Source organism: Ascaphus truei, chromosome 5, assembly GCF_040206685.1.
Source record: "Ascaphus truei isolate aAscTru1 chromosome 5, aAscTru1.hap1, whole genome shotgun sequence".
NCBI lineage: Eukaryota > Metazoa > Chordata > Amphibia > Anura > Ascaphidae > Ascaphus > Ascaphus truei.
In genome coordinates, this window is record NC_134487.1 from 126,638,031 (window position 1) to 126,759,926 (window position 121,896).

Below are 121,896 nucleotides of genomic sequence, written 5' to 3' on the forward strand. Positions count from 1 at the left end.
TAACTAGGTGCCATTCCATGTGAACATTTTCAGCTGATTTGTGATAGCTCAATAACTGAGCAGAACCAGCCCGGCGCCATCTTTTTCTACATGTATATACTGTAAACCCCAAGACTGATCATTTACACCATTTATAAGTGGAGTTGGTAAGGATACCTTTCTGTTTATGAGACAAAGGATTGGACATTCCTGTAGTGTTTTTGATTTAAACAAACAGGGCCCAAAATCTACTGTTGGGATTGTTTTTTGGAGCCCCAGATTTGGTCTTTGGACTTGTTTTTTGTCATAGTTTATAGACTGCGTGCTCTGATTGTACTTAGTATGTCATTCCAAAATATTACACAACATATGAATTTATAGTCACAAATACATTTTGCGAGAGCGTAAGCAACAGCTCTACTCTGGGGGCCATGATGTTCACTTTTAAATGTCACATCTTCCTTAATATACACTAATGCAACATAGAGCGCTCCCAGATGATATCGAATTGGTCTAACTGCATCAATACGAGGCTCCCAACGTGTTTCACAAACTCTCTTTAGTGTTAAATTGGGTAAGGATTTTAAAAGAATGATCTACCTGTTGGTGGACCTGGGGAAGAAATTAAACAACGGTTGAATTAAGCCCAAAAATTAAATGCCACCTATATTGGGTTTGGCAGCGTTGTTAACCACCAGGTTCAAATAATGAGAACTACATGGTACATAAAACGCAAGTGGATTCATGTTCAACATGTCTTTGAACTCCATTATGCTTTCCCCGCATATTTGCACCATTGTCATAGCTTTGACCTTGCATATTTTCTACATTTATATTGAGATCCAATAGTTCCTTTATTATCCAATCACTTAAGATGATGTCATTTCAGCCAAAAAATAAAATGGAAGCCATCACATGGTACATCCACCAATCAGATTGGTGGATGTATCATTTATCAGTCAAATGTGGATTCATGTTCAACATGTCTTTGAACTCCATTATGCTTTCCCTGCATATTTGCACCATTGTCAAAGCTTTGACCTTGCATATTTTCTACATTTATATTGAGATCCAATAGTTCCTTTATTATCCAATCACTTAAGATGATGTCATTTCAGCCAAAAAATAAAATGGAAGCCATCACATGGTACATCCACCAATCAGATTGGTGGATGTATAATTTGTCAGTCAAATGTGACATCACAGGCCTTATATAAGGTCTGTCACGTCTTATTTGACCCTAAGAAGCCGTCTGATCAACATCTCCTGGACCTGTGAAGAAAAAAAAACTACTCACCCGGGCCTACTCTTCAAGCAACTGAGGATCATGGACCCACCCTCCCCATGGCTTTCTTTCACTCCCACCATGTCTTTCTTTCACCCCCCTCCCCATGTCTCTTTCATCCCCCCATGTCTCTCTATCGCCTCCCTCCCCATGTCTCTATCGCCTCCCTACCCATGTCTCTTTTTCACCCCCCTCCCCATGGCTCTCTTTCACCCCCCTCTCTACAGTATGTCTCCTGCACCCCCTCCCCGTGTTTCTCTATCATCCCCCCCTCCACGTGTCTCTCTATTACCCCCCCTCTACATGTCTCTCTATCACCTCCCATCCCCATGTCTCTCTTTCATCCCCCCTCCCTATGTCGCTCTTTCACCCCCCATGCTGCTTTCACCCCCATTCCCTCCCCATGTCTCTCACCACACTAACTCCCCATGTCTCTCTTTCACCCCCCCTTCCCTCCTCAAGTCTCTCTTTAACCTCCCCATGTTCCATGTCTCTTTCAACCCCCCTCCCCATGTCTCTTCACCCCCGCTCGCCATATCTCTTCATCCCACTCCCCATTTCCCTTCACTGCCGCTCCCCATGACTCTTTCACCCGCTCCCCATGTTTCTTTCACCCGCTCCCCATGTCTCTTTCACCCCTCCCCATGTCTCTTTTTCACCCCCCTCCCCATGTCTCTCTTTCACCCCCCCTCGCCATGTCTCTTTCACCCCCTCCCCATGTCTCTTTCACCCCCTCCCCTCGCCATGTCTCTCCTTCACCCCCTCGCCATGTCTCTCATCCCTCCACCTTCCTTCCACATATCATACACTCACACACACACACTCACACTGCAGCCAGTCAGGGGAGGTGCTGCATGAGCTGCGCAGCATAACGCCACCTAATGGCTGGAGGAGAAATTGTAGTGGCAGACCCTGCTTTTCTCTCTGCTCCTGGTAAAATCGGGACATAGCAGAAGATAGTCGGGCAAGGGACATTAGATTAAAAAAAAATTGGACTGTCCCGGGACATCTGGTCACTCTATGTCAGTGCCACCTTTGTCAGCAGCTATTTCTTCTCTCTCATTGACCTCAGGTGATTCTGTCTGTGTAACGACAGACTCTGTTGATGCTTCCTGTGCCGAAGCCCATCTGTTGTTTGAACATCGTACGAGCAGGAAATGCAGTAGCACCGCAGCATAGCCACCGCTCTGACATTATGTCATATTGTTAAGACATCAGGAGCTGTATTGGCCTCTTCTTCAGTACTCTGCATACACAGAGTAGCACGTCTACCGGGCGTCTTGCTGCTGAGTCAGAAGGGCTAATATGTTGCTTACAATGTCCTTGCAACTGTAGATACAGGTGTAGTCGGATTTAATTTTGGTGAAGCCGCAGCTTAAAAAGTAAAAGTGAGATTTAGTGAAGGTGACCGTCGCAGCTTCTCCCGGCATTGCTGCGGTTAGTTCATGACTTCCGGAATGGGACCACGTACAGTGACGTATAAGTCTGGCTACATCTGTTTGTAGGAATGACAACAAGAGCCTTAAAAAAGATACTCTTTGAACATGTGGGTAACATACAGAATGCTAGTCATGACCAGATCCAATGGGTCTTGAATATTATGGGATGTAAAAGATCAAAATGGGTATTAAAATGGCTAGCGGGGGGCAGCTTGGAAAACTCCTTACTAAGAATAGAATGTTGGAGCTGGATATCTTCTTGCCTCCCTATTCTAATAAAGTCTTACACCAGACATTATAGCATGATAAACTGTTTTATTTGGAGATTGCAAACGCACAATGTTTCAGGGATCTCCCATCGTCAGGTGCAACATAGTTTATCATGCTATAATGTCTGGTGTAAGACTTTCTTAGAATAGGGAGGCAAGAAGATATCCAGCTCCAAGTTTAACTGTGTGTCAGAAGTGGGATCCCAGACACTCTTGCCTGCACCTTACAAATAAAAAGGACACCCACTACAATGATCTAATAGGAGTGCAATAACATCAAAAACCTTTATCCTGACTGTGAAGAATAGGATGTCAGTTAATTTTATTGATGGACATGGTCACCGCTAATGTAGTGAATAAATATAAAAATTCTTGGTATATCTATAGAGGGTATTACTGTGCATCTGTATTATTTTTTTAGTATAATGCTACTAGTAGCAGTACTTTTTTTTTTAAACAACCCTGAATTAAATTGGCAACCATTTAGTGAACCCGCGAGCCGAATCTTCACCAATCGATCGCAACTTAGCTAATTACTTATCAATGTGTGGATTGTACTGATGCACATATTAAAGGGATTTTTTTTTTTAAACGACCGCTTGTACTGCTGCTTTAAAGGTGGGCAGAGTAAGTTTATAAACAGAGAGGAGTCACAGACCTCCAAACAATTTAAATCTTCACACTCAAACCCCCTGTAAACTCAAACCCAGACCCACCTCACCATATATATTTGTCTTAAGGAGTCCTACTGGGTATGTGACATTGTACAGTATAAATAAAAGAAAGAGAAGGCCAATGCAACATGATCCTCCGCGACTTAAATTTAACATGTCAAAAACAGAATTCCTTATATTTCATGCCAAACCTTGCCCTACTACCTCCTTCCACATTACTGTTGGAAGTACTACTATACATCCAGTAGCCCAAGCACGCTGTCTAGGGGTCACAGACTCCTCTCTCACATTCTCCTCTCACATTCAAAAGGGTAGCTACACCTGTCGTTTTTTCCTCCGCAATATTACAAAGATACGTCATTCCACTGTTGCTCGACAGCTAAAACTCTGACACAGACCCTCATTCTCTACCATCTCGATTACTGGAACCTTCTGCTGTTTCGGCCTTACTGCCTCTCACCTGTCTCCTCTATAATCTATCCTAAACGCTGCTGCCAGAATCACTCTACTCTTTCCTAAATCTGTCTCAGCGTCTCCCCTGCTGAAATCACTCTCCTGGCTTCCTATCAAATCCTGTATCTCACACTCAATTCTCCTCCTCACTTTTAAAGCTTTACACTCTTCCACCCCTCCTTACAGCTCAGCTCTAATTTCTCGCTATGCACCATCCCGACTCTTGCGATCCGCCCAAGGATGTCTTCTATCTACCCATTTTGTATCTAAAACCCTCTCTCGCCTTAAACCTTTCTCACTGACTGCCCCTCACCTCTGGAATGCCCTCCCCTCAATTCCCGACTAGCAGCCTCTCTATCCACCATTAAGACCCACATTATAACACATCTGCTTAAAGAAACATGTGTGTAGCTCCGTGGCTGATACTATAGACCGCATACATAAAGCTTGGCCCCTTGCAGACGCACTTACCAGAATGCCCTCCTACTGTCTCTGTATGTTCTACCTACCATTTAAAACCAGAGACAGAACACAAAACACAGACAGAGCTCAGTGCACATCCAGTGAAACCTATACACGGTACAGTGCCTAATATATATGTATAGATATCCATTAAATAAAATGGTCTTTTAGTTTAACATTTTGGCCAAAGTGTTTTAAGCCCCTGATCCACTGCACGGCAGACCACATCTCAAGGGTCCCTAACACTAATATAAATTTTTAATACATATATAACTTGTTATATACCGCTCACCACATAATCATGTAAATCATAAGTGGTATAATAACAGTCGGTGCAAAAGGGATAATGGTAGCAAACAGACACATACAAGGAGACAGAAATTCTCCAACAAAGATCCCAGTTAGCTGCACAACAAGACCGAAAATATATTGAGGGTTTAGTAACCCCACCACCTAGTTGGGCTTTGAAGGGTGCCAATAAGTAACCGCTCCCAGCACTGTGGGAGGACAATTACCACTAAAACTGCCCTTGGGCAGAAAATAATAAAGACTTTAATGTAATGCAAAATACGACGCGGTAACACAAACTCAGGACAGAATAAAAACACCCTAGGCAGAGTGGTAGTTCACATAAATTGTAGTAGGGAACCATATATGTAACACAAAAGCATACAATACTTTCTGGGTCCCCACCTGATGATACTAGTGGATGTGATGCTGATAAGCAGTGTGCTGCAGGTTCCTAAGCACACATCAGCTATAGATGAAATAGTGCCTGCATAGCGTGTAGTCCACACACATGGATCGAGAGTCTCAATCCTGCACCACACCTACTATCCGTGGGTGCCCTTATACCCCTATGAGGTGATATTGTGGTCAGCCTGGGGTGCCGTATGTCATATCACAGAGTTAGTTAGGATGTCGGTAAGCAGAAATATACCTCAGTACAATAATGCAATATTGCAACCCTGTCCCCAGCTCGTCTGCAATGGAAGCAGGTAAAGCACACCACAATACCTTCTAATCGAGTGCCAATACTCTCAATATCAGCACACAGAATCTGCAATGTAGCAGACCCCACTCTACCCGCTCTAACAGCTCAATGCTGGAACTGCCTCACCCCTGATCCCTCCACCACGACGTCAACGTGCCTAGGGTAGGGTTAATACTTACCTGTATTCGGTTGGATTTATCCTAGATATTCCTGCACCCTATTCACCCGTGATTTAAGTTTTAAGTGTTTTTATTTGTTCTGAGTTTGTGTTACCGCGTCGTATTTTGCATTACATTAAAGTCTTTATTATTTTCTGCCCAAGGGCAGTTTTAGTGGTAATTGTCCTTCCACAGTGCTGGGAGCGGTTACTTATTGGCACCCTTCAAAGCCCAACTACCTATTAGGAGGTGGGGTTACTAAACCCTCAATATATTTTCGGTCTTGTTGTGCAGCTAACTGGGATCTTTGTTGGAGAATTTCTGTCTCCTTGTATGTGTCTATAAATTTTTAATAACCTGTGCATTACCAGGAAGAATGATTTATAATAAATCTGTCAACATTAGTTGCATAGTTATAAGTCTGATTGAAGCTTTTATTAAAGTGATAGGGGAGCCCCTGCTGCTGCCTCATTAATAGTAGATACAGTACCGACACACTTTATTGCAGTGTGGTCGGTACCGCAAGCCGGGAGATTTCCCGGCTTGCTAGTGGCCGCCCCTCGGCGTGCCGCGCGTCATAGACGCGCGGTCACGCGTCTTCGGGAGCCTGCGCCCCCTGCACGCGCGTCCAGGGCACCCCGAGGGAGCCCTGGTGTCCCGCGATCTGCGGGACGGCGGCAGGGGGTTCCTGGGGACCCGGCGGACCCGGCAGCGGTAGGGAGAGCGCCCCGATCGGAGGGCGCTCTTCCGCTGCTTCGGCGCGCGCCCGTCACACTCGGGCGCGCGCCAGGCTACTGCTGCAGCCAAGAACGGGCAAATGCTCGAATAAACTTGGCCGCAGCAGTATGAACAGTGAACGGTGCTTAGGGTATACAATGAATAGGTAGAAAGGATAGAGAAGAACCCAGTGTAGCACTCGAGTTCACCCTCTGGTGATTAGTGTATGATTTAAAATAAACTTTATTGATTCAACACATATATAAAATAATGGGTATTAAAATGACGTACTAGAGGTGGTGGGATCAAAATACTGACAGCCATAGGGCTCGCAATCAATATAGTAGGTGTCTCCTGTTGTGTATTGATATCACACAGGAAACAAAATCCTTATAAAAGACCTCAGTGAGGGTAAGGTAGGGTTAATTCGACAATGTACTGTATCATCAGATCACAATAGGCGGTGTGCATAAACCATAGGTGGTAATAGTGTGACTGGTGATAACTGGTGTACTGAAACAAATATATTGTGCACCAGTAGGTATCAATATGCAGTCTGGTAAACCTTCCTACATGTGTTATATATGTACACGCAGTGTTGTGTGGAGCTGATCATAGGTAACCCCCAGGGGTTCACAGTATAGACGTATGGTACCCTATAGTGACCTCTGCAACATGTCACCATTAATACTGATAGATAATGTGCATAGAGTGAATTGGTGGGCACTCTGATATGACCAGCTATACACACTGATGATCACTGCATGTGGGGAGGTGGAGGCTGTATACAGTGGTGATATAGCTTAATAGCAGTTTAAAACAGCACATATCTTAACCAGACTGCAAAAGTACTGAGTAGAGCAATAACCCTAATCCTGTAGCATAATAGGAGGCTTTAGGTGTCCATCGGGGCACCAATAGCCTATGTAACAGCGCGGGCAGGACACCGCATTAACCCGTGATCAGAGGCATAAATGCGGAAGTAATTACAGCCCTGCGCGTGCACGTGTGGAACCAGAGCCGACGCGCGCGTTTCGCGAGGGGCTTTCTCAAGGCGAAACAGTGATAGTTACTAAGGGTACCCTGCAGGTGAGCAGGTATATATAGGGAGCCTCCAGATAGGTGACGTCACTACTTAACGCTTGATGTGCCTGGCATTGCATGGAGCTGCAGCAGAATAGCAGTAAGTATACCATAGTGTGTGACTGCAGAGCTGGCACAATAAAAATCTATCTGTCTGACTCAGAGTTATTCCTAGTGTTGTAGTTACATATAAGTCAGGCTTTCACACAAGTAGAGGTATAATAACACTCTGTTTGGGCTGCAAGGGTGATGTACAAATGATGTAATCAACTTAGTTCATTAGTGATGTTCAGGGGTGCTAGGGTCCAGAGATGCCCTAAATGGATTGTTCAATAATATTAATTAATTGATAATCAGGATCTGGAGAGTCCTGATATAGGCACGGCAGAAATGAAAATGCTTCTATTATTACACACATAGATGACAGTGTATATGGTGAGCTTGACAGGCGCCCTACATAGTAGCTGTTACAGAAAAGGAGTGTACAGGCATCCCTCATTGAGTCCTCTCGGGGATAGAGTTCCAAGTGTGTAAATCCATCTGGACTCTTTTTGGAGTAGTACCTTGTCCCAATCTCCTTTTCTCTGTCCTCGCAGGGGGTGTTCAATCCTACAGAAAGAGACCGCCTTGAGATCGCCGTCGTGACATAGATTCACGTGCCTCGACAGTGGTTTATCAGCCTTATTCCTGATGGTGCTGATGTGTTCCAGCACCCTTAGTTTCAGACATCTGCTAGTTTTTCCAACATATACCTTCCCGCATATACACTTGCCCTGATATATGACCCCAATACTCAGGCAGTTGATAAAGCTGCGTATTGGGTACCGCTTGGTGTCATCCCAGTTACCAAATTGTTTAGTGGTGGCCATATACTGACATGCCTTGCATCTCTGGCAAGTGTATGATCCGGTAGGTTTGATTTGGTAACTACGGACCTGGAACATCTCAGCTTGGGTAGATTACCAGACAACTTGACTATAGAAGAAAGAAAGGCACTGAAAGATCTGGCCTCAAACAATACTATAGTCATTAAACCATCGGATAAGGGAGGGAATCTGGTGATCCTCAATAGAAGTGATTATAAAAATGAGAATCTACGACTCCTAGCGGACCCCAAATGTTATGAGGTATTGGGAGGGGACCCCACCAATACTTTCAATCAAGAACTGAACACAATTTTACAGAAAGGGCTAGATGACAAAGTCATCGATAAAAATGAATTAGCCTACATTTGGGTAAAAACACCTAAGATCGCTACTTTCTATAGTTTACCCAAACTACATAAGAACAAGGTCCCTCCACCTGGTAGACCAATTGTATCAGGAATAGGAAGCCTTACCGAACGGGCCAGTGCCTATGTTGATAAGATTCTGAGACCCTTTGTGGTAACCCTACCATCTTACCTGAGGGACACTAAAGATGTCCTCAGGAGATTAGATGATGTTTGCATCAGCGAAGATACAATACTAGTGAGCTTAGACGTAGAAGGTCTTTACACTAGTATTGACCACGACTATGGCCTACAAGCAGTATCCCACTTTATTAACACCAGGGGTGGCTGGTATGCGAAACATAATATCTTCAACCTGGAACTGCTCAAGTTTCTGCTGACCAGAAACTACTTTCTCTTTGATAATAGAGTGTGCCACCAACTGAGGGGCACGGCAATGGGCACGAAATGTGCCCCTACTTATGCCAACCTCTACCTGGGATGGTGGGAATCCCAGGTAGTATTTACTGAAGAGATGGAGGTACACACAGAGCATATTGACCTCTGGGTCCGCTACATCGACGATGTGTTTTTCCTGTGGCGGGGCCCAGAGGGAGCTCTCAAAGAGTTTATCAGTATACTGAACACTAATATGTTCAACTTACATCTTACTCTGGAACACAGCAAAGACACCATGTGCTTTCTGGATCTGCGGATCTCGAGGGGGAATGATGGCTGCCTTCACACCACTATCTATCGGAAAACGACCGCTACGAATAGTCTCTTGGAGGCAAGCAGCCATCACCCAAAGGCCCAGGTCAGTGGCATACCAACAGGACAGTTCCTTCGGTTAAGAAGGAACTGTAGCACTGACCAGGAGTTTGAGTACCAGTCCACCAAGATGAAACAACGCTTTGAGGACAGGGGCTACAGCAGGAGGTGTATCAAAAAGGCCTACAAAAGAGCCAAACACACCGCACGGAGATCACTCATTATGGACAAACTACCGAGCCCAAGAGATCGGGTGGTCCGCTTTATTGGCACTTTCAATCGAGAATGGCCTAAGGCACGAGCCATCCTGAGGAGACACTGGCACATCCTGAGAGCAGACGATATGCTAAAGGGGGTCACGAAAGACTTTCCATCTATGACCAGTAGACGGGCAAAGAATTTTCGTGATCTACTGATACATAGTCATTATGTGGAAGAGACACCTAGGACTTAGCTTCCCCCTAAACCTACCGGATCATACACTTGCCAGAGATGCAAGGCATGTCAGTATATGGCCACCACTAAACAATTTGGTAACTGGGATGACACCAAGCGGTACCCAATACGCAGCTTTATCAACTGCCTGAGTATTGGGGTCATATATCAGGGCAAGTGTATATGCGGGAAGGTATATGTTGGAAAAACTAGCAGATGTCTAAAACTAAGGGTGCTGGAACAAATCAGCACCATCAGGAATAAGGCTGATAAACCACTGTCGAGGCACGTGAATCTATGTCACGACGGCGATCTCAAGGCGGTCTCTTTCTGTGGGATTGAACACCCCCTGCGAGGACAGAGAAAAGGAGATTGGGACAAGGTACTACTCCAAAAAGAGTCCAGATGGATTTACACACTTGGAACTCTATCCCCGAGAGGACTCAATGAGGGATGCCTGTACACTCCTTTTCTGTAACAGCTACTATGTAGGGCGCCTGTCAAGCTCACCATATACACTGTCATCTATGTGTGTAATAATAGAAGCATTTTCATTTCTGCCGTGCCTATATCAGGTCTCTCCAGATCCTGATTATCAATTAATTAATATTATTGAACAATCCATTTAGGGCATCTCTGGACCCTAGCACCCCTGAACATCACTAATGAACTAAGTTGATTACATCATTTGTACATCACCCTTGCAGCCCAAACAGAGTGTTATTATACCTCTACTTGTGTGAAAGCCTGACTTATATGTAACTACAACACTAGGAATAACTCTGAGTCAGACAGATAGATTTTTATTGTGCCAGCTCTGCAGTCACACACTATGGTATACTTACTGCTATTCTGCTGCAGCTCCATGCAATGCCAGGCACATCAAGCGTTAAGTAGTGACGTCACCTATCTGGAGGCTCCCTATATATACCTGCTCACCTGCAGGGTACCCTTAGTAACTATCACTGTTTCGCCTTGAGAAAGCCCCTCGCGAAACGCGCGCGTCGGCTCTGGTTCCACACGTGCACGCGCAGGGCTGTAATTACTTCCGCATTTATGCCTCTGATCGCGGGTTAATGCGGTGTCCTACCCGCGCTGTTACATAGGCTATTGGTGCCCCGATGGACACCTAAAGCCTCCTATTATGCTACAGGATTAGGGTTATTGCTCTACTCAGTACTTTTGCAGTCTGGTTAAGATATGTGCTGTTTTAAACTGCTATTAAGCTATATCACCACTGTATACAGCCTCCACCTCCCCACATGCAGTGATCATCAGTGTGTATAGCTGGTCATATCAGAGTGCCCACCAATTCACTCTATGCACATTATCTATCAGTATTAATGGTGACATGTTGCAGAGGTCACTATAGGGTACCATACGCCTATACTGTGAACCCCTGGGGGTTACCTATGATCAGCTCCACACAACACTGCGTGTACATATATAACACATGTAGGAAGGTTTACCAGACTGCATATTGATACCTACTGGTGCACAATATATTTGTTTCAGTACACCAGTTATCACCAGTCACACTATTACCACCTATGGTTTATGCACACCGCCTATTGTGATCTGATGATACAGTACATTGTCGAATTAACCCTACCTTACCCTCACTGAGGTCTTTTATAAGGATTTTGTTTCCTGTGTGATATCAATACACAACAGGAGACACCTACTATATTGATTGCGAGCCCTATGGCTGTCAGTATTTTGATCCCACCACCTCTAGTACGTCATTTTAATACCCATTATTTTATATATGTGTTGAATCAATAAAGTTTATTTTAAATCATACACTAATCACCAGAGGGTGAACTCGAGTGCTACACTGGGTTCTTCTCTATCCTTTCTACCTGAAGCTTTTATTAACCTGTACATTACCAGGAAAAGCACTCTGTATTGGATTTGTCACAATCACACTGCAAGCAAGCAAGTTCCCCTGAGAGTGGGAGATGCAATGGAGTGAGCTTTTAACCATTTAAATGTGGGAGGGGGTGAGCTTCAACAAGATAGGAAGAGTCACCTTCCAATCAGCTAAGACCAGCTGAACAATATTTGCAAAACATACAGTAGACCTGCAATAATTAATAAATTAATAAAATCTTCGATCAGACTTAGAACTATGCAACTAATTTTGACAGATTTATTATAAATCATTCTTCCTGGAAATGCACAGGTTATTAAGAATTTATATTAGTGTTAGGGACCCTTGAGATGTAGTCTGCCGTGTAGTGGCTCACTTTTGGCCAAAATGTTAAACTAAAAGACCATTTTATTTAATGGATATCTATACATATATATTTAGGCACTGTACCGTGTATATGTTTCACTGGATGTGCACTGAGCTCTGTCTGTGTTTCATGTTCTGTCTCTGGTTTTAAATATATATCGCCATGCTCAGTAGCACTCCTCTGTGACACCTATATGCTTATATATATGTTGTGGTTATTTTGGGGGTTCAATATGAGCTTGCGGGTGTCCTGTATGTTCTACCTACCAATTAGATTGTAAGCTCTTGGGAGCAGGGAATCCTTTTCCTAAATGTTGCTTTTATGTCTGAAGCACTTATTCCCATGATCTGTTATTTGTATTATTTATATGATTGTCACGTGTTTTACTGCGGTGAAGCGCTATCTACATAAATGGCGATAAATAAATAAAGACATACAGTACATACATACATCCAACATGACAAAGCATATTGTTAAATATTTATCTGTTTCTCTCTCATAAGTGGGGTCCGACTTACCTCTCTCTCTCTCTCTCTCTCTCTCTCTCTCTCTCTCTCTCTCTCTCTCTCTCTCTCTCTCTCTCTCACTCATTCATTTGTTCATTTGTAAATAATTTCTTTAGTAAATTAAGAGTTCAATTAAAAATAGATACATTTTATTGAAGAGTTTTAAATATATTCTTAGTAAAACATGTTACAAACTGACTTATAAATATAAATTTTATTTACAGATATTCACAGAGCTTGGCATCAGTTACAGATTAGTCAGGTTTTTGTTTTTTTTTGGGGTGGGGGGCTTAAGTAGCTCATGGGGGAATGAAGTTTGTATGGTGGGTATCCGTAACGTTTAGAGATGTTATGATCCTTCTGCCTCTGAACAAAGCTCTGTAGCCTCCCCTTGGAGGTATGTTGACAGGCTTCCTCCCTCTCCAGTTGTGCTTTCCTTTTCATAGCCTGTCTCTCCTCTCTCTGTTGTGGTGGAATAGGTATGGAGACCACAAGCTCTTGAAGAGGCTGTTGACAGAAGGCTGGAGTGGAGTTGTCCACTCTACTGTGTACATTGATAGGAAGCTGCAGTTTAGAAAGCTGGTGCTGCAGGTTGAAAGGAGCTGGAATGGGGATAGTGGTTTGGCTGACCTTTTCAATGCATGTCACTGCAGCTTTCTGTTCTATGGATATCACTGGGAAGTGTTTGGGATTCTCTATAACTGAAGCTTCGGTTTCCCCACGTTGTTTCATTTCACTGGTTTTAATGTCAGGTCTTGTGTACTCACTTATTTTAAATGTACATAGCCTTGGCCTGGCATTAATACCGACGCTTTCAATTCCAGAAATACTGTCCTGTTTTTTGGCAATGCACCTATTAATCACATCAGTAAGAGACCCCTGAGCATGAGAAGCAGAAGTCTGGCTTTGGCTTCCTTGCATTGGTCCAAGCTTTTTTCCAAATGTAATGGATCCAGTGGGTGCCCCTGGACCTGTGGGACCTGCTTTTTTACCCAATGGGTGATATACTTGAACAGAGTTAATCATTTGGAGGCTGGGGTTGCTGCGATGGGCTTTCAACTTTCCTTGTTCAGAAGGTTCCAATGCCTTCTTCCCCTTCCCAAGGACTTCTGAACTCACCCCGGGCTGATTAGCACTTTTTCTTTTGATAGCTTTGGGGCTATTATCAGTACCACAAGCCAGCGCTTGCTCAAAACTGAAAATGCTGGTCTGGCTCTTTGTTTTCTTCATTAGCTGCTTGCTATTGCTGTTCTGTTTACGTTTGATCCCCATCTCCTGCGTTTTCTTCAGTTTAGGATTAATGGGAGTAACAGCAGGTGTCTTTGCATCCATTGAACCTTCACAGCTTTGCAGCATCTTTTCAGATACCTTATTGGAAATGTGGGCACCTGAGAGACAAACACGTTTCATCTTTTTTAACAGAACAGCCTGGTCATCAGATTGTGGGCCATGGGGTGACTTCCCTGGTATAGGAGCAGAAGAATGATTTACTGGCTTTGACATTGGTTTAACCTTCTTTTGCAGTGCAGTTTGAGGCACTTGATCCTTTGCAGCTGAAGAAAGGATCTTTTTCTTTTTTGTTTCCACTGTGGAGCACTTTGGTACCCCCTCAGACTTTGACGGACACTCGGTCTTCACTGATCTCAGCACGTTATTACCCAAGAAATGGGAAGAGCTGGTTGCCTTCCCAACTGGATGTAAAGACGACACCTTTATACCACGATTTGAAGGGGCTGTTGTATGTTTCATAGCTTTTACAGCTCCTGACATAATATCTGTAGACTGCTGAGTGATTGGAATGTCACCCCTCACCACTTCTTGAAGATACTGGGGACCTCCAGACTGCTCTTTGTTAAGAATGGTCACAAATCTAGATGCTGGTTGCAAATATTTGGTGCTAGTCAGTTGTTGGTGAGATGTGGGGACTTCAGTCCTTACCAGTGGAACCTTCTGAGCAATATGTGAGGGGGCCTTCACCTCTGAAGATCTCTTCTCCATATCTTTTAACCCACCCCTTTTCCACACTGGCACACATAACTCTTTGTTGCTTTGCACATCAATATGTAACTTTGAGAGGTGGCTCAGCTTCCGAGCTGGTTGAGTTGGGTACATTAGAGGTGGTTCACTTTTTTTGTTAGCAGCAAGCTGAACTGCTCCTTGTGTAATTAAACTGGCCTGGGAAATATGTTGGGCTCCAAGCGAGGTCTGACACACTGTAACAAAATCAAAAAGGAGAAATAATCAATTATCATAAATACCAACACATTGTACATAATAACACAAAGAAAGAAAAGCAAACACATGCTTAATCCCTTCAGTATTGGTGAGGACTACATACTGTAGAATTCTATATCTTTGTAACACTACAGTGGCGAGTGATCGTAATTAAAGATCTTTATAACAGGTAATGGTATCGGTCAAGGAGAAGATTTTGAACAATGATTAGTAAAGATTCTCCATGTCTCACCTTGTAAGGTCTGCAACACAATGCAGTGGGGAAAGGGAATTAAGCTAATTACACATGGAAACCAGTGCAAAGAACTACTGTACACAATGCAAAATTATGTGAGATATCCATGTTTTATCACAATAATGATGGTGGAGTGATGAAGATGAAGATGAAGAGAAGTAGGTTTTATTGGTGGGGATATCATTAGTGAAAAAGAAGGCAGATTAGGATAACAGGCCAACAAGAGGTTCACAAGTCCCTGTGTGTCATTTGTCAATGGGAAAAGCAATACACTACAGTAGCTACTCAGTTTTGCATGTTATCAATTTATGTAACAAAGCGGCATTCAACTTAAGGAACATCCACAAACGTTTAGCTGCAATAGCAACAACTGGGGAAAATGCTATGATTTGGGCATCTAGGTCCCTCCTTTTTTGCCCCTTGTGTTCCCCCAACTGAACCTGGTTTGCCTTACCCACCTGACACTCCTCCTACTTTTACGTTTTCGGCTATCCTGGTTGCTTGGGGATCAGGGGCTGCCGAATAATGAGCCAGTGGATAGGACGGTCTTGGGTTTTTCTCCTTTAGGACCAGGAGCACTTCCCCCTGGTGCACTGGGTGTTGTGAAGCAGAGCTCCCCCTGGTGGAGGTTATTGGCAGCCCAGTGGGTGTCTGTAAGAAGGAGCCAATCTTTGTTGAAGGCACTTGCATGGGCTGAGGTCGGTTGTAAATATAATGAGCTGTGTTGCCACCAGTTGGAGCATATTGGCCAGGAACTGGGTGGTATGTCCTACCCTGAGCATGCATTCCTCTAAGGGGTATGAATGGTGGCTGCTGAAGTCGTGCATACTGGGTGGCCATTATACAAGGCCCTATTGTAGCACTGCTTTCCACCTGTGTGTTGGGACGGAAAGTAACAGGCTGCGTTGTGGCTTCTCCCCTAACCTGTCCTGCAAATCCTGTGTATCCTCCTGTAGCAGTGTGGTAGAATCCTCCGTTCATGTCCCATACATGAGGGTAAGCGCGTGTTGCCTGTGGGATCTGCTGTAGGTACATTGGTGTTCCTGCAGACCCTTGTTGCAAAATCATGCCTTGGGCCCCATGTCTGTAGACTTCTGTATTCCTCCCTACTGGGTGGGACCTGTTGCTCCATGAAGGGTAAGCAGTGGTGACTGCAGGAGCACTGCAGGCCGGTGGAGGGTTCACAGCAGAGGAATTTAAAAACTGATCTGTAAGGAAGAAAGGTGAAAGTGAAGGGCCTGAAAAGCACAATCAAGGCACATTTCTTTAACACAAGGGGACTCGACTCCAGTCTTCAAGCCCCCCCCCCAACAGGTTAACTTTTCAGGATATTCCAGCTTTAGCACAGGTGGCACAATCACTCAATTAGCCTCTGATTAAGTCACCTGTGCTGAAGCAGGGACTGATTGAGTCAGCTGTGCTGAAGCTGGGACTGATTTAGCCGCCTGCGCTGAAGCTGGGATATCCTGAAAGCCTGACTTTGGTGGGTTAGGACTGCTTTAACAGACCTGCTAAAAGATATTCTTGATATCAAATACATATGAAATACATAGAGATGCTCACTTGGCTTGGTATTTTTTATTTTTCCTTTAAAATGTTTTGGTTCTGGTTCTGGTTCTGAATAAAGTTTTTGGGGGTCTTTGTTTTGTTATGAATAGCAAGCACTAACAGGGAAAATGGCTTGCTGGGAAAACACATTTATTTGATTATCAATGTTACAGACCACTACTTCAATATTTAAATACATTTTTAAGCAAGCTCCATGATTGCCTTCCATTCATAGCATTGCTATGTATTGAAACACCAGAGCATCCATACATTTTAGCTCAATATATGGGGTTAATATATATAATATATACATTAATGATGTGCTGGGATGTAACACAGACAGAAAACTATTTCTAGGTAGTTTTCGACACAAAGTGGCAACTGCCATATAAAACTTGTGCAGTCCATCACCTGCTTTCATGTCCACCTCTGAACACAATGACAAATATAGATGTACCATAGCTTTCGGAACTGGATCTTTAAAAATAAAAAAATAAAAATTGCCTGTGCCTACTGTGGTATTTTGTGGTAATATTATGGTGTGGTATTCTGAGACATGTCTGGTATTTTGAGGTATCCGGAGGAGCACTCCGGTCAGATATATCTGTAAATCAAGGAGCAGATTCTGCTCTCGTTTTGTGGCTTTGTCTTTTTTGGGACCTTTGTATTACTGTAGAGTAGTGGTTTCCAACCTTTTTTTGGTTAAGGAACCCTATGTGAAATTCTGAGGGACCCCAACCCTCTCTAACAGCGAGTCTAAGATGAGATTCATTGTAAGATACCCCAACCCTATCTAATAGCACGTCTGAGATCAGATGAAGTGTGAGGAACCCCAACCCTCTCTAATAGCGCTTCTGAGATCTGATGCATTGTAAAGAACCCCAACCCTCTCTAATAGCTCGTCTGAGATCAGATGTATTGTAAGGAGCCCCAACCCTCTCTAATAGCACGTCTTAGATCAAATGCATTGTAAGGAACCCCAAACTCTCTCTAATAGCTCGTCTGAGATCAGATGCATTGTAAGGAACCCTAATCCTCTCTAATAGCGTGTCTGAGATAAGATGCATTGTAAGGAACCCCAACCCACTCTAATAGCGCGTCTGAGATAAGATGCATTGTACTGTAAATTCTTCTGTATTAAGTACAATTTTAAAATGATCTGAAAATTACAGCGAACCTTTTAGGGATGCCCGGGGATCCCAAAGGTTCCAATGAGTCCTGGTTGAAAAACACTGCTGTAGACAATAATTTAAGGATATGGATGAAAGTAGTCGACCATTACACCCCAGGATGTACAGTAGAATTGGTCCAATAGTTATTGACCTAAACTTAGGGCAAGGAAAAAGCATGCCTTATACATAACTAATTCTACTGTATACACTAAGGTTCCTGTGTCTTTTTTTACTATCCCATAGATCCCATAGACGTTTGCCGCTTTGACATTTATGTATACAGTACATGTGTTCTTTTCTATACATTACTGTTCAAATCATTTAAGATTTTGAATTACAAGCCAGATATAAAAGTAAATACAATAAAACAAATGTGTGTGTATGTATCTATAATAAATCAGTTTTGACATTTATAAATATATATATATTATCCAATAAATGCCAGGTACCTACCCCCCTGGGTGTTGTCTACCTCCCCCTCCCCCCCCCCCCCACCCCCCATCCGTCTTCTTTCTCTCATCCATTGATAGGAGTCATGTTATCTGATCTGTACCACATAAAACATTGTGAAAGTAAACAGTTCAAAAATATAGATATTATCCATTTCTTTTTGGGTATGTAAAGGTCACGTTGCTTCCTACCTGCCATGATACAGAGTTAAGGTGGAGATAATTAGTCTCTCTGTACAGCGCCACACTTTTCCTATCTCTTAGATGTCCACAAAACGAACGGTTTCCTTCGGGAACTAATTCAAGTCAAGCACAAACAAGTTTACATTTGTGTATTTATCTCAGTCTCTAAGGCGATTCCATGATGTCATTACAGAACACGGCTGCTGCATCTCCTAGGAGGCTCAATGATGCTGTCTCGTGATGTCATAATAGAGAAATCAGTTACTTTGATATTTAATTTCAAGGGGTTGAGAAGTGGTTAACTAGAGTAGCAGTCACAAAAATCACAGCTGCTGTGATACATTGTATTGCGTACATTGGGTGACACAAGTACACATATGGACAGTGCCACTGACAGCAGTGGGATCAACATATCACTGGGTTCAAATGCATTGACTTCATGGCAAGAAAGTATCATCCCCTTATGTATGTCACATGTAAAACGCTGAGAAGTTACTGTATATATCAAACAGAATAAATAGCACCACCTGCACGGAGACAATCAGTCATTTGTCAGATTCTACTAAGGCCAGGCGCAGTATTTCTCCTTTTTAAAAACATTTGAAGCTCTCTCTCTGGGGTCTATGTATCAAGGCAATTTTGGAGCAAAGCCCTGCACTTACTGTATTTACTGTATCTAAGCATTTTGCTCCAAATTGTGCTCCATCTTCCTCAGCTTGTACATTGGGGAGAGTCAGTAGGAGGTGTTGGGGTGGAGTTACATGGTGCACAGATTATAAGGAGATGTATGACATTCTGCGTCTCTGTCCCAGCTTGCACCTTGGGGAGAGTCAGTTGGAGGAGTTGGGGAGGAGTTACATGGTGCACAGATTATAAGGAGATGTATCACATTCTGCGTCTGTCCCAGCATGCACCTTGGGGAGAGTCAGTAGGAGGTGTTGGGGAGGAGTTACATGACACACAGATTATAATGAGATGTATCACATTCTGCGTCTCTGTCCCAGCTTGCACCTTGGGGAGAGTCAGTAGAAGGAGTTGGGGAGGAGTTACATGGCACACAGATTATAATGAGATGTATCACATTCTGCGTCTCTGCCCCAATTTGCACCTTGGGGAGATCCAGTAGGAGGAGATGGGGAGAGTTACATGGTGCACAGATTCTTTTGAGATGTATCACATGCTGCATTTCTCTGATACTTTTTTTTTTAGCCTTTTATTTGCCCCAAAAACTATCCTCCATATCTGAAGTGCCATAAGTCTAACATACCGCGTCAGAAGTAAGAAACTGTTCATACAGTATATATGCTGCGGCTCTGCTCCAAAAAATAGAGCCATGCGTCTAAACACAATTACTCGATGTTGCTGCATAGACCCTTGATGTCCTAATTCCAGCACTGGGGAAGTGTTCAACTCCATTCAAGAGCAGTCTAACCTAAACTACTACTTTGGTACAGTACTGCACTTTGCTTTAATGCTTCAGACATACGAATTGGGGGTATTGAATGGGTCCCCCTGCTTATTTATGGGGGGATAGAGATGAGTCTTTTACAATGAGAGTGCTACTGGATCTATATTCTAGATATAGTGGCACTTCACGGCCTTACTTACAATTTATTTTTGGGATGTTTTTTTCAGTACACTAAAACCTCCTCTTGGATAGACACAGGGGGATATTCTAGTAGCTGGGAGTTGTGCAAAAGCGTGCAGAAAGAGCCTTATCCGATTGGATTTCTAGATTTTGCTCTTCTGTAAGTCCTTCTCGCATGTTCAAACCAAGTGGGTCGAGAGAGACCCACATCTCAACAAAACCAATATGAATTTTATGAAGTATATATTTTTTGTTATATCCCCATTCTCTCTCCCACCCCTCCCCCATTCTCTCCCACCCACACCCCCATTCCCTCTCCCACCCCAATTCCCTCTCCCACTCCTCCCCATTCTCTCTCTCTCCTCTCCCCCTCCTTATCCGCTCTCCTCCCCTCCTTATCCTCTCTCCTACAACAACATCTCTCCCCATCCTATCTCCCCCCTCATCCTTCCCCTTCGCATCCCCTCACTGCCCCCCCTCCTCATCCTCTATCCCCCCTCCCCATCCTCTCTCCTCCCTCTTCATCCTCTCTCTTCCTTTTCATCCTCTCACTCCCCCCCTGTTTATCTTCCCTCCACCCTCTTCCTCTCCCCCTCATCATCCACTTCCCCTCCTCATCCTCTCCCACTCCTCATCATCTCCCCCCCACCTCTCCCCCTCCTCATCCTCTCCGCTTCCTCTACAGCCTCTCAACCCCTTCTCCACCTCTGCTTGTCCCCACCATCTCCTCATCATCTTCCATGCTTCCACATCATCTGACTCACCCCCTCCTCATCCTCTCTCTACACTGCTCATCATGCTCTCACAACTCCTCATCCTCTCACGACCCCTATCCTCATCCTCTCACTATACCCTTTCTCATCCTCTCACTACACCCCTCCTCATCCTTTCACTGCCCCCTCCTCATCCTCTCATTCGCCCCCTCCTTATCCTCTCACTCGCCCCCTCCTTATCCTCTCACTCCCCCCTCCTCATCCTCTCACTCCCCCCTCCACATCCTCTCACTCCCCTCCTCATCCTCTCACTCCCCCCTCCATCGCCTCTCACTCCCCCATCCTCGTCATCTTGCTCCTTCCCCTCCTCATCCTCTCACTCCCCCAGCCTCATCCTCCTCTCACTCACCCCCTCCTCATTCTCTCACCCCCAACTCATCCTCTCACCTCCCTCCTCCTCTCACCCCCCCTCCTCATCCTCTCACTCCTCCCCCTTCTCATCCTCTCCCCCTCCTCACCTGACACAGTGGGCATTGATGGAGACTCTAGTCCTGGGCCATGGGAAAGCTGTCGGTGGCCCTGGGGACATTCGCTATTCAGCTGGAGACGAGAGAGAGAGGACCGGGGAAGGGAAAGAACCAACAAGTGACTTACACTATATACCTCCCCAAACACTCATACAATACGTGGAGAGATACTTGTGCACAAAAATGAACTGACTGTCCTGCAAATCCCATATTTCAGTGTGTGTGTGTGTGTGTGTGCGTGCGTGCGTGTGTGTGTGTGTGTGTGTGACGCTTCATTTAGAACCGAAATGTTGAATTCACCTTCCTTTTTTTTTTACTATGTTATAAAATAATATTTATTTTTTTTACTGCATTCTCACGTGTGCTATGGATTTGTTTTCAATATCATGATATATGTGTATGGCTCGACTTCATGAGGCATCGACTACTAAACTCTGATTTGTTTGGTATTTAGTATTTTCTACTGACATGGTTATCTGGGATATTGTAATAAAACTATGGTTCAGTAAATTGAGTGGGGGGCGGGACACATGCATATGAGGTGGAAACATGGCTATAGGATCATAGAAAACCTTGACCATTGCATTATCTTGATACAAAAACAAAGGAATCTAACAGATCACAGGGCTGGCATTGTGCCCGTGTGTTTGACATGCTTGGAACATGATGTAATGTTTTAGCTTTGCTTTCCATCGTGCACAAGGTGCCAATCACACAGTGGGGCCTGTGCAGAGAACAGCGAAAAGCCCTATCTCGCCAGTTTTTTGGCAAATATGCCTACAGCAATTCTGTAAGTGCCGAAAAGCTGGCGAGATGAGGAAAATCCTCCGTTTTTTTGGCGGAAAATAAAACTCGCTGTGCGGGTGGCGAGAAGCAATATTCCGCCGTATTCTAGTAGCGCCGATCAGCATCTCGCCGCTGATCGGCGCTCTAGAATGGAGACATTTTCTCCAATTCGCTCTGCCAACAAAAGTTGGCAAAAATCTGGTGTTGAGCGGCGATACAGAGAAAAAATCAAGCCATTTCCTGGCTCAGATTGATACTGGGGTCTCCGGAGCTGATACCCATTAATACCAGCATCGGAGGCCCCCGGCATGCATCCGAGGCAGGAAAAATGCATTTAAAGGCCACTTCATTACCTCAGCGGCTAACCGCGAAGGCAATGAAGGGGTTAACCAGCCGTGCCAGGTATATTGTGGGTAGCGGGGGTAGGTGAAGGGGGTATTTGGCCCTTGGTGGCTGTTTAGGGCTTGCGGGGGGTTGAGGGTGGACTTAACCCCTTCATGACCGTAGCAGTTAATACCCCTAAGGTCATGAAGGGGTTAAGCCCTCCCGCTACCCACCCGCAAGCCCTAAACAACCACTGTGGGAGCTAATACCCACTTCGTCCACCCCCGCTACCCACAATAAAAAAAATACACACACAACAGCCCCACAATAAATAAATATATATATAAATATATATATCTCACCAACAACTATATATATATATATATATATATATATATATATACATGTAGAGGTATCAGTACCGTGTTAGCCGAGCTTCAATAATCAAAAAATAAATAGATGATACCGTTCTGTGGCTAACGAAATGCTTTTATTTGTGAGAGCTTTCGAGATACACTGATCTCTTCTTCCGGCGATGTTACAATGAATGAAGCAAGCAAAAGGTATACTATAAACAGTGTCTATTGGAATGTTATCTGTGCTGGTCCTTCCCTCGGTGTGGATGTGTTTTATAACTGGAGGTGTCAAAAGGTTCCTGAAAGCAAGTGATGAAAGAGTGTGTATGTGTATCAGTGTGAATTAAAATGAATGGAGAGCCCACAGTATATACAGTGCTTTACAAAAGGTGTGTGTGGAGTGGGAGCGGATATAAATGGTGTGGGTGGGTGTGGATATGTGAGAGTTAGTAGCAGGTGCCTGACAATAGGTGATGTATGACAATCTGTATATGCGATTTCAAGGTGTGTTTTGTTTTGGCCTTACATTGTGTGTCTTTATCATACTTTCTACACAATGTGTCTATTAGACATATCCTAGAGATTTATGGGAAATCAAGTGTGATGCTATTATGTGATCTGACCACCTAGCCTTAACCACCTTAGTTTAGTCTTTTGTCTTATATACTGTGTTAACCTTGCCAGGCACCTTAGAATATATATTACTATCAATTTTGATTGTGGGTTTGTTCCCCTTTGGGAAATTACTGTTGGAGGAGTTGTCAAGTCTTGTTACGGACAGGGGATCCATGCCTCATTTTAATATTTACTGTGCTTTTTTTACTTCTGTTCTGTGACAATATTTAAATAAAGATTTTGTGAATTTGTACTTCATAGGCATACTAGAGTGCTGCTGTTTTGGGGCTTTTTCTTCTCTTATCATATATATATATATATCAACTGTAAATATTACTGTATGTTCATTTGCATGTCTTAGACAGGTCTGCAACCCTGTCTTTCCCAATTGTCATCCAACATACAGTGCTTCCACTGCAGCAAGGGATTCTGGGAAATGACATGCAAATGAGCACTCAGTGCCACCTTTTGTCTCAAGCTCGTATTACACAACATTGGCTTGAGGATTGGCTTGTGTAATACGAGCTTGAGACAAAAGGTGGCACTGAGTGCTCATTTGCATGTCATTTCCCAGAATCCCTTGCTGCAGTGGAAGCACTGTATGCTGGGTGACAATGGGGAAAGACAGGGTTGCAGACCTGTCTAAGACATGCAAATGAACATACAGTAATATTTACAGTTGCTTTATGCTTTACTGTGGAGGGTTTTTGTCACTTTTTTTACCCACCATAACCTTAATGACAGTGATATAGATGATATAAATGATATAAATGATATAGATGATATAGATGATATAGATGATATAGATGATATAGATGATATAGATGATATAGATGATATAGATGATATAGATGATATAGATGATATAGATGATATAGATGATATAGATGATATAGATGATATAGATGATATAGAGTAAGAGAAGATAAAGCCCCAAACAAAAGCACTCTAGTATACCTATTGAAGTACAAATTCACAAAATCTTTATTACATAACTGTCACAGAACAAAAATAAAAGAAAGCAGAGAATAATTAAAACAAGGCATGGATCCCCTGTACGTTAAGGACTTGACATAAATCCTCCAGCAATTAATTCCAAATGGAAGAAAAACCCTGTCAAATCTGACAGAAAATACACTCTCATGTACCTGACAAGGTGAACAAAATAGTACAGACAAGAGGCCAAAATTGAAGTGGCTATGGCCAAAAGGTAAAATCACATAATATCAACACATTCTTATCCCCACAAAATCTCAGGGAATGTCTCAAGTGACACAGTGTGGCAATATATGATAGGGCCACAGAATATACAGCCTGGAAAGGCACACCTCAAAAACTTATATGCAAGTTGTCATACATCACCAAATGTCAGGCACACTGCAAAATCATGAAGGAGACAAGGAGCAACCGCTCAGAACATGATAACGTGTCCCTAGGGGGGGACAAACCAGGGGGTCCTGCCTACTGCACCTGCTCCTACACGTTTCGGCCAAGAGCCTTCTGCTGGGAGTGGTCTTACTATATTATTTGGCCCATATTGCACCTCAGACTTATCACCATATATTGATATAGAAGTCGGTATTTAGTTACATTAATTCATCTTGTGGATGCGGGGTCCCTCCTCTCTCCTATAAAATATATAGATATAGATAGATATATAAATATATATATATATCTGTATATACATATATATTACACCAACAACCCAATCAATAACTAAATATATATATATATATATATATATATATATAGAAAAAAGGAAAGAGAAAGAAACAGGCGCACACCTAGTGCATTACCACAATAAAAATGTATTGATTGAACATAAAATCTTACAAATGCCCACTCACAAAAGTACAGCAAATATAGGCGTGTATGAGATAGGCTCTCATGTGCCATGCAGCTCGATCTCCAGCGTCCGTCCACAATCAATGACGTCGTCACGCGTGTCACCTCCGTGGAACCGGATCCGGAAGAGGGATCCTTCGCCTTCGGTGTTCAATCGAATTGGTCCCTCCAGGAAACAGACACCTCCAGTGTAGCTAATGTATGAGGTTGTAAGCCGGGAGAGCAGCACACGGGAGCCAGAGTTCTACAATCAACCTGCAGCAGTGCTTGTGGGCAAATGGCGGCCAGAATCTAGCCACGCCCTACGCGTTTCGTCATCAAATGACGACTTCTTCAGGGGATGCCCTCCAAGCATAAGTCCTTGATATTTATAGGGAGGTACCCAGCATATTAGCCAATAAAGTAATAAAGCAGTCAATTTGGTCAATTACATATATATAAAAAATATACACATATATATATTACACCAACAACACCTATACCCCCTAAGATACAGTACATATATGCACAGCAATGATACTATAGGCCGGCGGTTGCCCTCGGGTATTACCAGCAGGTGTCCCTACGGGCCTGCAGTACCAATTCTGTGCCCCCCCAAAATTAATTTAGAAACACAAATATTAATAAAGAAATACCCTCCCCCACCCCCAAAACATACAGTATAGTAATGGGCACAATTACTATTATCCACATAATAGTGAATTTGCCCATTTAAAATACATAAAGAACAATAAATACATATAGCACTCACCTATGTCCGGCTGGCATGATGAAGGCCATCCTCATCTTCATCACCGTCCATGCCCCTCCGATGCTACAAAACATAAACAAGAATAAAAACAGCCAATGTAATGTCCCCTAACCCCTTACTCACCATAGCGATTATTAACCGCTACAGTCAATAAGGGGTTAACCCACCCTCACCCACTACTCAGGAGGCCTAAATACCCTCCCCCACTACCCACCCCGTGAGGCCTAACCACCCTCACCCAATACCCAGCCGGGAGGCCTACCCACATACCCTTGGGGCCAATACCCCCTTCCCCCACCCCCAGTACCCACAATAAAAACAACACACAGCCCCACAATAAACATCATTATATTTATTAACTACATAACCCACCCCCTGTGCCCCCCCCCCATAAATACATGAGGAGGGCAGCGCGAGAGGGGATGAGGAGGGCAGCGTGAGAGGGGATGATGAGGGCAGCGCGAGAGGGGATGAGGAGGGCAGCACGAGGGGATGATGAGGGCAGCACGAGAGGGGAGGGTTAGGGCAGCGCGAGAGGGGATGATGAGGGCAGCACAAGAGGGGAGGGTCAGGGCAGCGCGAGAGGGGATGATGAGGGCAGCACGAGAGGGGAGGGTTAGGGCAGCACGAGAGGGGAGGGTTAGGGCAGCACGAGAGGGGAGGGTAAGGGCAGTCTGGGGGGGAAGATCTGGGCAGCCTTAAAGGGGGTTGTCTGGGAGCATGAAGGCAGCATGAGTGGGGAAATGGGCAGCAGGAGAGGGCATCAGGGGGGGATGGGGGTACCTGGGCATCAGGGGTGGTATCCTAAGCTGGGTGGTGGGGGCTTTTGTAGGCGGTGAGAGTTTAAAGAGCCTGTGCTGGGGGCTGCTCCCCGGCTCATGGTGGATGGGATCCGTGCAGCCGAAATCACTCTCAACCCCCTGACAGTGGCTGGAGTCGGTGGCTTCTCCCTCCAAGCACAGCTGAGGAGGAGGCACCGGAGTGAGGCTGAAGAGCTTCCTCTCCGTGCTGCTTCTCCTGTCCCTGTGGCTGCCGGTGCAGTAAGAAGCAGGGGGGAAAGGGAGGGGGGAGGAGAGAGAGCTTCCTCTCCGTGCTGCTTCTCCTGTACCTGTGGCTGCCAGTGCAGTAAGAAGCAGGGGGGAAAGGGAGGGGGGAGGAGAGAGAGCTTCCTCTCCGTGCTGCTGCTTCTCCTGTCCCGGTGGCTGCGGTGCAGTAAGAAGCTGGGGGGGGGGGGCTCTATTCGCCACAGTTTCACTGCCAATTCGCCACAAGTGGCGAATGGCGACACGGTTGCCTACCCTGGAGCTAGGAGCTTTGGTAGTCCCTGACTTCAAAGGGCATCCAGTGGCTGTGTTACCAATGTGTCTGGAGATATTCAGGACTATCAAGCTGCAGAGCCATAAGGAGTGGGAATGGGACAGAAACATTAAGTATCTGCCATCAACCCCTCCTATGGGTTAGACAATGCCCAGCCATTCAACCCCAGACTTGGTGTTGCCGGGGGGGGGGGGAGGGGGCACTCCTGTTTCCTCCCAGAGTTCCTTGCCTGTTTGTGATCGGAACTCTAACCCTGTAAAGAGGCAGATTGGCCCAAGCCCAGTAGTAGAGTTGTAGAGTGTTCGCTGTTTGTAGTTGGTGGTTCGTGACTCTAATCCAGCAAGGGAGAATTGCTAGCCAGTTTTATTCTTGGATACTTCACCCTGTTACTTTACCGTAAGTGTTATTTTTAAGTGTCATTTGTGTTACAGTGTTGTGTTTGCCCGGAAGGGAACAAATCTTCAGTTTATTTTATCATTTTGTCCTGTTCAATCAGTGCCCAGTATATTTGGCGTGAATTAGGTCTGGTCTATCGTGACACACGCCTTTCCCCCTTCCCTCCTCCTCTTTCCCCTTCCCCCTTCCCTCCTCCTCTTTCCCCTTCCCCCTCCCTCTCTCCGCTTCCCCCTCCCTCTCTCCCCTTCCCCCTCCCTCTCTCCCCTTCCCTCTCTCCCCTTCCCCCCTCTCTCCTCTTTCCCCCCCATTTCTCCCCTTCTCCCTCTCCCCTTCTCCCTCTCCCCTTCCCACCATCTCTTTCTCCCCTCTTTCTCATTTCCATTTACCTCCCCCTCTCTTGCTCCCCCCTCCCCCTTTCTCCCTTTCTCTCCCCCTCTCCTCTTCCCCCACTCCTCCTTTCCCCCTTCCCTCCTCTCCTCCTTCCCCCCTTCCCACCCCCTTCTCTCCTTCCTCCCCCTTCTCTCCTTCCTCTCCCTTCTCTCCTTCATCTCCCCTGTCTCTCCCCATATCTCCTTCTCCCACCCCTAAAGAACATGCAATGTGCTGTGTAGTGTAGGGTTTAATGGGGGGGGGTGGGTTATGAGATGTGGGGATTAATAGGGAGGCTGCTCCTTTAATTTGTCCTGGGGCCCAAGATTTCTGTGTGTGTGTGTGTGTGTGTGTGTGTGTGTGTGTGTGTGTGTGTGTGTGTGTGTGTGTGTGTGTGTGTGTGTGTGTGTGTGTGTGTGTGTGTGTGTGTGTGTGTGTGTGTGTGTGTGTGCATAAGTGTAATTTTGGCTCAGCAGATAGATTATCGGCAATATTGTGGATGGGGGGGTATACATATACCTCTATACATCACGTTTATACAGAAAAGGAATCTACCGTTTGTTACTGGTTTCAATTATTGCACCGCTATTACTTCTCTTGGGCCCTAACAGTATAAGTCCTGCTAGGGACAGGCACTGGAAGGGTTAATTCCTCATGAAGGCCTAGTGTGCCTAGTGTGCCCAGGGGCGGGCCTAGCAACAACCGGAGAGTGTCATCCTGGGGAGGATACTGGTTTGGTCACATGCAGTTAATGTGTGATATCCCGATCACCATCAGGGATAAGAAGCTGGATGGCGCCTGCAAGGCCTTATCCTTAAATCAGGGATGTACAGTCTGTCTGACATCTGCTGTGTACAAATAAAGAGCAGTTGAACCATCTCCCTGTGTGGCTAACTGTCTGGACAATAAGAAGTTGCCAGCATGGATCATCCTGGGACCCCAGGATCCTTTCTGGCTGGAGGCGCTTCCATATGAAAAAGAAGCACCCTGAAAGCCTGTCCTGATTCTCCCCACTTAGATAAGTGGTGTTTTGGTGCATCACCATAGATGGCTCATTGATATAGTGATAATTCCATATACCATAATGGATCCAAGTTCAGGGACATAGAGTATAATCCATAACATCCCAGGGTGAGAAACCAGAGGCCTGGTGGTCCCACACGGGTACCCCAAAATAGGTCTCCCAATAATGGTGTACTACACCCTGGGGAAATAACTCAATCAGTCCAGCACTGGAGGGTAATAGTATAATGGGCCAAGGCCCTTTACCTTCCTTAGTGGTGTCCTTGATGGGTGGATCCGTTCCAGCGTGCAGTCCTCTCAGGGTAAACACAAGCAGCAAGGATGTAGAGGAGCACAGCAGCGTTTCTTGCAATAAACCAGCTAGTGGATCGCCAAATGAGGGTAACTCCAAACAGGGATAAGTATTAAAAGGGTACTTTAATGGTCAGTGCAAAAAAACAATGGTAGGAACGCACCTACGCGTTTCATCCGTAAAGGACTTTCTCAAGGTGTCATCGTGGAGCAACTCAGAGCCCTACTGTTGCCTCACGGGTATGCACAGCTCCAAGAAACATACAGGTAGCGACCCAATCTCACATAGGGTGGGAGTAAAGGTGCTACAAATGGAGGCACTGCTGCGATCTATCTCATCAGGACAGGTTATTACAGCAGGGAAGGATTTTGATCACATGGACTGAGCTGAAAGACTCTGTGTTTATGGAAACTGTGCTGTTAGGACTCCAGTATAGCTGGCAGGTATCTTGGGGGGGGGGGGCGATCGAGTCTCCCTGCTTGAAGAGCTGCACTGTACTCTGGCAGTCCCCTTAGCGTGGGGCTTCCGCAAAAGAACCTATACACGCCAAAGAACGGTGGGTACAGCTCTCCGAGGCGTCACCAGAGTGGTTGTTGCCTAAACATGCCTATATAAGAAGCAGGGGGGGACAGGTCCTTGAGGCGACACCAGGGAACCTGTTGCTCCCCACTCATCAAATGATGAAGAAAGGTGGGGACAGCTCCCCAAGGTGTCGCCGGGGAGGTTGTTGCCTAACCATTGCTACCAGAAGAAGTTGGGGACAGGTCCCTGAGGTGACAAACACACAGAGGTGTCCCTTCCGACTTTACCCCTAGGTATGTTGAGGTAGGCATCTGAGGAGGAGTGCCCACTCCACGGGTGCCTGAACCTCTGCTGGAGGAGCTGCCCTTCTACCCAAAGCGGCCCCCACAAGGGAGCTGCATTCTGGACTGAAAATGGGAGCCGCGTGGTTCTTTGCAAAAGTTGCAGTCAGTTACAAACTTTTGGTCTGTATCCAGAATTAGCGCGAAATGCTGAGACCGCGCCTCCTTCTCTCTCCTGGATTGGACGCCTGGGTCAACCAGGGGGAGGAGCTGGGCATGACCAAGCCAATCCTGCTGGATGCAAGGAGCTCAGACACACATGCACTCAGTAACCATCAGACGTGGGTGAGGAGCTGCTCCTTACTGAATAAAAATGTCCGCCATCTTTGGCACCAGTTATGAACTATCCCACCTGGAGCCACAAGAGCCCTCCTATGGGTTATGTGCTGCAGCTGGTGGGGTGAGTCCTGAATCTGAGGTCGACTCTCTAGGCAGAAAAGAGCGGATGGGAAGCTCCCTTTCCGACTCGGCTGCATGGATTGAGGCCCTCAGCAACACACCTGCTGCCCTGCCGTGGCCGATTACCCTTGTTATCCAGATCTTCATATTGTGTTATGAAGATGATATTATTATGTCCTAGGCGCACTTATTGCTTACAAAGAGGCTACTAATCCTCCAATACATTTTGTAGACTGTGTTTCCGCCATATACTAGCTGGAGTATAGATTCCATTATCGGTTCAACATATAAGGATAATACTTCAACATTGACAAGAAGATCACATGTGTTTTGGAAGATTTTTTCTTTTATTGTGGATCACTCAATTTTTTAGTTCCTACACCATGTTGAATATATTTGGACTTACGTCTGTCTAGGCTTTTTACAATTTACATCATTGATTAAGCTTGATCAAGGTTCAGGTTTATATATATATTTGACACTTATTGCATACTTCATTATTTGCATTTTAATACATTTGTTTTATTTATACGTATTCAAGATTTCCTATGCTTTGTCCTCAGGAACCTCGGTATACCTATACCTCCTAAATAACATTTACATTGCCCGAAATATAGATTAAAGCGCCAGGGTTTTTCCCAGTGCTGTATCTCTTTCTAGGGGGATAGAGACCCCTTTGACGCAGGCTGCAGAACATCACCAGGGAATTATTTACTACACAAGGTTGGTTGTCACATTTTATATATTTTATTTTTTATTCAATCAGCACTATATTCATTGGATCACATTATTTTGTAGTTATCACACATTAGCGCTTTTACATTTTTCTATACCCTTAGAAGAATAACTACTAGCACAGACAACATGTTTGGAGATAATAAAGAATTTATAATATCAATTAAATTTAAAAAAAAGCACAAATGAGTGCCATACATAAAATACACTCAACACTATAGAAAGAATTAGACAATTGAGTTTAAAATTAGAACAATACAAAATAACCAGAGCCTTCTTAGAGATTTCAAACGTAACCAATGGAAAAGCAACTTTGTAGCAGTCTACAGTGAGGGGTAGAGAAAACGCTGATAGGGAAAGCACCCGCTCTCGGCTCATCGGTGTAGGCAGCTCACGTTCCAGAGGTATGGGATTGAATCAGCTCACTCAGCTTCCTGCAGGTAAGTGTCCACTCCACTTCTGGTTCCAAACGATACCGGATAGGGAAAGCACCCGCTCTCGGCTTGTCGGTGTAGGCAGCTCACGTTCCAGAGGTATGGGATTGAATCAGCTCACTCAGCTTCCTGCAGGTAAGTCTCCACTCCACTTCTGGTTCCAAGCGATACCGGATAGGGAATGCACCCACTCTCGGTTTGCCGCTTCTAGTTATTACCGGTTCGGGAATGCACCCGCTCCCGGTCTGTTGTTTCAGCGGTCACGTGATTTCACAGGGAAAAGTTCACACACTCACACTGGAGCTGCAGGCATATACAGTAGTATAACACCACCCCGCCTCGTCCTCTAAGTGGTTAATGCAAAATAGCACCATAAACGAGCAACAATGGCAATAAATTGGCCAAATGGTTTAACTAAATGACCCTTTTTCAATAGAATATAAAGTTTATTTCACTGTGTATTTTTGTCATATTGGATGTAGCATTGGGTTTTTTTGTCATTTGTTGTATACATTTGGCCACGCCCAGTAGCACTCCTTTTGGACACTTATATACATATGTATATTATGTGGTGGGTTTTGGGGTTTCCTGAGCTTGCTGGGAATTTGGGTGTAATATATATATATATATCACCCCACTTGAGAAAGGTTCCACTCTGGAACCGAAACGTTTGATTGGGCGGCCTGTTCATTTTGTACTGATGCCTAATACAGACTTTTTTTGCCTTTACTGATCTGAGTACAGTCTTCCTTTACCAGACGTCAGAATGGTAATGTTGTTATATATATATATATATATATATATATATATATATATATATATATATATATATATATATATATATATATATATATATATATTATACATATATATGTATATATGTATACCGTATACAGTGGTGTGATTAAGAAGGTACACCCTCTTTGAATTCTATGGTTTTACATATCAGGACATAATAACAATCATCTGTTCCTTAGCAGGTCTTAAAATTAGGTAAATACAACCTCAGATGAACAACAGCACATGACATATTACACCGTGTCATGATTTATTTAACAAAAATAAAGCCAAAATGGAGAAACCATGTGTGAAAAACTAAGTACAACTTATGATTCAATAGCTTGTAGAACCGCCTTTAGCAGTAATAACTTGAAGTATTCGTTTTCTGTATGACTTTATCAGTTTCTCACATTGTTGTTGAGGAATTTTGGCCCACTCTTCTTTACAACGTTGCTTCAGTTCATTTTGGTTTGTGGGCATTTGTTTAAGCACAGCTCTCTTAAGGTCCAGCCACAGCATTTCAATCGGGTTGATGTCTGGACTTTGACTGGGCCATTGCAACACCTTGATTCTTTTCTTTTTCAGCCATTCTGTTGTAGATTTGCTGGTGTGCTTGGGATCATGGTCCTGTAGCATGACCCAATTTCGGCTAAGCTTTAGCTGTCGGACAGATGCCTCACATTTGATTCTAGGATACTTTGGTATACAGAGGAATTCATGGTCGACTCAATGACTGCAAGGTTCCCAGGTCCTGTGGCTGCAAAGCAAGCCCAAATCATCACCCCTCCATGACCATGCTTGGTATGAGGTGTTTGTGCTGATATGCTATGTTTGGTTTTCGCCAAACGTGGCTCTGTGCATTATGGCCAAACATCTCCACTTTGGTCTCGTCTGTCCAAAGGACATTTTTCCAGAAGTCTTGTGGTTTGTTCAGATGCAACTTTGCAAACCTAAGCCGTGCTGCCATGTTCTTTTTAGAGAGAAGAGGCTTTCTCCTGGCAACCCTTCCAAACAAACCTTTTTCTACTTGTACTGTCATGAACTTCAACATTTTACATACTAACTGAGGCCTGTAGCGTCTGAGATGTAACTCTTGTTTTTTTTGCAATTTCTCTGAGCATTGCACGGTCTGACCTTGGGGTGAATTTGCTGGGATGTCAACTCCTGGGAAGATTGGCAACTGTTTGAATGTTTCCACTTTTGAATAATCTGTCACACTGTAGAATGATGGATTTTAAATTGTTTGGAAATGGCCTTATAACCCTTCCCAGATTGATAGGCAGCAACAATTGCTTCTCTAAGATCATTGCTGCTGTCTTTCCTCCTTGGCATTGTGTTAACACACACCTGAATGCTCCAGACCAGCAAACTGCATCTCAATTCCTAAATAAGGGTGTACTTAGTTTTTCACACATGGTTTCTCCATTTTGGCTTTATTTTTGTTAAATAAATCATGACACAGTGTAATATGCCATGTGTTGTTGATCATCTGAGGTTGTATTTACCTAATTTTAAGACCTGCTAAGGAACAGATGATTGTTATTATGTCCTGATATGTAAAACCATATAATTCAAAGAGGGTGTACTTTCTTTTTCACACAACTGTCTGTGTGTACAGTATATATATATATATATATATATATATATATATATATATCATCCCCTGATGAAATCACTTAGTGTGAAGAAACGCGTAGGGAAGAGCGTTTTTTAGCTGCTGTCACACTGTGGCATACCATTATACTCCATCCATACTGCCCACTTCACTACGGACTGCCTTTGGGAGTGCAGAGAGACTTCTCTGATCAGCCCCTGCATCGCGGGGTCACGAACTGCAGACCTCACATCCGGAATACACTAACATTGTGGAGGACTTCCGGGTCACACTGTGGTGATCTTTTTCCTGTATCCCCTGCTGGATGTCGGTTCGGAAGAGCTGAGACAACACAGACGGAGAGAGGGCGCGCAATCAAAGGCATATCGTGGGCGGTTGGCGAATGAGTATACTCATTATATGCTTTTATTTATCCTTTGTTTGTGAGTTCGCATTTGTTGGTTTTATTCATTTTTATTAAATTGTATTTTTTCATGCTGCACTAGGATCGGGCGCTTTCTTTTCTTGTTGTTCGTTGGTCCTTGTGGAGAGCAGCCAGATCCTAGCATGGACCCTTGGTTTGGTTGATATATTTTACCACTTTTCATTTTTTATTTTTTATTTTTATTTTTTTTTGACACACTTAGTGTCATTTTTTGTATTTTTTCATTCATTAGCAATTGAGTATCATCCAGGAGGGATTCATTAGTGCAGTAGTTAAAACCACCAACATATGCCATTTTATTACATTTGTATTGTTCACTGGCATATATTTTGTTTAACAGCAGCTTTTTAAAACATTGGCACTTAGCATTTTACCATATCATATTGCATGTATTTTTTATTAGTGTGAGTCAATCAGCCAAATTATTGTTTTATTCACCCTTTGCCATTCACCTTTGCTATATCCACTCAACACATCTTATTTGGTCATTTAGTCTTAGTTTACACCTGAGGAGCGCAGTCTATTCTTTGTTTGTATTATTATATTATATATATACATATACATATACACACACACACATACAGTACACAAGAAAAGACAGCACTAAGGCACTAACAATGACTCTGTAGGAGTCAACAATAACAATACAATGAATAACCAAAGCCAAAAATGGACGACGTATAGTGTCAGCTAATGCACCATGCAGATACAATCAATTAGGAAATATACCAACAATAAAAAATTAAAAAAATTAAAAAGAATAAAAATCAAATGTCCATGTAAAAAACAACAAACTTAGAGTTCAAAGTGAAAGGTATAAAAACCAAATGTTATTATCTTTAGGAGTCTTTAGGCAACTTCCTTGGTGGGGTAAACCACTACCAGGATTGAAAATCTAAGAAAAGGAAGAAAAAAGAGAAGCGCACGCTCTAAGTGTGATACCATAAAGACCATTTAATAAACAGAACTAACAGCACAGGGGGAAAGGACTGATATTGAGAAACACAGCCTAGAAATAATACACCCATTTCAGAAAATCAGATATGCTGACCCATCTAAACCAAGAGATGTAGTGGCCAGACTCCATTACTATAAATCTAAAGAAGCCATCTTGAAAGCTGCGAGAGAGGCTTCACCAGTAACAATGCAGGATCACATCCTACAGATCGTCTCGGACCTTGCACCGTCTACCCTCCAAAAAAGGCGAAATCTCGCTGAAACTACTTCCATCAAATAAGATATAGATGGGGATTCCCTTGCCGGGTGATAGTGACACGAAATGGACAAATCCAAAACCGCAGCAACTAGTGATGAAGGTAAAGCTCTACTACTGCACCTGGGCATACAAGGCCGGAACCAAGTGGACAGATCTCACCAAAAACACCTGAACGTATTAGATCCCCACTGGCGGACTGGTCTACAGTAGCTAGAGACAAGCGGACACACAATCAAGCACGGTCGACTTCTCCAGAACTGAGTAAAGTCCCTTGAGACTGTTCGTATATATCCTCAATGGTCTCAAATTAACCATGTGGGGTTCTTTCCACATGCTAACGGCTGCCAGACGATTAAGTTTTTGTTAGTTTAAGGGTCTTTGACTCTTAAGGGCTATTCTAGTAGCTTCAATAAGAACCTCATTGAGCTTTTTGGGCAGTTCCCAAATTATTTGGCAAGTTTGCTATTCAGAAAGCTTATGTAGGTGACTTGCCAAAATCGTACGGAGACTGCATTTTCCCAAGCGGTCTCACTCCTGCCCAAACACATGAAGCAGAAGCTGACAAACAGCTCGAACTTGCATTTTTTCTAAGATCACGCTATTCTAGTAGCACAACTTTGAACAAGGGGTCCCAGGACTCACATGTCGTGTTTGTGTCCATGATAGCCCACAACACCAAGAGATGGGTGCAAGATAGCTACCTTCAAAGCCTTACTTGACCTAGTAATAATTGAAGAGAGTACAGGGAAAACGGCGGTGCATCTGCTGCTGCTGAAGATTGGAAACCACAAACTGCAAACCACAAAATATCCTAGGTGCAAAAATTTATTTTAGGGCATAGTAACAGCCAAAAAGAACACTCTAACGCGTTTCACGTGGTATCCCACGCTTTATCAAACTCTTTGATAAAGCGTGGGATACCACGGGAAACGCGTCAGAGTGTTCTTTTTGGCTGTTACTATGCCCTAAAATAAATTTTTGCACCTAGGATATTTTGTGGTTTGCAATTTGTGGTTTCCAATCTTCAGCAGCAGCAGCAGATGCACCGCCGTTTTCCCTGTACTCTCTTCAATTGTTCCTTGGTAGGAGCACGCAGGACAGGACCAGGATATCCCCAAGGTCAGCAGTGAGTAATCCATTTACTTCATTTATGTGATCAGTCCCACACACGGTTACCTAGACCACCACATAAGACTTACCTATATGGCTAGTGGCATAATCTATGGGAGTGTGTTTAACATTGGACTATCTGGAATCCTGAGTCTTATGAACTGTCCTATGCTATGAAGATGTTTATATTTTTATATCATGATCAAACATTGCCTACTCCTGGTTAGCATCACAAGTGGGAATTAACCCTCCCCTTCCCTTTCTTGACCTAGTAATAAAAGAGCAGTTCTTCCTTAAATGTATCCCGGAGCTCCAAGAGTGGGTACTGAGTGAAACAGAGATAAAGTGCAACAAATATACAGTAGTGATAAAGTCAAGCTGCTGCCTGAACACCAGCGGTTTCCCCAAACCGCAACTATAACAGAACTCAACCAAAAAGTGCTTGTGGTGCAAAGTGACCATAAATAAACAATAACATGTGCAAATAAACCCAGTGATTAATAAACACTGAAAACACATATACTGTTACTCCATATGTAGATCCTCTGGTTCATAGGCGCCTTGGTGACCTCAGATGCAGAAAAAGACACAAATGCAGAGGGTTTAGTGCATTAACATTTACTGAAGGTGACAAACAACACAGAGGGGAAAGGAATAAAACTCACACTCTCCCCACTGGTACAATAGCAAGGAGTCACTTATTTATGGTCACTTTGTGCCACAAGCACTTTTTGGTTGAGAAGAGTGGGTACTGGACTGCAAGCTGGCCACATCCAAGCAGGCGGCCAAGACAGCGGACAAGATGGCGGACAAATTCATGGCTGCCTGATGTCAACTCCGTAGATGACTCCAGACGACTGCTCTGGTCTTTGGAAACAGACCATCTTGGCCCGCAGAAGCCCTGACCCTTCTTCATGGAGGAGTGCTCCAGCACCATATGGTTCCCAATCCCAGCCCACGCGTTATCCCATGAGCGTAAATGCTATGAAAGTAATCGGCCGAGCTACATCAGGGCTGATTGCACTACTGCCCCTGTGTATCTCCCCCTACTTTGGAGCCGCGTACACCACAGCCACGTCCGATCACCCTTGTGGGTCTGGATCTGACATTGGAGCAGCACTAGGTGGTCCAACACGTCCTTCAGGCACCCTATGTGCCAGTCTCTGAGACTTTGATGGGTGACTGAGGCACTTCGAGTGGCCACGATTGGCTGGAGCCCAATGACATGCGGCAACAGTAACTCAGCCCAGTGACCATCAGCACTAGGATGACCAATACCGTTGGATACCGGAGCAGCAGTAACTCTGGTTCGGCCTGATATGGTTGGGCCGGAGCATCTTTTTCCCAGTGATGATATGCATGTCAAATGGTCAATGGAGACCCCAAGTCGCTGCAGATGCCCTGTGTGTTCTTGGATTGGGGAGTGGGCCACAACATCCGCGATGAGGGGGTTCTCACAGGTCTCAAAACTGACATTTTGTTGAGCAGTGACTTGGGCAGATTTAGCTGCAGTTATTCAAGGTCCTTCTCACATGAAGGCCTTAAATTAAAACCTTTGCAGGGATCGCCCCATGCCAAGGTTAACTATTCCACCCATTGTGCTGAAATTAACCATTCATGGCACCAGTCTCCATAAAATGAGGGGGGTAAATAGGAGCCTCAACCCAGTGGTCATGGCATACTTTTCTCTGTTTGTCGGGGCTTTCTTTAGATAAAATATATATCAATCGGTTACATTTACCTACAGTATCAAACATGCCACTGTCCTTAGTTCAATTTCGTCCTAGAATGACCTCCCCTTTAAACTATACTGAAAGACCTTTCATTTTTAAGTGCACTGATAATAAAATTCCAATGTTTATCGTGTTCTTGGCTGGAGACTTAAGAATGCAAATATTAACTTGTACATATTTAGGCAAAATGGTAGTCAAGATACAGAAATAAGTTCACAAACTTCTTAAATGCCAAAACTCAGTGGAATGTAATTCTTATTTCTGAATGTAACAGCTTGGCATTTCTTCATTAGTCTATTTTATATATTCATGTGACAGATACATTTATTTGATATTATTGCAGCCTGGCAACACCAATGCAATTCAGGCCTTTTATTAAATAAATCCCACTAACTGGAAATCTGTTACTTTCATTCTTACTCATGTAGGTAGCCCTGTGTGGTTCGGGCTATATGTCTGCCCTCCTCCTTGCAGTAATCCCTGCATAAAGGCAGGTTTGCCAGGAGCAATCATGGGTTTTCCCCACGTCAGGCAGTACAGTGAGTCAGTGAAGGCAGGTCATCAGGCTCTATGTCCAATCAGAAGACACAGGGGCGGTGCCTGTTGGAGCTACTTAGTGTATTGCCACTTCCTATTTAGAGAGTCTGTCCCCAGAGTGAGAGGGACAAGGGTGACACAGACCAAGCTGCCAGGATTGGTAGGAGTGAGTGATAGTGTGCACCCCATACCTCCTATCCTGCATAGAGGAGAGGGGAAGAGTTGGACCCACTCTCGGTGCCCTGGGAGTGAGGTCAGGGACATCCTGGAGGAAGCATACAAAAAGGTTGTGAGCGGCGGTGCAGCTGCCTTGGAAGAACAAGGGGCATCCAGCTGACAGACATGCAAGCTGCGCAAGTATCTGTACAGAAATACACCGTAAAATACTTATATATTCTCTTGAAGTAGGGTCATTTAGTTTAACCCTTTGGCCAAAGCGTTGTAAGCTTGCGAGCCACGTCAAGGCAGACACCTGTTCGCAAGGCCTAACACTACCAGATAAAATACTATTAGGATTAAAATTCTCATTTACCTCTATTAGGAGGGAGAAAGACCACAGTGGGTCTATACAACGCTTACAACAATTTGGCCAAAGGGTTAAACTAAATAACCCTACTTCAAGAGAATATATAAGTATTTTACTGTGTATTTCTGTCATGTTGGATGTAGCATTGGGCTTCTCTGTCGTCTGTTGTATACATATGCCACGCTCAATAGCACTCCATTTTGACACATATACATATATATTTTGTGGGGGCTCAGGGGTTCCCAAAAAGAGCTTGCTGGGGTTCTGTGTTTTGTTAACCCTTTGTTAAGGAGACTGATATCACCATCTATCACATAGGAATTGCTTTAGCAATGCAACTGTTAATGCAGTCGCTTATTCACTTCTTCTAAGTAGGCTGTTCAAGGCTTAGTTTATCTACAGGACTCAGACTTTTCACTTGTTTCTCACTCACCAATCATTGCTGCAGCAATCTCACCCTCTATTTTACTGTTATTATTTCTGTTTTGCCTATTTACTATCTTTATGGTCACTTAATATTTGTTATCTATTATTATATTTTATTAAATTGTTATTAATTACTTACAGGATTGTGCGCTCACATTTGGATGAGGTGGGGCAGTGGATGCGTAGGGGCCGGCAGCTGGTCAGAGCAGTTGCCGCCATGCCCAGCTCTCTCCCAGCCCAGCTGCAGGCTTCTCTCTCCCTGTCTGTCCCACGCCGAGGTGTCGGATGCTGACACGCGCCGGGCCTCCCTCTCACCGGAAACTAAGCCCAGCGTGATTTCCGGCGCTGACATCAGAGGACCCGGAACGCATCAGCATCAGACACATCAGCGTGGGGCAGACAGGGAGAAAAAAGCCTGCAGCGGGGTGAGAGCCGGGAATGGCGGCATCTGCTCTGACCGGCCGCCGGCCCCCCCGCAGCCACCCAGCGTTCGAAGAGAGATAATACCGGACACATGTCAGTTATTACCTTTCATTTTATACCGGACGCAGGGGCAAAATACCGGGCTGTCCTGTTGAAAACTGGACACCCAGCAACCCTATCTACGTGAAATCCCAAGACAATCAGTTGCAGCCACTGATACTGTCCTCCATGTTCAACCTCTGAAACGAATCTGACCATTATCGAGAGTGCTCCCATCAATGACGTGTGCCATCAATCATATGACCGTGACCACCTCCAGCTCTGATGCAGAGTGTGCTTTTTTTTAGCGCTGTATAATTCTCAGGGTGGCTAGGTGGAAACCCTACAAGAGAACAAACGGGCTATGTTTACAAAGGTTGAAACTAGTGTAACAGGTGTTCCCCCACCCTCTGGGACATTTAATTATTACCTGGTATTTTTGTGCTGCTCACCTGCTAGGCTTACAGGATACTGAGTGTCCACCAGTGTTAGTTGGGGACAAACAGGATAGGCTTTAGGAATCTCCCAAACTCTTCACTTGCAGTGCTTCCATTCCCACAGGGCCTATAGGGATAGGTGCAGTCCCCTGTGGAAAACACTCACTCTCTCCCCGAAGAAACTGCAGCCTCAGGCAGGAGTATAAAACAAAGGATGGCTCTTTATTCTTCAACAGCACAGCAGTATACCAACATGTACACTCTCTGGTACCTGGAATCAACCCCCAGGGCTTGAAGCCCCAAAGGTCTATCCTTTGTTCCCATGCTTCCTGGTGGAGTATGGGGTAGTTGTCCCACTCCCCTGAGGGAGTGGAAGGAAGGTGGCCAGAGCCCTGGCTCCACACTTCCAACAACCACTAAATGTGGGTCTGCAGTCTCTTTTCTACATAGGGGGAGGGTCCTAGGTCTGAGTCCCTGATAGGGCAGCACACTAGCCTTAGGCCCACCACCCTGTCACTCAAGGGAGTTTTTTACTGCTGCAGCAGCAGGGGCATAGATTTAACCCTAACAGGGTGATCAGATGCCCCAGTTTAGCTGGGACAGTCCCGTTTTTTTAATGTCTGTCCCGGCTGCCCAACATTCTTTAAAATGTACCTTTTTTTTGTGACTGTCCCGGTTTTGGCCATCATAGCAGGGGGGGGGGGCAGCAGAGAGCAGAGAATGCAGGGAGGAGCGTGGAGGCCGAGTCTGAGCTGCAGCTGCAGAGGGTGGGGGCGGGGTTAGAGTTAGCGGAGCCCCAGCAGTGAGACCCGGAAGTGAGTCAATGTCTGCTGCCAGGGCTCAAGATGGCTCCCCCCCCCCACCTCCCAACCATGCTCCACAGTGAAAGGTAGGGTGAAGAGGGGAGAGACAAACAGACACAGCATGGCATGGGGAGAGAGACAGAGCATGGCATGGGGAGAGAGACACAGCATGGCATGGGGAGAAAGACACAGCATGGCATGGGGAGCGAGAGACAGCATGGCATGGGGAGAGAGAGATGGCATGGGGAGAAAGACACAGCATGGCATGGGGAGAGAGACAGCATGGCATGGGGAGAGAGACACAGACACAGCATGGCATGGGGAGAGAGACACAGACACAGCATGGCATGGGGAGAGAGACAGAGCATGGCATGGGGAGAGAGACACAGCATGGCATGGGGAGAGAGACACATCATGACATGGGGAGAGAGAGACAGCATGGCATGGGGAGAGAGAGACAGCATAGCATGGGGAGAGAGACACAGCATGGCATGGGGAGAGAGACACAGCATGGCATGGGGAGAGAGACACAGCATGGCATGGGGAGAGAGACACAGCATGGCATGGGGAGAGAGACACAGCATGGCATGGGGAGAGAGACACAGCATGGCATGGGGAGAGAGACACAGCATGGCATGGGGAGAGAGACACAGCATGGCATGGGGAGAGAGACACAGACACAGCATGGCATGGGGAGAGAGACACAGCATGGCATGGGGAGAGAGACACAGCATGGCATGGGGAGAGAGACACAGACACAGCATGGCATGGGGAGAGAGACACAGCATGGCATGGGGAGAGAGACACAGCATGGCATGGGGAGAGAGACACAGCATGGCATGGGGAGAGAGACACAGACACAGCATGGCATGGGGAGAGAGACACAGACACAGCATGGCATGGGGAGAGAGACACAGACACAGCATGGCATGGGGAGAGAGACACAGACACAGCATGGCATGGGGAGAGAGACACAGCATGGCGAGAGAGACACAGACACAGCATGGCATGGGGAGAGAGACAGAGACACAGCATGGCATGGGGAGAGAGACACAGCATGGCGAGAGAGACACAGACACAGCATGGCATGGGGAGAGAGACAGAGACACAGCATGGCATGGGGAGAGAGACACAGCATGGCATGGGGAGAGAGACAGAGACACAGCATGGCATGGGGAGAGAGACACAGCATGGCATGGGGAGAGAGACACAGCATGGCATGGGGAGAGAGACACAGCATGACATGGGGAGAGAGACACAGCATGGCATGGGGAGAGAGACACACAGCATGGCATGGGGAGAGAGACACACAGCATGGCATGGGGAGAGAGACACAGCATGGAATGGGGAGAGAGACACAGCATGGCATGGGGAGAGAGACACAGCATGGCATGGGGAGAGAGACACAGCATGGCATGGGGAGAGAGACACAGCATGGCATGGGGAGAGAGACACAGCATGGCATGGCGAGAGACAGCATGGCATGGCGAGAGACAGCATGGCATGGGGAGAGACAGACACAGCATGGCATGGGGAGAGACAGACACAGCATGGCATGGGGAGAGACAGACACAGCATGGCATGGGGAGAGAGACATACACATCATGGCATGGCGAGAGAGACAGCATGGCATGCGGAGAGAGACAGACACAGCATGGCATGGGGAGAGAGACAGACACAGCATGGGGAGAGAGACACAGCATGGCATGGGGAGAGAGACACAGACACAGCATGGCATGGGGAGAGAGACACAGACACAGCATGGCATGGGGAGAGAGACACAGCATGGCATGGGGAGAGAGACAAAGACACAGCATGGCATGGGAAGTGTAACGCTTGCGCTCACCACGAACATGGCGGGACCCCGGTACTGAGGTGGGAAAGTATAGAACTGCGCACCCACAGCAACGGAAGCACGCCTGGAGGGTGGATAGTCAAGATCGTCGTGTCTGGGTTGGAAAGAGTAGGTTAGTCTTGATACTTGCCGAGGTCGTAGGTAGGTGCCAGGAGAATAGTCAGAGTCCGAGGTGCCGAGGTCAAGGTTTGGAGCCAGTAGAGAAGTAGATTGTCCGTTTGCCGTGGTCGGGGATGGAGAAGGTCGGAAGGTCTGAGGTAAACTGGGGTCAATAATCCAGAGCAGGGTCCAAAGTCTAGCCAGGTCGGTACACAGGGAGGCAAGCAGCAACAAGGTTAGAAGCACAGAGAACACAAGGCAGAGACAAAGACGTGGGAACACAAGGCTACCAATAACTATGCTCAGCCAAAGAGGAAGTGACAGAGCTGAGCTTATATAGTAACAGGAGACTAATGAGAGAAGGGGGTGGAGCGGAGGAGTGGCCTCTGCAGAGGCAGGGATAGACTGAGCGAAGCAGGAGACAGGTGAGGAAGATGTTAGTGTTGACACGCAGCTGGGGAGCTGTGCACGCGCATCACATGTGTGCATCTCGTGGGGCGGCCGCGCGTTGCAAGCGGAGGAGCAGAGCCAAACTCCAAGCGAACCTTGAAAGCCCTCCGTGGGCGCACGCGCTCTGTAAGGTGTGCTGGAGACTGCACAGCAGGAGGCAAAGAGGAAGCACGCCGCGAGGGAAGCGCTCTCTGACCGCTTGCAACAGAATGCTGTGCAGCAGTAGGTAAGGAGGGAACACATCGCAGGGGCTGTGTTCCCCGATTCCTTACAGGGAGAGAGACACAGCATGGCATGGAGAAGAGAGACAGAATGGGGGAGAGAAAGAGACAGAGAATGGGGGGGGGAGATATAGACACAGAGAATGGGGGAGAGAGAGAGAGACACAGAGAATGGGGGAGAGAGACACTGTCACGCCTGTATGCCCGCAGACCAGGCAAGACCCCAATACTGAGGTGGGAACGGTATTACCACACACCCACAGCAGTGGGGGCAAGCGCGGAGTGTGGTATGGCGTTGCTGGGCCTGTAGGAAAATAGTATTATACTTGCAACGTCCTTGATGGTAAAACATAAGAATGGTCATGTCCGTGCGCCAAAGTCCAGGGGTACAGAAAGCAGAGTAGTCAAAGTTCGTAAGCCAAGTCCATGGGTTCCAGAGGTCAGCAAGGTAGAGTTCGTAGCAAGGTTCAAGGGGTACAGAGAGCAGAGTAGTCCAGGACGAGCAGGGGTCAAAGCAAGGGAAATCCAAAGATACACAGGAGCAGGTACAGGCTGGAACACAGAGAGAACAAAGCATAGGACACGGATAACAGGAACTATGCAGAGCGATGATAGAGAGGGCAGACAGGGATTATAAAGGAGGGAACACCAATGGGAGAGAGAGAGGAGGAGCAGAGAGGGAAGTGGGAGACAACAGGGATAGGTCAGGAGGACAGAAGGAGGAGACAGAGGGGTCAGATAGAGAGATAGCTTGCAGGGCATGGGAGGAGGAGCCAAGAGATTGACAGGCCTTAGAAGAGGAGCGTGTGTCTTTTTAATAAATCAGTTCTGTACTATGAGAAAATACTTGCATTTTTTTTAAACAACACTCAATTACATTTTTAATGTATTACAATGTAACAAGAAGCGTCGGCAAACGCTCTTCGTGTATGCACATGTCCAAAAACTGGGACAGCACCAGAAAAAGTCGGGACAGAGCCCTAAAATCCGGGACTGTCCCGGCTAAACCGGGACATCTGGTCACCCTACCTTTGATTGAGCCACCTGTGCTGAAGCAGGGCTATCCTGAAAACCTGATCTGTTTGCGAAGCTTGAGGCCTGGAGTTGAACACCCCTGTGGTATTGTACAGTTAGGGTCAGGTTCAGTAGCTGGCATCTGTAGCATACATTGCGATTTTTAAAAGAAAAAACATTGAAAACATATTTTCTGATGGTGAATTTTATGTGCTAGATATGAATGCGTGGTCGGGCGCAATTCGGGAGACTCCTGGACATTACAGGAGTGTTGCCAAGTATGGAATATCAGGGTTTCTACCACATTTCGTAATTTAAAGCTGAATTATTAACACTTAGAAAATAAGTGCATGTTGAGGATAAAGCATGAGTATTACCCCAAAGTAAGTACAAAACAAAAAGAACAGGATTTTCTGATATATTAAGTCATTGCATACAATTTACTGTTGAAACATATTTATTATTGTTTAATGTTTTGTCTCTGAATTATTTATTTTAAATATACATTCAGTTTTCCTTTGCTTGGGGTTCGACCATTAATTTCCACCACAAAAACACCACTGCTTTTAGTGTAATCAAATAACCTGTGTCACCATCAGTACCCAGCGGTCCTAAGTGGGACCGCACCTTTAATGTGACATCAGCGGTCACGGGCTATCTGCAGGTGCGCCCTCTAGCGGCGCCCTTCCCGTATCCATCGCATCGACTTTTGACTTCCTCTGCCTGTGCGGGGAAATAAACGTCACCTTTCCCCCTTATGTTTCCATCCCTGTTGTGCAGGATCGGCGCTCTGCTGCTCGGGTCTGGTTCCGGGATGACTGCTTGCCGGCTCCTTGGCCCTCCTCCTCCTCCTCCTCCCGCGGGCTCCACGTGATTGAGCGGCCGGACTGGTGTCTCGCGGGAGGGGATGCTGCACGCGGGCCGGACCCTGGAGCTGCAGGAGGAGACGGCTGTGCGGCGAGGGTAGGGTATGCTGCTGAAGCTGCTGCAGAGACAGACCTATACCTGCCTGTCCCACAGGTATGGGCTGTACCTCTGCTTCGGGGGTATGGTTCTGATGATCGTCTCCGCCCTGCAGTTTGGAGAGGTCGGTAACCTTTACCTTGCTCCCCTCCTTCAACTGTGTCTGATTACAGATCCGGGGGGTACTTGCCTGTGTGCTGCTGCTGATCCTGGCGCACCAGGCATATCCTGGTGACTACTGTTTCATGTTTATGTATGTAGCCTCATGTGAGCCAGAAGTATCCAATAACATTGATAAGTATGCTCATAATAAACAATAGATTGTAAGCTCCACGGGGCAGGGACTGTGCCTGCAAAAATGTCTGCAAAGCATTACGTAAAACTAGCAGAGCTATACAAGAACAAACTATTATTATTATAACATTAACATAGGTTCATATAATGTATACCCTGTTCACTTGTGTAACTATTTATAACCATGTATTATTTGTCTTAACTCTGTGCCCAGGACATACTTGAAAACGAGAGGTAACTCTCAATACTTCCTGGTAAAATATTTTATAAATAAATATAGTTGGATATACCAGGTCTGTATTCTTTGCTGGAACCAAATATAATCATTATATTTGGTATAAATAACACATAGACTTACTAGTAATTGCTAATATCTATATTTATTTTGGCATATATGCCATGCTTTTATACATTTTTTTTTAATGTCTTGAGCACACTAAATATTGTAATGTATGTGTGTATACACACACACATGGAGGGCAGTCACGGTTACTTTATATCAATTGCCTGGGTGCTCAATCTCAACATTGTTGAATTAACTCATGACTTCCAAGTGAGAGAAATTATTTTATTTGTAAAAATTGATGTTTTGGTCAACAACTTGGACCTTTATCAAAATATGCGCACAGTGACCAAACAACCTTTTTATAGAGTCCCAAGCTGAGAATACACCCGCTTCCCTTCAATGAAACTGATTGTTGCTAGGCAACCTCTCACCTGTTTAGTAACATCTGCCATGTTTAACCCATAACTAGATTTCTGGCAAAACTGAAGTTTTGGGCATGTTTTGCTCCGTCTTGTCACTGGTGTCTTTATCAATCTGTCACCTGCATGCTTCCTAACTAGCACATGTTGGCAGCTCAACATATGTTAGTATGAAGACTGAGCATATCTTAAGCTTTCCTGTTGATATTACAGTGAAACGTATGAGAAGGGGCTTAAGTTTGAACTGTGACTGTGCTCTTAACTGCAATAGAAAAAAAAGAAAAACTACTTCCCTTTGGTAAACGGTCTGTGACACAAGGTTTATTTGTGCCTCAACATCCCTTGACCGTTGCACTTCTGGATGAGTAAGAAGGCAGCAAGTAGTTGAAGTAGAACCGCAGGGCTAAAGATTTCATGCCGCACAATGGAGTACATTGATAAACCACAAATAATGGACTGCACGTTTTTATGCCGCAGTAATTCTGTACACAAAAATGTCGTTAATGGATGTGGTTTGGTTGTATGTATTCTGCTGCTTTTATACGGTCACAATTCAGTAGCACTCCAGTAGTAAATATGAAGGTTAAAATCACTACAAGGTGTAAAGATAACGTTTTAGTTAATAGATGAATAATGAATATCATGAAGTATATACTTATTGATTTTCCTTTGGTGCTTATACCTGAGCAAAGAATGTTGGTTAATGAAAGATCACTTATACATGAAGTGTTAATGGAAGTCCTCTTTCAGTTCACACTCTTTATAATGTTTCTCCCCCAATATAAAGAGAAATGTACTGCATGATTTCACTCGAGTGTGTGTTTTGAGGCTAAAACATGAAATGTAAACACGACTTGCAGAATCTTTGGTTGGGCTGGGTAAATGCAGTTTTGCATACAAATCAATTCTACAACTGTTAAGAACTCCTCAAATAAACCACAGTGCATGGTGATTACTGGTAATGAAGTCAAGCAGGATCTTGCTTTTGTATTAGGGCACCTTTTTGAAGGATGTCAACGTCAAAATAATTAGGACCCGGCACAAGTAGCATTTTAACCCCCTACACCAGGGGTGGCCAACGCCAGTCCTCAAGGGCCACCAACAGGTCAAGTTTTCAGGATATTCCTGCTTCAGCACAGGACTGATTGAGCCACCTATGCTGAAGCAGGGATATCCTGAAAACCTAACTCCAGTCCTCAAGTGCCACCCCTGCCCTACACTGTAAACTAAGGCAATTACATTCACACAAGTGCACTGGTGATGCCTTTAGCAATGCCAGTCAACTGAATTACCTTGGGGATTTATAAACCAGATAAAGATACACTGTTTTAGGAAGCCTTTCATTGTGAGATTCTTGTTGTAATCCATTCAGTGCCATTGGGATCTGTGACATATTGCTAAGATGTGCTGGTATTGAAGGGGTAAATACTTTGTTTTGATCAGTCACTACCAGAAACACTGGTAATGCTTTGCAAATTGTTGCTGTTCTTTTAAATCCAGGGGTGAAGCTGTAAAAGAAGCAAAATATTGAATATATTGGGTTGAATAAAATTGTTCATGTGTCTTAAGATGGCATTAGTTTGTGGCCACAATTTACAGATAGTGCGCCAAAGTTTTAATTCTGGTGAGGTGCATTGTATACTGTATTTATGCTTCATTCATATAACCCTTTCCATGCACTCACTAACCCCCCTCCCTCCCCCTCCCCGCAGCCACCCTTCGTTCGGAGAGCGGTAATACCGGACACATACATATATACGATATTACCTTTAATTTTATACTGGATGCAGGGGAAAAATACCGGACTGTCCCGTTCCAAACCAGACACCTAGCAGCAATATGCATAGGCCCTAATTCACTATGCAACCGAGCTTTCTTCCCCGTGTTCGAGCAGTAAATTGGGCTAAAATAATATTCAGCACGGAGAACACCGATGCACAGCATATTGAATAGGGGTAATAGAGATCTTGAGTTCCAGCTCAATCCTTAATGACGTTAGTCTACAATATGAAAATATGCCAATACCAATTAAGTGTTTCTCTTGTAGATGTATTGTTTATATTTCAAATGCTTGTGATGTTAAGGACCTCAAAATATTCTCAGTGTGCTTGTGGCTGGCACGATATGGTGTATGAGATCTCTAAAATATGCAAAGTTTTTATGCAATCTCGTAAGTTGCTCCCAGACAATCCTTGCAAGCGTGTGCGTTTTTGTTGGTCTCTAAACTTTTGTGCATTTTAATAAAATTGCTAGTGGTTTGTGCTTCTGCAAACTGTAGGCATAGAGAACTGATGAAATAATGTAAGAAATTAGGAAAGTGGGTCTGATCTACTGTAGGCTGGTCAGAGTTGAATCAGGCTTTTAATAACCAACATTTTCCACCAGTCTAGGACGTTTGACCATGGCCAAATTGCTGCAGGTGCTTCGCTGCAACGCGAGTCGCTTCCGGGACTACTGACCGTAGGACTCCTTACCACAGGGCACCTCAACGCTGAACATCTCAAGGCCGATTTTCATTCGTCGCCATCTTTAAAGGTCTTCAGCATCGGATCTCGCTGGCTGAGGGCCTTTCGTCGCCGGCAGGAAGATTTGATGCTGAGGACCTTTTAAAAATGGCAGCAGCGATCGACCCTGCGGTAAGGTGTCCTGCGGTCAGTAATCTGGTGGTGACTTGTGTTGCAGCGGAATGCAGCGGTGATTTGGCCGCAGCCAAATGTCCCATTCTGCTTTTTTACATAGCAGCAAATACTGGCATTGTAATACAATGAACATATTTAATTACACAACATCTCAGAGTTTTGTAAACTTCTCTCAGGTTGAGTTAAATATTTGAGTTGATCAGAGATGGCTAACTCCAGTCCTCGAGTCTCCAACAGGTCAGGTTTTCAGAATATCCCTGCACGGTCTTCAAAGTGTTCTGAAGCAGGAATATCCTGAAACCTGACTCTTGAGGACTGGAGTTGGCTACCCCTGGAATAGATTGTAGACCAAAAGCCTAACTCTCAAAACTGTAACGACAAACACTGAGGTATAAAAAATACTTCTTTAGGCTGGGGCTTGCTGTAATCCCATACCTACCTTAGAAAAAAATGCTGTAGTGATACCATTGCAGTGCGCAGAGCTCAGTTTTGACAGGCACTTGTAATAGTCTTTAAATGCCATTTTAGAGCAATATTTCTCAAAATTAATTGGTGCAATTTTTCCTGCCATGTCTGACCGTCTTTGTATTGGTTGCATCAGAGGTAAAACCTTTAGAAAGTACAGTAGTGCACAATAGTTTGTCATAGAAGGAAATGTTTAAGTGCTCTGTCAGACCAGTCCCTCTGCATTTTTTTTGTCAGGTGGGGAATGCTGCTCAATGTCCATGGTAAGACTATGGATTTCTTGTCGTATTTGATTTTTTTCCTTCAATGTTTAAAGCAGCAATTTTTTTTAATGGTACTTTAACCAATGTGTCATCTTGAGTTAAACTCCTGAACTCTGGGGGACACGCTGATTCTCGAGTTATGTGCAGGTAAAAGTGCAGATGAAAAGAATAAAAATCAATTTGGCCTAAAACGCAAGATTGACCTTGGTGGCCATATTGTGTCCACTGGACAAAAATACCCGCACCGGCAGATACTCGAGAGACCGGGGTATCCCTGGAGGTTGAAGTATCGCAGATCTGCTATGGGGGACCCCATGATTCAGGCAATGTACGAAAAGAAGAAAACGAGCAGCACAGATTGCAGCTATAAGATATTTGCATTATATTAGTGATGAGTGCAGCAGGAACATGCTTTTAAGATGCGTACAAAAGCAGTGCAGCAAAAGCTGGTCGTCTTTACAGGCAGTATTTCCTAGCTACTGTATATACTGGTGCATAGATAAGTGTAAACATTTCCAAACTGCCATTCATTCCACTTCCTTCCTATACTTCTCTGTTTTTCACCCTTGTGATAGAGAGTTACAGATGGTAGATACAGATAAGTCATCTTGGTTAACTGGCCACTGTGCATTTTGTATCAGTTCATGTTTGGCAAAGTGACTCACTATCTCAGAGCAGCCTACCACCTACTCATTCTGTAGGTGTAGACCTTCGAAGGGACTTGCAAATTAAAAGCGGGTTGCTTGACCCAGCGTCCCGTGGTAAGGACCAGTTTCTTCCATGTCATTGTAGCTAACACAAGTCAGGATTGTTTTAATCTATTTGAATTATGATCATTTGTCAGCCAGTCGTTGGGTATAATTAAATGAACTCTTTTTTTTTTTACACTACAATTAGTTTTTGTTTTCACTTCCTACTCAAACTTTCAAGATCTTTACAGTCTCTTCTTGGGATGCATTGCCTTGGTATGGAATAATTATATACAACTACTTCTATGTAGAATGTAGAATTGCCATGTTGTTGTTCCATCAAAAGGTATGACAACCTGCAATGAACCAGGAGAAATCTGGACCTATACTATGCTCTTTGGATTGCGTTTTAGAAAGATTTAAGCAAAATTTATAATGTAAAAATAGGAAGGGGTTGAAGCTTTCTAAAATGCATACCCTGTTCTTTAAACACAACATGTATTTGTACGTTTTCAAATAAAGTTGTGGTACGTTGGGTGTGAAAATAAGTAGTATTACTCTGCATCCCCCAGTACTGTACCATCACACTTTGACCACTGAACCTCTACAAAGACGAAGAAATAATAAAATAATAATAAAAAGATGATTGTTAACTCTCTGCTCCTTTTTGCAAACTGGCTAACCAAAATTAAAATCCTGCTATTACTTTTTGCTGTAATGTTTTAAACTCTTTAATATTTAGAAAAAGAGTAACACTAAAAGTGTTTTTCGATTTAAATACAACTTTTGAGTGCTACTCTTTTTCTGAGTATTATGCCTGGGAGTTTCCCCAGGAGTTTCTGCACCCACAAGTATTGTTTGAGTACTTATTGAAGTGCAAGTCTACACTTTTCACTTAAACTCTTTAATGCCAGAATAGCTACTGTCACATTAAAGGCTCGTGCCTCACATCTGCTTATTTGCACTGTAGTCAGTGTAAGTTATCTTATCTTACATAAGGTATTTCTTTATATCTTCAAATGCCTACATTTTCCCCAAACCTATATTGATTTAACAAAGACTGTTTAAATATATTGGGGCTATGCATCAAGTTAATCTTGTACCTGTGGTGCCCTGTCCTCATCAGAAATATGTATCAGGGTATCGACATTTTTCTCCATTAAGGCTAATTTCTGCCTGGCTTAACTCTTACTTGAACCAGGGGGCCCCTGGAGCTCATCAGTAGTCTCCCGATATCCAGGCCCCCTGGTTCCCGGAGAGGTGAACTAGGGATGGACAAGCTGTGACCCGAGCAAAGTGGGAAACAATATTTCCACCAGGGTCAGCGCTTGCTCCAGCAGCCAATAGAAAAGCGTTGACACCATAGAACCATAGATAGCCTTCTATTGGTAACCCCGGCAGCTACTGTATATTTATGTTTTTTCTTTGTGTGTGTCAAAACCAGCACAAACAATTAACATTTAGTAGGACATCGGATAATAGGGGACCACAGATGAGCTCTGTTCCCCCTCCGCCTGCCCCCTCGGTTCAAGTAAGATTTAAAAACCCACCTGTGCAAGCCTTGCTGCCTAGCACATTTGTGTTGAGGAACTTGATCGGCAAATGTAATGTTTGCTGCAGCTTAAAAACAGCAGAAAAACGATCTTGAAGCTTCATACACCATCAGCATGCAACTATACTGTATATCACAAAACCGGGATAGATATATTTCCCTATACACCTATTCAAACTTTTTAAGCAGACTTATTTATTTACTTTTACCATCATTACTACAGTTTGGTATTAATACTGTTTTTCAGGTTGTCCTGGAGTGGAGTCGGGACCAGTATCATGTTTTGTTCGATACCTACAGGGACAACATTGCTGGAAAGTCATTTCAAAATCGGTAAGAATGTTTTTTTAATTTATTTTATACTGTTTGAGTTAGGAGTTTCGTGTGTGTGTGTGTGTGTCACTCATCTCCTACAACCTTTTCACTACCTGGTCATGTTATACATCGATGGAAAGCACTTTGCGAGTACCTGCCACAAAATTGGTGGATTTGTGCTTTCTTTTCACCGCAGAAAATCGCCCAAACCGTATGTCTTCACTCATCACTAGGCTGTGTTTCTTTTCCCACTTCCCCCCTCCGGTAGTCTTAAAATTTACTTAAAAGCTTAGGATTGAAAGCAGGCACTAAATTACTGTTCAATCGTACAAACCAAATGCCATTTGTCCAAAGTGCGTATGATTTTGTGGAGTTCGTTACTGGCTCAGCTTTGCTTTCCCTTTGTCGCAGGTGCTATCAGTCAGTGTTAACCTTTAGTTTTATTCCTCAGTGTAGTGTTGATTTTCTTTAAAACCCATGAATTATTTGTGTTAAATTTCCACCTGATCAGCGCTTGCAGAGGTACTTTTCCTCCAAGGCAGTGGTTCCCGCTCTTTTTAAACTGGATACCCTAAAAGCATATATTTTTCCTTTGGAACCCCCATTGTGTAATTGGTGCACAAAGCAAAATGATAAAAAGTCCCATTTGAAAGAAAAAAAGCTTTCCAACAGTGGAATGCAGTGTATTGATGCAGGGAAACTGAACTCTGTGTACATATCACAGTCTTGGTTCTTAACACGTTGGTTTAAGGAATCTGGATAGAGGTGAGGTTGAGCGTAAAGTACTCATGCATGAGAGTAGTTTGGTGACCCTGATTAACTTGACCTGTATGGCGCCCAAGGATGACAACCCAAAGTGGACCGCAAACAGTTCTTCCTTGGATTGTTCCCGGTCTGTTATGCTGATGCGTGGCTCCTGAATATTCTCACGGCACTCCAGCATGTATGTGGATGATAAAGACAAAAACAGGGAACTAATAGTGCATTATCTTTGACTACTTAGTCCAGAGGTAAACAGTACTGCAATTCAAAATGGACTGAACACTTCAGTGCTAAGATAACAAATTCCATAAGAATATTATTTATTGGGTTGGTAAAACAATCAAATATTGCTATAAGATAATATGCAGCAAAGTGAGCTACGATGTGTAATTAGCTCCAATGAATCCTGATAGGACCAACTCTCTGGCAATGTTAAAATTGAAATCCTACTTACAATTATCCCCTCGAACTTGCACCTTGTAAGTTGGTTTCTTTACAACTGGAATCTCCCGTCTGTTTTCTCCATGTAGAGCGGTGTCCTCCTCATGTGGTATTTTGTTATCATACCCATTCTGGTTGTGGAGAAAATCAGCTAGACTAGTTGGGTAGCCTACTGGACTTCAAGGACTATTGGAATTGTATTAATATTAGTGCTTTTTTTCCCACTGACCCTGATTAAGTTACTACTTAATCAGGGTTGCCTACACTTTACTGCGGACCCCTCATGTGACCCTTGTGGTAGGACATAGTTTTGAATCGGGGATAATATTTAATTCATTGTAATTAAGGGCTAAAAATAGTGGTAGAACAGGAGATCTAAAAAGACAAATAGAGTAATTTTTATCACTGTCAGTAGGTCTTGACTTATGATTACCTACAGGGGTACACAGGCAGACACTTTTGAGTACAATGATATACAACTGTGTAATGATGTGTAAATAGTAAACACCAGTATATCCCGGCTCAAGTTGCTAATCTTTTTAAATCACGTAGTGAAATAATGTATGAGAACAGTATTTCAACTTTAAATAACATATAATTAAATCATCACAAATAGTTGTTTCACATAAGGATTGAAGTTGAATCCACGTTTACGTTTACAGATACTCTTCACCAGAGGAAGCCAGAAATGGTAGTTTTTCAACAGGGGTTCCTAGGGACTCTTGGGTTTCGTGGGCCTTCTTAAAGGGTTCCCTGAAATTTTTAGGTCATTTTGAAAATTGTATCAAATGCAAAAGAATTTACAATGCATCTGGTCTCAGACGCACTATTAGAGAGGATTGGGGTCCTTAGCGCATCTGATATTTGATACATTGTATTAGAGTGTTGGGGTGCCTTACAATGGATCTGACCTCAGACGCGCTATTAGAGAGATTTGGGATTCCTTAGGGCTGTTATATATAGGATGCGGCCGCGCATTCCTATGCGAACGAGTGTGTGAGTGTGTGTGTGTGTGTGGTTATTCTGCAGTTATTTACCCCGTCACACACACACACACACATCCATTCATACACACCAATACATACATTTGAGCGCAGGCAGCTGCGCGAAAAGATGAATTTCTTCATCTTTGCCGCTGTCTGTCGGCTCCCCTCTCCCTGCCGTGCGCGCTCGCGGCACATCTATAGAAAAGCTGACGCTGACTAACGTCAGCCAACTAAAAATCTGCGCGCGCGCGCGCACGGTGTAGCGCCCGCCACTATAAAACGGGCCTTACAATGCATCTGGTCACAGACGTGCTATTAGAGAGGGTTGGGGTTCTGCAGAATTTCACAATAGAATTAGAGTTCCTCAACCAAAAAAAGGTTAAACACTGTGGTAGATACTGTATATAATTTCCTCTCGTGGAACTGCAAGGGTACTGTTTAAAAAAAAAATATATATTTTATTATTTTTCTTTTACAGAATTGTAATTGGGGTCCCCTGGAACTGGGCCCCTGGTTCCCGAGATACTGATCAGTTTAGTGCATGTGTTTTCATCCCCTCAGTAAAAATCTTGTGGTTCAATAAGAAACTGTAATGTCATTGGGGTGGGTAACATAGCTGTTTTAATGTGTATGAGGAAACACTGGTAACTAAACCAGAAAGTATCTCCGGGACGGTCCCCACAACTAAAATAAATAGCGCTGCTTAGCTCCAGAGACCCCAGTGACAATTACATAAAAAGAGGGGGGGGAGCTAAATCTGGCAGGATTGCTGCTCTGAGTGACCTTCACCAGCAATAAAACGAGAGCGATAGCAGGATAGCAGTTTAGAGCTATAGTGGTTTCTCATAGTTACATAGTAGATGAGGTTGAAAAAAGACATAGGTCCATCAAGTTCAACCTATGCTAAATTTAGACAACAGATACTTTATCCTATATCTATACTTACTTATTGATCCAGAGGAAGGCAAACAAAAAACCCCATTAAGGGGAAAAATGAATTCCTTCCTGACTCCAAGAATTGGCAATCGGATTAATACCTGGATCAACATCCTTCCCATGTATAATTATTTGGTATATCCCTGTATACCTTTCCCATCTAAAAAGATGTCCAACCTTTTTTTGAACAAATCTATTGTATCTGCCATCACAGTCTCCATGGGTAATGAATTCCACATTTTAACTGCCCTTACTGTAAAGAACCCTTTCCTTGTTGCTGGTGAAATTTCCTTTCCTCCAACCTTAAGGGATGGCCCCGAGTCCTTTGTACTGCCTGTGGGATGAATAGTTCTTTTGAAAGCTCCTTGTATTGTCCCCGAATATATTTGTATATAGTTATCATATCCCCTCTTAGACGCCTCTTTTCTAATGTAAATAAATCTAATTTAGATAGCCTCTCCTCATAAGTTAGATTGTCCATCCCCTTTATTAATTTGGTGGCTCTTCTCTGCACTCTCTCTAGTTCCATAATGTCTTTTCTTAGGATTGGTGCCCAAAATTGTACTCCATATTCAAGGTGTGGTCTTACTAGTGCTTTGTAAAGGGGCATAATTATGTTTACTTTCCTTCCATCCATTGCCCGTTTGATGCAAGATAAGATCTTGTTTGCCTTTGCAGCTACTGCATGACATTGGGCACTATTGCTAAGCCTGCAGTCTACAAGCACTCCTAAATCCTTCTCCATCAAGGATTCCCCCAATATATCTCTATTTCATTTGTAAGTCGCCTTTTTATTCTTGCATCCCAAATGCATAACCTTACATTTATCTGTATTAAACCTCATTTGCCATTTACCTGCCCATGTTTCCAGTATCTCCAAGTCCTTCTGAAGAGAAATTACATCCTGCTCTGATTCTATTACCTTACACAATTTAGTATCATCAGCAAAGATTAAGACTTTGCTCTCGATTCCAACCTTAAGGTCATTAATAAACAAGTTAAAAAGCAGGGGTCCCAGTACCGATCCCTGAGGTACTCCACTCACGACTTTAGCCCAACCTGAAAAAGTTCCATTTATGACAACCCTCTGTTGTCTGTCCTTTAACCAGTTTTCAATCCAGGTGCATATGTTATTACTGAGTCAAATTTTCTTTATTTTTTACACCAACCTCGTGTGAAACCGTATCAAAAGCTTTTGCAAAATCTAAGTAGACCACATCAACTGCATTACCCTGGTCTAAATTCCTACTTACCTCCTCAAAGAAACAAATAAGGTTAGTTTGGCAAGATCTATCCTTCATAAATCCATGCTGACTATTACTAAAATTTTGTTTTCCATTAGGTATTCCTGAATATTATCCCGTATTAAACCTTCAAGTAGTTTCCCTACTATTGAAGTCAGGCTTACAGGTCTGTAATTTCCCGGTTGTGATCTAGCTCCCTTTTTAAATATAGGCACCACATCTGCTTTACGCCAATGTTGTGGTACTGAGCCTGTGGGAATGGAGTCCTTGAATATTAAATATAATAGTTTGGCTATTACTGAGCTTAACTCCTTGAGAACTCTTGGATGTATTCCATCGGGGCCAGGTGCCTTATTTACTTTATTTTTTTCAAGTCGCTTATGAACTTCTTCCTCAGTTAACCAATTGTTCATTAATATGGAGGTTGTGGCTTCTTCCTGCGGCACTACTTTTGAACTTGATTCTTCCCTGGTAAACACAGAGGCAAAGAATTTGTTTAATACCTCAGCTTTTTCCTTATCTCCAATAATCTGCCTACCCATCTCACACTGAAAGGGTCCTATATTTTCTTTTCTCATTTTTTTGTTATTAAGGTACTTAAAGAACTTTTTAGGGTTGACCTTTCTATTGCAATCCTTTTTTCATTATCCATTTTTGCTAATTTGATTGCCCTTTTGCAATTTTTGTTACATTCCTTATAATTCTGATACGATGTCTCCGTCCCTTCTGACTTAAAGAATCTAAACGCCTTCCTCTTCTTGTCCATTTCCTCCCCTACCTGTTTATTTAGCCACATTGGTTTTGACTTATTTCTTTTATACTTATTACCCAAGGGTATACACTGATAAGTGTGCTTTTCTTACAATGCCCATTTATCTTCTACATTTTTCCCACTCTGTCAGGATAATTAAAATCCCCCATTATGCAAACATGACCCAGTTTTGATGCCCTTTCCATTTGCAAAAGTATTTTAGCTTCCTCAATCTCACAGATATTTGGTGGTTTATAGCATATTCCCACAAACATTTTCTTAATACTTTTACCTCCACTGCTAATTTCTATCCCCAAAGTCTCTACATTTTCATCATTCCCTTCATAGACATCATCCCTTATAATAGGTTTTAGATCCGGTTTAACATATAAACATACTCCACCTCCCCTTCTATTTGTTCGATCCTTCCGAAAAAGGGAATAACCCTCTAAATTAACTGTCCAGTCATGAGTTTCATCCCACCATGTTGCAGTAATGCCTATGATATCATACTGCTCCCTTGCAGCTATTAATTCTAGCTCCCCCATTTTATCTGTCAGGCTCCTTGCATTAGCAAGCATGCATTTCAGTTTTTTTTCAGCCTGTACTATTATCTTATCTGCTCCTTCCTTTCTGCGCCCACTTGGTTTAGTCTTTAGAAGTTTTCTACTATTATCTGTATTTACTATAGGTGTCTCACTGCTTGTCAAACTCGCACTTGCCCCCATTCTACCTCCATACCACCTTGTATCCTCCTCTATTCCATTTAGTTCATTATCTGTTTCATTCCCCTCCCCATCCTAGTTTAAAATCTCCTCCAACCTTTTTAGCATTCTCCCCCCTAGCACAGAAGATCCCTCTTCATTGAGGTGCAATCCGTCCCTAGAATATAGATGGCACCTCTCAGAAAAGGATCCCAGTGCTCTAAAAACCCAAACCCCTCCTTCCTGCACCACTTTCTTAGCCATGCATTAACCTCCCTGATCTCTGACTGTCTCCCTGCGGTAGTGCATGGCACTGGTAGTATTTCAGAAAATACTACCTTGGAGGTCCTTGCCTTAAGCTTTTGGCCTAGATCCCTGTAATCGTTTTTTAGGACGCTCCATCTTTCTCTAACTTTGTCATTGGTGCCAACGTGTACCAAGACCGCCGGGTCAATCCCAGCCCCCACCCCCCCCAACAATCTGTCTACCCGATCCGCAATGTGCCGAACCCGAGCACCCGGGAGACAACAAACTGTTCGGTTCATGCGGTCACGGCAACAGATTGCCCTATCTACCTTCCTAATAATGGAGTCCCCTACCACCACAATCTTTCTTTGTATCTGATCATCCTGAATCCCCACTGTGCTGGAGGAACTATTCCCCTGGCTGCTAGATGAATCAGTCTCCCCCAGCCTTGCCATTTCTGCCCCGACATTCCCAATATCTTCACTCAACACGGCAAATCTATTGGGATGTGTCAGCTCAGAACCGACCTGCCTCTCCCTATTGCTCCTGCTTCCCCTTCTAACTGTCACCCAGCTACCCACCTGCTCCTCACTAACAGCGCCACCATCTGCACCACTAGTCGAAGCAAGGGCCTGCTCAGTGAGCTCTAATTCCCTTTCAAGATTGCCAATGTCCCTCAATATTGCAAGTTGCCTCTTCAGATCAGCAATCTCTGATTCTAAAGAGACCACCTGCTCACACCTCTCACAGCGGTATGCTCCTTGGAACAGCTGCTCCAAGTGCACATACATGTGGCAAGATGTGCATTGAGTGGCATTTTCAATCCTGCTCATTCTAGCAACTATGAAGTTTAGAAGTACTAATAGTAAACTGTACTTCAATATACTATACCGTGTTTAACCGCTTCCTTGTTCAAACTGCTTCTGGTTCTAACTGCACACACTTTAAACAACCACACGGATCAGTCAGTACACGCAAGCTCAGGATTTGTTAGAAGCCTCATTTTAAATAACAATACCCACCAGGTGTGTTAGGTTATCAATTAACTAACTCCCCCCCCCCCCCCCCCCCCCCACACACACTGCAGGTGTGTTAGGCCAGCCAATTAACCAACCACACCCACTCTGCCTCAGGCAGGAGAAAGGGGGAAAAAAAGTTACAGGCTTGAAATTACAGCACACTTTAAAAATAAATGAACCCACTGCACACTCCCCAAAAACAGCCACCCCTGCTAGTATACCCTGTACTTCCCTTTCCTTCTGGTTCTAACTGCAAACACTTTAAATAACCAGCACTTCAAATCAACCATACGGATCAGTCAGTACACGCCCACTGAATGCTACGTAAGAAGAGGGCAGGGAGCAGTTTGTGTTGACACATTGTTCCATTTTCTGCTTGCATTACCGTGCTGTAAAATAAATTACTACATGTTGATAGCTAGAAAAATTCACACCACCTCCGACATTTAAAAAAAAAAGAAAAAAGCTCTAAATTTGCAGAATTTAATACTTCTCAGGTAACTTCTTAACTCCTGATACTACCTAAATCACAAACTGCCTTTGCATCTCCTTCTGAAAGTGTTTTATTTATACTGTAACCTTTGTAACAGTCGATGTTTGTGGCTTGTCTTAGGCTGTGCCTGCCCATGCCCATTGATGTGGTATACACCTGGGTGAACGGCACAGATCCAGACCTGATCAAGCTGTTAGAAGAAGAACGAGAACAGATGGAAGAAGACCAGAGGGTTATGAGGTAGCGATGACCACAGACCCCTATTACATTACTATAAAGTATTCTCAGAATATTCAGACACTCCAGTTGTATAAATACCACATATTGGCCCATAACTAATAAATGGCGCTATGCTAGAAGACACCTTTTATTATCCTTTAAAGGGAATGGGCCTTAATGTGTTTTAATGCATAGAATTGCTAATAAATATGGGTCACTAAGCTGTAAATACCACTGCAACAAAATGTACTCTCTTATTTCTGTTTAGGGAAATCCTTGGAAGAAACAAAACAGAGCCAACAAAGAAAAGGTAAATAAAGTAGCAGAACAGTAATATGTGTTCATTAATTTCATACCAGTAAAAAGTCTGAGCCGTGCAGCATGAAGCCGTTTTATTATTAATGTGCAATGTTGTCTGATTTACTGTTCTGTGTATACTAGATAAGTCTTCAGGGATTTTCAAGCTGTGGTCCCTGAAATCGTTCAAAATCGACTTTGCTTGGCTCGTTCTTGTTATCTTTAAGTTCTCTTTCTGTCAGGCATATTCATGTTGATGGCTGTTTCAGAACCACTATTTGTAAAATGTTACACGCGTACAGAAATATACTGAGGAAACAAGATCTTGTATGAGAGACCCTAATTTGGTTTTTTTTTCTTCAAATAAAATATGAATGATTTAAGGCAGCGGTGCGCAAATTGTGGGGCGCGACCCCCAGGGGGGGCGCGACACTGCCGACGGGGGGCGCGGGGTTTACAGAGGCCCCGCGCGCTTCCCGAAGGCACTTAAATTAAGTGCCGGGGGAGCTGCAGGGCCTCTGTAAATCTAACTTACCGTGGCTCCGGCGGCTTCCTCCCTGTGTCGCCATGGCAACGCGGCGTCAAAATGACGCTGCGCGGTCATGTGACGTCACGTTGCTATGGCAACGTGACATCATTACGCCGGAGCGCGGGTAAGTTGGGGTTTGGGAGGGGGGCGCGGGAGTGAGGGGACAGCCGGCAGGGGGGCGCAGGGAAAAAAGTTTGCGCCCCCCTGATTTAAGGCACCACTTCCTTTTGCATGATGTAATGCTTCTTCCCAATAGGGTGTATTGGTGGTTATTGCATTCAGACATGTTAATTTTACACATTCAAGGGCTTCTTTACTAAGCTGTGGTAGCTGTACTTGTAATTCGACTGAGGTGAATGGGCTATGCTTGGCACATCTACCACTGTTGAGAGAATTACACCTTCAGCCCCTTTAGTGCATTTAGAACAGAAAGTGCTTGCACTGCAATGATTTGGAGTTTTGGTTAAAGTTCTATAACTTTTCTTTGTGCCCACATGTACTCTGATGTATTTGAAATATTTTACCAGAAACCATTGTATGAATAGCACTGGAAAAAAAACCGTTTTCCCCTACATTTAGTCTAAATGTTAAAGCGAGCGTCTGGGTGAGGAATAAGGTTTGTTTCTTGACTAACAAATGACTGTATTAGTTCTAGTGACAAGGAACTAGAGTGCCTGCTAACACACTGCATCCGAGTGCCGATGCTTGTCTTGGATCCTTCACTTCCTGCCAACACAACTCTAAAGGACCTGCAATCTTCCCAACCATATTTTCACTCCGCTATTAAAATATTTCATGTTGCAAAACCCAAGAACCCATCTACCAATGTTACTATCATTGTCTTTGAGACACACCTGGAAGGTAAGCGCTTTGCACACCAAACTGGATACTTCTAACGCCTTAGCACGTCTGTGATTTTATAATAATAATCCACATCCTTCTCATGTTTACTTATTTGGTATATTCCCGTATACCTTTCCTTTCTAAAAAGATGTCCAACCTTTTTTTGAAGATATCTATTATATTTGCTATCACAGTCTCCATGGGTAATGAATTCCTCATTGTAACTGTTCTTACTGCAAAGAACCCTTTCCTTTGTTGCTGGTTAAATCTCCTTTCCTCCAACCGGAGTTGTTGGTACGGTTCTTGGGATGTATAGTTCTTTTGAAAGCTCCTTGCCTTGACCCTGAATATAGTGATATATAATAGATACACATACACATACACCAAAACAAGAGGGCTCAATGCGGATATGGGGTTTCTCACACACTATCACAATTATTTGCAATTATCCTGTCTGCCTCTCTGCATCCCCTTCCCCCTCCATGCTGTTCCTTGTCACCATTTTATTACCCTTCCAATGTCTTCAAACACCACTTTCTCACCCTACCTTATCCACAGTACTGTACATCTTTGTGTTTTTTTTTTTTTCTCCTCTGCTCTCCCAACCCCAGTTTTAGTCATAGATTCCTTTGTTAATCAGTATTGCTGACCTGAGGAAAAGAGGAGAACTCTGGAAAGCTTGTCCTATGACATAAATTGTTAGTCCAAATAAAAAAAAAAGGTGTCGCCTAATACTGAAGTACTCATTTATTTTGCATTATCGCAACTGGACTAACACAGCTATTTACGTTTTACACACACACACACACACACACACACACACACACACACACACACACACACACACACACACACACACGTTCTGTGTGTATTATATATATTTTATTCCAATTACTTATATCAGTATTTTGTCTTTCTTCATTGGACGTGGTGCACTAAAGCTCAGGCTGGCATATTGCATCTTTTTAAACTAGTATAACCTTTCATTACTGGGAAACCTGCAACAATATAACCAGTAAATATAATGCAACTCGATAAATTCAATATCGATTTAAGAATATCGGGGCATTTTGAGGAGATGTTGGCGAATAACGTATTTCCTAATTTTTGGTCTCGTTAATAGGCAGATGCAAATCTGCTGAATTTGGTGTCTTTTGCATTTTTATTTTTATGAGAGGGGGGGGGGGAACCAGTAATTTTCTGTTTACTGTTTTCTGTTTACTATACTTTTCACACTGGTATCCGTAGCTTTTAGTTTACCTATATAAGCACTCCTTAATCATCTTTTAATTCTCGTTTATAGATTATGGATTATTTTTTTTTTACATAAATACATTCATGCATAAATCCCCTAATTTGGTCTTCCGCTTAATCTGAACAATGTAGGTGTTGAAATGCTTCATGCAATATTTAAATAGTGCCGACCTCCCGCCCGGCACACATTTATGCTGGGGCAAAACCTTATACATGCTCTCTAAGTGTTTGGTATGTTTCTCTTGTGGGCATCCATAGTCAAGTGGGTGTGGATAAGATACATTTGTTATTTTTGGTTTTACTGGCTTTAATTATTTTAACTTTGTACTTTGAATAGTATTGTGCATGTTACTTATTAATGATACAGATGGCAGTCCCTTACAGTAATCCTGTGATTTTTAAATATTATCAAACTCTATGGCGCTTACTCTGTAAGCTCCGTTAGTGCTGTTCAATGCGATCTGCACGGAAAGCCCAATTGACTTGAATGGGGCTTTCTGTTCCGATCGCACGGAACAGTGATACTAGACCTGAAATATATACGCTGATTATAAACACAGGAAAATAAGTTTCACAAGATCTGGGATCCTTGGTTTCAATGCTTGGGTCAGTTCTGCATTGGCATTCCAGCATTGCTGATATAACCAGTCTATGCAGATATTTTCTTCATTGGCCACTTACCTATGTTGTTTCGAAGTTGCAGGCACTAACTCATTTAGAAGAGAAAAAAATGCTGTCCTCCGCTCCAGAGGGTTGAGTCAGGCTCCTTAGAGCTCAGATATTGATTATGTAATAGAGACTTTAGGTCATATAAACATCCTCAAATTAAAGCACCTACCCAAGATATATTCCGTGAGGAGGGCAAGTAAGATATGCTTACCTCCTATATTGGTCTATGGGTCTCCTAGTGGTCGTAATAGAAGCTGCATACGTGCAGCTGGAGTCTGTTGGATGTGGATCTGTCTCGAGAGGCGTGCTTCTGGACAAATCTATGGGCAGAAAAAGTGCTGAGCACTGCAGGCAGACTAAAGGGGGGGAGGGAGGGAGGGAGCGGAAACGGACAGAAAAAGGCTTTATTCAGACACGAACATGTTTAAAAACAGAAAACATCCGAAACGGGACCTCCCACGCGTTTCACACTGCTAGGGTGCTTTCTTATGTTCGTGTTTGAATAAAGCCTTTTTCTATTTTTCATTAGTCGGGTTCCCGTGCCTCCTTTTTCAGTCTGCCTGCATAAACACTTTCTGTTTTTACTAACTCATGTTAAACTGTACTTTTTTTTTATTTGATTTTTTTTTGAAGTTTGTAATTACCTGAAACACTTGTGTAAGTACTTGTTGCACATTAATTCTTCCTTTTTATTATTTAGGAATTTATTCATAAGTTTTCTCATGTCAAATTCTAGCTCACATGGAATAATTATAAATGATAAAGAAAATGTAAGCCTACCAATACCACAGTATTTTTTACGCGCATAGGACACGTGAACTTGGACTCCATGGAGGTTTTATTTTTAAATGACTTGCATGATGTCAAAATATGTTTTTGAAGGGGTTGTACAGTTCTTAAAATAATGTGTTTTAAATGTTACTTGGGTATGATTTCAATTTGCCATGATCTTCCTTTCTGCAGCGGAAAATGCACAATTAAACTCTATATTTGAAAACGGCAAAGAGACCATATGGAGAGGATACATGGTGAGTGAAATTACGAATGCCATGTAAAGCCAGTTTTTGCTGTTTGTATCTAGAGCTGTTGCTCATTTTTTTATGTTCTTAGCTGACTTTATTTGCCTAATAAGTACAGTATTTTAGCCTGTAAATCTAGTAATATTTACAACACTTAATGTTATGGATGTATTATCAAAGGGTTCCATAGCATTTAAAGGAACAATCCAAGTGTTTTTTTTAACCTCCGTAGGTAGCCGTTCGGCTGAGCTATCTGTTTAAATCTACAGCGTCCCGCAGGCCAATAGGAAGCCAAACCTGGCATGCATATATATATATATCTATCTGGAGAGAGAGATCGATATATATATATATATCTCTATCAACCCCCTTATAATGCTATGCTTGGGGTCCAAAGAATTACATTGCGTTATAAGTCTCTTTAATAGGATAAAGGGAAATAAAAATGACATTCATGCAAGAATGTCAACAAAAATGTTGGGAGATACCTTACATAAATTGAATTTGCTTCTAGTAAGATCTGATGTGGAATTGCAGCTAATATTGTGTTCAGCAGTGAAATAGAATGACTTGGCCATTACATACAGTAGCACACTGACCTCAAACATTATGGGGCTTATTCTGTAAGCTCCGTTAGCTCTGAACAGTGCGATCTGCACGGAAAGCCCCATTGAAGTCAATGGGGCTTTCTGTGCCGATTGCACGGTTCAGCGCTATCGGAGGTTACAGAATAAGCTCCTAAGAGTCCTATATTTGGTTGATTTCAGCCATAGTGCAGACAATTTTTTTTAAATCCTTGCTGCCCAGGATTGAGAAACATGGCACTTAGAATTGAAGCAGCAATCCCCCCAGAATTAAAACAATTCTTTAACTTTGGGTCAAAACCTGCGCACAAAAGAAACTACAAATATCTTGGTACTGTGGTGTTCCTTGACATGAGCTCTGGGGGGACCCTCTGGTTACCAAGATTTTTATTTTGTTTGTTTTTGAGCCAGTTTTGACACGAATACAAATATGGCCCCCAGTTTATAAACCGAAAGGGCAACACCATTTCCCGATGTAGTAGCTACCTAGGCGAGTACCGACCGAGTGGCCATTTTGTGTCTGGTGGGCAGGGTCCCTGGAAGTCATGCGACCACAGGGCGGCTCACCCCCGATTTCAGGTTGGGAAAAAAATATTTCCCAAAAAAAATAAAAAAAAGCTGAGCAGCGTGGATTGCTGCTTTAATTTCAGTCCTGTGTTGCGGTCCGTATCTGGGAAGCAGTCCATAAACAGTGAGGAAGAGACAAACAGAGATTTTGGGAGACAAAATAGCAACCACATCACCTCCCTGATACAGTGTCAACTTTTAAAATGCAACTCACTAGATTTTGAGATTTATTTTTATTTTGCTGCAAGTTAATTTTGAGTGCGGGTTTAAAGTGATGATTAGTGATGTTCAGCAGAACAAATTCTTATGAGAATTGCATGTAATACGGTCTCTATGGTCAAGAAAATACATTTTTTGTGGTTTTGCTTTTGTCACCCAGACGACAGATAAAGAAGCTCCCGGTTTAGTGCTAATGCAAGACTTGGCTTTCCTAAGCGGATTTCCAGCAACATTCAAAGACACAGAGCAATTAAGAACAAAACTGCCTGAGAATTTGTCAACAAAAATTAAACTGGTAAGCAAATCCTTTAGTTACAGTAATATCGAGCTGTATTACACCATTCTAATAGCTGTGAAAGCTATTAGAAGAGAGGCTGAATAGACAATATAAACATGCACACAAATACACACAAGCTTTTATAACTATTAAAGTCCCTTCTTTACATAGGACAGTAAAGTATAAAATAGTACAATGGTTATGGAATTACAAAGGCTCTTATATTATAAAGTGTGATGGTGCCGGGGCGATCTCATGGAAAGCCCCATTTACGCAAATATGGCTTTCTGTGAAATATCGCTGGATCGTTGCTAGCGCACTTTAAAGAATAAAGGCTGAAGTGCTGATTTAGATACAGTAGTCATAGAAGTTGAGGACAACACAGCATTGAAGGTACAACCAATTTGAAATAGTAACAAAAGATGTATGTTTAACAGACTAAACTTGACACCATTTTTTTTTAATTGATTTTTGAAGTGTATCCTGGAAATGTTGGCAAACATAAGTATGTGTTTTTACTGCCCTTTTCTCTGTTATTTTGACCAGTTTTTCGAATTAGCCAATGGGATATGAATAACTTGAGGTTCAGACTGGCCCACTGGGTACCCAGAGAATTCCTTGGTGGGCCCTGTCACCAGGTGTGGGCATCAAAGTCTCGTTTCCCTAAATGATTGGGGGTTCTTGGGTAGACGTAGGAGTGAATCTCCCATGTTGGTCTGTCTGGGAGTGCGGTTATAAGGAGAATGTGTTTTATCAAGATTTATAAATGTAGCCAGTTTAATTGTATCTATTGATAACCCAACATATCCCATTATAACTCATAATGTCACAGAGTTTCCATAGGATTAAAAAATAATGCTGACCCACTATAGTGCAATATATCCTAACTAGAGATGGGCGAATCTTTCACCGAGATTGGCAGTCGCCTCAAATTTGCCAGTTCCTCTCAGCTGCACATATTCCCAGTTCAGTCTCAAAAAGGCACATTAATTTTTTTTTTTTGTATCATTGGATATTCGCGATGAAATTCGAAAAACAAATGTTTCCAAAAAACAATTTTTTGGCAAATTCACGTTGTGAGGAGTATAAATAGTGGTGCAGCCTCGGGTCTCAGTCATTGTATTCTTGGGTTTGGCTTGTTGTGGGTAATTTACTAGGTGGCTGCTGCTGTTGTGGTAGTCTGACCATGACTGCTCCAAAGAACGTAATTGCCGAGGCTGGTACAGCCTCAAATGCTCATCCCTACTAACAACATGCCCGCAATACACGCATTGCATCCTCACAGAATGCCACGAGAAGAGATTCAATGGGTGTTCTGTGGCACCGGATCCTGTCCCCCTCTGAAGCCATCTCAATCTCACTTCCTGGCCCTGTCATCTCTCAGGTGGTGTTGAATGTGGGGGAAAGGAAGGGGGTTCTACAGGCGGGGAGATGGGCGGGGAAGCAACAGTGATACTTCTCACAGAAGGGGTGGGCCAAGGTGCCTGTCTGGGCCTAGTGTGCCATCGAGGAGAAGGAGCGGGTGACCTTTGGGGGCTGGTAGCTCTTCTACAATGAGCAGGAGGGGCACCAGGAGAGCCCACCCTGCCACCACTCGCATAAAAAAAAATTGCTCTCTCTCTGCTTGCTGTCCCACTTACTGCCTGTTCTCCTCCTGTGCCTGCCTTTCCCTTTTACCTCCATAAAAGGTCCCTACCTGCCTTCCTACCCAACACACCTTGCTCCCTTCCTTCACAATCGCACAATGTTAATAAGAACAGTGAGAAAGTTAGCGGGGCCTGGCACACGTGCGCTCGAAATACATTTCTAAAATTCAAAACACATCTTTATACTATATTAGTGAAAGCACTGTATGCCTGCCTGGATGTCCGGTGTCCCTAGGGGAAATCTCATTGGTCCCTTGGCCTGCCCCCGCACACCTCTCATTGGCCTGAGGCGGAGTGACGGGCCAAAGGACACACAAGGACACACACACACGGACGGGGACACACACACACGGACACGGACGGGGACACACACACACAATCCCCTCCCGGTGCCCCTCACTCTCCCCCGTCAGCTGGACCGCACCTCAACTTCCACACACCCCCCACCCTCCCTGTGCCCGAACTTACCCGGAGTCCCGTGTACACACACACACACACACACATTCCCAACCCCCCCCCCCCAAGCTCACACACACCTCACCCCCCCCAAGCTCATCCCCCCCAAGCTCACACCCCCCCACCCCCCCAAGCTCACACCCCGGCGCCGCTACAGTCAGCGGGGGAGCGGAGCGAGCGCCCGGGACACACGCGGGGGAGCGGCCACAACACGCGGCCTCCCATCCACGTGGAAGCGGCCGGATGAGTGAGGCAGCGGCCGGATGAGTGAGGCAGCGGCCGAATGAGTGAGGCAGCGGCCGGATGAGTGAGGCAGCGGCCGGATGAGTGAGGCAGCGGCAGGACGGGTGAGCTCCCCCCCCTCCACATGCTACGTGTACGTGCTGCTCTTGCCCCTCCGCTCCCGGCTCCCCCCTGTCACCGCGTGACAGGCCGCGGGACGTGAGATGGGAGGGGGGATGCCCCTCCGCTCCCGGCTCCCCCCTGTCACCGCGTGACAGGCCGCGGGACGTGAGATGGGAGGGGGGGTGCCCCTCCGCTCCCGGCTCCCCCCTGTCACCGCGTGACAGGCCGCGGGACGTGAGATGGGAGGGGGGATGCCCCTCCGCTCCCGGCTCCCCCCTGTCACCGCGTGACAGGCCGCGGGACGTGAGATGGGAGGGGGGATGCCCCCCCGCTCCCGGCTCCCCCCTGTCACCGCGTGACAGGCCGCGGGACGTGAGATGGGAGGGGGGATGCCCCTCCGGTCCCGGCTCCCCCCTGTCGCCGCGGGACGTGAGATGGGAGGGGGGATGCCCCTCCGGTCCCGGCTCCCCCCTAGGCCGCGGGACGTGAGATGGGAGGGGGGATGCCCCTCCGGTCCCGGCTCCCCCCTGTCACCGCGTGACAGGCTGCGGGACGTGAGATGGGAGGGGGGATGCCCCTCCGGTCCCGGCTCCCCCCTGTCACCGCGTGACAGGCCGCGGGACGTGAGATGGGAGGGGGGATGCCCCTCCGGTCCCGGCTCCCCCCTGTCACCGCGTGACAGACCGCGGGACGTGAGATGGGAGGGGGGATGCCCCTCCGGTCCCCGCTTCACCTTCTCCCCACCATTGTCCCCGCTGCCTGCGCAGGAGGAGGGGGGGGGGGAGCGGGTGTTGGTGCTGGTGTGTGTAATTGTGTGAGACTGTGTGTGAGTGTCTGTGACTGTGTGTGACAGTGTGTGTAAGTGTTTCACAGTGTGAGAGTGTGTGAGTGTGTGTAAGTCTGTGTAAGTGTCTATGACTGTGTGAAACTGTTTGAAAGTGTGTGTGACTGTGTGTGAGTGTGTGTAACTGTCTGTGATTGTCTGTAACTGTGTGTGTGTGTGTGTGTGTGTGGTGCACTGTGCAGTGTGAGCAATGAGCAGTGTGTCAGTGTGTGCAGTGTGAGCAATGACCACTGTGTGTGCAGTGTGCAGTGTGTGTCACTGTGAGCAGTGTGTGTGCAGTGTGTGCAGTGTATGCAGTGTGTGCAGTGTGAGCAATGAGCAGTGTGTGTGCACTGTGTGCAGTGTGACCAATGAGCAGTGTGTGTGCAGTATGCAGTGTGTGCAGTGTGCAGTGTGCAGTGTGACCAATGAGCAGTGTGTGTCAGTCTGAGCAGTGTGTGTGCAGTGTGCAGTGTGACCATTGAGCAGTGTGTGTGCAGTATGCAGTGTGTGTCAGTGTGTGCAGTGTGAGCAGTGTGTGTGCAGTGTGTCAGTGTGAGCAATGAGCTGTGTGTGTGTGTGTGTGTGTGTGTGTGTGTGCAGTGTGCAGTGTGTGTCACTGTGAGCTGTGTGTGTGCAGTGTGCGTCAGTGCGACCAATGAGCAGTGTGTGTGCAGTGTGCAGTGTGAACAATGAGCAGTGCGTGTCAGTGTGAGCACGGTTCACATCCCGGGCAACGCCGGGTCTCTCAGCTTGTCTAATATAAAAATGAGTCTGCGGATTAAATGAAAATTGAGCGTGTGACTGTCAATCGTGAATGTTCCCATCAAAAGAAATATGCATTCTCCATTCGGAGACCATTTTTTGTAAATGTGTGAGAAAGTTTAAGGGCCAAAGGATGGTTGGATGCGTTTTAGTCGCCCATGGCATATTTTGCCATGAAATACTTTTCCTTTGCTGTGTTTCAGCCACTTGGTGGAGCTCTTGTCCTTTCAAATAATATTTTATTTAAAACCGCAGCCAATACGAGCATACAATGTTAATATCTTCCCCCAAGCCAGGCCTAGTCTGTTTTATTATTATTTTGTATTTCTAGTGTTAAGAAAATCAGGGGTTTTTTTTTCTCTGTCTGAGGTCACCATGTTAAATTAAAGACTGCACTGGGCTCTGGAGTGTTTCGTTTTAACTTTGCGGATATTTAATATTTCAAATGCTTTTTTCTCCTGAACAAAGTATCAAATTAAAAACAAAAAAAGCATTGGCCCAGGCGGCTGCTTTAAGGAATTTAGGAGCAGGATAGATTTTCTAGGGGGGGCGCGGCGGTTACAGAGACCCCGCGCTCTTCCCCAAGTCATTTCAATTAAATGTCGGGGGAGGCGTGAGGCCTCTAACTCCCTTACCTGCGCTCTGTTGGCTCTTCAGCAACGTGTCGCCATGGCAGCGTGGCGTCAAATGACGTGACATTTGACGCCGCGTCATAGGAGAGGGGCGGGGGCATGAGCGCTGGGGCTGCCAGGCAGGGAGGCGCAGCTAAGAAACTTTGGGCACCCCTGCTGTACAGTATATGCTGGGAGCGCAGTACTGACTGACTAGGCAGGCACTGCAGCGACCGACAAACTTGCAGCCCATCTAGCTTTGCAGTAGCAAACATGATGGGGTGAGATTTTCCCATTTGCCACAGTGACTGACCGGTGAGTCAGCACTATGCTGGCAGCATATACAGCACAGCTTTGGCACACAATATGTGCGCCAGAAGTTCAAAATTTGGCACCCATGATATTTGAGTCCTGATTTAAAGGAGCACTCCTGGCAACACTTATTTTTTCTGTGTGTATATTTCTATAGGTTTTAATTTCAGCTCCGGGGGCCACCTGCTTCCTGAGATTACCTGCGTAGGTGCTGCCGGTAGGAGCCCCGGCTGGGTTCACAACATGATGGTTTAAAAGTCCTGCGGGCCAACAGGAAGTCGCAACGCCATCCCTTGGGTCTTCCTGTTGGCGCACGTGACACGGGAGCTTTAAACTGCGCAGAGATCCCGGCAGCACCTATGCAGGTAAGTATCTCGGGAGGCAGGGTGTCCCCGGAGCTGAACTTAACGCAGTTCTCCTCCAGTTATCCCCTGCTTCTAAGCTATTTAAAAAAAAAATTTTAAATAGTGTATAGTCAGGAGTGCTTATTTGTAGCAGCAATCCCGACTGCTCAGTTTTTGGTTTGTTTTTTACAGGATGGGAACCTGGGGATCCCGGAGAGGGACCATACCATTTTATTTATTTTTTGCTCCGGTGTCCGCCTGGTTCTTGAGATACACTCCGGTAAAGGTGCAGTGTTTCAGTCCCCTCAAGCTATATTTGCATAACAGATTTGATAGGGCAATGTTGACCTGCATTAAAGATCACCTTTAGGATAATAGTGATCGTTTTTGTGTGTTAAATCTTGTCCGTTTTCTAAAACAAAATATGCATAAAATCACCATATATAAGGATTTCATGATGATTATTGTTTTTCATTTGCAGGAACACTGAAGGGAGGGTGGGTGAATGTTTGGTTATTGTTTTTGTGGATTGTTTTTTTCTCCATGCTTGTGGGGGGAAAAAACCAGGATTGTTCTCGCACTACCCCTACAACAGAACCACTTAGGCCTTGACCCCGCTGCCTATACAGCGGCGCTGTGGCGGACGCTGCACGGACGAGAGCCCTCCCCTCAATGGCGCCGGCCCGCTGCGAGGGGGGGGCGCAGCGCTCGGGCGAGAGCTGCTCCTGCTCTCAATAGAATTGAGAGCAGGACTCGTGTCGAGCGATACGGCCCCCCGGCGGTTCAGCCAATGAGGGCGAACCTGCCGGGTGACATCATGGCCGCGCCCCCGTCACTCCCCCGCCACGCCCCCCCCCCCGGTCTCTCTTCCTGCACTGAGCTGCAGACCAGGTAATCGGCTGCACGCGCCGCCAATCTCGCAGGCGCGCGTTGCAGCGGAGATACCGGGGCCTTAGCCTTAGGAGTAGGGAGCGAGGGAGAGTGACACATAGCAATGTAGCAACACAAACAGAAGGCAGAAGATAAGGGAGCTAAAATAACTGCAGTCTACATGAGGCTGCAACGTTGCTGTACAACTGCAATCACAATGCAAGTCCCTGATGCTTTCTCTTTCATTTGTAATGAATATTAGTGTGGCGCATTGTCATTTTTATCTAAACCCGAGAAGCCATTGTAAGATGTTGTTTTATTTGGGTCTTTAAAATGTTCTGTGTTAGAATAGTTCGGAGATTTGCCATGAAATTTAATAGGTTTCATATATACGCCTTCGCTTGCCCAGTTGCTCTTCCTGGATAGCAGAAGAATCAATGCCAGATAAAGTGGAATAGTATACCAGTGTCAGCTGCCACTGCAGATATTGTCCGTTAGGTTCAATGCAAATGTCGTTCTGTTTTTAGAAGGCTATCAGATGCCATTTCTCGCTGCCACGCAGCTAAAGGAGAGATCTCGGTCCCGAGTAACGGCCTCCTTGTGTTTGATGCTGCCATTTGTGCTCTCTGCTGGGTGCTTCTCTGCAACAAGAGGAAATATTTTGGGTATAATATCTTACAGGCCCAGATTGGAAATGTACTGTGAGAATTAGACCTGGTCTCCGTGTTTAGGTGGGTAAGAGGTTGTTTTTGACCCTTTTATTAAACACCTCAGATACCAGTTGTTGGCTCCTCCACGCCGTCCTGGTTTTACGCTTAATATGTTTCAGTTATGTGCGTTAGATTATTCTAATAACCGAATAATCAAAAAGCCATCTGCGACTGGGGCGCTGAAACACGCTGTAACTCAGCGAGCGCAGTAATAACCAGATACTGGTCTGTTCTAAGGGGATTGTTACTAGAAATGGGCAAAAGTTCACATTGCTCAGAATTTCAGCAATTGTGGGCCACAATTTAGCATAAATTGCAGTATATAAAGGACCATGTGACCGTGCATATTGATTTTTAATGCGTGGCAAATTTATAGTAATTATGAAGATTGCCGACTTTAAAAAAAAAAAAAAAAAAAAAATAATTAAAGGAAAATTTAACCAGATTTGTTTACTTTTGTGAAAAATTAGCAGAGTTCTGATTTTTACAATCAAAGCTGTTAGTTTTTTCATATTTTTTTTTTTTTGGACTCAGACTTGTTGGTGAAACATTTAAGTTGTCCGAAAAAATGAAAACCGTCAAATTAAAAAATGCTGTTTAGATTAAACATAGACTGAGTGATGATGCTGGCTTGTGGTTCTAAGCAATGGTTTCCTGATAGTATTTTATTTTATTTTATTTATAAAATATTTTACCAGGAAGTAATGCATTGAAAGTTACCTCTCGTTTTCAAGTATGTCCTGGGCACAGAGTAAAACAAATAATACATGGTTACAAGTACAGTTACATAAATGAACAAGGTATACATTATAAACAAGACATTGCATGCACAGTTAAAGAAAATATATATTATGAGCGTATGAAACAGTTACAGACCAGGTTAAAATGTGAGACAGCCTTAGGTTTGAAAGAACTTAAACTGGTGGTGGATGTGAGAGTCTCTGGTAGGTTGTTCCAGTTTTGGGGTGCATGGTAGGAGAAGGAGGAACGTCCGGACACTTTGTTGAGCCTTGGGACCATGAACAGTCTTTTGGAGTCTGATCTCAGGTGATAAGTGCTGCAAGTGGTAGGGGTGAGGAGCTTGTTCAGATAGCTGGGTAGCTTGCCCATGAAGAATTTAAAGGTAAGACAGGAAAGGTGAACTTTGCGCCTAGACTCTAGTGATGACCTATCTAGTTCTTTGAGCATATCGCAGTGATGTGTGTTGTAGTTGCATTGGAGAACAAAACGACAAATTGAATTGTAGAGGGTGTCAAGTTTGCCAAGGTGGGTTTGAGGTGCTGAGCCATATACTATGTCTCCATAGTCAATAATTGGCATTAGCATGTGCTGTGCGATACGCTTTCTGACCAGGAGACATAGGGAGGATTTTTTCCTGTAAAGTACCCCTAGTTTGGCATAGGTCTTGGTTGTCAGGGTATCAATGTGCATCCCGAATGTTAAGTGGGAGTCAAACCATAAGCCCAGGTATTTAAAACTAGTGACAGGGGTTAGGGTGGTAGCAGGGCTGAGTGTGATTGACCGTTGGGGTGCCCCATGACATAGCTACTAAGTTGAGGGTCAGCACGCCACATGCCCACTCACTTAGTATCTACGTCTTGCCCTTTCGCACATTTACAATAGGAGTTAATGCTCGTCTCTCCCCGGGGAGTGGTGAACATGATCTGAATGGAAGAGGAGGACTCTGTGACATCCCGCTCACGTGATCACTAGGTCATAGGGTTTTATTAAATTTTCCAGCCGTTCCATCGCCGTTGATTTCTGGAATGAACACCAATCAGAAAGCTAGATTACTGATTGCTCTCATTGTTCTCGTTGTTCACATTTTTTTAGCCTACTCTGTATTAGTCAATTGTTGAAGTGCCAGTAAAGAGTAAGACCTATTTGGTTGCTGAGCAGTCTTGGGATAATCTTTTTAGTTCACATTTTTTAAAGTTTCTTATTTGTGTGCTTCCTGTATATGAAATATAGGTCGTGCAAAATCATGCTCAAAGCATTTCCCAAATATTTGTAATATTGTCTCCTTTTTCCCCACTGTAATTGTAGAATGTGAGTTAGTAAGTTCCTAAATAAAGATCATACTCCATGGCAGCAGCTTCGCTGAGTTTCTTGTTCTCAGTCTGGTATACTGGGATGCATTGCTGTGCCACACAGACTGTCCTTTCATCAGAAGATGGTGTCTTAGATGATGATCTAAGGTTTTTCACATTTTTGGAATGGCTGACCTCATATATCATAAGAGTCACAGTACTGACGGCTCTAAAACTGTCCAAAGCGTGACAGGAGAGCTCCAGTTACATCAAGAACAGTGGCTGCTGGATATTACACTTACAAAGAGACATATGGAAATATTAACACTTTTCATGCTGGTAGCACAGAATGGTCACAGGACTCTCCAGTGCTCAAGTTGTTATGAATACGTTGTGTAGAGCCACACAAACAATGTCTCATGAATGACCAGAGTTCAAAGTAATATTGAGGGCTTTAAAGCGGCAATCCAAGCTGGCAATTTTTTAATCGTTTTTTTTTTTTTTAAACATAGGATTAAAGCAGTGGGTCTCTGGAGCTGAGCCCCATTAATTTTGGCTCTGGGAGACCCCTGCTTCCAGAGATATCTCCTTAGGTGGTGTCGATAGCCACTCCAGCTCGCTAGCTGAGTTCGTGTAATGGCAGAGTTTCAAAACTCCTGCACCCTACAGACCAATAGGAAGCTGTGACGTCATCAGGTTCGGCATTCTCGGGGCCCGCACGACGCGGGAGCTTTTGAAACTTTAGCGAGATACCAACACCCGCTTTTGGAGGTCTGTATCTCGGGAAGCAGGGGGTCCCCGGAGCTGATATTAATGTGGTTCAGCTCCGTAGGCCCCCTGCATCAGCCTATATTTAAAAAAAACAGTAATATAAAAAAGCATGAATTGCTCCTTTTAAGAAGTCCTGGTATATTTGCTCCCTTTACACCATAATAAAACCAATAACTGATCAAGAAGGAGCTAATCCTTCTGGGGTAGTCATATTGCTAGTTTATCTGGTTTAGATGCTTGTATGGCACCAATAAAACACAGAAAAAATAAATATTTGCTCTCTGCAGGGTGAGAGCCTGCTGAACAAGTTTTTGGGGTAGTTGCATGTGTGTAGCCGTATTAACCATCATGCTAATTTGCAGAGGGTAGAATAATATGTACTCCCTGCAATAAACTGGTTTCATGGCTTACTTTTTTTTATATCTTTTTGTATTTTGTTAAATCTTTTGGAAATCATGCGAAGAAGTTAACTATTGTGTGTTTGTCTTTGTTCTTTTTTTTTTTTTTTGTGTGTGTGTGAATCTTCATTTTTGCTGCATTAACCTATAGTGATAAACATATGACTAATATAATATTATACAGAAAATTATCAAGTCAATCTAATTGCATACAGCAAAGATGAAAAAAGATTAATAAAAAGTAAAAAAAAACAATTTGAATCACATCCACATGTCTCCTAAGGTCCACAAACCTGCCTTCCCCAATAGGCACACAGGTCTAACCACATAAGAATATTCTATGTAAATTATATTATATTTGTAATTACTTTTTCTGTTTTCCTTGCAGTTACAGCTATATTCTGAAGCAAGTGTAGCACTTTTGCAACTGAATAACCCCAAGGGTTTTCACGATTTAAACATACAAGCAAAGAAGAATATGACTATAGATGGAAACGAGCTAACTCTAAATCCAGCATACTTGCTCTGGGATCTCAGTGCTGTTAGTCAGGTAAGTCATGAAAGTAAGTCGTTGCTTTTATTAGTGGAAGACCAGCCTGGATATTATACTGTCTGCGTATGTGACCAAGAAGAGAATACAATCTGTTCACTGACAACTACCTTGAAATTAATTGGAGCCCAAAGGTCACCGTTCTTTTTTTCACGCCTGGCAAATCTACATTACTCAACCGGAAGGTCACCCAGCGTGCCGTAACCTTTCTGTAAGAGATAACTACTGTAGGCTAATATATCTGGGACATTGTGTGAAGCCAAAAAAAAGTAATGTCTTATTTATTATATTGCTGGCAAATGAAATTTTGGTGTGACTATCAAAACGTTGACTTTGCTTACGCTGTTTAGTGTCTCACCTTCAGCCACTTTTGTGGAGTGCCAACTTTGTCCCGCGACAGTACAAGTGGGATGTTAAGCAAATCTCTTAATCTCGTTGTTTTTTTCCCAGACGTACTTGAAAATTATATTTATTTCAAACGATATGTTTGTTAAATTTTTTGGAAGCATTTGTTACACTGTGAGAACAACATTGTGTTTTTAATAGAGATGTATACATATAGCCCCAGCACGCAACAATAGAAGCAATGGACAATAGTCAATTACAGTAAGTCAAAGGTGTATCTGAAAAATATTTAAACAGCTATACATAGAACCCAATAGCAGGGTATTGAGACAACATCTCCTGTAGAGACAACCACACCAAGGAGGGAGTGGGATGGGGGGGGGGGGGGGGGAGAAACAAGGGCAAAATAATAAAAAACACAAAAGGGGAGAAAACAATATATACGTGCAATACACGTAATGAATGAGGGTAATAAAATATTAGGGGTGTCCCAGATCAGGGATCTGACGAAGTAGTTCGCTACGAAACGCGTAGAATTGTGTTTGTACTGGACACTCTACTGCAATCATCACCGTGCTTTGGACCCTCCACACGCTGCCTGTGGGACCCCATTTCCATCGCTTTTCACCTAATTGACCGGTGTGGACTCGTGACTGAGGTGATGTCAGTGCCCCGATTAACGATCACAACGGGGAGGAGGTTTATTGCTTCCAGACGGGTCCCAGCTAGAGTGGATCCATCGGTTTAGGAGAGTTTGCTCCATTGATTTCTTCATCTGTAACCCTGTGGGTACTATGTTACTGACATTGCTACAAATTGTGACTGGATATACTTGCAGCAACTGGGGTTAAGGTTTTCTGCCTAGACCAGAAGGTGTATTCTGAAGGATCCTCACGAAGCAAGTCCTCTACTTCCTGAGTGGTAACATGTACCCTAAACATGCCCTGCTTTTTTGACTTGAGTTTTCTTGTATGTGAAATCATTTACATTTTAATATTGTTACAATATAATAACTTTTTTACACTTTAGCGCTTTGTTTTTTCTCTTTTACAATGTAACAAATGTACCTGTTTAGCCACGGAGAATCTTTTAAATAGTAGCTGATTAGTATCAGATCCTTTGTCTGCTTGGCTACATGCAGAGGCAATTTGTGCATAGCACTTTACATAGGGCTCCCGTTTTTTGGCTATTTTTAGAAGCCACAGTGGATCAATAGTTAAATGTCTGTGGTCAGTAGCACTGCTTTTTGACACTAATATATATATGCTGTGTATATATAAAGAAACAGGAACAAGTCCTAGTATCAGTGTTCAAAGTCCACAAGACCAATATGCAATATATACCACTTGAAAGATATACACATTTTCTTGAAGACAGATCTCATAAGCCTCTGTGTGTACCTCTGACTGGATGTGCATGTATGCTCATATGTGGGGATAAATAAGCAAGATTCTATGGTGTATGTAGGACCAGATGACTGTGAGCAAATGGCTATATCCAATTGGAAAAGGTCGCCCTAGAGCAGCACCCAAATGAACAGTCCAATCTCCTGAAGTATAAACGGAGAAAAAGAGAATACTCACGGTGTGCAGGCAATCCATCCCAATGCGTGCATCACGCCTAACGTGTAGTAGAAGGAATGCCAAATGGAAAAAGCGGCGCACAGCTGCAATACAAATTGGGGCTAGAACACCAAAAATCTATGATAAAATCACCTTTATTCCGTGGTGGATAACGTGGAGTACAGGTAGACATCACACAGTCCCTGTGGTCTAGAGGTACAGAATTTAACTAGCATATGAAAGGTCCTGGGTTCGATTCCTGTATGATATGGTATACTCGTTCTGCATTTTATTGCTCTTTTGATTACTTGAATATGAAGATTTTCTTGAGACTATTGGGGAAATTCACTGAGTGCTGATGATGTTAATTGCAGTTAATGTCAGATCGGGGTGCAATACCCCACGTCTCAGCTTAGTGAATCCCAGCACATTATTTTGTTTTGTAATAAAATTGGATGTATTTTCTCATCGTTTGTGTTTATCATTGGTGTGCAAATGAAAATGGGCATGGTAGTCGATGTGAATTACTCCCTTAAAAAAATTATAGATATAGAGATAGATATTTGGACTGACTTATCATGGAGACCAAGTGAGTAATGAGAATTTCTGTATTGTGGAGTGTAATGTAAATCTACTGTATTCTTAAAAAATATGCAAAGGAGAATGACTGTTGAATTTGTTATGACCGAGTATGCTATCCACTTGGCGATAATATAATTATTCTAGCTTTCAATGTTTCCACAGAAACCAATTGCTTTGGATTTTGTCTACCACTTTACACCTAATTCTTCATAGGCACTGTTTGTTTACAAGTAATAGCATGCTCTTGTATAGCGCTGCTAGTTTTACGTAGCGCTTTACAGAGACATTTTGCAGGCACAGGTCCCTGCTCCGTGGAGCTTACAATCTATGATTTTATATGCCTGAGGCACAGGGAGATAAAGTGACTTGCCCAAGGTCACAAGGAGTTGACACCGGGAATTGAACCAGGCTCCCCTGCTTCAAACTCTCAATGCCACTCACTAAGCCGCTCCTTCTCCGTGTGTGTGTGTGTGTGTGTGTGTGTGTGTGTGTGTGTGTGTGTGTGTGTGTGTGTGTGTGTGTGTGTGTGTGTGTGTGTGTGTGTGTGTGTGTGTGTGTCCAATAAAGAATATCACTTGTGAGCACATTCACATGTCTCAGACAGGTCTGCAACCCTGCCTTTCACCATTATCACCCAGCATACAGTGCTTCTACTGAAGCAAGGGATACTGGGACATTACATGCAAATGAGCATACAGTGTCACCTTTTGCTTTAAATCCATTTTTACATGGGACCCTTGTAAGCAAATGCTCTGCTGTTCACACAGCTTTTTAAGCACAGCATGGGATTGGATGCAAAGCCAATCAAACCACACATAGCTGTTTCGACCTTGTGGGTCTCATCAGTGTGAGGTTGGTTGTTCTGGTTTTGCAATTTTCATGGCTGGGTAGGTTTACCATACACATTTTAAGTTATGGTAGGTGACAAAAAACCTCCTCCGTTGGCATATAGCCAATAAAGAATATCACTTGTGAGCACATTCACGTGTGTGTGTGTGTGTGTGTGTGTGTGTGTGTGTGTGTGTGTGTGTGTGTGTGTGTGTGTGTGTGTGTGTGTGTGTGTGTGTGTGTGTGTGTATATATGTGTTGTGGGGTTTGAAGAAGGTATAAAAAAGAAGTAGCTTTTCCCAGTAAACAAAAGTCTGTTAATACATTTTTTTAATCATATGTAACTGACCCTTTTAAGTCGGACTCCCTAAGCACCTGACACGTCCCCGATGTCCCTTCCTAAATTGTTTCAAAGTCAAATAACTGTTCATTGCCATGAGACCAATGTTTAGGTCTTGTTTATATGTACTAAGCCTATCACTCCTCTCTGGAACACCAGTCCAGCCCATAGTCTAGATATATTTAACTCAAGATGGTTGCATAAACCCCATATTAAGTAGAGTCCGTAGCTATGTACATGATGGGTGCAATGCCTTGGTTACAGTCCTATTTTTCCACCATACCCTTTGGTATCACTACCTCCTTCCACTATGGAACATTTCCACCTCAAGCTTTCAACACGAATTCTCCATTAGTCCTTGGCATTTATCACATTGTAGATCAGAAAATAAAATCAGACTTGAAGGGTGGCAGCCATGAATGATGAACAAAGCCACTTGTGAATCTTCACTGATCCATATAGAAGGATCATTTCTCAAGGCGTTTAAGTAACCATTTCAATGCCAGGGAGGCATGCATACCTTGCCGAGTAACCTGTTCAATTAAATATTTATTCTACTTTTTTGCAAAGATGTTTTATTGTAGGAAGTAGGATTTTAAGAAGCTGAAGGTGTGGGACACATGCAAAAACACAGACAAAAATATTTGAGGGTATTATTTTTTCAATAGAATGAACACAAAAAACAGAGTTTATTTTGTTAAATATAAAATTAATTAAAAAGGATAAGATGAATCAAATCATTATTAACAAGGTCTCGTTACTTCTTTTTTTATTTTTAAGTGAAATAAAATGTGCACTAGACATGTCAAATCACTACTTCATGCAAGAAAATGGCAGCTGTGTTTGTACCTTCTCACAACAAAACGTAACAACCCGAGAGAAAAGGCTTGATAGAACATCGACAAAACAATGAGGTTTTTCTTAAACGCCTTCTAAGATGTCCTGTAGGATATTTATTAAAAATAAGTTGGTTTATTTTGCAATCTGTTAACTATATTCTCAAAATTCTGCATTTAAAGCTCAAGCAGGATGAAGACATATCAGCCAGTCGTTTTGAAGATAACGAAGAACTCCGATACTCTCTGAGATCAATAGAGAAGCACGCGCCTTGGGTGCGGCATATTTTCATTGTAACAAACGGCCAAATTCCATCCTGGCTAAACCTGGACAATCCACGCGTCACTGTTATAGCTCACAAGGTAAACGCTGGGTTTTATTTTTCGTGTTGCCGTCACTTTATAATTTATTTGGTACGGTTGTGATCATCTTGTAGATTATAAATCATAATGAGGATGAGGAACAAAGAATGACAAGCTGAGATATGTAGAAGGGGCGGCGTAGTGGTAATGGCAGATACTTTGGAGTAGTGAGTATAATCTGCTTTATCTGCCTGAACCTCATGCCCAAATAAATATAGAATATTGTATTGTGTTGGCCTGCGGAGCATCCATTTTATGTACAATAATACACTGCAGTGCTATGTTACATAATATGTTACTTGTACTGTACAGTATTTGTTTTTGGGGTAGGGAAGACTTTTAATTGGTATTACTTTAGATTCCAGTCATGGTATTTCTGTAGTAATTAATCCTCGGAACAGACCGTGAAATACTTGTAGTCTTCTTACTGTGAGATGCCGAGCAGCATCTAATCCTGACCAGTACTGTGAGATCGTCTGATGCTCTTAAAATTGTATTCAAATTCGTAAGCCAGCTACCCCCTCTGTCGCCCGTTACCTCCCGAAATCCAAGATGGCGCGCATGCATGTGCATCCACAGGCAAAGGAGCTTTTACAACAGCAAGGAGGAAACTTTACGGACAGTGAACAAGATTCAGAAGAAAACACTCAAATCACCACAAAAGTTTTTAAAGATCTATTCAAAGAGATGCACGGTGTGTTTCAACTGTCTCTTGATAAGGCTGTTGCTGAATTTAAGGCAGGTCTGAATTCTCTGACCGAACGAACAGTCCAGCTGGAAAATAAACTTGAATCCCTGCAGAGTCGAGGTTCCAAGGAAGACGAAATATTCAGGCTCAACGACTAAGTCAGGAACTTTAACGACGACGTCGATGACTTGGAAAATCGGGAAAGGAGACAAAATCTCAGAATAAGAAATATCCCACAAACAGTCATTCTGGATGAGCTGCAACCCTATCTAACAAACCTATTCACTCAGATCGTCCCGTCGCTCTAAACAAGTGACCTTCACATGGACAGAGCCCATCGTGCCTTGGGTTCAAGATTTGCAAACCCTCGGAAATGCAGGAATGTAATAGTCAAATTACACTATTACACCACCAAGGAGAAAATAATGAGAGGCTGCAGGAACCAAGATTTCGTGGACTTCGAAAGACTCCAGGATCCAGATTTTCCAGGATCTTTCCAGATCCACTCTGCCCAGTTACAGCGGTCCTAAGTGACAATGACATCCGCTAGAGATGGGCCTTCCTGTTCCGTCTGGTCGTAAACAGAGATGGGAAGCAATTTTCGTTAAGATACCCAGAAGAGGCGGAGAATTTACTAGGAGCCCTTGGATTACACGACCCGCAACACGCGAAACTGCAACGCTCTCCGAGACCTAACAGACCACCGGAGGCGTCGGCGCGGAGTGAAGGAGAGGACCGTCAAGAATTATTGGATTCCGCCCACCCAACTTGACCGAGCTAAGGGCCCTGTCTTTACATCTAAGTCAGTCTAGCTGATGGAGGAGGTTGGTGGTCCAGAAATTATAGCCCGCGGTGAACGTTCCTCCTCGACGTGGTTTGATTCTTTTCCTGCCCCTGACGGGTCTTAACGGTCCCAGATGGGGAACAGAAAATCTAAGACTAAGATAACTTGCCTTCAATCTTAAAGATATTTTTTGACGACTTCGAATTTTTTAAGGTCTATACTAAATCCCCATTTAAGCTGTTTTCCCAATTTTTTTTTTTTTTTAATACTAGAGAGCGGAAAGGTTTAAGGTAAAAGGTTTAGGATACTGTAGATCCTAAAGATATTTCATTTTTTTTTTTTTTTCATTCTTTATTTATAAAAAGGTGTGGAGTTTGGCGGCAAAAGAGGTTTAGAGATGTACTTCAAGAAACTGACAAAAGACTTCTCACTCGGACGCTTGGCACATGAAGAACAAGAAACAAAGGGACTATACATTTTATTCTCCCCACACGATATATACACAACATTTTTGTCTCGGCGAATCTTTTGGATCGAGTCGCCCACACAAATATAGGCCCTATAACATGGTCTGATCATGCTTTCGTCGAGCTGGTCCTGAAACCCCCTTTTACCAGGCCTAAGGTGTTTCAGTGGCGTCTAAATGAGTCGTTCTTGAACCAGACAGAGATTGAAGAACAGATGGGGTATATTCTGGTAGATTATTTCAAATTAAATAAAGGATCAGTCGAAAGTCCGTCCATTCTCTTGGAGGCCCATAAATCCTCTATTAGGGGTCCATTTATCTCGATAGCCTCATATAGGAAAAAAGCAAAAAATCTCCAACAGGGTAAACTTACAGCTAAAATAACTGACCTAGAACAGGAACATAAATCACGCCCATGCAGGAAAATATATAAGCTGCTTTGCCAGTCCAGAGAGGAACTACATCCATTAAGATTGGAAGACAGAGAAAGTATTAAAATGGACTTGTCAGATATATTATGATAAAGGTAATAAAGCAGGTAAGCTTATCGCTATCAAACTGAGGTGTTAAATCGCAAGTTTCAGCAATAAGAAGGGGTAACGGGGAAATCACATACAACCCTTCTCAAATTTCTGAGGAATTCTCTAAATATTATAATAATTTGTATAATCTCGACTCATCAGACCCCAACTTTAATAAAAACATTCATTGAACAAATAGCTATCTACAGGCATGCGAACTCCCAAAGCTATCTGCAGAAGAATCGTCCGGTCTTAACGCTAAAATAAATATTATAGAATTAAGAGGCTATTAAAGGTCTGAAAGCCTCAAAAGCCCCAGGCCTAGATGGTTTTTCAAATTTATATTATAAAAAAATATTGGGGAATTTTAGCACCATTTCTTATGGACATGTTTAATAGTTTTCTATCGGGTTCCCAGATCCCCTCGCAAATGTAGTTGTAATACCTAAGGAAGGAAAAGATCCAATGAGTTGCGCAAGTTATAGGCCAATCTCACTTCTCAATACAGATCTAAAAATTTATAGCAAAATTATGGCGAATAGATTAAACCCAATTTTGCCCTGTCTAATCCACAATGTAGGATAGGTAGGTTTTATAAGTTTTATAAGTAAGCGTCAAGCCTCAGTCTATAGACGCGTAAGATTATTCATATGATCGATCAGTTCTCTAAATCCAAAGCAATGCTATTGAGCTTAGACGCCGAAAAGGCGTTCGATTAGAATTAAGTGGGATTTTTTAGATGGAGCTATGCTTGGGTTTGGCTTCTCCGGACCATTTTTAAAAGGGGTCCAAGCCTTATATGACACTCCTAAAGTCACCCTGAAAATGCCAGGCGGGGTCTAAATCAAATTAAGATCAGTAATGGTACCAGGCAGTGTTGCCCACTCTCCCCTCTGCTTTTTGCGCTGACAATCGAGCCGCTTTCAGTCAAAATCAGGGATAACTCTAATATTCAAGGTATCAAGATCGGCCAGGGAAATTTTAAATTATCTCTATTTGCCGACGATATTATTTTGACAATCTCCAACACTCTGACGTCTCTTCCCAGTCTACAAGAAGCTCTCTAGGTTTGGTCTGTGCTCAGGTTATAAAATTAATTCGACCAAGTCAGAGGCTCTAAATGTAACTATCAGATATTGAAGTAAAATTAATCAAATTTAAATTTCAATTATCACTGGAACAATGTAAAATTGAAATATCTAGGGATTTTTCTTACAAAAAACTATCATTCTCTTTATAAATATAATTACCCAGAGTTTTTCACTAGACTAAAACGGGATCTTTTACTCTGGAACGGTCACCAAATTTCCCGGATAGGCCGTATCATATCAGTTAAGATGAATATCCTCCCAAAACCGCTCTACTGTTTCAAGAAATTACCGGTTGCTATTCAGATAAAATATTTGAGGGATTTGCAGAATAAAAAGATGCAGTTTATATGGGGTAACAAACGACCAAGAGTACCGAGATCAGTCACGCTCGCACCTAGGGAAAGAGGAGATCTGGCGGTCCCTGATTTAAGGAAATATTATCTAGCCTCCCATTTGAAACAGTTTTTTGGCACTCAAGAAACTCTATCGATGGGTAGATCTGGAGAATATATTTAATAGCTCGGCAGCTCTATGTGGAATAATAGGTCAATAAAGAGTTCCAAACCGGATCTTTTCGATTCGGCAGTAAGACAATTTTCTTTTAAAATTTGGCATAATGTTAAAAACTACTACCAATTATCTTCAACCCCTTCGAGATGTACCCCTATTTTGGATAACCCTGTTTTTGGACCGGGCAGTTTTCTAGTATGTATGATGAATGTAAGGTCAGGGAGGTCAGAGATGTGGGAGATATGCTTCTAAACGCCAAAATATAAAATTTTCAGGATTTCTGCAAGACGTACTCTTTCACGGGAGCTGAAGTATTCAGATTATTACAGGTCTCCTACTATCTTAGGCAATTGTCTCTGCGTGGCACCTTCCCAGAATGCACTGTATTTGAACAATTATGTAGAAAAAGAAGCTATCAGTGGGGTCTTATTTCAACACTATACCAAGTTCTTATTTCTTGGAAATATCAGGCCCTCTACACACACCGCTATATGGGCAAATGGGCCAGGATTTTCCGGTAGAGATTCCTTGGGAAGACTGGCAAGCTATATGGGTCAATGCAACGAACACATCACTATGCACAATCTCTAAAGAGAATATTTACAAGGTTATGTTTAGGTGGTATTTGACACACCAGAGATTGAAAAACACACAGATACCCAGCAAGTTCTAAGGAACCACAAAAATTACCACATAATGTATGTATGTATGTATGTATGTATGTATGTATATGTGTCAATTGGAATGCTAGTGGGCGTGGCTAAATGTATACAATAAAAAACAAAGAAGCCCAAACCTACATCCAATATGACAAAAATACACGGTGAAATACCTATATATATCTCTTGAAAAAGGGTCATTTAGTTAAACCCGTTGGCCAAAGCGTTATAAGCCTGCTAGCCACATCAGGGCATGACTATAAGCAGGTCCTAACACTGATTAAAATTCTTATTTACCTCTATAATTAGAGGAAGAATGATCGCATTGGATCTGACACAACCAGCTGCATGCAAGACCTGCTCACTTGGAAGGTGGGGAGGGGCGAGCTTAAACCAGATCTACCCATAGTCCACAAATCTTTGTTGGAGGGGCTGTGGCGCGGTATCCGAGACATGGCCCATATTTGGTGGGTTTGTCCCAAAATACAGAGATTCTGGGGAATAGTGCAAAATTTGGTGCGAGACATTTTTGGGATTAGAATCCCCCTAGACCCGATGCAAATGGTTCTTGGTAAACCAATAGATCATTTAAACGAAAATAAAGCTAAATTATTGGTGCATATTCTGACTGCGGCAAGACGTGCAATCGCAGGTGCCGGGAAAAAGCTCCAGCCCCCCTTCAGGAAAGAGATTATCTCGAGAGTGAATGAGGTGCAATCTATGGAAAGACTTACAGCTTCTGTTAGACAACTCAAGAAAATTCCACAAAGTTTTGGAGCCCTGGTACACTAGGGGAAATAAGTGAATTTTTGAGCCACTGCGGAATGTTGATTGTACTTTCTCTCTGATTGCTGGTATTTCAGGGTAATATGTGGAGTTAAGGCTTGGTCCCCGCTGGCTGCTGCAGCACCCGCTATGGCGAGCGCTGTGGGAACAAGAGCCGCCCCTCAATGGGTTTAGGCCCGGTGTAAGGGGGTGGCCGCCACGCTGCAAGGTCTGTTTTTCCTGCAGACAGCAAAATTGTGAGCAGAACTAGCGACAGAGCGCTAGGTCACGCCCCCCGGCGGTTCAGCCAATGAGGGCGAACCTGCCAGGTGACATCATGGCTGCGCCCCCCTGTCATTCCCCCATTACGCCCCCCCCTGTCTTTCCCCCTGCAGCTCACTGCAAACCGGGGTACTCGGCTGCACGTGCCACCAGCCGGGCCGTAGCCTAAGGCTGCGGTCCCAGTAATGTCTGCGACACGCGCGCCCGGCGGGGGGGCGGCGTTTGCACAGCGCTATCTGCGGTCTGTGAGGGAGAGGAGAATCTTGCGACGGGAGGGGGCGTGGTCTGGGATTTGCGGGGCGTGGCCATCACGTCACGCGGCTGGTTCGCCCTCACTGGGTGAACCGCCGGTGGGGGCGTGGTTACGCCTCCGTCGCAAGGTTTGAACTCAATTTGATTGAGTTGTAAAAAACCTTGCAGCACGGCGCGGCTGCACCTTCAGCGTTACGGTGCGTACTGGGCCCAGCCCCATTGAGGGGCGGTGCTTACACGCACAGCGCATGCCGCGCCGTGCGCACAGGCTGTTACTGGGACTGCAGCCTAAGATGTGTGATGTGGCTACTTTTATGTAATGTTGTATTTTTGGATCCAAATGTTAAAGTGGTGGTACCCACTCCTCCCCCGCTCCCTTTTTTCTCTTTCTGTATCCCTTTCCCGATGTTTTTCTAAAAATCTAAATAAAAAATAAGTTACAAAAAAAATATTTGTAACTTAGTATAGTTTTATACACTGGAAGTCCTATAAATACATGGTGGTTGTTTTATTCTCTAGTTCATTTCTAGTCAATATCATTCCTAAAGAGGATATGGTTAGTTGGTTAAATGCCTTGGCAGGGAGTATGTGGAGATACCTATGACAATGACACTTTGCTAATAAGGCTCCTATTAAATGTCGTAATGGGGAGTGGGGGGAAAGGATAGAGAGCTCTAGCTACTGTCTGTGGTTAGGTGCCAGGGGTAAGAGGATCATTAAGCATACAGAGAAACTTGCCTAGACAAGTGAGAGTACCCCTTTTGAACAAGCACTCATAACATAATTGATACAAGTAATTAAAAAAGTAACCTTTATTAGTGTCTGTGGGTAAAATAGGTGAAGTACATAAACACTCAACACAATTAAAACACGTATTAAACTATTTGTCTCTGAGTCTAAGTCATAGACTAATGAAGGTAGTGTTTGAAGGAATATAGTGTGACTGGCACCATGTGCAATAAAATCAAAACAGAAGAGAGGATTTTAATTATTGCAATATAAAATGTATAGGGTAGGGTGCCTCAGTGTGGTGTGTGTATTATATTTGAAAGGATCTGAAGTGTGTCACATAACTGAAGTGTAAATCACACTACTTTCAAACCACATCTGATTGATATGTAGTTTTCTGACAATATGTAGATGGTATAATATATTTGGTAGTTTTTGCTAGACCAACATACTCAATGCTAAATGTGGCCCAGTTTGAATCGATTTGTCAGAAAAACCAACAAGGGGTTAATAAATATCCTTCAATACAACGCTGGGTGAAATCAAGTATCAAAAAAGAAAAGTAAGGCTCCTGCGTAGCTAGGGGTGGTGAGGCTAGATTGAGGAAACTATTAGTATATAGTACTTATATTGTTTCCCCCTGGTCAGTGATTGTTACAATGTTATTATAGCCTCAGATGAGCACCAACAGAATTTACTTAATAGATAAATAGTGAGATAGATAGCTGCTCATGTCCCCTGTGAAGATAGCAGGTGTGTTCGTAAATAGGCTAGCTGATGTCTCTAAAATGATAAAGCCAATTATAAAGGGTTAGCTTCGGCTGCCTATTGAGTAAAAAATCACTCTATGTCTGCAGACCTCTATATATGGTATAGGTTAGTGATTGATGTATATACTGGCCGCCCTGTTGGGTCAGTCCATGTAGATGTTATAAATGGGCTGGCTATATTGACATAGACACATTTGTCTCAGTAATCACTTATCATCTGGGGCGAATGCGCCCTGTCTGCTGATTATAGGTGACTGTGTATAGTCTCTGTGGTGCCCTGCAGCCGCTATGGCGTACCCTCTACAATTCAAGGGGGCTGTGGAAGGGCTGCTGTCTCGGAGCGTTTAGTTCCTGCTCCCGAGTGGCGGCATCTGTTGAGTCTCCGCCCGGCATGGTGTAATCATGAACACCGCTATATAATGAACTGCCGGGTGGAGCTCCACAATGAAGCAGCGGCTATTACTCCGCGCTCTAAACAGATGTCGCCGCACCAATGCGCGTGCTGGTGCGGCGACATCTGTTTAGAGCGCGGAGTAATAGCCGCTGCTTCATTGTGGAGCTCCACCCGGCAGTTCATTATATAGCGGTGTTCATGATTACACCATGCCGGGCGGAGACTCAACAGATGCCGCCACTCGGGAGCAGGAACTAAACGCTCCGAGACAGCAGCCCTTCCACAGCCCCCTTGAATTGTAGAGGGTACGCCATAGCGGCTGCAGGGCACCACAGAGACTATACACAGTCACCTATAATCAGCAGACAGGGCGCATTCGCCCCAGATGATAAGTGATTACTGAGACAAATGTGTCTATGTCAATATAGCCAGCCCATTTATAACATCTACATGGACTGACCCAACAGGGCGGCCAGTATATACATCAATCACTAACCTATACCATATATAGAGGTCTGCAGACATAGAGTGATTTTTTACTCAATAGGCAGCCGAAGCTAACCCTTTATAATTGGCTTTATCATTTTAGAGACATCAGCTAGCCTATTTACGAACACACCTGCTATCTTCACAGGGGACATGAGCAGCTATCTATCTCACTATTTATCTATTAAGTAAATTCTGTTGGTGCTCATCTGAGGCTATAATAACATTGTAACAATCACTGACCAGGGGGAAACAATATAAGTACTATATACTAATAGTTTCCTCAATCTAGCCTCACCACCCCTAGCTACGCAGGAGCCTTACTTTTCTTTTTTGATACTTGATTTCACCCAGCGTTGTATTGAAGGATATTTATTAACCCCTTGTTGGTTTTTCTGACAAATCGATTCAAACTGGGCCACATTTAGCATTGAGTATGTTGGTCTAGCAAAAACTACCAAATATATTATACCATCTACATATTGTCAGAAAACTACATATCAATCAGATGTGGTTTGAAAGTAGTGTGATTTACACTTCAGTTATGTGACACACTTCAGATCCTTTCAAATATAATACACACACCACACTGAGGCACCCTACCCTATACATTTTATATTGCAATAATTAAAATCCTCTCTTCTGTTTTGATTTTATTGCACATGGTGCCAGTCACACTATATTCCTTCAAACACTACCTTCATTAGTCTATGACTTAGACTCAGAGACAAATAGTTTAATACGTGTTTTAATTGTGTTGAGTGTTTATGTACTTCACCTATTTTACCCACAGACACTAATAAAGGTTACTTTTTTAATTACTTGTATCAATTATGTTATGAGTGCTTGTTCAAAAGGGGTACTCTCACTTGTCTAGGCAAGTTTCTCTGTATGCTTAATGATCCTATTAAATGTCCCAATATCACTTATAGTGCCACATTGTGACTGATTAGTTCACTTACATCACCTTACCATGCTAGCTAAATATTTACCTTTTTGTTTCTTCTGTAGGATATTTTTCTGAACATTAGTCACTTGCCTACATTTAGTTCTCCTGCTATTGAAAGCCACATCCACCGCATACCAGGGCTTTCTCAAAAGTTCATATACATGAATGACGACGTCATGTTTGGAACCAACGTTTGGCCTGATGATTTCTACAGTCATTCAAAAGGACAGAAAGTAGGTAGTAAAAAGCAACCAGATAATATAAAAATAAAATAATAGTGCCTGACAAGGCAGTGTCAACATTAAATCTTACCCTTTTTTTTAAGCTGTGAGAACACAATGGTTTCCAAGATAGTTGCATTTGTAATTTGTTATGTCCTCCCTTTTATGAAATCAATGAACCCCTTAAGTGCTGAAAAGGTACTTGGTGACCTAAAAGTCACGCTGTGGTGCAGCATAATGTAACAGTTACTTCCTCAGGTGAGAGAGGGGGACTTAAAAGAAGGACATCAGCAAGTCAGAATATCTCTGTGAAATCCCAGAATTCCCTGGTGTCTGCTTCTCCTGTGACTCATAAATCTCTGGCAGCGTCTGTGTAGAGTGGAGTGAACATTGGAGAAGTTTCACCCTTCCTAATTAGGGGCCTATGCAGAGAGCAGCGCTATAGCAAATATCGGCTTTTTTTGGCGAAATTTGCTTAGAAAACAGCAGAAAATGGCGAGTTACGAAAAACGCGCCATTTTTTTTCTATTTGTAAATCTCGCCGCACGGCTGGCGAGAACCTACATCTCGCCAGTTTTAAAAATATCCGAATTCAGAAAGGCGCGAACGCCATCTAGCGGCTGTTCGCGCCAATAAAATGGCGAGATTTTCTACAATTAGCTTCGCCAACAAAAGTTGGCAAGAAGCTGGAGCTCGCCGGCCATAGGAAAGAAAAAAAAATGCGCGATTTTTTTTAACACATTTCAGCAGCGCGCATCTCTCCATTTTAAACTCGCCACACGCATTCATGCTATAAATTGCAGATTTCGCACATTTCTGCATATGGAGAATAAAACTCTCCAAAAAAGCTACTTTTTATTACCCTCGCCAATTTTTAAATTCGCTGCTCTCTGCATAGGCCCCTTAGTCTGGATAGTTATCTTCACTTGAAGTTTAAATGGTGGGGTCCCCTTTTTCAAATTTGGGGGTGATGTTTGCACCCACATTCGCACAATCTAGCGTATAGTGTTATCTCATATGGACTTTTAATATGGGAAGGTCTTACAAAGCTTTAAAAGTATGGATGTAGGTGAACACCACTGCAGTAAAAACATAGTTTTACAAAATATATGCATTGATAAAATATCATATTTTAAATGTTTATGCCATTCTCAGTTCAGGAGGGCATATTTTTATTTTTACAATTGAATGTGTTTGTCACTGTTTCTAGTTCCTTTATCCTGCTGAAGCAGTTTACAAATAGTATTCTTAGCTGTCTCATCGCTTTAAGGGTGGGGCACATAATGATCTATAGATTGAGTATTACTGTATATCAAATGAACAATTTATACAATTTCATGTTCACTTGCATTTTTTAGCATTTGGACTGAAATTTGTATTATATGTGGAAAAAGAACATGAAACCATGGATAGAATTGTAATCTGCAGATTCTACCGTAGCAAAGCATGTATAATTTGTCTAAGTTTGTATTAAGAATGTTATCGTTATTGTGGTTTGAACACTGCTTGCACCAGAAACTTCTTCACTATTCAGAGGTACAAACCTTCAGCACTCAATGGGTTAATATGATTTCATTTTGTATGTACAGATATTTTCCCAAATATGTAGTGTCAGGTGTTCATACATTATTATTAGACACCACGTTTAAATACCATGTTGAGTCTGTGTGACATTGAGATTTCTCCTTGGGCATTTCCTAATATAATTGCATGACATGATGCGTATAATTAGTTTACATGTGATTTATTGTCATCTTTACATTAAGGTGTATTTGACCTGGCCTGTTCCTAACTGTGCAGAGGGGTGCCCTGGCTCGTGGATTAAGGACGGCTACTGTGATAAATCTTGTAATAATTCAGCATGCGATTGGGATGGCGGTGACTGCCTTGGTGAGAACATGTTGATTTTTTTATTTTTAAGGCAGATTGCCATTTTAAGTATTTTAAAATTAGATTTTTTTTTAAATTTATTTTTTAAATAATCCCATTCTGTTAACCCCATTTATTGCTATAGGCCTTGGCAGTGCATTTAGCACCCTGACCCGATTAATAAAATACAGATGAAGCTGATCACAGTATAGACAACTTTCCACTTTTCCTTCGCTGAACCCCTGAACCACATTTTAGTTTTGTTTTATTTAAAGCAGCAGAACATGCTTTTTTTTTTTTTTAAATAGGTGGTGAAGCAGGGTGTCTCAGGAGCTGAACTCCATTCATTTCAAATCCGGAACTTCCTGCTCCCTGAGATACTTACCTCCATAGGAGGTGCTGGTAGCAGCTCCGCATGTTTAATGGTCCTGGTCACGCACCCAGGATAGTGTACACCATCAAAGAACAGCCAGTTGTTGTTTTTTAGTTTTTAGCATGTGTTACATATTACCACACAGAAATGCTCAATTTTACTAATCTACTCGATCAAAATGTGAAGTTTTCAATCATTTATCATACCATTATTGGAGTGCACCTATTAGGGATTTCTTTTTCTCAGTACCTCGGTGTACTTTTTGCTGTACATATCATCTCCCAGGTAGCACACAATATCAATATTCAGGGTTTGAACCTTCTATCTCTCTTTATACATGAATCGGTAATCAATAAAATCTTAATGTGAAAATGATCTTGTTCGTCCTATTGGATGGTTGCATCCAGTGACATATACATGGTATACAAGGTCTCACTAGCAGTAGATTGCACAGAGTGGAAAGCACACCCACTTCGTAAGTCTCTCCATTTCCATTAACTTGTTCCTCCTCGACATTGCTCCCTGATGATCAGAATACTTGGTCAGGTAAATATTGTATTACTAACCAACAAACTATTATTTTTTTCGTGATAAACCATCAAAGCAATAAAAGAGCCAAACAACTGAGCTTCTCCATTGGTCTTAGAGAAACATGATTAGGTAGTTTCACAATACTGGTGCTGTGGTTGCTTTAACTTCTATTTCTCCACTGGTTTACAATGTGAACGTTTGGAATAGTAATGCATCTCCATTTTGTTTTCTGTAGGTAACCCTGCAGCTGGTCGTTTTGCTCCGGCCCTTGGTGGAGATGGAGGACTAAATGGGCAGCCATGGCATCATGGCATTGGAATAAGTGGTGTTTCCTACTGTAACCAGGGGTGTGCCAATTCCTGGCTTGCTGATAAATTCTGCGACCAGGCGTGCAATGTGCTCGCCTGTGGTTTTGATGCCGGAGATTGTGGACAAGGTATATAAAGTAGTTTCTAAACGTGTTGGAAATCTTGTCTGAACTTGTTATTGTTCAGAGATAACTTCAAAGATAAAGAGCAGCTTATTCAAAGGCAGTGCTGCACCTCGGATAATAGAAAATTGTACCAGAGGTGCAGAGATCACAAAAATGGGTGCACACCTCAAAAATCGAAATGGGTGTATACGATAAAAAAATAATACTTTAATTGGGTTTATATGAACAAAATAAGGCACACATTCATTGATGTGTGGAAAAAAATAAAATGTAATTTTCAGGTAGGGGTGCTTCTCCTCTCGGCCAGTAGCGTAAATAATGCGCTCCACTTTTATCTTGAGATCAGATAAAGGGATCTTGAGATCAGATAAAGGGAGTGTAATTAATTACACACTGTAGTTCCCATTAATTGATACAGTCATAGTGACTAATGTCTCAAGATCAATGCCTTGAAAACTGGCAATACAGTTGCAGTTGTCAAAATACTGGTCTGTAATCCAAGAAACTGTGTATGTATCTAGTCCACTAACCACAGAAGTGGCAACATTGTTGCCTGTAGGGATAATAAGAATACCCTACTAAATTATAGCAACAAAGTAGATAGATTATGGGTTTAACTGGGTTCATAGTGTGGGGAAAATGATAAGGCTGCGCTTATTGTGCCGGCGACAAACGCATTGCCGCTGTCGCGTGCGCTTATAGTAAGCGCGACGCGACGGAATGGTTGCGATCGCTAGAAGTCATCTCTTTGATTTTCCAGCGACCGTCGCGGCGCCGGTCACTATAAGCGTAGCCTAGCTGTGGGCAGGTATTTTGCCGTGTAATTATAACAGCTAATCCTAGAAAATTGTTACGTTATTAATAAAGTACTGCCATCTTAACCGATGTACCTCAAAAAAATTGAGATGACAAATACAATGGCATTCTTCATAATGGAACAGGCAGCTTTTACAAGTTTTGATTTTGTAATTTTGACACAAATTTGCAATTTTGCAGTATATTAAGGATTACATGTTCATAAATAGTTTGTGTTTGCATTTCAAGTTTAGAAATCTTGTCCACACTGCACACAAAAATAAAATGCAACAGGAGTAGTGTTGACCTGATGTGTGACGGTGCTTGTCCCAGACCAGGAAGCCAACCCGCAGGGCTGATAAGGATAGCGAAGTCGAGTTCAAAGCAGGCGGCAAATGTTCGTAGTTGAGGTTACAAGCAGAGATCAAGGCAGGCGGCATAGGTTCATAGTCAGGGGTCGCAGGCAGAGAAATGTTGTCTTGGTGTAAATAACTGTTATTTAAAGGCCTAGGCCAGGGTAGCCAATGTCCTGGCCTTCATGACGAGATGAGGCCACTTCCTGGATTCAGCCATCTTGGTTGAGGCGAAGTGACCTCGGATCTCTGTCATCTTGGCTAAGATCTGAGGTTGCTTCACCTCTACCATTTTACTTGTGGCAATGTTAGCATTACAGGGATGCATCTGTGACGACACGGAAAGGTCGCAACGGCGGGTCCTTACAATATATTGCAGTCAACACCCCCTCCCAAAAAATCCTAAAGAGTACAGTAGATTTACATGCACAGAACAATTATGGATGCTGTTGTACTCTTTATTCTCTTATGAATCCCTTTGTGTTGAGCCAAACATTGCCTATGTAATAGATATTCAATTAATATACCCATTTAAAAAGAATAAAACTTCAACTGTTACAAAAAAATATAAGAAAATGTGTACTCTTCATGACTTAATTTAAAGTAAAGAGATGTTAATATCATATTGTATATTGGTGTATTCTTTCACTAAAAATTATTCTCTCACAGAACCAGGTTCATTATTGCACTAAGAAAAGAGAAACATGTATCTGAATTCTGATACAACATAGACATTTCATATCTGGAAGTATTGTTGCCATGGGGGGGGGGGGAGTACAGGCAGTTCTTGGTTATCCGACACAATGCGTTACTCAAAATGGCGGTGGATAGCGAAATGTTGTAAAGCAAAACACGTTTTCCCATAGGAACACTGTTTAAATGAAAGGTTCCGTTCCTGAAGGTATTTTTAATGCTAAAATACACAAAATATTTTACGCAGGCAATAAGATATGCAGCACACACAAATTATATAGTGTATATACTGTATTATATATATATATAATGTAACATAATAAATAATATATTATAATATAATATTGTATAGTATAATATTATATATATATACGCTCTTCGACGCTTTGCAACGTTGTTTGTGTGTGTGTGTGTGTGTGTGTGTGTGTGTGTGTATATATATGTATGTTTGTATATATATATATATATATGTGTGTGTGTGTGTGTGTGTATATATATTTATATACACATACATATATATATAGGTGTGTGTGTATATATATATATATATATATATATATATATATACACACATACACATACACACATACACATACACACACACACACACACACACACATACACACATACACACACAGTGTTCGACAAACCTATACATTTGCACGCCCCGGGCGAGTGGATTTAACATCGTGGCGAGCTCCTATTGGCCCAAGCAGCACACGTGTGGTACTAGGTGGAGAGTAGATTTTTTTGTTCGGCGAGTAGATTTTTTGGTGATTTGTCGACCACTGTGTATATATATATATATATATATATATATATATATATATATATATATATATATATATATATATATATATCAAAAAATAAATAGATGATACCGTTCTGTGGCTAACGAAATGCTTTTATTTGTGCGAGCTTTCAAGATACACTGATCTCTTCTTCCGGCGATGTTACAATGAATGAAGCAAGGATTACTTAAAAACAGTGTCTCTTGGAATTTTATCTGTGCTGGTCCTTCCCCCGGTGTGGATGAGATTTATGGCTGGAGGTGTCAAAGGGTAACTGAAAGCAAGTGAAGAAAGAGTGTGTATGTGTATCAGTGTGAATAAAAATGAATGGAGAGCCCACAGTATAAACAGTGCTCTACACAAGGTGTGTGTGGAGTGAGAGGGTATATAAATGGTGTGGGTGGGTGTGGAAATGTGAGAGTTTGTAACACAACTAAAAGTGTGTGTGGATACTATGTGGTCCCTATTGGTGTATAGGGATGGAAAAATAAGGAGTATTAGTATGTGTGAGAGACAGCTGTGTGTGCATACATATAGCACAGTATGTACATACATGGCCTTTAGCGCTCATGGGAAGAGAGTTCGCTAGTGTCAGTAATGACTCATAAAATTTCGATCTCTGTTTAGGCCACTGCTAAGTGTCCCGAACAGTTGCGGAAGAAGAGATCAGTGTATCTCGAAAGCTCGCACAAATAAAAGCATTTCGTTAGCCACAGAACGGTATCATCTATTTATTTTTTGATTATTGAAGCTCGGCTAACACGGTACTGATACCTCTACATGTATATATATATATATATATATATATATACACACACACACACACACACACACACACACACACACACACAACGTTGCAAAGCGTCGTAAGAATGTTGGATAAGCCGTTTTGGCGTTGTAAAAATGAATATAGGTATGCATTGCATAGCGTTGGATAAACCATTCGTTGTAAAGCGAAGCGTTGTAAAACGAGGACTGCCTGTACTCCATAAATTAGCTGCATTAATAAGAAATTGTTACATTCTAACAACTAAAGTGCAGTTTTTTCAATTGTACCCAAATATTGAATATTAAAAAACACTGAAATAGTATAGTTGCTGATAGCAAGGTAAATATCTAGCTCTTTCCTGGTGCAGTTACAGCGGAGTAATACAGGCATACCCCGCATTAGCGTACGCAATGGGACCGGAGCATGTATGTAAAGCGAAAATGTACTTAAAGTGAAGCACTACCTTTTCCCACTTATTGATGCATGTACTGTACTGCAATTGTTATATACGTGCATAACTGATGTAAATAACCCATTTGTAACAGGCTCTATAGTCTCCCCGCTTGCGCACAGCTTCGGTACAGGTAGGGAGCCAGTATTGCTGTTCAGGACGTAATGACAAGCGCATGCGTGAGCTGCCGTTTGCCTATTGGGCGATATGTACTTACTCGTGAGTGTACTTAAAGCGGGGTATGCCTGTATGTTGTTTTTTTTTCTTTTTACAAGAAGCATGTACCATTAGATGCTTTACAAAAATGTATTTTATACCTTGTTTATGGTATAAATGCTTCTTCTGGGGAACAGAGAGAGCTGTTTGGCTAGAACTAGAAATAGTGACTAAATGAGCATGTACATCGTGGTCTTTCAGAAATACAAATATTTGAATATGATTATTCTTTTTCTTCCTAGAACATTTTGGTGAGATGTACAAGGTAACCTTGGATATTAATCAGACCCACTACGTTGTTCCAAAAGGGGAATGCTTACCCTACTTTAGCTTTGCTAATATAGCCAAGAAAGGGACTGATGGTATCTACAGTGATAACCCAATAGTCCGTCATGCTTCAATAGCTAACAAATGGAAAACTATCCATCTCATCATGTATTCTGGGATGAATGCCACCGTAGTCCATTTGAACCTCACTTTCCAAAATCAAGATGACAGAGAATTTAAAATGCAGATTTTTGTGGATGTTAATACAATGGAAGAGCCAAAACAAAATATTACAACTTATGTGCCTGGAAAGATGGATGTTAGGATTACAACACCTACACCAGAGGCAGAAGTCCTGTTTGAGGACATCCCTGAAGAAAACCGGTTCCCGAAATATAAGAAGCGCCCATCTGTTGAAGGTGAACGCATAGATAAAATTATCAACATCCCATATGTAAACATATCCCTTCTTCCGGACAATGTACAGCTTGCTCTTCAGAATCTTGATGTGAAATTGAAAAATGGGGATATCACTTTGAAGGGGTACAATATGTCCAAAGTCTTTCTCCTAGAGGCTTTGGGGACATTAGTTCCACATAGTGAAGAAAGACATCTAGAAGGGAATGGCCAGCATGAAATGAACTGGCAACAGGTACATAGTGACTTGATGGCAGACCAATCACATTACAGAGGAGAGCTTAAGAGAATCAGTCCTATTAAGCTAAATTTAAAGGATGAAGTGGCTGCAAGCCAAGATGAAAAGTCTCCTATTAATCCTGGATTTAAATCAAAAGTATCAGAATTTGTGCGCGAAAGCCAAAAACTTACAAACAAAAGTGGACTTCATGTAAATAAACTAAGCGGGTTATTCGCAAAGGCATCCAGACAACCTAATGGAAACAGCGACCATAAAGATTCCCTGATGAAAAGTGAGGAGGATGCTGTAATTCCAGCTAGAAAGTTACAGCAATATCCTCCAAAGTATGAAGGATTTTTTCCTTGGGAAAAAAATAAGTATTTTAAAGCCCTCTTGGATGTGAGTACACTTATTTTTTGATTGATGGTTTCGACTATACTCTTACTGTACATAAGGCTGCGCTTATAGTGCCGGCAACGGTGACATCTCGCTGCGGTCACTGGAAAAATCAAATTGACTTGACTTCCAGCAATCGCGACCAAGCCGTCGCTTCTACTATAAGCGCACGCAATGGCGGCAATACATTTGTTTTGCCGCGCTGTCGCCGGCACTATAAGCACAGCCTAAAGTTGATCACCTTAATATGGTGAATGAGACATCACTTGTTAGCCTGCTGTGTATATTCTTAAATTCTTTGGGAAAAAACAAACAAGAAGTAAGTTTCAATAGTCAAAAAAAAAACGAATTTAAGCTCAAGTAACAAAACGTAGGGCTGTGATGAGCCAATGTAATAAAATATGACAAGCAGGGCACTGATTCGGTTAATGACGGAAAACTTTCACTGTTGAAAAACATATACACACACATACATATACACACAAATTTCCATATACATACACACATTTACACATATACACTCATATATACACATACACATACTCATATATACACATACACACATATATACATATTCATACACATATATACATACACACATCAGCAAGCCCTGTTGATCCAGTGAAGGATAGATGTGCTGCCCCCACGGGACAATTGAAGCTGGGATATTAAACCCGTGTCTCCGTTTGTATGTCCGGTGTAGAGTTAGTCTTTTACTCACAATTAGTCACCGTTCACTTCTCCACCTGAATGCAGCTTGATGTGAACCCAAAATGGTAGGGTAATCCGTGACCCCCTATGGAGTCTCTCCAATCGTAGAAGGCAAAACAAGAGATGAAAAAATAAAAAAGGTTTCATGCTCTCTCTGGCGCTTTCTCAAGGAGTATTGAGTCCGTGAGAAAGCGCCAGAGAAGGTGGGAGATATTTTGTTTTGTCCGTGTAATTTTGATAAATTTTTATGTAGTATAATGAACCTTTTTTATTTTTTCATTGCTGGTGAGTACTGATTTCATTAGGGGCGGCAGTTTCACTGATCATCTACACAAAGTAAGTTTCATTAACATTTTCTAAGTAAGAGGAATGATTTAAAAAAAAATTGTATTACTAAGAAAACTTAACTAGTTTGTGATTGTCACGATGACATCAACTTTTATCAACACATTTATATTTCTGGGTACTTGATTGAACAGAACAAGTTGCAAAATAAATTGTGATTTATTTCCTTAATAGACAAACACACGACATCTGCAGAATACACTTAAAACAACACGCACTGGGATAAGGAAATGGAAGAAATTGTCCTTTGCTTGCCAGTGCAAGAAATGCAGCCTTGGTTTTAAAAGTCCTGTGGTTATGTGGTTGTTAACCCCTTCACTCCTGGACTGATTGCTGCTGTACTGGAACAAAGTCTTGCATCTTTACATCATGGATTAAAATTCAGGAATCACACTGGGAAATACCTGGGGAGCCACAGTTATAGACTGGCCAAAGCTATCTTTAACATGTGGATCCAATCCCCTCGTGGGAACAAAAAAAAACACGAATAGCCAAGTGACCCACAGTTCATAAGACCGGTCAAAAGGGCTGTCCGGTGGGCAGGGCGCATGGGTCAGGTTGACGCCCATGCCACTTAGCATACCTGGGCTACACCCATTTCTTGGGGCCACTGTGTCTGGTCTCTGACTTAGAGGTGGCACTAGCCTGACATCTGCTGTGCATCAGTATGCCAGTATTGTATACATTATGGGCCTATGGGTCTTGTCATAATTGACACTCTTTTAGACAGGGGGACTCTAAATCTGTGGGAGCCTTTTGAGACTCCATCATAAAAATAATTACAACCCTTTCAGGCTTGGTCATAAAAATACCGAAGCTCATTCACCCATATCACAGCTGGATGTCCAAGTAATTCCTGCTTAGACTTACAAAAAAATACCTCCTGTCTTACATTTAAGATCTTCTATCATGTGTTGGTTAGAGGGTATGGCAAGCAATGCATCTTGTCTTTTACCCTCGCAGACAGGGAATGGCCTGCACATGGGGACTAAAAATGGCTGGGACAGGGCAACAACAGTAATGCATAGCAAATCAGGTATTAACCCTTTCCTCCCCGTCACAGTGATTAACCTATAAATGTTATATCTTCCTTAACTAATGGGCACATACACATGTAGTTGGTTTTATTTTCCTTCTGGTGGTTTAGTGTGGCATGTTATGATATTCTGCACCAAAACTGCCATTGAATCCAATGCAAACTCTGATCTGCTGCTTGATAATGGGATACGGTATGTTATCTGGGGGAACAATGAACAATGTCACATGAAACATCTGTAGCATTCTGGATTGGTTTCTACCAATGAACGGTCCATATCTCGCTAAGCGATCCTTTTCAAGAATGTGACGACAAATTAATATATGCAGCTGCAGCCTGCTGTTGTGTATCGTTCGGATTGGCAGCATTTCTAATGCGTTCCGGATATGTATTTTTCCAGGAGGAAGATGCATTGCTGAGTGACATCTCCTACTCCACCAATGGCAGACAAGTTGGCAGGAAGCTTCAAGACACATTTGCCGACTCCCTTCGCTATGCGAATAAGCTCCTTAACAGTAAATTTGGCTTTGCATCTCGGAAAGTTCCTGCTCACATGCCACACATGATTGACCGCATCGTTATGCAGGAGCTGCAGGATTTGTGAGTATATCTTTGACTCGAGGTGGCTATTACTGAAGGAGCGTCCCCTTGGTAATTGACTGCAATAGAACCCAATGTGCCAGTCCTTGTAATTTCCTCATTCTCACTGGGTATATGAAAATTCTTTAACTCCCATGAAGTTTAGTGTGTTGGAAAATCATGATTTTTAACACACACAAAAAGAGCAGGACATGTTTAGAGAGCAGGTACAAACAGGCTTCTTCTATAGGGGATTACTGCATTAAGAGGCATTTCCACATAGCATTGAGAAATATACTAATCCACTTCTCAATGTAATCCGCTTCTTTAGAAGAATTCTATAGCCTTTTGAGGCCATAACCCCTCCGGTAAAGCACAGTCACGTGACCTTCGCGGCCCTTTACTCTGAAACTATTCGATTTCTCTTCACTGCAAATCATGTCCTGCACCCCATGGGTAGTACTCACCCAGAGATTCCTGAACCAGGTGCACCGGTATTTATTTTGATTTGATATACAGTATTAGGGAGTGCAGCATCATCCCACTGTTCTGCACCCCATGGGAACACAGAACGCGAGCGAAGCTAAAAAATACAATAAGCTTTGCTTGAGCGTGACGTCAGGGGGCCCCTGCAGTGCCAGATCCTATGACATAGTGACAGTCTTGAGGAACCCACAGAGTTAATGTAAACGTTCCACTCTGAATCCTGTGAACAAATGCATACGCTTTTTGTTTTGCCATGTTCACTGTATTCCTAATCTTGTTAAGTGGCCTCATAATTACGTTACAAAGACAGTTTATTAGGTGGCTCCTGCACATGAGTAACGTTGGCATAGACTGTTTTCTGCTGTTGTCTGTGCAGGTATCCAGCGCAGTTTGACAAGACATCCGCACACAAAGTGCGACACTCAGAAGATATGCAGTTTGCCTTTTCTTATTTCTACTACTTGATGAGCGCAATACAGCCGCTTAACGTCTCCCAAATTTTCGATGAAGTAGACACCGACCAATCGGGTATATTGTCTGACCGGGAGATACGTACATTTGCTACAAGAATTCATCAGTTACCTTTAAGTTTACAGGTACGTTTTCTTCTATATGTGTAATACTTATTTTATTTTTTCTATCATTTACCCTCAACGAGGGATCTCCAACCTTTTCTGTAATGAGAGCCATTCCTGATCAATGAAAATTATCCCAAGATACTAAAACATATATTGAAAATATGTGCGGCTGTCCTCTGATGATTGAGGCGGCGAACCCTCCTCACATACAACATCCCTACAAACTCCCCCCCCCCCCCCGTGTTCCTAATCTTTACCCTCACACAATGCCCCCATAAATCATCACACACACACACACACACCCCTACAAAAAAACTCAGACACCATACCCCCCAAATCTCCCCACCCACACACTGTAGTCTCCCAACTCTTCTCTCCCCCCCCCCCCCACACTCACAGACACAACCACACATTTTTGTGTTTTTTTAATTTATTTTTTTATTCGACTCTTAATGCCATTTTTATTGAGTTTTAATATACTGAGCATCCTATGATTTCTACAGCAGGTTTTAACACACTTTCCCAGCAGGGCTAGCTATTTGCAATACTTTCCTGTTTGTGATAATTTGTTGCCAATATTCCCAGCAGTTTCAGCTGCAAACTGTAACAATAGATAATGTTATCTTAGTAATATAAAAAGAATACATTGTAGCTGCTGAGTTACACTGACTGAAGAATTGATTGACACTGAAAGGCAGCCATTTAGTGAACCCTGGCAAGCAGGGTCTTTGCTGATCCATCACCGGAGAACTAATCGGCAGCTTAGGTAATTCAATAACGGTAATCAAAGGCTGCATATATTAAAAACAAATATATGTATATATTAAAAAAACATTAAGTGTTGCTTGGATTGCCTCTTTAATTACTTTTTTTAATTAATATTATTTTTTTGAAAAACCTCTTTCCACTTGCATAACTATTGTTCTTTGTTTTGTACTAACAGGATTTGACAGGCTTAGAACATATGCTGATCAACTGCTCAAAAACAGTCCCGCCTAACAGCACCCAGGATGGTGTTATCCCAACAACGCAAGAATCCTACTATGATCCAAACTTGGTAAGATGGTTTTTAGACTGTACATCTAGTATAAATATAACTCAAAAAGAAAGCTTTGCAGAATAGAATAAGATTGTCACTGTTGGCGGCCCTCGGTATAATAACTTCAAGTGCATTTATTAACCTGTTTTATGTGCACTTAAAGGCCCACTTGCACTAACTTCCATTGGACTATATAACCTAACGTTAACCTTAAATTAACGTTGGGTTATCTGTAACGCCTATCCACTAAAGAGAACAAGTATTATACTGGGTAACCGAGGGGTTAACCACTCAGGCGCTCCAAGAGTCAATAAGGTAGCTGTGTCCTGCTCAGAAAATAAAGTCACGGCTAATCTGCAAGGTAAACCTATGAGCAAAAAAACTCTCCTAGCAGTTAGCTCATCATGGAGCACATATAGCATTGAATGTGGAGACTCACGGTTACTGGAGCAGATGAAGCCGGACAAATGAATGAAAATAAGCCGCAAACAGTCAACCTGCAACCACCAGGGAAATCCTCTGTGTCGGTGGTGGGTCTATGACCCGCAGTTGCTGAGCGGTCAGCTGACACCGCGACCCGGCGTGCTACCGATGACATGCTGGAACAGGTGACACACCTCCCGCCGGAGGTAGGAACGATGCACCGCCGTAGGAAGAAATCGCTGAAACGGCTGAAGTGGTGACTGAAAAAGTTTATTGGAGCATCATGGTAAAAATCTGGCGGATCCTCTGACGCGTTTCAGCCGCAGCGGGCCTTTGTCAAAGAGTGATCCGCCAGTGAATAGGTAGCCCTAATAAGGAGTGTCAGATCCAAAACACCTGTGAGATCTAATCACCACAAGATGATCAGCAGGTATCGGGAGTGACATCAATATGTTAGGAGACAGACATACATAAATAAAATACAGCCAGGTTCATGTACAGTGTACTCAATATGTTTCAAATAGACATATACAGTGTTCGACAAATCACCCAAAAATCTACTCGCCCAACCAAAAAATCTACTCGCCACCTAGTCCCGCCCCCAACCCCGCCCCTAGTCCCGCCCCCAACCCCGCCCCTAGTCCCGCCCCCAACCCCGCTTTAAAATGAAATATATAAATAAAATACATTTAATAAATTCCTAGTCAGAACAACATTCATTTTTGACATAAATGTATTTATTGTATTACATTATACTACAATTAGTCCTTGTTACGTGTGTGTGTGTGTGTGTGTGTGTGTGTGTGTGTGTCGGATCTAGAAATAAAAGCCAGGTGTGAATGACTAGTTTCCTACACCCCTTAACTAGTGTCTGGACGTCCCCGCTTCACAATATCTAAAGCAGCAATCCCGCCTGGTATCTTACCTGATCCGCAGTCCCTCAATGTCCAGGTACCCTCATTCCCGCAATGTTATACATTGGAGGGGAGGTGTTTCTTACCTGTCTTCTGGGTTAGGGGGGGGGTCCGATGTCTTCCGTGTGAAGCTTGAGTCAGATCTGGAAGAAAGCAGTATAGGTTATTTCGGTGTAGTATAGGGCAGTTAAGATATATAGGGTAAATAAGAGATCCCGAAACAGAGTGTGAGACAGACACAGAGAGGGTGAGAGAGAGAGAGGGGATGAGAGAGAGAGAGAGGGGGGGTGAGAGAGAGAGAGAGGTAAGATCCCAGGCGGGACTAGGTGACGAGTAGATTTTTTGGTTGGGCGAGTAGATTTTTGGGTGATTTGTCGAACACTGTGTGTGTGTATGTATGTATATATATATATGAGATATTACCAGATGGCGGTCCAGCAACAAAGAGACAGCACACCAGGGGTATATTCAAAGTAGTATGTATTGTAGAAACATACAGGCACCTCAGCCAACGTTTCGGTCTGCAGAGAGAGACCTTCCTCAGCCCTGAGGCAACATTGCAGCAACCAGCACTCACATGTCACAAGGTATCCAGATGCTAATCCCATAAAAAATCAAATAGATGAGATATTACCAGGGCTGAGGAAGGTCTCTCTCTGCAGACCGAAACGTTGGCTGAGGTGCCTGTATGTTTCTACAATACATACTACTTTGAATATACCCCTGGTGTGCTGTCTCTTTGTTGCTGGACCTCCATCTGGTAATATCTCATATATATATATATATCTATATATCTATATCCTCTCTCCCCTCCTACCCCCCCACCCCACCTGCTCTCCCCCCCTCACCTCTCCCTCTCTCCCCCCCACACCACCTCCTCTCCCTCTCTCTCCCACACCTCCTCTCCCTCTCTCTCCCCCCACACCTCCTCTCCCTCTCTCTCCCCCCACACCTCCTCTCCCTCTCTCCCCCCCACACCTCCTCTCCCTCTCTCCCCCCCACACCTCCTCTCCCTCTCTCCCCCCCACACCTCCTCTCCCTCTCTCTCCCCCCACACCTCCTCTCCCTCTCTCCTCCCACACCTCCTCTCCCTCTCCTCCCACACCTCCTCTCCCTCTCTCTCCTCCCACACCTCTTCCCCCCCCCCTCACCACCTCCTTCCCCCCCCCCCTCACCACCTCCCTTCCCCCCCCCCCCTCACCACCTCCCTTCCCCTCCCCCCACACTCACCACCTCCCCTCCCCCCTCCCTCACCACCTCCACTCCCCCCTCGTCTCTTCCCCCTCTTGCAAAACATGACCTTTAGGTAAACAGAAGCCATGCAATTTTAAACTTTCGCAAGGCAGTGTTAATTTAACCTGATACGTTTATGCTAATGAGCTAAATCATGGGCATTGTTTTTGCATATAATTACCTTTGTGGATATGGGTTAAAGTCCTGGAAAAGAACGTCCGTTACTAATTCAGGGATCCTGCCGTTATTTTTCCTGATTTAACGGCGCTTAGTGCATCTGAGCCAATAAGCCTAGGACAGTGATGATAGCTATATATGGTTAACAGTGCTCTCATTTAACAGATATTACAGTTGTCATTTGCAACCTTTGTGAAATATTTATCACATTCTGTGCCATGGGTTTGCAAATTTAAGCACCGAAGGAATACTACGGAAAGCATGGTAACAAAGGTAGCAGAGATTTGTATACACATTATACTCATCTAAGGGATTGCTACCAATTTTCTAGTCATGGACGATTTTATAAAGCAATTAAAAATGGCTTCCTTTGTTATTTTTTTAAGATGCTCCTCCACTTATTAAAAAAAAAATTCACATTTGACTTCCTAAGTTTTTCTATATGTCACCATATACACATTTAACTGCTTGTACTGTTATTTATATGTATGTATGTATGTATGTATGTATGTTTATTTTTGAATGCAAGTTTTCTTACTTACCTTTGAGTGCTGTCTTGTGTCTGCTCCTGCTGGAGTGGATTACTTTTATTTATGTATGTATGTTTGTTTGTGTGTGTGTGTTTTGTTTGTGTTTGTGTTTGTTTGTATTACATTTTTTTTTCCAGCCAGGTCTGAGGCTCAATAATCAATTGGCTCGATCTTGGTTTTATTACTACTAAAGTTCTGAACTCCTTCCAAAAATGTCAAGTGACACATTTTTAATGCGCAGGTTCACTGTGCTGCAGAATTGTTAACTTTATGCATTCACAATGCAACTTAGTAAATAGACATTCTACACTTCGACATTGTACTGACCATATTTATTAAAGAGAAGAGAAAACCACTTAAAGCTGCAGTTCAAGCAATATACTACATATGTGTTTTTTAATAGATCAGTTCTGTACTATGAGAAAATACTTGTAGCATTTTTTTAAAACAATTTTTAAAGACATTTGAATGTATTCTAATGTAAGCAGCATTTTTTTTCTACAGAAACCATTTACAAAGTCACACCCCCTTCCTCTTCTGAAACAGGCCCTGGCTCTGGAGCCCCGCCCTCTCTCTAGCAGTGCACCAATTGTATCAAGTAACTGCCTGGTCACATGATCTTCCACACACAACTTTGCATCGTGGGTACTGTTCTGCAGCAATAACTGAATTAAATAACCCTGAGCAAAGCGATCGATTACAGGAGAACGGAGCGATCTGCAACGTAGAATCACTTGTCAGTGTGCAGATTGTATTGATGCACATATTGAATGGATTTTTTTTTTTAAACGGCAGCTTGAACTGCAGCTATCGGAGAAGCCTGTGAAAAGGTTTAGTTCGTGCGTTCACATTATACAATAAGGAGTGTAGTTTCATCATTCTGCTTATTTCTGTGACTGTAGAAACAATAAAGCTGGTAAATGCCGGTGCCCATAATGTTTATTAATTTCTATTTATTGCTGATTTTAATTGTTTGTGCCTAAGTTAAAAATGACCTAGTTTTGAAGGGCCATGTCAATATCGGTCATTCTGGCAATAGATATCTCAACGCAACAGCATACTGGAGACCATCAGCATCAAACTAGAATTATTATTATATTTTTTTTAATATTTCACTTATTTGCAGAACGTTTCGCCAAGCCATTTTGTAATGTTTTCAAGCATTTAACGGAAGATCTCCAGACATTGCGCAAAACCTGGTATATGTGGTCTATTTATAGTCTCTGCATTAAGCAAATGTAGTGATTTTACAGAAATGTGCTAATTACCGCAGCTATCGGGCGAAATTGCAATGCACATTGGCTTGGCGAATCGCTTGCAAACTAATTAGGCTGTGTCGCTGGTACAAAATAAAAGGGGGCACATTTTGCGTAGTTGCAATGGAAATATTGCAATGGAAATGTTTGGTACATCTTTACAAACTACTAATTCAAAACGATGTTCAAAAACGTACTTCAAGCATTTGGCTAGATGCACATCTTGTTACTCTGCACTGCATGATAATACATCTAGATTTGATGTTGGTGAATAACGAGGGCTGTTTATTAATTTTTTCACCACATTACAGGGCATTTATATTAAAAAAAATGTTTTATCTAATATCCAATTGTATGACATTGCTGGTGGCAAATAATCTCCAATGCATCACATGTCTTTGCAGCCTCCTGTTACCAAGCAACTTGTAATAAGTTGTAAATCTGTAACAGATCTAATACGTAAAACCTACAAGGACAAAAATAAAAACAGGTATGGTTATGTTTTTGTGTTGATTTAATTACGAATAAGTTAGATTTCAGTTTAAAATCTATAATGTGTAAAACCATCGGAGACCTGCCACACACCCTGGCTCTTGAAATGATCAGCAAGTTGAAAGAATTTTTAACATGAAGTAGAAGGTTATGTGATTCGGAGCCATTGCTTTACTTGCCACTAAGGGCTGCTTACAGTATTTCGGGAATATCTAACAATGACATTTCGTAAAGAAATAAGAGATATGGCAAAAATATTGTTCCAAAAGAAGTTGCGCGTGTGGCCACTCATCTCTTAGGCTGGTTCTTGGCAATAAGCAGGATTATCCATACAGGAATTTGAACTTCCTCGTGCTACTGCGTCATGACCTCATTACATGCGGGAGACACCACCATTACGTAACTTTGCACTTGTTTGTATCACTATGCTTGACAAAGGGCTGTGGTAGCCCGAGACGTTCCTAGTCCTGATTGTGCTTCAGAATAATTATGTAAGATTCAATCAAACTATTGTTTACGCTACTTTATGTAGCAATCTTATTTGACTGATCGGTGTCGCAACTTCTAATTGCTATTTGGGAAATATTGCCCAACAATAGTCCCGGTACTTTTAAAAGTGCTTCTCATGACAGTCAATGGGGACCACCCTGCATTTTATATTGATGTTCCCTTACTCGCTGGCTCGGTGGCAGTGATGTTATCAATAGCCATTTTCTTGAGCCAGCGCAACTGTTGGCGAAAAGACAAGGCAGCTACCTAGTCATGGGTTTGTAGAAAGAAAGAAATGGTCATCAGGGGTTTGTGGGTTTATAAAGACATTATTTTTGAAGATTAAAGCAGCAATCCCACCTGGGAATGTTTTTCTCTATCGATCTATCAATCAAGGGGTCCTCCAGTGTGGAACCGTGCTATTTTCAGTGCTGGGAACCCACTGGTTCCCGTGATAATTACCAGTGAATGTGCCAGTGCTCCTCAAGGAGGAAAGCCTTCTCAGAGCTTAAAAATCTTTATTTATTTATTTATTTTAAATTAAAACACGTTTTAATTTTTTTTTGCCAGGGTTGCTGCTTTAACTTAAGAGTCTATTTATACAAGTTAGGAACAACCATGTGGACATATGAATGGGCCATAAGTGGTCTTGGTACCAGAATGTGTTTGATGCAATAGTAAATATAGGCTTATCTGCATTTGTTCTTTCCTTTTTACCCTTCAAGATTTGAAACCATGGGAGAAGAGGATATTGCATTTAAAATGATCCGCACCAACGTTTCTCATGTGGTTGGCCAGTTAGATGATATCCGGAAAACTCCCAGGTACAATTACCCTTCTGTTCATTGTGGATGATGTCAAGACCATGGCATATTAATAAATCCTTAATTGCATAACAATTTTATGTTTGTATGTCATGTATTCAATATTTGTACTATATAGTTTTATTTTAGGTGTAATAGCCTGTTGGGCAAACACAGAATTGGCCGTTAGCTACAAAGTATGTGGATATATAAAATGATCACTGGGGCATACAGTATGTGTTAAAAATTGAAATTCAATGTTTCTAAGCACAATAAATAATTGTATACTTTTAATTGGATGCAATTTTAATGCCATAAAACTAAAGCAAAGGAGAGAGGACTTTGTAGAGGACATCTTTAGTGAAAATTACTTTTTATAACAAATATTGAATTGTGAAAGGAAAATGATCTAACTACAATTTTTTTTAACTCTTCCAGAAAATTTATTTGTCTCAATGATAATATTAACCACATTCATAAAGATGCACCAACCGTGAAGGCAGTTCTGCGGGACTTTTACGAGTCAATGTTTCCAATACCTTCTCAGTTCGAGCTGCCACGAGAATATCGGAACCGTTTTCTACACATGCAGGACCTGCAGGATTGGTAACATTCACAGCTCTTCTCTGTGTGTAGTGTAATATGAACAGAAGGAATATACTGTACTGGTGGTGATCGTAACAGCTGCCGTCTGACTTAATTATCTGCATTACAGTTTGGCATATAAGCAAGATCAACCTTTTATAACCAAGTACACATTTTTAAAAAAAAATGAGCAGATTTAAACTTTGTTTTGGTGAAATTACCTTTTGATGTGTTGATTTGAATCAGTTTTTTTTCATGTATGCCTTTCATAATTTTTTTTTTTTTTTTTTTTTACATTAAAAAATGTTTTTTTGTTTTTTTTATACAGGAGGAATTATAGAGAGAAGTTAAAATTTTGGACTCACTGTGTCTTGGGAGCCTTGATAGTTTTTACAGTCATTTCCTTTTTTGCTGAACAGGTAATTTTCTTTGATTTTCTCTTTACGTGTTTGCTTTCACCAACTGAACTATTGTACTGTATATACATTATTGGGCTTGCTGGTAAATCAAACGTACATTTCTAAAGTGGTTTTTTTTTTTTTTTTTTAATGTTGGATAATAATTGTGTACACATAACCGTGATATTTTTAAACACATGGGTGCAATAGTCAAGTACTAAGACAGCATTTGTAGTTGCATCTTGCTTAACATTTTCACTTTTGTATACAGAAGTATCTGAAAAAATGTATTCCATTTAGCTCACTTGGAAAAAATGTTGCTCGGCATCTGAAGCCAAAGCAGGTGGTAGTGCTATAAATGTCCTTCGTTTAGAACATTGGGCAGGTACTGTACACTTCCAAACACAGAGCCCACCTTAAGACAGCCAAATAAGATGTTCAGTGCAAAATCGGTTTATTTTTAATTTTCTAGATGCTCTGCTTTCGAACACTGTTTAGTGACTTTTTTTTAATCACTTATCAGTTTTGCCAAAACCCTTACTGGGCCAATATGTTGAAGAGCCATGGTATACAATTAAACAATTACAGCCCATTATTATTTCTGTCTTTTAGCTAATTGCACTTAAAAGAAGGATTTTTCCAAGGAGGAGAATGCAGATTGAAGTGAGTCCAGAAAGAAGCAAGGTGTAAAAGAGAATATACTGAAAATAAGACTACCTCAGTACTGGGGGGAAAATAAATGTCAGGACCTTCACGGATCGAGAGAGAGAGAAAGATTACACGTCAGAAGTCAATATAATATGAAGAAGAATGTGAATGTGTGAAAGTTGCGTTCTGTGGCTGCTATCAACTGGTTTCACTTTACAAGCATTTCATGGCGATATCATCCTTTAAAAGAATTCTGCAGGAGGCACGGCTGCATTGAATGTGGCGTATATTTGCCAGTGGAATATAATATGGGGGATAACTAAGCTGGTATGGAACAGCTACTGTAGCTTGTTGTGCTTCTGACCTTTCAATTCCAAAGGATTCTGAAGTCACAGAAACAAAACTCTTCTTGTTCGTTCTTTGTCGTAATTAGAATGGACAGTGCATACACGCTCTGCGTGGGTGAAAAAATAACCGTATTTGTTCAGCCCTCACAGTTCCCCCATTTTCTGAAATTCTCAGCTGACCATCCTGGATTTTTTTTTTATTGTTTTCCCCAACACTATGGTAATCATTTTTTTGTATGGCTTTCTATGAGGTTGTTGCTGACTGCATTTGTGTTTTGATCATGTAAATACAAGTAAAGTGCCTGTGTACAGAGAATGTTGACCTATTGTAATGGTGGTGGTATATTTTTATTGCAGCCGTGTTCTTAAAGTGTCTCCATGCTCAGGCTGAAGGCGATATCAGTGTTTTGCCTTGCAATCTGTTCTATGGTTCACCAGCAATGAAGAGGTTACATTTGGTCTATTAAAGACAACCTGGTATTTTGTTCTAAGAAAAGATTTTGATAGACCTAAGGACAGTTGTGCTAATCTTCACCACTTCATTCTGACATTGCGTGTTTCATGTTATATCTTATATAAACTAGATTTAAGCATTACACTGATAAAGTAGTAATACTGCAATGATAAAATAAGGTGATATGTAATCATTTTATTATGGTATTGCCATCAGTGAACAACATGCAGTTTAACTCTTCGGAAGGACCATGACGTAGCCACTGCTTCGTTGGGTCGGACACTCCAGGGGCACATGACGTAGTGGCTACATCATGGGTTTTCACATTGTTTTCTAGGACAGATCCAGCCGGCAGCGGAATGGAAGAGGAGAACTCTTCTGTTCCTGTGATCTGTGATGTCACGATCTCGTGATCGCGATGTGCTGCAAGGGCTGTAGCACTCTGGTGCCACGGCCCTTCTGGCAAGCAAAGGTTTAAAGTAGCAAACCTAACAAAATTGGCCATCATTGGAACCAGGGTGTCCACCAGAGTTAAAACAAGCTATTTTTAGCTCCCGGGGCCCCTTATTTCATAAGCTACTTACCAGTGTAGAAATCAGTTTTTCCTAAGGCAGTTTGAATCCAATTGTAAGCCACAAACGATAAAGTTACAGCTTCCTATTGACTTGCATGAACCATAAGATCTGGCGGCCGTTTTGTTTCCCCCAGAAGGACCACTACACTGGTAAGTATCACGAGAATGGAGGTTCCATTGTTCAGCTCCGGAGGATGCCTCGGTTCCATTGTTCTAATTCCAATTTCTAAATATTGTTATAATCAGAATTACTTTTTTAATTTTAATTGCCCATCCCTATTGCTCACCTATGACACCTAAACACCTAACGGGTTTCTTAGTTATGTTAATGATGCAGCAGTCGAGCAGACTCAGCCAGTAGTGTATCTATTGACATATGCACGTATCCGCAAACAAACACCTTGTCTCCACTCCCCCCACGTACCTGCAGGAGAGCCAAGAAAACCGCTTCTGCTGTATTTAAAGCTACTGCAATATGATGTTGCTCTAAAATATGCGATAGGACTGCATATTTTCTTTTTATATATACAACGATTGCATTTGATTGCATATGTGCCGATTGTTCTCACTGACACTATGGTAATGATTTTTGTAGGCCTTTCTACAAGGATGGGGTTTGTACAAAGACGTGCAATTATTCTATTTTATTCCATACCGGCTGTGTTGCTCTTTTTTTTTTTTATCTGCTTCTCTGTACTGCCAATACATACATCTATTCTATACACATTGTTTCAGTATCTTTTTTTCATTTTATCTGATAGGTCTTGCACATATTTGGAATGCTCAGGTTTTTAACGCACATTGTGTAGTTTAAACATCATTTGGTACATAAATAATATTAGATCATATGAATATGTCTGTTACGGTTTCTCATTTTTACAGAATCCGATTAGATACTTAACTTGTGATGCATTTCATTTTGTAATGAGGTGTTCTGCAGCTCTGCTTTGGATTTATACTGGCTAGATTTTTCCTAAGTGGACCCCACTGGATTTTCTTCCGCCACTGAATTAACTGTATGTTTATGAAAAGTTATCGTAGGGAAGAGGCATGGTATAGTGGTTAAGATATTTGTTTATCAAGAATGCACAACTTTGTGGGTTTGATTCCACCCTCGGCCACCTACGCACAAGTCACTGAGCAGTAATTTTACCATGTCATTTTATGTCGTTATCCATTTAATAGTCCTAATGAAAAAAGGTCGTTTTTTTTTTTTGTTTGTTTTTTAATCTAGTTTAGATTTATTGGGTTTGGAAGAGTTAAATACCAGCACATGCTTGATCACTGCATTTTCTATTGAGATGTTTCTAAGAGTAAAAAATGTAAATGGGGATCAGTAGCGTACTCGCAATTAATTTTGATGTTTAGAAAACTTGAACACTTTTTCTGCTCAAAATAATTAAAATGCTATACCAGATTTGAAAGATGTAAGTTATATGTACAATGCCAAGAAGTAAGAGTTGTATGGTGTTCCTCATGCTATTATAATCTTTGTTTGCAGTGTAATCCCTTTATGCTACTTGTGTGCCTTTTTTTAATGCAGATTTTTTTTGTTTTATTATTTGCTAGTAAATTAAATATTGAAATGAGTTAGTGTGTAAATTGGGTCAATCAATTTTTCTAAAATCGTTCAAAACTACTGAAAAGTTGCTTACATGAATGAAGAATACATTATTCCATACCTGGAAATCAAGGTTAGGGAAGTCTGTTGCCTTATAAATATTGCCCACAAGAGTCTAACAATTAACTGCAGTAACCTTGCAAAAAACTTTGGAAGGGGAAAAAGCATTGATTGAACAATCACACAGAAGTTTAATTTACTCGTTTCATTAGATTCATCTTGTATACTTGTCATCTGCTTGAAGTCATTTAATGTCCCTTATTCTTGGTATGTAACTTGACAAGACCTCTATTATGTAGACGCTTAAATGATCAGATTACATGTGTTGAACTGAAGCCAAAGAATATTATACTGTACGTGACATAACCTTTTATGTTCAGTAGTACTGTAGCTATTGTCGATCATTCTGACAGCCGGGATTAGACAGTGTCCTTTGGGAAAACTATTTACATCGTCTTAATGCACCAAACAGGCAGCCGACACGATACCCCAATTCTTTCATACTGTAATGCTTTATTTTAAGCAAATGACATTTCCCCAGCAGTGATATCAGATACAATAACATTTGTCACTACCATTCAGTTTTTATTTTCTAACCCGTCATAACTTCAAACAACAATGAGCATAAAAAAAATTCAAGATTACTGTAGGTCCATTATTTGGTAGACCATGTTCTTAAATGCAAAGCTCTAGAGCAGAAGTGTCCAACTCCAGTCCTCAAGGGCGGCCAACAGGTCTTCCACTGAGCCACTCCTGGAGCCACCTGTGCTGAAGCAGGGATATCCTTAAAACCTGACGTGTTGGTGGCGTTTGAGGACTAGAGTTGGCAACTCCTGCTCTAGAGGGTACATTTCTGGTTTGATTGACGGATATGTAATGGAGTGTTTCACAGTCAAACATTGAATACATATATTGGTGTACAGAATAAATATATATTTTAAATATATTATACCAATTTCATGAGTAATATTGTGGAAGTTTATATCTTATATAAAAGGTAGGTGTGTATAGTAACGTGCAAAAATAAAACCATGCAATGGAGAGGCTTTTTTCTTCTTAGTCTCCCAGTACTCTGTTCCAGAGATCCTCAAAGTGATTGAGAGAGAAATAAACTTCAGTTTGTTGTTGAAGATAAACAGATTTATACAGATTATGGAGTACAATTTAACTCACATTTTGTACATTCCTATGTTTGTTGTACAGTGGTCTTTTGAGGATCTTTCCAAGGTCTTTTGTGGGGTCCTCATCCAGTCTTTCTTTCTCTGGTGTCCTGCTCCTCGCTAGCGAGTCTGATGGAATGCTGGGGATGCCGGCACACTCACCCAGCATTCTCTTCCTGCTTGTGACATCACAAGTCTCGCGGGAAGCGAATCAGATGGTCTTGCAGCTGAATCATGGACCTCCGGACACTTCTCACTCATCTGCCAACGATTTGCTCCTCGACTCGACGCGTTTCACCTCTTGGACTTCATCAGGAGTCTAAAGTGCATGTGTCTGGCTAACATTTATATACTCTATATGGCTTATCTTTTAATAATTGCTTAACTAGAGAGGAAATATTTTAAATGCATTCAAATTTCATTGTGTCCTTATAAAGTTACAAAAGCTATCCATACAATCATATCTTACTTCTTATAAAATACTTACCGCTAAGATTTTGAAAAACAATTTATACGTATCCAATACATTAAATATTAAGAAAGATCCTCTCTTTCTTTCATTTAAAACAGGAGAACATTTTTATAATGAAGATTCTTCAAATTGCAAATCAGACAATGTCATATCTTCTAGAGTGTCTGTCTGTGCGGGCTCCAGTATGTTGGACACACAACTAGACCTGTGCACATTGTGTCAAAAGTTCCTTCTTTATGTTTCCATAGTGTCCCCAAACATTTTAAATTAAAACAATGGTGACCCTACAGGTTTAAAATATAGTTATTGAAAAAGTCCAAAAAAAATTGGAGAGGTGGCGATATAATCCGAACCCTTTCTCAAAGGGAAACATTTTGGATTTTTAAATTATAAACTTTAATACCTAACAGACTAAATGCTGAGATAGAAACCTGGTCCTTTTAAAACATTGTTTTTAAACTATTCCATTTTAAATGAGTGTATTGTATATAACTTTCTTGTAAATGATCAAATGCAAATAAATTATTGGTTAGGGTTTTTAATTATAAGGTATTTTTAAATTCCTTATAACCCATTGTATTATCATATTAAAATATTATATATACTAATCAATTTTTGTCTCCTTGTTTTCTTCCCCATATATTACATTGAGTTAATCTGTTATAACTTTTATTACTCCAAATAATTTAAATATTACTGCCATGTAGAAAAATGAACATCAAGTTATCAATGGTTAATTAATCTGTAATTGTTTATTACACATACACTAGAACTGATGTCATTTTTACAGCAGGATTTTAAGTATATTATATAAATACATTATAAATATTGACTTATATATAGAGATTGTATCTTTCTTAATTTTTAATGTTTAATGTATTAGATAATATGTATAAATTGTTTTTCACAATCTTAGCTGTATGTATTTTATAAGAAGTAAGATATGATTGTATGGATAGCTTTTGTAAATTTAGAAGGACACAATGACATTTGGATGTATTTAAAATATTTCCTCTAATTAAGCAATTATTAAAAGGTTAGCCATATAGAGTATATAAATGTTAGCCAGACACATGCACTTTAGACTCCTGATGAAGCCCGAGGTGAAACGTGTACAGTCTAGGAGCAAATCGTTGGCAGAGGAGTGAGAGGTGTCCGGAGGTCCGTGATCCAGCTGCAAGACCATCTGATCCACTTCCCGCGACACTTGTGACATCACAAACAGGAAGAGAACGCTGGCTGAGTGTGCCGGCATCCCTAGCGTTCCTTTAGACTCATGAGCGAGGAGCAGGACACCAGAGAAAGAAAGACTGCATGAGGACCCCACAAAAGACCCCTGTACAACGAACAATGGGAGTGTAACATTTTGCACCATAATCTGTTTATCTTCAACTACAAACTGAAGTTAATTTCTCTCTCAATCACTTTGAGGATCTCTTGAAGAAAAAAGCCTCTCTGTCGCATGGTTTTATTTTTGCACGTTATTATACACACCTACCTTTTATATAAGATATAAACTTGCACAATATTACACATGAAATTGGTATAATATATTTATAATCTATATGTATTCTGTACACCAATATATGTATATTTATGCACTGCACTTTGAATATTTCAATTTAGCACTTTAATTACACAGCTCCAGTCTAGGGATTGGTGATGATTTTTATATAAGCACACTTGTCTATTTAGCCCAGCACTTTTAAAGTTATTCCATTGGTTAGCACTCCCCTTATTTTCTCACAGTACTTTATCAGAACCTTTACTGTTGATGGGTTTTTTAGGGTTAGAGCTTCATTTATCTATTTATTAGGCTAGTAGCGCCGGGTTTTATTCTCTTCCAAAACATTGAATACAGACATATACAAGTTGTCCACAAATTATAAATGTACTGTATATGTTTTGCTGCTTATTAAATGTTTTTTTTTTATTTGTACAAAGAGTAATTCTAACTACGTCTTTGATCAGTGTGGGCTGCATACGCCCTCTATTTGAGAGATTCTTCATGATTTGTTGAAAATATATAATTTTCTGCTTTGTAAAAAAAAAATTATTCAACCCGCTACAAGTCAAAGGAAGATGAAGAGATTTTTATGTGAAATATTTTTACTTTTTCAAGGGCTTTTCTGTGAAATTAGCTTTTTACATGTGCTGCTTAACATGCGATTTAAACAACATGAATGGAGGAAAAATGAAATGTCATGTTTTATATATAACTCTTGGGGGAGCTGTAACATCTTTATCATTTGTACTTCTTGTAATGCAAGGGGGAAAGGCTGATCTATGGCTGATGTATGGCAACTGTAAGGTGTGTAAATAAACTGCACTAACGGTTTGCTTGTAATCTAAATAATAAATTATACTTTGTTTAAGGTTTATAACTTTTAGCTATTTTCTTTTTTAAATAAATTCTCATTGTTTTTGGAAATTTTATATAAAAGATGCATAAATGACACAATATGCCATGGTTTATTAAAGCAATGGTTATCAGCGTGCTTTCCGCAGTTACAAGCAAGTTTCCTTACATCACTAGTTTATAAAAGCCGTAACCCTGTTTGTTCATTTTTCTGCACATTTTGTTAACATACCTGTCTAGTTAAAGCTCCAATGCGAGAAATCAAAAAGGCCGCCAAGTCTTGCAGACTCCTCAGCCAATAGGAAGCCGCAACGTTATCGGAGGATGACGTTGCTGCTTTTTATTGGCCGACTGTTTAAATCTCCATAAATTAGCACCAGCAACTAAACCAGGGAGCATCTCGGGAAGGCTGGTGGTCTAAAAGTAACCCGGTTCTGCTCTGCAGGTTCGAATGCTGTGTAAAAAAGAAAAAATTAGAAAACAAGATTTTAGGCTGGATGGTTCTTTTAAGAGTTAGAAGGTAATGTATAGTTTAAAACTAATGTGTATTTGAATAGCACTGTTATAGCAAATTTCAAACAATTTTCCTTTAAAAAAAAAAATGATGATTGATTGGCATATGTGGTGGGAGAAGAGGAGGTGCTTTCAAAATCATCACATTTATAGGACTGTAATCCACACTTCTATAAACAAAAGTATGTCCTATTTTATCTTGAACTATATTGCTCTTATGTCAATTAGGTATTACACTTCAAGAAGCCTCCATCAAACACAGTACATCTATATTCTGTGAAATTTGTTGTGCTTTTTTGAGAGAGGACTTTGGGTCTAAAATCTGGAGAGACATGTCTTTGAAACACACATTAAAATAGTAGATGTTTTGCATGCATGGGTACTGTAACTTTATTGAAAATTTAGTCAATATTTCTTTATGCGACTGGCGCTTTAATATTTTGCTTCACACTAAATCTGAAAGGAAAGCTCTCCTGTAAAGCTGCTGTAGGAATGGTGTATTATATTAAATCTTTTACAAAGTTTGCGTAGTCTATTTTTCTGTAGGAACCCTAGAACAATTAG

At 42.5% G+C, this 121,896-nt stretch overlaps 1 protein-coding gene across 2 annotated transcripts; it reads left to right on the forward strand.

Annotated features, from left to right (window-relative positions):
- The first annotated feature begins 46,321 nt into the window (after positions 1-46,321).
- On the forward strand, positions 46,322-115,931 carry GNPTAB (N-acetylglucosamine-1-phosphate transferase subunits alpha and beta). Of its 2 annotated transcripts, XM_075600637.1 has the most exons (21): positions 46,324-46,625; positions 53,356-53,441; positions 61,126-61,245; positions 61,493-61,534; positions 62,700-62,911; positions 65,780-65,844; positions 67,366-67,500; positions 77,952-78,113; positions 82,790-82,969; positions 92,378-92,548; positions 94,303-94,426; positions 95,545-95,745; positions 100,053-101,113; positions 103,603-103,802; positions 104,644-104,863; positions 105,789-105,902; positions 110,822-110,907; positions 112,124-112,222; positions 112,640-112,807; positions 113,115-113,205; positions 113,797-115,931. In XM_075600637.1, exons 1-21 carry the CDS (start codon positions 46,509-46,511, stop codon positions 113,872-113,874), a joined length of 3,732 nt encoding a protein of 1,243 aa, XP_075456752.1. In that variant the 5' UTR covers positions 46,324-46,508; the 3' UTR covers positions 113,875-115,931. The 2 variants fall into 2 exon arrangements, with proteins under 2 accessions (XP_075456753.1, XP_075456752.1); XM_075600638.1 differs by lacking the exons at positions 110,822-110,907; positions 112,124-112,222; positions 112,640-112,807; positions 113,115-113,205; positions 113,797-115,931 and adding an exon at positions 109,666-110,774 and having other exon boundaries at positions 46,322-46,625.
- Positions 115,932-121,896: the final 5,965 nt, after the last annotated feature.

Bases quoted from the DNA above. Each gene is read 5' to 3' on its own strand.
- GNPTAB (XM_075600637.1), top strand. From the start codon at position 46,509: ATGCTGCTGAAGCTGCTGCAGAGACAGACCTATACCTGCCTGTCCCAC. The intron at 61,246-61,492 runs GTAGCGATGACC...ATTTCTGTTTAG, and splicing joins GAAGACCAGAGGGTTATGAG to GGAAATCCTTGGAAGAAACA. The intron at 112,808-113,114 runs GTAACATTCACA...TTTTTTATACAG, and splicing joins ATGCAGGACCTGCAGGATTG to GAGGAATTATAGAGAGAAGT.